At 36.3% G+C, this 144,179-nt stretch overlaps 5 protein-coding genes across 5 annotated transcripts in view; 3 read left to right on the top strand and 2 right to left on the bottom strand.

Annotated features, from left to right (window-relative positions):
* Nucleotides 1-1,268, top strand: part of LOC125656780 (uncharacterized) — a gene marked incomplete at its 5' end in the record, with an annotated part of 2,510 nt that extends 1,242 nt beyond the window's left edge. The window contains 2 exons of the mRNA XM_048887363.2: nucleotides 1-133; nucleotides 898-1,268. The exon at nucleotides 1-133 is cut by the window's left edge and continues 119 nt beyond it. Coding sequence (XP_048743320.2) covers nucleotides 1-133; nucleotides 898-1,243 — 479 coding nt within the window. The remainder of the gene's footprint in view (nucleotides 134-897) is intronic.
* A 314-nt stretch (nucleotides 1,269-1,582) lies between these two features.
* LOC125654929 (uncharacterized) lies at nucleotides 1,583-6,370 on the top strand. The gene is made up of 8 exons (XM_056142925.1): nucleotides 1,583-1,776; nucleotides 2,426-2,564; nucleotides 2,761-2,840; nucleotides 2,995-3,066; nucleotides 3,270-3,341; nucleotides 3,546-3,617; nucleotides 3,822-3,872; nucleotides 3,916-6,370. Exons 1-8 carry the CDS (start codon nucleotides 1,726-1,728, stop codon nucleotides 4,177-4,179), a joined length of 801 nt encoding a protein of 266 aa, XP_055998900.1. The 5' UTR covers nucleotides 1,583-1,725; the 3' UTR covers nucleotides 4,180-6,370.
* Nucleotides 6,371-14,986: 8,616 nt separating this feature from the next.
* Nucleotides 14,987-16,974, bottom strand: LOC125655464 (uncharacterized). The gene is made up of 3 exons (XM_048885768.2): nucleotides 16,822-16,974; nucleotides 16,269-16,449; nucleotides 14,987-15,835 (listed from the first exon to the last, which is right to left on the bottom strand). The coding sequence occupies exons 1-3, from the start codon at nucleotides 16,949-16,951 to the stop codon at nucleotides 15,682-15,684; spliced, it is 465 nt and encodes a 154-aa protein (XP_048741725.1). The 5' UTR covers nucleotides 16,952-16,974; the 3' UTR covers nucleotides 14,987-15,681.
* Nucleotides 16,975-18,950: 1,976 nt separating this feature from the next.
* LOC125656944 (uncharacterized) lies at nucleotides 18,951-21,246 on the top strand. The gene is made up of 2 exons (XM_048887561.2): nucleotides 18,951-19,108; nucleotides 19,304-21,246. Exon 2 carries the CDS (start codon nucleotides 19,304-19,306, stop codon nucleotides 21,023-21,025), a length of 1,722 nt encoding a protein of 573 aa, XP_048743518.2. The 5' UTR covers nucleotides 18,951-19,108; the 3' UTR covers nucleotides 21,026-21,246.
* A 13,570-nt stretch (nucleotides 21,247-34,816) lies between these two features.
* On the bottom strand, nucleotides 34,817-88,469 carry LOC125655812 (pleckstrin homology domain-containing family G member 7-like). Its single transcript, XM_048886323.2, has 17 exons — nucleotides 87,891-88,469; nucleotides 63,721-63,837; nucleotides 57,578-57,651; nucleotides 54,247-54,404; nucleotides 52,773-52,819; nucleotides 50,202-50,300; nucleotides 46,923-47,075; nucleotides 44,671-44,766; nucleotides 43,618-43,719; nucleotides 43,141-43,257; nucleotides 40,350-40,524; nucleotides 40,062-40,177; nucleotides 39,836-39,929; nucleotides 38,120-38,199; nucleotides 37,172-37,283; nucleotides 36,722-36,819; nucleotides 34,817-35,477 (listed from the first exon to the last, which is right to left on the bottom strand). Exons 1-17 carry the CDS (start codon nucleotides 87,990-87,992, stop codon nucleotides 35,280-35,282), a joined length of 1,938 nt encoding a protein of 645 aa, XP_048742280.2. The 5' UTR covers nucleotides 87,993-88,469; the 3' UTR covers nucleotides 34,817-35,279.
* Between the last annotated feature and the right edge of the window lie 55,710 nt (nucleotides 88,470-144,179).

Genomic DNA, 144,179 nt, shown 5'->3' with positions numbered 1-144,179 from the left:
ACATGGAGCTTTTCTCGAGTAATTTGACTACGCAAAAGCAGGCGTGGAGGAAAATAGCTAAGGACATGAAGACGCATGGATATGTGTTTTCTGGTGAAGACTGTGATAAGAAATTTAGGTCATTGAAAAATAGGCAAGTACCAATGGATTTAACTGAATTGTGTCTTTTTATTAGCTCACCTAAACCAAAGGCTCAGGGCACATATTCACACAATATCTTACGACTAAGATGAAAAAAAGAATTCTGTCTGATAATAAAATACCAATCACAAGGATATAAGTATGTATTCAACTTTTACAAACCATGGATGTTACGTACTTTACATATTAATTAAGAAAGTCTACAAGAAATGAAAAATTTTGATCTTCGTCGTAAGATATTCTGTGAATAACAGACCAGGATCGAAATGTGTTCATTGTCTGTCATCATTGTCATTGTAGTTGTCATAAGCTTTTCACATTTTCCTCTTCTTCTCCAGGACTACTGGGCCAATTTCAGCCCAACTTGGCACAAGCATCCTTGGGTGAAGGGGATTCATGTTTGTTCAATAGTAGGGCCATGCCCCCTTCAAAGGGTAGATAATCACAAAAATAGGGTGGGTCATTTAAAAATCTTCTCGAGAACCAATGGACCAGAAGAGTTTTCATTTACATGAAAGTTTCCCTTCAGACATAGCACAGATTTAAGTGTGTGAAACTCATGGCCGCTAGGGGTTAGGTAGGGGCCACAATAGGAATCAAAGTTTTCCGCGTTGATATGAATAGGGAAAATCTTTAGATATGGGCCAAGGTAACTCAGGTGAGTGATGTGGCCCATGGGCCTATTGACCTTGTTTATTGTTCTTTGTTGCTGTAATATAGTGAATTGGATATAACAGGTGTATATTCTGATTTTAGGTACAAGATAATCAAAGAAAGAAATAACAAAACAGGTTGTGATCGCCAGGCATGGCAGTACTTTACTGCCATGGATGAAATGTACAAAGGTGATCCTGCGGTGCAGCCGGTGTCTGCAGCTTCGTCGTTATGCCATACCATAATGGCTAGCAGCACAACATCAAAGAAAGCTCCATCCTCTCCAAAGAAACGAAAAGTTGACAAAGAACCCAGCTGGGTAAAAGATTACAGAAATGAGATCAGAGAAATGCATTTGGAGAGAATGGAGCTAGATAAAGAGAGGATGAAGCTGGAGGAAAGAAGAGTGCAGGCTCTTGAACAGTTAGCAAGTGCTTTTAAAAAATGAAAACATCATAATGTTCAAAAACTAAAACAAATTTATGAAATGAATTTTAATTAACAGGTATTAAATTCTCTACTTAACCTGTTCTGATTTATAATTGCATAAATGCAATTTTGAAACTACAAGATCACAAAAATTGAAGTATTTGAAAATTTATTTTTTATACTGTTTCATAGCTGATACTTTCGCAAGGTGGCGCTCCGAACGAATTCTAGTCAACTCGGCCCCTGGTAAAGTCGGCCCCTGGTGAACTCGGCACTTAGTGAATTCGGCACTTGGTTAACTTGGCACTTAGTGAATTCGGCACTTTTTTTATGAATATAAGAATAATGTGTATACTGAACGAATTTCTAGTCAACTCGGCCCAGTCCGAATTCACTAGGTGCCGAGTTCACCAAGTGCCGAATTAACCTTTTTTTAAGTGACGAATTAACTAGGTGGCGCTCCGAACAATCGCAATTTTGGCGGGAATCCAGACCAGCAAGATGTCTACGTGTTTGGTTCCATACCCGAGGTTCGGGGACTGGCCGGGGCAGGTAAATGTTGTTTTTAAACCGTTGATACATGTGGGAATGCCGTTGATACCTATATTTCTAGTGGTGAATTCGGCACTTGTATCATCGGATATGTATCATCGAATATATATTCGACCCCCATTTTCATTTGCTTGTCTGTTAGATAATGAATTGCAATAATCAGGATCTTTAACATCTTAACCCCTTAATCCCCAGAGATTTTAATTGGATTTTTTAAGATAACTACATGCTTTATTCAAACTACTATAACTTTTTACTTGTAAAAGCAATTAAATTCATCCAAATAACTTTTTTTTCCAGTTTATTATGGAGAATTCAAAAAAAGTTAAATGTAATTAAATATGTACACCAAGTATACCCTATGTATCACCGGTTATATATGGTCCAATGTAGATACCTCTGTGGCTTTGTTTAATTTAATTTTAAATACAATGGGAGATAACTCTAATAATTTCTATGCTGTAACACACACAAAAAAAACTGTTTGTCTCCCTTAGATCGTTCATGTGACTGGACTCCAGAGAATCTATACATTGTATTGTAATTTATTTTTCCTGTATTTTAAATCAATATGTAATGTTTATACACATAAACCCGCAAGGGTCCATGATTGGTTAATAAAATTATTCTATTTTTACTTCATTTGCAGATCGTGGAGATTATGCCGGGTCACCAACTGCGTGTGGCTTTGTTTCCTTCACTGGAGGAAACAATTGTGTGCCAGCGTGACGTGATCAAAGACCTTCCAGCCAAGGCGCCGAAGACCTGGAAAAAAGGCAGCCTTTATGGTACGTCAAAACTTCTGAAATAAACATTGGCCCAATTATAATGTTGGGTAGATGTTAGGTTAGGTTAATGTTGGGTTCGAATCCTGCCGACTGCGGGAATTGTTTTCTTTTTTCAACATATTTAACCAAACGGGACTGCAGAATTAACCAACTTTATATACGTACATGTAGATCTACTCAATTGAACATTGGACAGTCTTGAACATTCGACTAATTGAGATTTTTTTGCAGGCTGCTGCAGCAAAGGTCCAGACCTCCTCCTCCAAAAAAGGAAAGGTAAGAACCCAACCTAATTTGTCTGGCTATGAAACCCTAAACACCAACATTTATTTTTGTTGGCCTTACCGGCCCAAAACGCAGTGTATCATCAGTAGTGTATCTATTGGATATTTGAGTATTGAACATTCGACTAATTGAGATTTTTTTGGAGGCTGCCGCAGCAAAGGTCCAGTCCAAGGACGTAGGAAGCGGGCCCAAAGCCTCCACTTCCAAAAAAAGAAAGGTGAGAATTAACCCAACACAACTTTGTGTAGGCAATTAATGATACGTGAGAATTAACCCAACCTAATTTGTTTTACTATGAAACCCTAAACACCAACATTTATTTTTGTTGGCCTTACCGGCCCAGAACGCAGTGTATCATCAGTAGTGTATCTATTGGATATTTGAGTATTGAACATTCGACTAATTGAGATTTTTTTGCAGGCTGCCGCAGCAAAGGTCCAGTTCAAGGACGTAGGAAGCGGGCCCAAAGCCTCCACCTCCAAAAAAAGAAAGGTGAGAATTAACCCAACACAACTTTGTGTAGGCAATTAATGATACGTGAGAATTAACCCAACCTAATTTGTTTGGCTATGAAACCCTAAACACCAACATTTATTTTTGTTGGCCTTACCGGCCCAGAACGCAGTGTATCATCAGTAGTGTATCTATTGGATATTTGAGTATTGAACATTCAACTAATTGAGCTGTTTTTTGGAGGCTGCCGCAGCAAAGGTCCAGTCCAAGGACGTAGGAACCGGGCCCAAAACCTCCACTTCCAAAAAAAGAAAGGTGAGAATTAACCCAACACAACTTTGTGTAGGCAATTAATGATATGTGAGAATTAACCCAACCTAATTTGTTTGGCTATGAAACCCTAAACACCAACATTTATTTTTGTTGGCCTTACCGGCCCAGAACGCAGTGTATCATCAGTAGTGTATCTATTGGATATTTGAGTATTGAACATTCGACTAATTGAGATGTTTTTTGCAGGCTGAGGAGTCCAAGGACCTAGGAAGCAGGCCCAAAGCCTCCTCCTCCAAAGTAACAAGGGTTCTTTCCCTCAACATGTACGGGGACATGCTAGGCAGTAAATAAGCAGAAGGGCCAAGATCAGAGAAGGACAACCGCCAGCAGATTCGGACTTAAGAACTTTATTGACTGTTCATGGAGAACCTTGCTCAAAAAAATGTATTTAGAGCATTCAGGCGTGACTTGCATCTGCACATGTAATGGCCGACCTATTAGTAGTGCACAAGCACTAATAAAACACATCGAGCGAAACCATTATGTAGGAGACTGTGTGGTGTTGGGCGAGGAGGACATCAGCATTGTACCACCTCCACAGTAGAATGACTGACTGAAAAGTTTGGGCACATGGCAAGTTCTGCGATCTATGGACACTACTACTACAATCTACTAGTATATCTGGGAGGGACTGGGAAATTTCAAGGGCAAGGCTTTATATAATTCTTGTGTACAGTTATCGCTTTTACCTTTTTAGCTCACCTGAACCGAAGGTTCAAGTGAGCTATTCTCATCACATTTTGTCCGGCGTCCGTCTGTGCGTCCGTCTGTCTGTCTGTCCGTAAACTTTTCACATTTTCGACTTCTCCAGAACCACTGGGCCAATTTCAACCTAACTTGACCAAAAGCATCCTTGGGTGAAGGGCTTTCAAGTTTGTTCAAATGAAGGGCCATGTCCCTTTCAAAGGGGAGATAATCACAAAAATAGGGTGGGGTCATTTAAAAATCTTCTTCTCAAGAACCACTAAGCCAGAAAAGCTGAGATTTACATGAAAGCTTCCTGACATAATGCAGATTCAAGTTTGTTCAAATCATGGGCCCCTGGGGTGGGATGGGGCCACAATAGGGGATCAAAGTTTTACATACAAATATATAGGAAAAACTCATGGGCCCCGGGGGTTGGATGGGGCCACAATAGGGGATCAAAGTTTTACATACAAATATATAGGAAAAATCTTTAAAAATCTTCTTCTCAAGAACCACTGAGTCAGAAAAGCTGATTTTTACATGAAAACTTTCTGACATAGTGCAGATTCAAGTTTGTTCAAATCATGGCCCCCGGGGATAGGATGGGGCCCCAAGGGGGGAGCAAAGTTTTGCACACAAATATATAGGGAAAAACTTTAAAAATCTTCTCAAGAACCACTAAGCCAGAAAAGCTGAGATTTACATGAAAGCTTTCTGACATAATGCAGATTCAAGTTTGTTCAAATCAAGGCCCCCGGGGGTTGGATGGGGCCACAATAGGGGATCAAAGTTCTACATACAAATATATAGGAAAAATCTTCTTCTCAAGAACAACTGAGCCAGAAAAGCTGATTTTTACATGAAAACTTTCTGACATAGTGCAGATTCAAGTTTGTTCAAATCATGGCCCCCGGAGGTAGGATGGGGCCACAAGGGAGGATCAAAGTTTTACATACAAATATATAGGGGAAAACTTTAAAAATCTTCTTCTCAAGAACCACTAAGCCAGAAAAGCTGAGATTTACATGAAAGCTTCCTGACATAATGCAGATTCAAGTTTGTTCAAATCATGGGCCCCTGGGGTGGGATGGGGCCACAATAGGGGATCAAAGTTTTACATACAAATAGATAGGAAAAAATCATGGGCCCCGAGAGTTGGATGGGGCCACAATAGGGAATCAAAGTTTTACATACAAATATATAGGAAAAATCTTTAAAAATCTTCTTCTCAAGAACCACTGAGTCAGAAAAGCTGATTTTTACATGAAAACTTTCTGACATAGTGCAGATTCAAGTTTGTTCAAATCATGCCCCCCGGGGATAGGATGGGGCCCCAAGGGGGGATCAAAGTTTTGCACACAAATATATAGGGAAAAACTTTAAAAATCTTCTTCTCAAGAACCACTAAGCCAGAAAAGCTGAGATTTACATGAAAGCTTCCTGACATAATGCAGATTCAAGTTTGTTCAAATCAAGGTCCCCGGGGGTTGGATGGGGCCACAATAGGGGATCAAAGTTTTACATACAAATATATAGTTAAAATCTTTTTTTCAATAACCACTGAGTCAGAAAAGCTGATATTTACATGAAAACTTTCTGACATAGTGCAGATTCAAGTTTGTTCAAATCATGGCCCCCGGGGGTAGGATGGGGCCACAAGGGGGGATCAAAGTTTTACATACAAATATATAGGGAAAAACTTTAAAAATCTTCTTCTCAAGAACCACTAAGCCAGAAAAGCTGAGATTTACATGAAAGCTTCCTGACATAATGCAGATTCAAGTTTGTTCAAATCATGGGCTCCGGGGGTTGGATGGGGCCACAATAGGGGATCAAAGTTTTACATACAAATATATAGGAAAAATCTTCTTCTCAAGAACCACTGAGCCAGAAAAGCTGATTTTTACATGAAAACTTTTTGACATAGTGCAGATTCAAGTTTGTTCAAATCATGGCCCCTGGGGGTAGGATGCGGCCACAAGGGGGATCAAAGTTTTACATACAAATATAAAGTTAAAATCTTTTTTTCAATAACCACTGAGTCAGAAAAGCTGATATTTACAAGAAAACTTTCTGACATAGTGAAGATTCAAGTTTGTTCAAATCATGGCCCCCGGGGGGTAGGATGGGGCCATAAGTGGGGGGGGGGGGGGGGTCAAAGTTTTACATACAAATATAGGAAAAAGCTTTAAAAATCTTCTTCTCAAGAACCATTGGGCCAAAGAAGTTGACATTTACATGAAAGCTTTCTGACATAGTGTAGATTCAGTTTGCAAAAACCATGGCCTCCAGGGGTAGATTGGGGCCATAATAGGGACTACGGTTTTACATGCAAATATATATGGAAAGTCTTCTGATATGGACCAAGGTGACCCAGGTGAGTGATGTGGTCCATGGGCCTCTTGTTTGTTTTTCTTGAAGACGCCGACTTCTTAGGTGGGGGAGAGAGAGACTTCAACTTCAGAGACCAGTCCGCCGCCTCCCCCACCTAAGAAGTCGGTGTCTTCATATAGTTATATAGTTAAAAATGTATATAGCCAGATAGGCATATAGTTATTATATACATATACAGTAATTACTATAGACTGGTCTATAATGTTAAAAGCAGTTGTCGGTTTTTCTTGTATATTATTGTGCATTTACATGTATTTTGGAACTTGTTTAATTGCCTGTGTTAAATGTTAAACAGAAAATATTAATAAAGATTTACTGTATGCTGACCGTGATAAGCAACGGGTTAAGTCTGGTCTTTCTTATTCTCTCACATGTATACACAGTACACAATTACTTTTATGACTTTGTTTTATTATGTAGCGATGGATGTCAAAATGCTGACCTGCCTAGAGCAAATCAAAGGACAATGTTGCACAATATGATCAAATGTTTGAGGTTAAGACAACAACAACACTTCCAGATGTTATGTTCTAATTAACACATAAAGGTTGGATACAAAATTAATAATTTGAGCACATACATATATGCAGGTAAAGAGCTTAGGAACAATTGGAGGGGAGAATGTCAGATCTGCAACCAGAAGAATCCTGTCATACCTTTTTTCAACTGCCCTTGCAGTGAGAGTTAACTGAAAGGAAAGGAAGGGGAAATGGCATTTTCCACGTTCAAGATCAAAGATGATACAGGTCGTATACTTCGTGTACAAAATTTGATGTATACATTGGACGATATATAACCGGTGATACATAGGGCATACTTGGTGTACACGGCCTATACGCTTTGTTCCTTGAGTATACTTGGTGTACACGGCCTATACGCTTTGTACGTTGGGCATACGCCCTGTACAGGTCGTATATTTCGTGCACAAAATTTGATGTATACATTGGACGATATATAACCGGTGATACATAGGGCATACTTGGTGTACACGGCCTATACGCTTTGTTCCTTGAGTATACTTGGTGTACACGGCCTATACGCTTTGTACGTTGGGCATACGCCCTGTACAGGTCGTACACTTCGCGTACAAAATTTGGTGTATACATTGGACCATATATAACCGGTGATACATTGGTTTTACTTGGTGTAGACGGCCTATATGCTTTGTGCGTTGGGCATACGCCCTGTACAGGTCGTATATTTCGTGTACAAAAGTTGGTATATACATTGGACCATATATAACGGCCTATACGCTTTGTACGTTGGGCATATGCCCTGAACAGGTCGTATACATTGGACCATATATAACCGGTGATACATTGGTTATACTGGGTGTACGGTTATATATGGTCCAATGTGTACACGAAATTTTGTACACGAAGTATACGACCTGTACATGGCGTATGCCCAACGTACATAGCGTATAGGCCATGTACACCAAGTATACTCAAGGTACAAAGCGTACAAAGCGTATAGGCCGTGTACACCAAGTATGCCCTATGTATCACCGGTTATATATGATCCAATGTATACACCAAATTTTGTACACGAAATATACGACCTGTACAGGGCGTATGCCCAACGTACAAAGTGTATAGGCCGGTACAAAGTGTATAGTCCGTGTACACCGAGTATACCCTTTGTACGTTGAGCATACGCCCTGTACAGGTCGTATACTTTGTGTACAGGGCGTATGCTCAATGTACAAAGCGTATAGGCTGTGTACACCAAGTATACTCAAGGTACAGAGCGTATAGGCCGTGTACACCAAGTATAATACGCTTTGTACGTTGGGCATACGCCCTGTACAGGTCGTATATTTCGCGTACAAAATTGGGTGTATACATTGGACCATGTATAACCGGTGATACGTTGGTTATACTTGGTGTACACGGCCTTTATTAATCACTCTCGATTTATTTGGGAGTCCGTGCTGTCTCAAGCTTGACATTTTCTCCTGATTTGGTCCTCTCCTTTGGATTGTGAATTTTGCCTAATGACAGACGGTTGTTTCTAATTTCATACTTCAATTGAATTGTGAAATAAAAAATAAATTATGTGTCCATGTCCTTGTGGGGTTTGGTATTTATTGACTTGCCAGTTTAAGTCATTGAATCTGGATTTGTTGTCCATGTCTTAAACTGGCAAGTCAATAAATTTGAAAGTTATTATATCTGGATTTGTGGGGTTGGGTATCTAGTGAGAGGCTGTGATTGACCAAATACAGCCCTCCAAACAGATGAAACGTTTGTTGGATTTTGCACCAAGACATTAACATATTTACACTATATGCACAAGTTTTTATTCAAATTATTTGCTGGCGGTGATCATTGGCCGGGAATGTGCTGGCAGTATATTTTCAGACAAATTCTTTTTTGGTCCCTTTTCTTGTTTTTCCTATCATTACAGCATTTATTTGGTATAAACCAAATTTGTCTAATTGGTTGCCATTAATTTCTCTGTCTCTGACTGCTTTAACGATATTAATATTATTAATATTATTCCTCGACATCCTGTTAATTTCTAATTTTAAATAAATAATAACTGGATATATATACATGGGATTGAAAATTCACAATGAAAATTTCCACTTAAAGTCTAACATTTCTCCTAGCTAAAATTAACTTTTCGCAAAGTTTTTAGACAGTTTACCGGGTTAAATTATGTCTCGGGCCGCCATAAAACTAAAAAAAAATCGGATTTACGGCTGCTGACCAAAATAGCGTTTTAAAACAAAAATCACGTCTACGGAAAATATTATTTATAGTCTTATCCTTTAAGCAATTATTTTTGAATCTTATGTATTATCTAGAACTAACCTTGTACTTAAAGTCTCAACAATAATTTTTATTTTAAATATCATAGATTTTTTTTTATAGTATTTCCCTATATGACCGTATTTTACCCGGTATACCGGCATTTTTTAAGCTTTTCAGCAGCGGGAAGAAATATATAAAGTTTATACAGATATATAAGATAAATATATTATTTATACTAGCTAAAATCAACCTTTTGCTAAGTTTTTAAACAGTTTACCGGGTTAAATTATGTCTCGGGCCGCCATAAAACAAAAAAATCGGATTTACGGCGGCTGACAAAAATAGGGGTTTAAGGTAACTCCATACTCGCAGTTTTATCTGATACTAGTTTAAAATGTGTATTTATTTCCATTCATTAAAGTTAAAACTAACAAATTATCAAATAAAATACATAGGTCATCACACTTTTTAAGATGTGAGACGTACATAAACAGAATCCTATATCACCGTCAGAAAATTGCAATTTTCCTTAAACAGTGTTATCAAAATTCCATACAAACTGGTTATGGCGATATAATAGCATTCATAACAATTTCATGAAACTGTATCTTCACAAAAATATACAAAATGTCTGTAAAAAATACAGAAAATCATCGCATAATAGACTTGATAAAGAAATCAATAGAAACAGAGTGATTGCCCTTGGATTCAATATTTTGAAACGTATCATTGATTATTCATCTATAACTTAGACTTTTGAAATATTTTATTTTTAACAAGATTTTTTACAATAACTATAGGAAAAGACTCCAACAAAATTTATGTTCGTATCATACATAAATCTAAATAAATCATTGATTATGCAAAATCTGATGACATCACAGGAGGGTGGAGTTACTTTAAAACAAAAAAAACACGTCTACGGAAACTATTATTTACAGTCTTATCCTTTAAGCAATAACTTTGAAACTTGTGTATTATCTAGAACTAACCTTGTACTTAAAGTATCAACAATAATTTTTATTTTAAATATCATAGATTTTTTTAATAGTATTTACCTATATGACAGTATTTCACCCGGTATACGGTATTTCAGCAGCGGAAAGAAATATATAAAGTTTCTACAGATATGATAAATATATTATTTATACTAGCTAATATCAACCTTTTGCTAAGTTTTTAGACAGTTTACGGGATTTAATTATGTCACGGGCCCCCATAAAACATACATACATACATACATACATACATGCAAACTTTCATGCATACATATTACAAGTATTTGTACTTTTAATGAACGTGAGAAAAATTTCATTAAAAGTACAAATACTTGTTGTTGACTATGTAATTGGTATTTCCTGTGAAACTGACATCGTTGTATTCATATATCCTCTGAGATAATGTCATTGTCATAATTTGTTTACAATTCTGCCAATAATACTGTCCCTGGCCCCAAAACTCGGCAAAAGGCGATGCGTATCAAAATATATATTCGGCAAAATACGGTAAATCATCGTAAATGTGATTATCTATATCTGACTGTAGAACGAAAACATAACAAACTGAACGTGCGTTCCTCGTCTCACCCCGGTAGATTCCCACAGAAATAGTCACATGGTTCAAGCTTTGACACACTTTCAAAGAGGCATCGACGGGGAATATGATTGGTCGTACATTTTCAAATATTTACTATGCTTTTCCAACCTAAGAAAGCGAGATATTACTTTCTTCACTACGAAATATTTACTTACAAGTTATTTGCTTCATGTTTACGAATCTATTTTTGTAATTGTTATATTTATACACACGTACAATCGCCTGCAATCTCTCACCAGAGGGCGTTACGCTACGCTCCACAACACCTCTGTTATCGTCTAATTTACAAGAATTTTGTAAAACAGAGCGTCTTTGAAAATAAAATAAATCTGCATCATTTTCATAAATAAAACATACATTTATGAGTTAAAAACACATTGGTAGGTATCGAAACGCTGTATTACGTTAGTGCAACCTTCATTTTTATGGAACTATTTTGTCTTGTCAAATGTATTATTTCACTTTCACTTCGTAACTATGGACTCTACATTAAAAAAAAAACTAGCGAGATTATAATGATGAAAATCTGACATTGCACAAAGAACAGAAACGTGCCTTTCTGTTGGAGTCAAAGACGTCATTTTGTCCGAGCGATATCATGTGTTTAGCCGAACTATTTATCAGACGATAACAGAGGTGAAAGTGAAGCTTGCGTAGCGCGCCCTCTGGTGAGAGAATGAATCGCCTGTTGCTTACATCGCATGCATGTATTCATGCGCACTATATTTAGTTTCTTTAAACGTATTGAGGAGACTCATTTAAATTACATTGTTATATGAATGTCAACATACATGTATGATATGTCTTCAAAACTTAATAAAGCTGTTCAAAAAGCAAATGAACAATTTTTGAAGATCTTTGTGCATGGGATTTATTTGCTGTCGGTGTAAGAATAAACAGAGAGTTTGTGATACGCGATGAATCCGCACGCTGTTGATAGCAAGGAGCATCTCGCTTCGCGAGCCGACTAAAAAAAAATGTACAATTACATGAACAATACTAAAGAAGGATAATTCAAAATATTGTCTTTATATTAGCTGAAAAATACATATATAGAGTAATGCAAAAATCAAGAAGGGGAAAATCACTTTGTAGATATTTACTATGATATCCCCCTCCCCATCTAATTTTATTTCCTAGAAAATAAATTGCCCTGAAATAGGTTATTTCTTTTTTAATTGAAAAAAATGCCCACCCCAGAATCAAATGTGTGTCCCCTTTCTTGATAAAAAAAAAAAAGTAGTAGAAATATCTCATTTCCAAACCTTTGATCCACCCCTCCTATTTTTAAAATTGTCTCTGTTATGGTTATACATGTAATTGTATTTTCTTATCCTTATGAATTCATAAATTTTGTACATGAGGATCACAACCTATGCACTTATTCAACAAGAAATGTATACATTGCCTTAATAAATTTTATTTATATATTGGGGAAAAAAAAAACCCATGGGAATCATTTTCAATTGCAGGGAATTTCGTAAACGAGAGACTTAAATAAACTTTTCTGGTAAACTTTTTTTCCATGCAAAAGTACCACCTAGTACCTCATCTACGCAATATCGAGCTGTCTTGCAGTGAATATTGCAGATGTATTTTTTTTTTTACACATGTTTCTTTACTTTGTTCACTGACAACAAGCAGAAATCACATAAATTGCAATATAAATGTTGATAAGTTGAGTACCTTTAAAAAACAAAACCTCGTCACTCGTACATTTCTTACATGTGTTATATTTTTAGAAGTTGGAAAACCCCACATATATGTATTACTTTAATAAAATGATTTGATAGCCTTTTGTCTTTCAAAACTACCGTTACCAGTGGTAACATGTTTTCCTTTAGATATCACATTTATTCTCTTTTCTGTTCAGTTGTTTTCCTCTGCTCTGATTACATATATTTAAAGGCCGAGTTTTTCAACCGGTCGGTTTTCCTCGGGTAAGTTAAGTGTGGGGCGGAGCTAAATTAAGGCAGGTGTGAAGCCCCGTGCCCGAGGAAACCCTGCTAGCTTGTATATACCGTCCCAAATACACAGGATGTTACCTGCATTACCTGTACATTTTTATAAGATTTAAAAATTCATGGTAGTCATTTTTCTTGTGCAGGTTAATCGAAACGCTGATAATTAAATCTAATGAATCACTTGAACATGTAAAAATTAAAGCTCGATAAATTTATCTTATATAAATGAGAACGTTAGCCATTGAAAACGTAGACATAATATTCCTTATTCTAAGTTTTCTTGTATCCATTTGACTGCCTCCGTCAGATTCCCGGTATCCGACGATGGACTGCCAAACATACAGTTTCCGACGTGAGTTCCTGCGTACTGCGGTAAATTTTCTGGCTATGTACAGCTGATGTACCGACCATCGTCCCACGCCCCGTGATGACTACATGTATACACAGGGGCTAAGCCCGTTTTGGGCCCGAACTCTGTGATATCATAAATAGCCCCTGTGAATGTATATATTACAAAACTGCTCAGAAAGTTTCATTCAGTATGAATTAGTTTTTCTGGACGGTACACCAGAATACTCTGGTTACCAAAGTTGTCTGTGTGACTCGTCCATAACGCATGGCCTACAAAAACAGTCAGGACATTCGGATTTTCCGACAGTTCCTTCGATAAATGATCCAGACAAAGAATTCGTTCTTCCTCTGGATCCCAACCATGATACGCAAGAAAGATCCCTTATAACGGCTAACTTCTCTTCCGATAAGGTGACAGTTACATCAATCTAATTAAAACTAGATGTTAGATCCGCTCTCGTACTCGCATACATATGTATGCGAATAAGTGAGCGGATCTAACATCTAATTCTAATACAATTGCAGTTACATGCACGTTTGTCGCTATGTTTCGAGGGAAAATTACGCGTAAATTATATTCTAACAATCCATAATAACTATTATCAATCGTACCCATTCCTAAGCATAACCTACTATATTCTATTATAATTGATGTAATTGTATCTTGAATACATAGTATGCACTGATCGAATTTATTAAAAATGGTGGTGGTTTCGTTGTAAAGCGTGTTTAGGTGGCAGGGGACAGTTTCTTTGGTTTTCAAACATGTGGATAGGGGGTATACACCAAAGTCAGATTATGACAGACTAATGAAAAATCATATTTCCCTTTTATGTCAATACTTGTATTTCTTATTAGTGTAGTTAATAAATTATGACCCTAAATTGCATGTAATCTATAAATACTGGTGCTGATGCACAAAACATGCTCTAAGCAGGTTCCCCTTTTTTGCTTTGATTTTCCCTCATTTGGGCCAATCCGCACCACCCCCACACCATCACAGTACCAAACATGGGGATTTAGTGCTGGAAATAAAATGTCCCTTTTCTCTTAATTAAAGGAAAGCCAGTCCACAAAATGGAAATTCTGAAATCATGTTTGTTAATGGTTTACCTGTTCAATTCTTATATTTATATGATCACCCAAAAGTTATATTGGTCATTGCAATAATGTAAAATATCACACAGTTACTTAGGTACAAGCTGTACATCGAAGTTTGATAACCAGCATGCTACCTTAAACATCTTTCAGGCCAGGGGTGCTAGTGAAAGGGGCATAACATCATCAAATATGTGAAAGTTTTTCACACGTCCAATGCTCCTCTCAAGATGGATCCTAAGTTCTGCAATTTCTTGGTTCTCAAATACCTGATCAGTAGAAAACTGTACCGAGGATCCCATGAAAGGTGGAATGTTTAAATGACATTTTCTTTCCCGTAAAGCCTCTCTGATGGTAAATCCCTTGTCAGCCATAACACTATAATTTTCTTGCAACAAATCTAACAGTCCACTGTTGATAGTGTAACGTTTCTGGGTTCGAAGATGCGGTTGCTCTGTCTGAGCAATTTGAGGAATAATGAAATAAATGATAAAGCTCTCAATCAAGTATTTTAATTAAAAATATGTACAAATATCCTATTCAGTCCTGGAGCGCGTGTGCTTCCTAACTAAGTGAAATAGCATTCACACCTTTCGTAATAAAAACAACAAGGTCTCGAAAGCCTTATATAGGCACGTAAGACTTGTTAACCAAGTTTGATTTCTCACCTAAGCTGTACACAGGACTAACTCTGGTCGACTTCAGTCTGGAACAGACTAAGAGCTCTGATGTCGCTGCTTTTATACCCTAATTAATCACGTAATCCGGGGGATCTAAAGGGTGCAACAAACTGTCTCCACAGACAGAATGGGATAAATTGATTTCGATTCCTACTTTTGTTTCAATAATTATCTGTTTATCAGGTACACGACCACTCCATCCTTCTGATACAAAAGAGATTACACCTGAAGGAGTAATGCCAATAAGGAACTTAAAGGTTGTATGGTGTTTGTAATTTGAAAATGTTGCATTCTGGTTAACTAAGCTGCTAGATCTCTGGACAAAAATTTCGGTACAATCTAAAATGACACGGACAGAGGGATATTTTTTCTTGAAATTTTCTGGCATCGTAAGGTCAACAAGTTCTCTAGATGGGAAGTGATTTAGCATCTTAAGTTCCTCATGTAAAAGACAAATCCAAGTTGTAAAGTATTTAGAATATGTTCCTACTGAGACTCCAACCCTATTGGCAATATTCTATGTAAACAAACCCAGTCTTAACCTTGCAAGCACTGAAAATAATTTGTCCATGAGGGTCAGTGAACCAGTGCTTGCTCTCTTCCTTTCCTGGTACACTGTCTTGGCAGGGCCAGCCCAGTAAACCATTTTCTCTGCCTTTGGTCTCAAAAAGCTGTATAGGAAATGTCAAAGTCTAAGCTAGGTTTCTTTAACTTTCCATTATCATCACCTCACAGTCAATTCGACATATCACCAACATAATGCATCACTATATAATTCTTGACATATCCTGTAGATTGGCAATATATAAGTTGATTGTTAAAGGGAGATAATTTAAATCAGTCTTACAAATGTTAACAACTAGTATTCACATGTTTTGTGCTGCTTTTTTAAAGTATGAGTATTCCTTTTTCATAGCAAAATTCTAACATGTATCACTAATTTCAAGTTTAACCATTGTGACTTCACAGCAGTGTAATATACAAATTTATACAATATGGGTAGTATTCCCTGGATAGAGAAGTAAACGTGATAATGTTCCATACTAAAATTCAAATATATAATATATATATATATATATATATATATATATATATATAACATACTTAAACAGCCAAAGGAACACAGCAAATGTTGGTAACCCTGTGTAGAAATTGGTTTTCTCGTCATCATCTTTGATGTTATTTACATTCCACCGGGCATTATGCAAGTCTTTCTGGCATTTCTCTAGTTCCTTTCCAAGCTGTTCACATTCTTTATACACTGGATCTGGATCTGTTTGAATGCCTACAAAATAATGAATACATGTACCACTTTACATGTATAACTTCTTTCACAACACCAAACGTCATAATAGATTATACGAAATTTAAGAATACATGATGTGACAGACATTCAAATGTTTTCCAATTTTGCCATAAAAGTACATACAGTATAACAAAGAATTACATGCACATACTCCAATTATATCATCTAGACATGACTATAACACATTCATTTATATATTTTTTCTATAAAGTGGAATTTTAAATTGTTCCCCAGAATAATATTTTCTTATTTTATACATACTAGTATACAGAGAAATGCCCATCAAAAAGTTACCTATACATAAATCACTGACTGAAATAATGGAAAGAAATAGCAATATGATAAACTCACTACAATCATGAAAAGTTTTCACATCTGTATCATCCAGATTCATGATTTCTTCTGCCATGTCTGATGTTTCCTCCGGGTCCACATCATTGTCTCCTGCAGCATTAGGTGGCAAGCTGTAATCATTCACCATCAAAGAGGTGCTTCTGAAGTAAAGCACCCCTTGACCTTTGCAGCTTCAACCATTTCCTACATCATAATAGACATTAAAAATTAATCTTAACATTATTATAGGATTAAACATTCTTTTTGAAGAATTTATCGATGTGTAAACTCTGGACATTTTACTCACAAACTGAATAAAAGTGCGAAGCACTTTTATGTTAAGTTTGTGAGTAAAATGGCCGGAGTTTACACATCGATAAATTCTTCAAAAAGAATGTTTGATTCTTATAATTCCAATTCATCCACTTCATTAACAATTGCAAAAAATTGAATAGTTTCCCCGCACTATGTTATTTGTTTTCAGGCGTGTATGAATACATCGCGTTTTCGGATTTATTGATGTATAAACTCTTGTTCAGCTTAATTTTTGTCCAATCAAAACACTTGTAATAAATAACATTGGAATTATATTAAGAAATACAAATACAAAACAGATATTTAATTTTTTTATTTTTTTTTATCAAATTCAATTATCTTTATCTTTAAAAAATTTATATTTTGCTCTTAGGATACTATGATGACATAATAGGTACAGTCTATGCATTGATTTTTCTAGTGATAGGGTCTATAAGTACTCTGCCTTCCTGTGACCAACATACACGAATTAAAGGCAATCATATTAAAGGATTGTGTTAATACCTAATTTAAACAATTAAAAATCACAGTTAAAATGACACTAGAATGTAATATGATAAGTTTTTGACACTGAGCATAGAATTAATAAATACATTAAAGATATTAACAATACATTTATTATTGTGCATGCATACAAATGTACTAACACAAGCCTGAAATATTCATCTAAGTCTTACCAAGAACAATGTTCTGTGGGATTTCAGGGGAAGAACTCACTCAAACAAACAAAGAATGATATAATGCTGAAGAACAACAAAAAATCACCAAATAAGAGAAATAATAATTGATAAACAAAAACAATATACAATAAACCAAATATTCTGCTAATACAATTAAAAAAAATTTAAAATAATGACAACAATTTAGCCTTTTATTCTTAAAAGTATATGACACTTCAACAAATTAGCATGCATGAATTCCATCAATGAACAATTAAAAATAAAAGGCAGAAATCAACATGGTGGGGGGGGGGGGGGTATCTTATTTTATCTGCTCAAGGTTCCTCCGGACTACCCTCTCAGACCTCGCTTTTCCTGAGGATGTGGCCACTGTCTGTTTGTATGGAAAAATTGTAAGTCTGAAGTTTGTATCTTCGGGATCGTCACTATGCCAGCCACCATCGAAATGCGTCGAACACATATAGGTATCACACCGGTAATTGTCCATCAAAATGAACTTAGTCAATTGTAGTTCCATATATTTAAAGAAACATTTTTTTTCCTTGCGCGATTTTTCTCATTTCCTCTTCTTCTTTTCTCTTAATTTTTGCACCCCTGATTAGGAAATTTTGTGTAATTTGTAGAAATAACCAAGTGTATACAAAGGAACTATTTGCTGTTGGTAGCTGAGGCTACTTCCTGAGGTGTACTCCGGCTGTTTACACACATGTGAAAAACACGTGGATTTGAGGGTAGTCTTGTTTGCGGGTAATTTAATTTCGAAAATGCCGCGTAGGGTGGTGTTTTTCTGGTGTCGGCAGACGAGATAGGTAACATAGAGCGTTTCTGACTGCGTTATTCGGCATCAATTCTGTAAACTGATTTTTAATGAATTTTTTTCCTCTATAGTAATATATAGTGAAAATAATTACCGGTGTGATACCTATATAACTGGCCTTGGTTGCACATAACGCATTATTTTTCTATTGCATCTCAATATGTTTGAAGTACGAGTGTATATATGTAAAATACTGTGAAGTTCATGTTCAAGTATTAATTGCAAGCAATCAAAATGGTAAATTATTTCAACAATTCAATCGTTATTAACAGTTTTAATAATTTTCGTCATGTATAATGGAAAAATTATCAAAGGGGCATCACTCTTACACAACAATTATGTATAAAGTGAAAGTAGGTATTTCTCAGAATCACTGCGTATGTACAGATCCTGGCATCGAAAAAAGATAAGAATATTTGTGTTTGTCCTAGTATCGTAAAATGAAAAGAAGAGGAAAGGACCATGAATTGGACTAAACGATCGAAGAGAAATTGTAAGTTAATATATTCGTATACTCCGGAAAAGGTACCGAAATTAAATTTATAGTTTCCACCTGCTATTGCATGCATGCATGTATATAATTATGTGCATCTGTGACATGCAATCATTTTCATCTGTAGATTCCCGCTTGTGTATTGTTATATACTAATTAACATTTTTTAATATAATATAAAATAATTTTCTTCAGATGCCATATACAGAGGGATTGGTTATCAAATTATGCAGTTTCTGTCCCGAGCCTCTAAATTTGACCTGTACGGTATGCGAAATAGGACTATGTTTTACGTGTTTGGCAGATCATTTAGAGACCGAAAATGAGTTTGGACATTACGTCTGTCTCTACAGAGACAAATTATCAAGTAAAAGCATAAGGAAGTTGTGTAGGAAACACGCGTGGAACATCTGTGAATGGCTGTGCACTTCAAGTTTACTACCTGTCTGCCATGAATGTTTAGATATTGATCCAGCGGTAAACATACACAGCCTAGTTAGGCGAAACGTTAGGAGAATAAGAAATGAGCTAAGAACATTGACCTCTGTTGTTAAACCACGATACGACACAATAAAAAAGGAGGTTTATTTAAGTATGGAAGCGCAGAGACCAGGGGTAAGACAAATAGTTCGTCATATCATCAACCTCGTTACATCGCCTCATTCGTATGCCTTTAACTGCGATTGGAGGGAATACATTAATCGAAGGTTGGAGCGGATGAGGGTATCGGTGGTTAGATTTGATGGTAGTGTATTTGAAGAGCTTCTATTACATGCTCTAAAGATAGAGAGAAGAATGAAAATTCTCACAGACTATGCCAGAGAACTATCGGATAAGCTTCTGGACTATAACTTCCTACAGAATCCATGCGTTTACACTATTGGTAATCCGTTTATAGTATTAAATGCTACACAATTTTTTCACGAAGTACGTAAAACAATCGCATCAGCTACGCCAACAAATCCAAAGGACATTGAAAAGAAAACCGAGAGCAAGGACGTCCACACACCAGTCTCAAAGTCCTTCCTTCAGCGTCCAAAACTCTTAACTACAACCAAAGTAGCAAAAAGTGACCAAGAATTGTCTATTGAAAGTATGTACAATGGCTGTTCTCGCTTTGTGATAGCGGCGGATGGTCCTATCTATATATTGACGGTTCTAGTTTTCGAACATAACGGGACGTCCATGATGCATGGTATAGTGGTACAAAATCTCCATGGTCAAATTATATTTCACAAAGCCACGGAAGTGATATCTGAAAAGAGTCCATTGCACTGTGCTGTAAGTTCAACACTGAATCAAAGGCACCTCGTGGCTGTTGGGAGTGTGTTGATGGAAGTAAATCTGGAACAGGGATTTGTTAGGATACTCCAACGGAGCAAGAAATGGAGATATGTGGATTTAAGTTTCACATACACAGGCTCCCTGCTTGCTCTCCAAGAAAAGAATAAAGGAGGTCGTCTTCATGAACGTCAATACAGAATTACAAGGTGCGATTTGGAAGGAAGAATTTTGCATTTGATCAACTATGACACAAGTTCAGTTTATTCCCCGTACAGAATTCGGGAGAGAATTGATGGAGGTATTTGTCTGATGGACAGAGCTACGGGAAATCTGTTTGTTCTAAATATTACTGGCGAAATAAAATACCGAAATGAAGCCTCACCCTGGCGACAATTCTTACTGCACCTGTTGTGTGACAGGTATGGGAACACTCTTATCTACGACAATGCTAAATCATCTATTCATCTTCTTGATGACGATATGAAAATGATACATGGGATAAAATTAAGAAAAACTGTCATCGAAAGTACCTGTATAGATAATGAAAACAGACTGGTTTGCTTGTGTACCCATAGTGATGAGGAATTTAAAATCCAAATTTACAGTTATATGGAATTTGAAGACTGGGTCTGAAATGTGAAACTGTCTTCCTGTGATAGGGAAATGGTTTTCTTTGGAATTGTTGCATCACTATTTCCCACAATGCAATACAAAATAATGAATGTATAGAGTATTTCAGTTGTACATGGGATCCATTGTGCTATCAGTTTAAATGACTTAGCGTGCATGAGAGGATTGAGCATTGCTGAGAGAGAAAAAAAACTGGAAGCTGCTGAATTAAAGTTCAATACAGATGTTTTTATTTTGTTGAATGACCGGTTTATTACTGTCAACATTACATGTTTTATTATCTCTCCGTGGTTTATTGAATGTAAATATGACTTTACTGGGATTTTATGGCTACTCTAAGATATTGTTTTACTTCATTTAGCCGTTGTATATCCCGATATTTAATTCTTACAGGCAGTGAAAGGTTCTGCCCATTATATCGTATATAAACTGACAAATTACAGACCCGGCAGAGGAGTTTTAAGATACTATTTTAAGAGATGCTTACAGCTGACATTAGATAATAAATCCCTTACGATTTATTTTCGCACATGCCCGTATCGCTTAACCCTGTGCACCATATTCCCTTTAGGAGGAATGCTACGCCAGAGAAATTAAATGGATGAAAAGTGGGGGATATGTTTAATAATATTTTGAAATTGAAAACTTTAAAATTTACTTTATATATATGTAGAGGCAAATTTTGACTCCCATAGAATAATGACCGGGGGTCATTTTTCGACGCCGAAAAATGACCCCCTAGCCGGAAAAAAATTGGATAATTTTGTAGAAAGAAGACCCAGGGGTCATTATTTTGCGTGCCATACCTGAAAAATAATGACCCCCGTACAAAAATGACCCCCTCCCTTTCTTAGCAGATTGATTTATTTTAAAGGAGTTGATACGGGTTTTCAGGTCATTATTTACCCAGGGTTATCGTTCTTCCTGCTCCTCTTATTAAATTTATTCCATGTGTAAATTTTTTTTCACGGTTAATAAAATAAAAGTATAAGAACTAGTTCATTAAATTTGAGGAAAACCCACTTTAGGTTCCATAACCAATTACAAATAGAAAAAACCCGCATATTTCAGGGACGGATCCAGGGAATTTTCAAAAAGGAGTTCTACCATAAATTTTAGTTTTCAAAAGGGGAGTTCCATTCTCAAAATGTGTTATCTTTACCTCATTAAGCAATATTTTGTAACGATAGGCAGAGGTACAACCTATAAAACCTCCACACCTCCCTCTGAATCTACCAATGTATTTATGCTATCTATTTACATGTATAGATTTTGTGTAATCAAACACACACATAAAAAAGAGCTGCGTCTAAATTCAATACTTCTTGTGTCACAGAGAGGCGTGAAATCTTCTTAAAACTGACGAATTGACATACATTTTTTGCAACTGAAGTCAATAGCTTATTTCATTTACGCATCATTATCGTTTTTCAAGAATTTTGAAAAATGAGTAAGTGTTGATAAAGGTATTAGTGAGTATGCGAACGGTAACTTTGGGTAGACTATAGCATTTCACTGGATAATTTATACCTATCAGGGGTGTAGAAAAAGGGGACGAGGGCACGTGCCCCCTCACTTTTGGAAGATGGAGGGGGGGGGGGCACAAGTAGGTTTGTGCCCCTCACTATTTTAACACAAAATTAACATAGATTGATCAGATGAGAATATACCAGGGTTAAAAAAAAATATTCAATTCTAATATGCAGGTTCTCAGCACTCAAAGCATTATTTCTTACATGTACATAACCTATTCTCTCCGTACTACACTTTTTTGACCGAGTTACGTTTTAAACCGTCATAAAATTGTTAGTTACAAGAAAAATGTTCTCACAGTGAAAATTGTTACATGTATATCTGATTTATATTAGAAGGGGACACCCCCCACCCCCCCACTACAATGTTCAAAAGTGCAGTATGTCGTACACAGTACAGGGGAGTAGGGGAAGATACAGCCGGGCCACATGCCACCACACTTTTCAAAGGGGGAAGAAGTATGGTTGTGCCCCCCCCCCCCTTGCCCCTGCTCATAGACACATACAAGGTGGAACGTGATAGAGGCCTTTGAGGAAGTTACAAAACTATATATATACTTAAATTATAAAACAAATATGTAGACGGATTTCTTCATGAAATTACGTTCAAAATGTGATTTAAAAATGTTCCCTTCAATATTTATCATAACCGATCCATACGATGGTCCACGAAGCAAATATGTCAAATCAATAAATGTTTTATCGTTGAGCATGACATTATGAAGTGCGATTGCTCTGCAGACAAATTCCCTGTCATGCGTGTTACGTGCCCATCAGCCGCAATTGCACGTCATTCTTCATTTCTTATATGATAAACATTTTACTTTTCGATTCATATCATACTACTATATCACAGCATATGATTCAATATCATATTATGATTAAATGGAATATTTAATAGCATCATATGTTTACAATGTGATACGATACGATATTGTACGATACAAAATCATATGATAACCTACTATTCTGTATATTATATATTTATTACAAATAACATTACCTAATTTCATGCCATAATGGTATCATAAGATGTGCCATATATCCACAATCACATCAGCCAAGCAAGTGTGAATGAGATAGGATCAGTAGATCTTCCATATGTATAAACCGCTAAGAATAGTCTCGGAGAAAATCCAAAACAGGCTACATGTAGCTCTATGCTATACATGTATATTCATAACAACATTAACAATGCAAGTCTGATGAGAAATGTTCTTGACGAGTATTTGTCTGCATTCTTAAGCAAAGTCTTGACGAGTATTTGTCTGCATTCTTAAGCAAAGTCTGACATTTGATATCATACTCCATATTTTTTGTAAAATATTTATAAGCTACATTGACTATATGCAATTCTGAATGGGTTAGCATAACACTCTAACCTTAATAACACATGGGGACACGGATTTCACAACTATGGTAGTAGCTACTCTGTGAATATCAAATCAATTACGCACTCTGTTTGCATGTTATGGTCCTTAGTGTAGAATAAACTAATGCATGTTTACAAATGTAACTATAGAGCCCCCTTCCACGCCTGAACCCATATTCCCTTTATGGCAAGACGATTGCATGTATCTCGATATAACTATGCATGTATTTACACGTAATAACTCGTTATGACTAGACACATATTTGGTACGAGTCACTATTTTGTTAAAACAAGTAAATTCTTATTTTTGAAACAAAATTACAATTCCTAATATGTTTTAATCTGGTTACGTTTCATATGAATGATAGATTTACTAATAATATGACAACGTTGGGCTGCCTCCCTTAGGCATTACCAGAGAAATAATCCTTAATTAAATTTACAAGGGGGTCATTATTCTACGGGGGTCATTTTTCTAAACGTGAAATGGACTGATATTTTGAAACAGACATTTTTTCTACGGGCAAAAGGGGTAATTATTCTACGTCGAATAATGACCGGGGTGTACTTTTCGACGTCGAAAAATGACACCCGTTCATTATTCTATGGGAGTCAAAATTTGCCTCTACACCGGATTCGAACCCACACTCTACAGTTTAGCAGTTGACGTGCTAACTTACTGAGCTACACAGCTGGGCAGTAGTATTGGAAATGAATTGACAAATATTTCTGACATTTATATTTTCATCCATGATTTAAAGTATTACGATGTAGAGTACCTCCTTAAGATTATTTTTAGGAGGCGGTGTACACTTCGTTGCGTTCGTTGATTCGCTGGTCTAGCACACGAAGCCTCGTATCGTCTCCGACGAATACATACATCACCACGTCGATGTTGTGATGAGGCTGTGAAAGCTGTCAGTTAGAAGGGATTATGAAAATAATTTAGAGCAGATAAGGTGTTATTGGAATGCATGCCAACGTTCTAATGTGCACCGGGCTGGGACATTGAATACAAAACAGATATTTGAAAATAATCCTGCCATATTCGATACACATATAAACCGCATACCGTATACAAAATTACATTTATCGAGCCCGCGTACATTTAAAACATGTATAAAGCATGTATATATGCACCTCAATAAAAATGCTTATCATATGCAGACAAATTAGCGTATACATGTAAGTGTAATTTTTAGTGAGTCACAAATTTAGAATGTTTTTCATATACATTTTAAAAAGTGGTATTTTATTTTAGCGAGAAATAATTCTAGCGATTTTATGACTTATTGAAAATATTTATTTGTATCATGCTAATGCTATATATTCTATAATCTATTTACACAATGACTATAAACATTGCAGTGCAGTCAGAACTACAGTCGGAGGAATATATTTCCCACACGGCCACTGATTACTATAATAATTATTACAGACATACATCATAAATTACAGTCTCCAAAAAGTCCATTTTTGACTACGTCTGGTTCCTGTAAGAAATAGTCATAAAGTTTCACAAGTCATGTGATACCTTCTTTGACGTTGTCCCTTTTCTCTTATCCATGTCCATAAGTTTGTTTAACTCTTAAATAAGTCTATCTAGTCCCCGTTTTCGTACAGCAAACTTCTGTCTTTTGATAAAATGATCCCTTGGTTATACATGTACAACAAACTTCTGTCTTTTGATAAAATGACCCCTTGGTTCTACAACAAACTTCTGTCTTTTTGGTAAAATGACCTCTTGGTTCTACAACAAACTTCTGTCTTTTGATAAAATGACCCCTTGGTTCTACAACAAACTTCTGTCTTTTGATAAAATGATCCCTTGGTTATACAACAAACTTCTGTCTTTTGATAAAATGATCCCTTGGTTCTACAACAAACTTCTGTCTTTTTGGTAAAATGACCTCTTGGTTCTACAACAAACTTCTGTCTTTTGATAAAATGACCCCTTGGTTCTACAACAAACTTCTGTCTTTTGATAAAATGACCCCTTGGTTCTACAATAAACTTAAGTCTTTTTTGGTAAAATGACCCCTTGGTTCTACAACAAACTTCTATCATTTGATAAAATGACTCTTAAACTTCTGTCTTTTTGGTAAAATGACCCCTTGGTTTTACAACAAACTTCTGTCTTTTTGGTAAAATGACCCCTTGGTTCTACAACAAACTTCTGTCTTTTTTGGTAAAATGACCCCTTGGTTCTACAACAAACTTCTGTCGTTTTGGTAAAATGACCGCTTGGTTTTACAACAAACTTCTGTCTTTTTGGTAAAATGACCCCTTGGTTCTACAACAAACTTCTGTGTTTTGATAAAACGACCTCTTGGTTCTACAACAAACTTCTGTGTTTTGATAAAAACGACCTCTTGGTTCCCCAATAAACGTCTGTCTTTTGGTGAAATGACTTCCTTGGCTGATCCCCTCACTGTAAATGTATTCACAACAGCTTCTGAATTCCTCAACATGATAGTCATTTGTGCACTTTCGCATCAATTGCCTGACAATTAATATTTTCCTGCCTCTTTTCTTTAGGGGTCGTCTAAATCATCACGAAATGATTCAATATCTTCAATCAAATCTGTTACGTTTTCTGGCCTGACAGTTTCTAAACAGCATTTTTCTGTAATTTCGCACTGAACTCTCTCTCTCTCTCTCTCTCTCTCTTAATTTTCTAAATCGATCGAAGATTCGGTGACAGCCTTTGAATTTCCAAATTCTGCGGTGAATTTCCCGACTTCGTGTCTTTGTGAAAGGGCGTAATTAGTATGGCCCCACGTCTGCCTCGCGTCTTTTTGCATGCCAAGAAACCCGGTCCGGTCTTGAATTCGTTGGCTTCAATAGGACCATATTACATGCTGATTAATAGTAGCCGTCGCTTATCTCTTAATTGCGGTCACTGATTTATAACGGTTTTTCTACACCGGAGGTTTTGCTAGGAATTTCTTGGCATGGTAAACGAGTACGGTTTAGACGAGTTTAAAACGGAAAATTTGAAAAGGTGGGGGGGGGGGGGGTAGTAAAAAAAGGGGGGGGATAGTAAAAAAAAAAAAGGAACTACTGTATGAATACACATTCTGCATACAGAAAGGTATATTTAAATATTCTACAAAATAAGCCGATATTGGAATCGATCGTCTAATGTGTAAAGGTATCACACCGGCAATTGTAGTTCCATATATTTAAAAGAATGACCTCCCCCCCCCCTCCCCCCTGCGCAATTCTTCTCATTTCCTCCTCTTCTTTTCTCTTAATTTTTGTACCCCTGATTAGGAAATTTTGTGTAATTTTTCAGAAATAATCAGCTGTATAAAAAGGAACTATTTGCTGTTGGTAGCTAAGGCTACTTCCTGGGGTGCACTCAGGCTGTTTACATGTGAAAAACATGTGAATTTGAGGATAGTCTTGTTTGCGGGTAAATACTTTTGAAAATTCTGCGTAGGATGTTGTTTTTGCAGTGTCAGCAGACGAGACGGGTAACAATGAGCATTTCCGACAGCGTTATTCGGCATCAGCGCGTTATTTGGCATCAATTTTAACAAGTGATAAATTACAACTTTCTCTAACGATTCATTCCAAACATGTTATATCCTTCCTTAGAGATCAAGCGCAAATGGGGGGGGGGGGGGGGGGTCACAATTTGTAATTTTTGCCATTACGCATTGTTACGCCAAGACTGTGGAAAGATTTGATGTGCAGAAATAATTCTCAAAAATGACCAATTAAGCCGGTATGCAGTTATTTAAGTTTTTTAGTTGAATACACAAAAATCATGACCATGCCAAGAAATCCGGTCCGGTCTTGAATTCTTTGGCTTCAATAGGGCCATATTACATGCTGATTAATAGTAGCCGTCGCTTATCTCTTAATTGCGGTCACTGATTTATAACGGTTTTTCTACACCGGAGGTTTTGCTAGGAATTTCTTGGGATGAAGAGGTGTAAGCAGTATAAATCACACGTCTGGCTCGTGTCTTCGCTGTTTTTTGTAACACCGTCAAGAATTTCATTAACAAGTTCCTTCATTTTATCAAACTCGCTAGTTTTTGTCAAATAGAATTTCTTGTTCAAAAATGTCAAAATTGACACTTTTCAATTGTAAGCAGAAATAAACGTTAAAACGTACCTTACGAGAGATTTAATTCAAATAACAAAGCCAAAGATAGAATAATTTAAAAGGAATATAACTTTAGATACTTTTCTTGGAATTGCATTGTACGGAGTTATCTTTCCTAACGAATGGCTTTGAATTTCGGTGCCAAGAAAGAAAGAAAGCGCTTACCTCGGATTGTTTACTTACGATGCGGAGTGAATGTTAGCGATACTTATAAGTTATAGATTTTGAATGGGAAAATATGACGACCGAGTTTTTTAGCGCGTAGACGACCGAGCTTGCAACAAAAAATAAGGTCGTCATATTTTCCCATACAAATTATATAACCTTTTTATTGTGTACTTTAAATTTCATTTAGAAACTGACATTTTCTTTATTGGTTTAACTGAGTAAAAGTTGAAAAGCACGAAAAAATTGAAATTTAACGGCGTAGTAATTTGATTGTGACGTAGTGCTTGCCACTCAGCGTTCTCCAAAGTAAGTACGCCAACATGAATTTAGTTTTGTTTCCTCCTTCAAAGTAAAATTAAAATGTTTCTTTAAGAACTGTAAGATTCATAATACATTTGCAACAACACAATCACGTTTATTTTTTCATTACTATTTTTGATGATTTAATTTGGATTCTAACCTTAAAAGCGTTACCACAGTGTAAGTGGCAATCTTTTTCACCCAGACCAAAATTCTCAAAACAATAATGAAGCATGGAAATTACGCCAATAGCGCCCTTGACGTTTGTACCGTTCCCCCTGTGTCGAATCCTCATTTACCTGGAAGTTGATTCTTTACACCCACGTGACTTATGAGGAGCCTCGTCCAAAACTCGATCACACGAAGTGACATGCTATTCACGGAACAGTAGTAGATAACTTGAGAGAACTGGTTGTTGGTGAAGGGATTGAGAATGCCAGATAGGGTTTTAGATACAGTACACCACAGTGTATAATATGTACAAAACACTTTGAAAAGACACTTATGAGTAGGACAAACCCTTAATTTTATATCCTTGCGTCACTAGCTGTAGGGTCAACCCACCCACCACACAAGGGTGTCCGAGTAGCACAGAGGTAGCGCTTTCCCTTCTCACCACTGCGACTCGAGTTCGATCCCCGGGATTGTCAGCAGGTGGTCGCCCGCTCGGACACATGGGTTTCCCCCGGGTACTCCTGTTTCCATATACATGATCTCCTAGCACAAACATGGAAAAAAAATGGCGGAGTGGACATATCACTGGACAATAGCTCTGGTCATAACATCCATAATATGCAGATTTACACCGCCTGCCGACCAGCATGCTACTACACATGATCCTCAATCATCTTTAGACGACATATGTAAGTGAAGACTAAACTTTGAAGAGTACTTAGATGACTATTTATTGCAAAAACTTTACCCGCCAAAAATCTCTTTGTTTGATGCAAACAAAAACAAAGACAATGGATCCAACTCAGTGGGAAAATACCTTCTAATCTTACGAATTCTTATATCGGGTGACATCTCAACCAACCCTGGGCCGATTAAATTTCCCTGTGTGGCCTGCAGTAGACAAACACGAAATCAAAGTACTTAAAGTACTCGTGGGAGTTGAACATTGTGGAAATTCAGTTAGAAAAGATAGTACTGGAAGGGTAGGGGGATAAATGACTGAATATTATCATGATTTTAGATACAAATCAACTGTTGTTGTTTTTCAAAGCGTTACAACAGCAAACATGGATAATGGAAGGCCCATGGACCACAACGTTCCTCGAGTAACTGAAGTCGTGTTGTTGTTTTCTAGAATTTCACCCCTGTGAAAAATGTGACCACATTTATGAAGAAGTTTTTCCCCTGTATATATACATTCAAGTTTAATCCTAGTTATAGCTAATTCTAAGGATTCATTACTTGAAAAGGTAGTTCAATATGCTAAACTGTCACCTGAGTATACTACAGTCCTGTAGAGGATCAATGGAATGGTAAATAATTGTATAATAACTTAAAATAAATGAAATGCAAAAAAATTAGAAATTGTCGGGCATCGGAAATGCACAAGCCGAGTTGCGCAAGGAATGGGCATAGAGGGAACCGGCAGAAAAGTTTTCAAGAATTATCAAGCAGGGAGCAAAATTTTGCGTACATAAATTTCAGCCGACTTAAATCCGTTGTGACCTTGACGTTTAACCCTTGACCAAAATCAATAGGCTTCTTTGTCTCATCAAGGGCGATAATTCAACTAAGTTTAATTGAGATCCTATAATTTGTTAAAAAATTATAGTGCAGAAAACAAAATTTTCTCCAAATTTCAGTCTATTTATATCCACTGTGACTTTGACCTTGTGACCCCGGAATCGATAGTCTTCTTGTCTTACTTAATCGATCTAAGTTTGATTGAGATCCTATAATTCGTTCAGGAGCTATGGTGCGGAAAACAAAATTTTCTCCAAATTTCAGTCTATTTATAGCCAGTGACCTTGACCTTTGACCTAGTGACCCCAGAATCGATAGGCTTCCTCATCTTACTGAAGGTGACAGTCCATCTAAGTTTGAATGAGATCCTATAATTTGCTCAAGAGCTATGGTGCGGAAATGAAATGTTGATGCGTGTCCGCCTGCCCGCCCAAAGGCACTTCATCAGATCATAAGCCGAGTTCGACTTCATCGCAACTCCGCTAAAAATGAAACACTAGTCAAATAATGTTATTTATTGCCAAGGTATTTGGGATATTATACTGTGGCTCAAACAGGGGGTGAATGAACCTGACAGTATGGAAAGCATATAGTGGAATCAGACTTGTGATGCTGGAAATCTATGGTGATTAATAAACTATACATGTACAAGATCCATAACTATTTTTTCTCTCAGTTTGTGAGGGGGAATCCTCATGTCTCTTTCATCTGTAGACAAATAAACAATGTGTTTTGACCAGAGCAATTTCCAATCCTTTTTGCAGCATAAATTCAACATTGTGGCAACTGGGTTAAACTTTGATAGTGAAGTAATACATGGCAGCACCTTATCCCATGCTCTTAAAATTTCTGTTTGACACACACTCATGACATCCACTCAAACATTACAGAGTGCAGCAAAATCCCATTGTAATAGGGGATTCAAAATGGATAACTGGTACAAAATATGGTACATACTATTCAAAAAGGATAATGAATTTGACATATTGATGTCTTGGAAAAGGAAATTCTGACATCGGGGCTCTAAGCGTTTTCAAACATTGTCATTTGATAAAAGTGTTCTACATTTTTAAAAATAGAGATTAATATGTCTTTACATACATAGGTGAGAAAGTTTCCATTATTCCTAGCCGAGACATACCATGTATGCGCAAAAAATTCATAAACAAATATCACACTACTCACGTAGAAAATGTGGACCTTACCGTCATCAAGCGCAGCGAAACACGGCATTTCGAGATTGTAGTCGACGAAAGCTCGGTAACAGTAATGAATAAGGTACACTCATTTTGTATCTATTTTGTGACTTTCTTTATTAAAAGGAACAGTTCTCTAATGTGTAACGTGCAATTACTACGTAATTCAATAACTTGAAGCATGAAGCAGTTTCACTTTGCCACCGGATATAAGAAATTTTATTTCGTATTCCGATCCCAATCGAAAGTTGTTGACTGGGAATGACGTGTTTTAATTCAATCTACATGTAACATCAAGCATTTTTTATATCACATTAAAAAAAAAAACAAATATATACACATACCCAATGTTGTAGAGTTATTTCTTGTAAATTTTCTGAGGTTTCGCACCATATTCGATATTTCGCGCCACGGTGTCAATAGGGCTTGTGTGCAGTTGTCGTTTGTTTCCCTATCAATGTTTATAGGTGACGCTGCGCTACAAACGACAATTTTCAACCTTATCTTTTATTTTTCTATGTATATCAGTATCAATTTGATCGAAATCTTGTATTCAAATTGATTTGAATACAATATCATTGCATTTATTTACATGTCAATTATCAAAATTAGATTAATTCAGAAAAGTTACATGGATTATTTAATGGCGGATGTTTATAAAAGTTTATGTTGATTTACCTAGGAGTAAATCAGCTGACACAGAACCCCCGCTGACGACCACTATACAAATCAATACAAATTACTGCGCAGAAAAGTGCGTGATGACCCAGGGAGATTGAACATAGTTCAACTCCCAAAAATCAGAAACTTTTGATATGCACACATTGCAATATAAGATGTCACCTTAAATGCTGCACGGACAACTCTCCACCCGTTGCAGCACAATGGGTCTGCAATGCATGTTTATCTATTGACAACCCCGCATCCAGCATGGAAACAGATGCTGACATGATGCCTGAAACGATCGGGATCGACATCTCAGGAGATGACAATTACACTTCCGGCGTAAACAACGTAGAAAACGACCATGACATCTGGGAGAACTTAGTAAACGTTAGAAAAGCGAATCCAGCTAAGCTTATCGGTGGTTATTTAAACATAAACAGTCTCACAGGAAAGTATGATCAGATCCAGGACATATTACAGCGAAATCTCGTTGACATGCTTTTTCTGGCAGAGACTAAAATCGACGCCTCCTACCCCGATGCAGTTTGTAATTGACAATTATACTATGTGGCGAGCTGATCGGAATAAGCATGGTGGAGGAGTACTAGCCTTCCTCAGGTCCGATCTGGCTGGAGATCGTAAGCCTACCTTTGAATTTAAAGACATAGAATCCGTGGGAATAGAGGTAACATCAAACGGTCACAAATGGTTATTTGTTGGAACATATAAACCACCGAATATGAATGAAAATGTTTTTAGTGACGATTTTAGCAAGACTTTAGATAGAATTATAAGTAGATATGACAACTACATCGTTATTGGCGATTTAAATATCAACATGCTTGACAATTTAAACAAAAAAGCATAATATTGTCTGATATATGTGACACTCATGGTGCTAAGAACTTGGTGAAAAATACAACATACTTTACCAAAACCGGTAAACCATCCCTACTAGATATCATTATCACCAACGAAAATTCAAACACAGGCAAAGTATGTAATTTTGGTTCAGGAATTAGTGACTGCCACAATTTTATATCTGTTCAGGTTGACATAACCATATTAGAGAGACAAGCAAAACACAGATTATGTAGAAGTTTTAAACATTTTGATGCTGAAAAATTTGCAGAGGAATTAGAAACCAAATTATGCTTATTGTGTGATGGCAAAGATGTAAACAAGTGTTACAATGATTTTAGCAACTGCTTTCTAGATGTAGCTAACAAACATGCCCCACTGAAATCAAGAAAAATCCAAACAAAACAAGTCCCATACATGAATAAAGAACTTAGGAAGGCAATATACAAGAAGAAAAAAATGTTGTTTAACAAGTACCATTCCATAAACTCCTCTGAAAATTGGGAAAAGTACAGAAAACAAAGAAACTATGTAACCATCCTAAAAAACAAGTCTATAAATCAATACTTCATTGAAAGATGTGTTGGAGGCCCAAAATCAAAAGACTTTTGGCCAACTGTAAAATCATTTTTAACAAACAAAGGATGCACCACACAGAAAGACTTAATTCTCTCGGAAAATAACACGCTTGTAAACAGCCAGAAAGAAGTATGTGAAATTTTTAATGACTTTTTCATAAATGTTGCTAAAAATATTGGGGATGCAGAACAAGTAGATGAAAATCACCCAGGTATACAGGCAATAAAAGCAAATAAAACAGAATTACCACAACAACATCCATTTTCCTTTAAAGCTGTCACTGAAGACTTTGTAACAAAAAGTATAAAGAAAATAAATATAAAAAAAAAGCCACTGGTATTGATGGGATTTCTCCAAAACTCTTACACATCGCTTTACCAGTTATCAGCAAACCTCTAAGTCAACTAATTAAAATGTCCCTATCAACATCAACTTTCCCTAACCAGCATAAGATAGCACAAGTGACACCATTACACAAGAAGAATAGTTCATTAGAGAAAGGCAACTATAGACCTGTTAGTGTTCTTCCTGCAATCTCAAAAGTTTTTGAAAGAGCAATTGAAAATCAGTTAATGTTTTGTAAAAATGTTTTCAATCCTTTTTTGGCAGCTTTTCGGTCAAGCTTTGGATATCAGTCAACTTTATTAAGAGTAATTGAAGATTGGAAACAGGCATTGAATAAAAACCGAGTACACAACAGCAATTTTAATGGACCTTTCTAAAGCCTTTGACTGCCTTCCTCATGAACTACTTCTTCTTAAACTAAAAGCATATGGTCTCTCAAAAGCAGTACAAGAGATGTTAAGTAGCTATCTCTCATGTAGAAAACAGTGTGTTAAAGTAGGGGAGCACACCAGCATCATGTCAAATATGATTTTGTATTAATTTTGTATGCTTTATATTTATTATGAAATTGATCACTCTTCGTTATCTTTCACTTTTTCGTTCCATGGTCATTATAAAAATGATCCTATTTGCATACTGGATTGAACCGACTGTTGACCACGGATTACCTCGTTTACCTGATCAGGATATAGGGCTAACAGCGGGTGAGTCCGGTCAACAGGGGGATGCTTACTCCTCCTAGACACCCGATACCACCTCCGGTATTTCTCGGGTTCTGTGCGCGTCCTCCTCTTAATTTTGTATTCTTTATAAGATGTATGATATTGATCACCGTTCGTTATATTTACTTGTTCATACTGTATGATTATTAATGTACCCGAAAACAGAGGAACTTAATAAAAGTATACCTTTATTGTCTCGACATAAAACAAAAAAACCATGTTCAAACATCAAAACGTATACCTGTAATACGCTTTATTACAACAATATCATATGTAAAAATAATGGACGATAAACAATAACAATATCTCTGAATGTGAAATAAAATAAATATATAAATGGGGAAGAGAAGCATCACAGAGTGCTTTATAGAGAGATGATACTAAATAAAGATTGTGTATAAAACGTTAAGGCTTTTATCATTATTTCTGCGTATTAGAATCAAAGTACCAGTAAACAAATCGAACAATAACAAAAAACTGCAATAACACAATAACGAACTCCAGACATCTTAAAAAGATAACCTGCCCATGATTGTCTAGACATTAATTATGTATAAAGCATATCAAATGTAGAAATTAAGTGCCATTTGTCCCCATCTGGATTTTAATGTTAACCTTATTCAAGTATAAGGGTAAAACAGAGATCAATGATAGATTGGAATTGAAATGTACACGACGAATTCTTAAGATTATAACAGATCATTCACTACATGTAAACAATGTATCCATAGACATAGATTTCTTTTTGTGATTCCTGAGCATGCGTATTCGTCGCCTCGTTTTGGGAGATTGTTCTCTCACTGGGACAGGCTGTGGCGCTACAGCCTCCAGACACGGATCCTTCCTAACAAGGTGACATTTTGATTTGGCGTCATTTAACTTTGATATCCACATATCCTGTGTGAGAAAACGAAAATAAACAAATAAATGTTTCTGACATACCCCTCGTCACCGCTTGTAAACATGGATCAAATCCCGAATACCTTAAACAGATTCAATAAAAGTTACATTTCATATTAAGGTCATACGCGACGTTTTTCAACAAATTATAATTTATCGTGACATCCACTTGCATCCCATCTTGTTTCTACCGGCAAAAAAAGAAATTAATTCCGTTTTAGAGGTAGATATTTTGATAGTTACTGGTTGTGACAAGCATGAATGTGATGACATTCTTCCGTATTACTGAATGTTGTATATATATATATATATATATATATATATATATATATATATATATATATATTACATTTTCAACTGTGAAGAACTATTCAGTCTTACGCTGGATAAAGTCAAAAACAAAGAATGAGTTAGCTGATCAGGTAGCAGGGGACAGTTTCGCACTATAGGCCCGGTCAACGTTTTCAAAAAATGGAATTACCCCGTATTTGAAGTGATATTACATGTGTAAAAATGTATACAATAATTTTAGGATGCATGTCAAATGTAGCTGAGTGCTTAGTAAAAATGTTGATATACAACATGTAGGTGTCACCATGATTCCTAGCATATACTTTCTATTTTGTATTGCTTGTAGGAGTTATGAGATTGATCGCTGTTCGTTATCTTCACCTTGCATATAGATGGGTGTAAATACGAAACTAAGACACGTGGTCAGTTGCTGAAGAAATTCCGGTGAAAACATGCAGGGTCTAGCAAAAGGTCTGTAGCTGTGAGGGAAGGTGGATGGCCCTATATGAGAGGTAGATTTTTGAGAAGGGCAGATAGGATTCTTGATTGTGCACAGTGTCTAAATCCCCATGTTTGGTACTGTGATGGTGTGGGGGTGGTGCGGATTAGCCCAAATGAGGGAAAATCAAAGCAAAAAAGGGGAACCTGCTCAGACCATGTTTTGTGCACCAGCACCAGTATTTATAGATTACATGTAATTTAGGGTCATAATTTATTAACTACACTAATATGAAATACAAGTATTGACATAAAAGGGAAATATGATATTTCATTAGTCTGTCATAATCTGACTTTGGTGTATACCCCCTATCCACATGTTTCAAAACCAAAGAAACTGTCCCCTGCCACCTCAGTATACATAGGTGTTATGTTAACTCGTTCTAATGACGGGAAGTATACTGATTAGTAACTCTTAGTCCTCGCTAGTACTGCATCAAAATGTCAGTTACCTTAATGAATTCTGATTGACACTGTAGGGTGTATAACCCTATGACCTGCTGGAATGCACTCACTTGAACCAAAACTAACGCATTTTTAATACCACTACCTATAAAGAAAATAATAAGATTAAATTTCGAACACTCTTTCATTGATTACAAATGTTGTTTTAAATTATGAGATTTCTAACATTTCTCTACATGTATATTTAATTGCTGTTATAAAATTTAGAAATTCATTTCAAAATTCAGGATTATCTCCCTCATGCATAGCTCTTATCCTTAGACGAATTTGACTCAATTTTTTTTTGCACGCTGTTTTTCCTTATAATAGCTCTAAAACTTCATTGTTATTTCGGATTTCAAACATTTCGGTTGAGCATCGCTGAAGAGACATTATTTATCGAAATACGTATCTGGTGCATCAAAATTGGTACCGTATAAGTTTTACATGCTGAATACCTGAAATGTCATAGGTGTCGACATCGTGAAATTTAAGACAGCTGAGGTCAATCGGTTGCCTATAAACCACGTAGAAAGACCGACCATCCGTCTGACTCGGATCGGACAGCTTCTGAAATAAACAGTGAAAGTTTTTCTCGCTGATTTTTAACCCATTTACATGCTATGTTACACGCAAGTAAAACAATCTACAAGTATCCATGCTATCTTACAAACTTTCAATTCTATTTCACTTGGATTGTACATTGGATTGTACATTGGATTGTACAATTGGATTGCACATTGGATTGTACACTTGGATTGTACATTGGATTGTACATTGGATTGTACATTGGGTTGTACATTGGATTGTACATTGGATTGTACACTTGGATTGTACATTGGATTGTACATTGGATTGTACATTGGATTGTATACTTGGATTGTACACTTGGATTGTACATTGGATTGTACACTTGGGTTGTACATTGGATTGTACATTGGATTGTACATTGGATTGTACATTGGATTGTACATTGGATTGTATACTTGGATTGTACACTTGGATTGTACATTGGATTGTACATTGGATTGTACATTGGGTTGTACATTGGATTGTACACTTGGATTGTACATTGGATTGTACACTTGGATTGTACATTGGATTGTACATTGGATTGTACACTTGGATTGTACATTGGATTGTACACTTGGATTGTACATTGGATTGTACACTTGGATTGTACATTGGATTGTACACTTGGATTGTACATTGGATTGTACACTTGGATTGTACACTGGATTGTACACTTGGATTGTACATTGGATTGTACATTGGATTGTACACTTGGATTGTACATTGGATTGTACATTTGGATTGTACATTGGATTGTACACTTGGATATACAGAACCCTAGCATCATATAAAGACAACATGTATCTAACATTTAGAGAAGTTTAATGACATACTTTCCTTCCTCGTTTGGTTTTGGTAATAATCAACATGTCATCGAATAAAAAGATGTAAACATCAACATTTTTCGTTGTTTCTGAAAAAAAAACAAGAGATGTTTGTAAAACACATATTCCCCCCATGGTGCAAAATTGAAAAGGGTTATACACACACCTCATTTAATTGATAGTATCATCATCAATTCAAAATATTGAGCAGACAATATCTTCCTATGTCAAGAGTGAATTGACCATGTGACCTAAAATTCAATAGGGGTCATTTACTCATTATGCTGTTCCAGTGTACCAAGTTTGGTACGTGTCAATCAAGTAAATAATTCTTAAAATATAGGAGACAATATATTACTATGTCCAGTTCAACTATTGACTTTTGACCTCAAAATCAATATGGGTCATCCTCTCCTGAAGATGTACCAGTGTACTAAGTTTGATGTCTGTCAAGTAAAAGGGTTATCAAGATATGAGTGGACAGGATATTACTATGTCCAGTTTAACCCTTGACCTTTGACCATGTGACCTCAAAATCAATAGGAGTCATCTTTCTCCTGAATATACACCAGTGTACTATTTAAAGTTTGATGTCTGTCAAGCAAAGGGTTCTGAAGATATTGAGGAGACAGTATAATCCAATGTCCAGGTTGACCCTTGACCTTTAGACATGTGACCTCAAAATCAATAGGGATCATCTTCTCCTGAAGATGTACTAGTGTACCAAGTTTGATGTCTGTCAGGCAAAGGGTTCTCAAGATATTGAATGGACAATATATTCCAATGTCCAGTGTGACCCTTGACCTTTGACCATGTGACCTCAAAATCTATAGGGGTCATCTTCTCCTGAAGACGTATCAGTGTACCAAGTTTGATGTCTGTCAAGAGGAGGGTTCTCAAGATACTGAGTAGATAGTATATTCCCACGTCTAGTTTGACCCTTGACCTTTGACCATGTGACCTCAAAATCAATAAGAGTCATCTTCTCCTGCAGATCTACCAGTAAATTAAGCTATATGTAGTTAGTTTGGTGTTTACCGTTTTAGTTGTACATTACAGCAGCCGATGTGAGATTCCCTTCGAAATATAAAAAGCTACCTTTTGAACTTAATCGTAATGACATGAACTTCAATTTCTAATTTTTATGCTCCCCTTTGAAAAAGAGGGGGCATATTGTTTTGCAACTGTCGGTCGGTCGGTCTGTCGGTCGGTCTGTAGACCACATGTTGTCCGCTCAATATCTTGATAACCATTCACTTGATGATAATATTTCATACGTGGGTTGGTTATGAGTGGAAGATGACCCCTATTGTTTTTCAGGTCAAAAGGTCAAAGGTCAAGGGTCAATCTACTCTGGACATAGGAATATAATGTCCGCTCAATATCTCGAGAACCCTTTGCTTGACAGACATCAAACCTGCTACACTGGTACATCCTAAGGAGCAGATGACCCCTATTGATTTTGAGGTCATATGGTCAAAGGTCAAGGGTCAAACTGGGCATAGGAATATAATGTCTGCTCAATATCTTAAGAACCCTCTCTAAAGTGAGAATCATAGACGAACAAATAAAGGAACTTAGGTGCAAATGATCCCAGAGTCTCGTTTGCTTCGTTACCAACAGATCATGGCTGAAGTAAAGCCATGCTATCTGAATCATCTGTGGAGGAAAGTTGTGCTTTTTGTGAGATATACTGACGTATTAAAGAAAACTCCGAACACTCACGAACTAGGGTAAGTTGTCCCTCGTGTAGAAGGAGCCGGTGTGGGCAGGATAGGAGGGTGGAACATGGTTGTGATGAGAAAGATGAACGTAAGCACTGCAAAGATATATACCATTACCTACAAAACTAAACGACGCTCGGTAATACGGATTATAAAGGTCCGTGTGAATTGATATGATTATTTGTACACGTCTCTGATCGTACAGTGTAGTACATGTATAAACCTGCCTCTGGAATGTATGTCCGGGGGTCGAGGTCTGTCACGGTCGGCCACATTATTTGTTGGTGGAGTTCTTGAAGTCGCTTTGTATTTCGTTCCCTTCTCATCTTCTCGTCTAAACATTCTACAAAAATCAGTTTTACTTTACATTAGTTTAATGGAACATGTAAATGAGAATATACATGGGGTGATATTATGCATTCGGTAGAAATTTATTCCTTCACAATTATTTTTTAATGTATGAATTTCATCCAATTCAAGAAACCTTCATATAATGCATTTTTTCTTTGACTTACGGAGGGAAATTTCTACTTTGCCAATTGTCAGCGCTAAAATACTTTTGTCGTAATCTGAAGTCGTATATTTCCTAATGTTTGCCAGCAGCAAAGGAAGTTTTGTGCAATGCTGCATCGGGGACACTAAAAAGTCATTCAACTGTAGCCTCCGACATCGAGGATCTTGAGAACACCACTGAAATGAAACAAGAGGCTCATGGACCACATCGCTCACCTCAACACCAGTTCCTAGCCATAAACAAGCTTGAGCAATACGATTATTATACAAGCAGCTTGGTTCAGAACAAAAACCTTTTTAAAAGTAACAACTATAAATTCATTAATTATCAAACTTAATTATTAAACTTTAATACAAATTCATTAAATACCATATGCCCTTGTAGATGGGTATGGCCTTTCATATTGACAAATTTCATCTAAGGATGATGTGTGCCATTTAGTTTGGTTCCCTTCACATGTAAAACCCTATTGTGGCCCTACCCCAACCACAGGGGTTATTATTTTTCCACACTTAAATCTCCAATTTGTCAGGACGTTTTCATGTATGTTTCAGCTTTTCTGGCCCTCTGGTTCTTGAGAAGATTCTTAAATGACCCCACCCAAGTTATGCAAATTCGTGATTATCTCCCTTTTGAAGGGGCATGACCCTTCATTTGAACAAACTTGAATCCCCTTTACCAAAGGATGATTTGCATTTTGCAGTTTGATTCAAATTGGCTCAGTGGTTCTGGAGAAGAAGCTATTCCTGTATATCAGCACGTAAAACTTTGATCCCCTAATGTGGTCCCATCCTACCCTCGGGGGCTCTGATCTGAATATATTTGAACCTACTCTATACCAGGAAGCATTCAGTTAAATTTTCACTCTTATAACGAGGTGGTTCTTAAGAAGAAGATTTTAAAAGATTTTCACATGTAAAACTTTGTTCCCCTATTGTGACACCCGTGGATCATGATTTTAACAAACTTGAATCTCCACTATGTCAGAAAGCTTCCATTCAAATTTCAGCTTATCTGGCCCTGTAGTTCTTGAGAAGATTTATAAATGAACACATCCTATTTTTGCGATTATCTCCCCCTTGAAGGGAGCATGCCCTTTCATTTGAACAACTTTGAATTGTATTCACCTAAGGATGATTTGTATCAAGTTTGATTAAAATCGACCAAGTGGTTCTGGAGAATAGTTTTCTATATACATGTACATGTATCTGCATGTAAAATTTTGATCCCCTATTGTGGCCCCACCCTACCCCCGGGGCCATGATCTGAACAAATTTGAACCTGCTCGATATCAGAAAGCGTTCAGGTAATTTCCACTCCTCTGGCCCAGTGGATCTTGAGAAGATTTTTAAATATTTTCTTTTAAATTCCCATGTATAACTTTGATCCCCTATTGTGGCTCCAACATACCCCTGGGGTCATGATTTTAGCAAACCTGAATCTTCATTATGTAAGGAAGCTCTCGTGTAAATTTCAGCTTTTCCGGCCCATTGCTTCTTGAGAAGATTTTTAAATAAACCCACCATAATTATTTTTGTAATTTTATGATTATCTCCCCTCTGAAAGGGGACATGTCCCTTCATTTGAACAAACGTGAATCCCCTTTCGCTAAAAATGCTTTGTGCCAAGTTGAAATTGGTCCAGTGGTTCTGGAGAATAAGATGAACATGTGAAAAGTTAACGATGACAATGACAATGACGGACAACGGAAAGTTTTGATCAGAAAAGCTCAATTAAGTCTTCGACTCAGGTGAGCTAATGATATAGCAGAAAAAGAATTAATATGAATGAAAACAATATTAGGATTATGTTTTTTGTATATATATATATATATAACACATATATTGTTGACAAATGAAACTGTGTGCTGCTATTAAGACAGGAATACCCTCACTCTGTTACGCAATGGAAGTTTGATTATGGCTATCATAATATATGACGCTAGTCTGATTACTCCCATATCGAACTGTATGATCATTGTCAATTGCATCATTGTAAAATATGAAGTTATGGTGAATTGTTCAAGAAACATAATGCTCTATTGAAAACCATGTCAACCACAATAAGCCAGTCTGACTGGCGTTATTTATAAATGTGTTCTTCATGCAAGTCTGGCTGATGTTATTCATAAACGTGGTATTCATGCACGTTGCATGACTATGCACCATATAGTTTCTGGGGAGTCTGCTCGTAAGCCCTGGGTTATCTGTAGCCTCTAGAGGAAGTCCGACGGAATGTATATTTTACAGATTCTAGACATGCAAGTTTCATTCCTGTACGCTTGTTACAATATACGTATAATACCTTTCTCCTGAAACGTAGAGTGTTCCCTTATCTTGAAAATTAATTTGCAACACCTGATGTAAATTTCTGTCAATGTAAACTGAAAGGTGTCATGTACGACAGATTCATAACTGTAGAATAATCGGAATAATACAGATAGTTTATCATGTTCAAAATAGATAACTAAGTTAGTCTCTTTATCAGTAAATTATGAGCAGCTGCAGCAAGTCTAATGTGGTATATCCTGCTTACAGGGTTCAGTAGTCTACATAGAGTGACTTGGGATCGAACCTGTGTGGGTTGATTAAATTGGAACGGAAATGCCAAAACCTTATTGCACATATAAAAAATATAATAATGAATTTTATGTTACTGTTTGAATATAAGAAAAGTTACAATGACAAAAAGTATGAGACACCGACGGATGGATTTGATATAACGACTACATAGACAAGCTCTCTCTACAAACTGGGAATTAATCAAAACTGTAAAAAGAACGTGAACCTTACCTTTTCAAATTCCACAAAATTCTCATTCTTTCTGAGCCTCTCCACATATTCCAGGCATTTTGAGTATGATATACAATAGGTGTGGTATACGTTCCCATCTTCAGAAAGTTTAGAGAACTAAAATAGTACCAAACACATGTTTAACATCCTGGCGAAAGCATCCAGGTACGTGTAAGGCATTTACATTGTAGAACTACCTATTATTGTCAGAGCAAATTCTCATTGTTTGAAAGAAGTAAATATGTTCGAGGGTCCTTATTCGTGGTTGGGGATTTGCTACAGTCTAGGTTTTCTTGTGCATTTGTGGTTTCACATAGTGGTCCATAGCATTAAATCCCAGAAGCACGTGTAATCATTTTACATCTAATAACGTAACATGCATTTTGTTTTCAATTTCAGAAGTATGGAAATTCTATTACTTTCTAAAACATTAGAACTGAGGAAGAGGGAGGAGTGTATATTTGATGTAGTAGATACCTTATCCAGTGCTTCTACAAGAGATGACGCGGGCCAGATTTCCTCAGACTTCATGTTTCGTAACAGAACTGTAATCAGCTCTTTACAGAAAGTATAACTAACCTTAAAAAAAAAAAAAGAAACACCAGGTTTGATTTGGAATAAAAGTGTAAATACATTATAAATATAATCTAAGTGAAGTAAAACTCTTATGCATCTACATAGTATGTCTCCATGTGTCTTTGCCGTGCATAGTCAACTAGTCATGCAAGTCGAAACTGTATCATAAAGGAAAAGGCAATTCAACATCTAACCACCTTTACATTGGAATACATGTATATGTAACAGCTCCAGATACCTGACAATTCATCATTCTAACACGACATAATCATTAAATGCATTTTAACAATATCACTAAACAGATTTATTTTCTCTGAAAGAGGAGAGCATCAATCGTTAAAAAGGAAATGTTGTTATGTTAGAAGTATCAATACACCAACAGATTTGAATTCAATCTGCCCGTTTACAAGCGTATCAAAAGACTATTGATATACGCAGAGACGATGTATGGCGGGGACGTATTAAAATACTTACATGGGGATGCTTACTCCTCCTAGGCACCTGATCCCACCTCTGGTGTGACCAGGGGTCCGTGTTTGCCCAACTATCTATTTTGTATTGCTTATAGGAGTTATGAGATTGATCACTGTTCGTTATCTTCACCTTTATAGGAGTTATGAGATTGATCACTGTTCATTATCTTCACCTTTATAGGAGTTATGAGATTGATCACTGTTCGTTATCTTCACCTTGCTATGAGTTATGAGATTGATCACTGTTCGTTATCTTCACCTTTCTAGGAGTTATGAGATTGATCACTGTTCGTTATCTTCACCTTTATAGGAGTTATGAGATTGAGCACTGTTCGTTATCTTCACCTTTCTAGGAGTTATGAGATTGATCACTGTTCGTTATCTTCACCTTTCATCATCAAGACTATTGGTATACGCAGAGACGCTGTATGACGAGGAACTATTCCAATACTTACCTGTATATCTAGCTATGATTACTTACATAACACAGCTCGTCCAGGTTACTAAAAATGTCATTAGGCTCAGCGAACATAAGATGACCATCCACCTGTAGTCTCTTTAGAGGTTCCATAAAACACTAGTACAACATGAAAATAAAAACCATGACAATATCAATACACCATAAGTCTTGGGTTTTTCAGTCATGGATTAGAGTAAAAAGAGAAATTCGGTTGGGATAACAGGATTTTGGACACAATCGGAGCATACTTGTATATATAGTATACAGGTATAATAGGGGTAAACGAAAGCTGTCATTAAATTATCGGTTGCTCGCTTCAAACTCTCGAAACTTCAGTATTAATCGTGATCATGCATTAAAAGTTTTTCAATATTGTCCTGTTTCGTTTACATAACTTCACAGAAACTTGAAAAAAGTCCAACTTCCAAGAATAAGGTTGCCGTCGTTAACCCTACACCATATTCTCCATGCAATTTTCCGTCATTACGTTGGTTTTTATGCATCTGTCATCCGTTGCAGTCCATCTTAGGGTTACATTTTAAAACATAGCTACTTTTGGTCACCCTCACTATAATTGAATGAATGTTAATCGTCCGTTACTTTTGTTGAGGAACTTCACCGGATATGGTTGACCCGTTTGAACTCGAAGGCTAATAGCTGGTGAAAACGAATCTGATCCGCCGATACGGACGATCAATGATCATTCAAATATTGTTAGGGTGACCACAAGTAGCCATGTTTTAAAAGGTAACCCTAAGATAGACTGCTACCGATGACAGATGCGTAAAATCCAACATAATGAAGGAAAATACCATGAAGGAAATAATATAGAGTTAACGACGGCGGCCTAATTTCGGAAGTTGGACTTATTTCTTCAAAGTTTCGGCGAAGTCACGTAAACGATTTACCTGTAATAAAACAGAACAATATTCTGGCGTTCGACTGGGAAAACTTTTAATGCATGATCACGATTGATACCAAAGTTTGAAGAGTTTAAAGCAAGCAAACTGGAATTTAATGTCGGATTGTTCGTTCTCCTTACTCCTATTATACTATATACCGAGTTTGTTCAGATTGTGTTAACAAACCCTGTGGTTGGGATCACCTAAGTACAAACAATATCATATCAAATATGTGTCATATTTTTTTCAACCTATATGTTACATAAGGTTGTGTAGGGTCGCGGTAGCTTAGTGGTAAGGGAGTTCGTTTCGCCACTAGGGAGTCCAGTTGGATTCTCAATCTCCATAGCACGTCAAACTTAAGATGTTTAACATTAGTAGTGACTGTTCCTTAAGACGTTTAACATAGGTAGTGACTGTTCCTTACGACGTTTGAAATAGATAATGGTTGTTTCTTCCCCCAAGTGCCCTGCGTTAGAAGTGAGAGTGTCTTTCGGATGTGACATTAAACACGGAGTTCCCAGAACCTTCACAATGTGTGACACTTCGCCTAAACCTGGCGATGTCTCTACAAAACGGAAATATAGATATACGTGTAACATAATCCGATCAGCCACAGACATTTGTTTACCTTTAATCTAGCATCAACTTAAGAAATATTTTATTTATAGCATGCAAATCAAATCCTTGCCCGCTGATGTACTACTGATGTTCAAAAAGCTGGAAAATGATGTATATTCAATAGTACATAAGTTACTAATTAAAAAGAGAAACACATGTATTCTCCCTCTTATCCCGTGGATAGAATAGGTCATCACTCTTCCGTACCCCTGCTTCTCGTACGAGGCGACTAAATAGGGCGACCTTTTCGAATGAAACCGCAAAAACCGAGGTACCGTGTCACGATACAGATTCCTCCCTGCGCAATGGCCATAAGCGCCGAGCATGGGCCTACATTTTGCAGCCCTTCACCGGCAGTAGTGACGTCTCCATATGAGCATTCTGGCGAGGGACATTAAAAATATACAATACAATACATGCATTTTATCTATACTATTTTCCTGGATTCATACGCTGTTGTTTTAGCTGCAGAGGCGAATGATGTGCAAATTGCTGCACTTCACCTAATGCTAGTGACGTCATTATGTACGTGACAAATGCTCTAATGGGACGTAGAACAATAATCAGCCAATCATAAAGACTCTTATATAGCACAAATTCATAATTGGAAAGATTTGTTTCTACCCTTCAGTTGCACTGTACGTTGGCTATTCAAAAATTCAATATAACAAAATCTAACTTTGTTTCAATTATCGATGTGAATACTTGAATTGCTTTCTCTGAACATATTTCGGGTTAGCAATTACTTACATGTTTGAGGACCATAAGGTGATCGATCAGAAAAACGCACTCGCTTGTGAACAGTTCCCATATTGCTTCTCGCCTTTTGCGTTCTGCATCAGGAAGTTTGAGAGGTTTCTCGTCATTTTCTGTTCTCGCTATCAGATCAGACCAGTGGAATGACTATCAAAATAAAATAGTTCATGTATCTTACTGATTTGCCTGCCCTGTAGTGAGGTGATTGTTGCCGCTGTTCGGTAGAAAAAAAACTAGCACATGTAACAATAACAGTTCAGACGGAAGACCCCCACCCACCCCGCCCCAAAATAAACAACTTATAAGAACAAAAGGCCCATGGGCCACATCGCTCACCTGAGTCACCTTGGCCCATATCTGAAGACTTTCCATATATATTTGCATGTAAACTCTTAGTCCCTATTATAGCCCCAACTACCCCTGGAGGCCACGATTTTTGCAAACTTGAATCTACACTACGTCAGAAGGCTTTCATGTAAATGTCAACTTCTTTGGCAAAATGGTTCTTGAGAAGGTTTTTAAAGATGTTCCCTATATTTGTATGTAAAACTTTGACCCTCCCACTTGTGGCCCCATCCTACTTGAATCTGCACTGTCAGAAAGTTTTATTGTAAATATCAGCTTTTCTGACTCAGTGGTTATTGAGAAGAAGATTTTAACTATATATTTGTATGTAAAACTTTGATCCCCTATTGTGGCCCCATCCAACCCCCGGGGCCCATGATTTGAACAAACTTGAATCTGCATTATGTCAGGAAGCTTTCATGTAAATCTCAGCTTTTCTGGCTTAGTGGTTCTTGAGAAGAAGATTTTAAAAGTTTTTCCCTATATATTTGTATGTAAAACTTTGATCCCCCTGTGGCCCCATCCTACCCCCGGGGCCATGATTTGAACAAACGTGAATCTGCACTATGTCAGAAAGTTTTCATGTAAAAATCAGCTTTTCTGGCTCAGTGGTTCTTGAGAAGAAGATTTTTAAATATTTTTCCTATATATTTGTATGTAAAACTTTGATCCACTATTGTGGCCCCATCCAACCCCCGGGGCCCATGATTTGAACAAACGTGAATGTGCAATAGGTCAGGACGCTTTCAGGTAAATTTCAGCTCTTCTGGTCTAGTGGTTCTTGAGAAGAAGATTTTTTAATGAACCCACCCTATTTTTGCATTTTTGTGATTATCTCCCCTTTGAAAGGGACATGGCCTTTCATTTGAACAAACGAGAAAGCCCTTCACCCAAGGATGCTTTTGGCCAAGTTTGGTTGAAATTGGCCCAGTGGTTCTGGAGAAAAATTCGAAAATGTGAAAAGTTTACAGACAGACGGACAGACAGACGGACGACGGACAAAATGTGATCCTTCGGTTCAGGTGAGCTAAAAACTACACAACTCTATAATGTATTTATATCACATTTTGTATCTATCTATTTATTATATACATCAACATTTATTTGCGATTACTTTATTTCGCGATTTACCAGTGTTAATCAAATTGGTTCACAGTAACTAATTTTCGCGACAAGATACCAGTAGTCTTTAACGAGAGAAATAGGACTGGCTCACTGCGAGGAATATTTGCAACAAGGTTCTCGAAAAAATAATTCTCACGCGAATAAATGTTGGTTTACAGCATCTATCTATCTATTTATCTATCTACATCTTTTTAACTGTCTATACTTTATGAAATTGAAGACCATCATACTTTCAAATGAACTTGTTCTAATTTCACTATTTCATAAAACGTCACCTATATTCAATTTTTCAGAGAACTGACATTTTGTCTTGGGTCTTTTTAAGAATGAAAAATAGGTTATTGGACGTACCACAGGATGGAGTTTGAGTGGAAATGTTGATATATAAAACCTGTATATACTAAATGTTCCAGTTCAATATTGCTTATAAAGATGTGTGATTTTACGCATTTTAATTAAAATTAGTCAAAAGAAAATTCAAAATATTACAATAATCCCTAACTACAGACTCTGCTATTGTGTACAATGGAAGTTATTTATATAAACCTCCAGATATTCGAATTTCGAAAAATGAATTTTTGGAAATTCAATATCTAAACTAACCAAAATATAGGTTACAAAAAGAGACAACATGATGCTTTTATCAAATTCATCAAATCTGAAAGATCGCCACCTTTACTTTAAGGAAACTGTTTTCAGTTTAAACATTTTATTGTCATCAACTATCGACAAAAGTTGCACCAACTAACTAATGCCTTCTACTATACGGATATACATGTTAGAGATTATACATAAACTTGGAAGATGACAGAAACCAAGTGAAATACAGAGATTCTTATTTCTTTTATAAAAACAATAAGTGTTTGCGTTGTACATACGTGTACATGTAAAGTAGAAAGTAATGCACTTAATGCACTTTCTAAAGTCCGTTGAAATTAAACCATGTTTATGTTGAATCAAACAACTACATGTATTGGCAGCTGTCGCGGGGTTCACTCTTATATACTTACGTATTACCGAACAACAAAGCATTTCTTTGATATTTCATTAATATGTTTTACATGAATACAGGCCATTAGAACGCCTCTACGTAAGAATGCTAAGGGTGGTGGGTGAGAAAGGGTCCAGATTTTTCTTCCCAGTCCCCACACTTTTGTTGACCAAAGATATAATTGAATTTGACCCCGCACTTTTATCATCCAGGGGGAATAATGACGACTACATCTTATGATTCACCTCAAATTGAAGATGATTGATCAGGCAAATTAACCGATGACATCCGCCTTAACAATTGATTGTGGTTTTCATTTAATTATTGAATTGATCAAAAATATTTTGGTAGCTCCCCTTTTCAAAATTAAATTCACAGGACTTAGAAAATATAAAACACTGGAACATGATGGATAGAGAAGTCAGAGTCAATTCAGATGATCACTTGATGTGTCAAGTTGTATGACGAATGAAGGGATATACGTCATTTCATGGACATTACAATGGATGTCTTCTCTCAAAACCTCTGCAAACTGTGACATTTTTTATTTTAGAATTGTCATCTTATCTCGCAAAAGACATAATATTTGTGAACATTGCAGAACCTCTATATGAACTTCTGAATTCTTAAGTGAACTGTTTTAATTTCTCCAGCATGTTTGCCTGAATACGATACGAAATTTTGTTTTAAAGGGAATTGGTTTTTCAAACTTTCACTATTGATTCAGCATATTGTAACCTGAATCTTGATTTCGATTAGAATCAAATGAGTTTCATTCATTGAAAGGTATACACAAAGCCACGATGTCTTACTTTGTATCCAGATAAATCACTGTCTGAAAACTTGGAGGGCGTCAGAGTGGTCAGCGCTTCACTTAGTTTCGTCATCTCATCTTTGCTTTTGGTGCGGATCTAGGAAGGCGTACAAAGACAAAACTAACTTCCATCAATCACTTTAAAGCTTTTAAATTCACGAATGTCTCATTACGTTTACAATATATATAATCTAAAATGTTTCCTATACGATAATATAACAAATATAATTAATAATACAATACATTCCCAATGTTTTTGCTTTTAAAATGTTCACAAATTGTAATGGTAGTCATTTCCTCATGAATGCGTTGCTGCTGTGAACAATGCGCGTATGAATCTTGATAAATATAGTCCGTCTATTTCAACGGCGGGGAATTCCGACAGAAATGAAAGTAGAATGTAAATTTTTTAAAATTCAGTTTTGAAAATACACGAGGGTATGCACTGCGACGCTCCACGTCAGCTGACGCGCTCTGTGAAGTGTGCGGGCGTGGACCGTTGCCGTTAGAACGCTTCACGTCAGCTGACGCGCTCTGTGAAGTGTGCGGGCGTGGACCGTTGTCGTTAGAACGCTTCATGGAGAATGTCGGCGTGAAGCGGTGCACTCCATACCCTCATGTATTTTCAAAAATGAAATTTATTTCTTAATGAGAAATTTTCTCTAATATTCCTGATAATGATGAATTACTCATGGATGTTTAATTTGTATTAAATAAATAATCATCACGACGGAGTTCTCTACGAATTGCAAAGATATCGAATGTCATCGATCATAGAAATAGCACAGAAACTAAACGGCATATCTCTTATAACCCTATGCTTTATATAGAAGAGTTAGATAAGCTCAGCTTGCTGCCTAATCCTTATTATGCCATACATGATAATGTACTGTTTAAACAAACTTCCTCTAGTTCCATCTCAAAATGTGTTCGTTTTTCTTTAGAATAATATACACACAAATCATTGTTTGTTTTCAACACTTTATAACAGAGATGTTAGTATGTATCATCACATCGTTAAAAATATAAACTTAGTTTGTTAAATGCAGATAAATTTGAATTTTGTTAAATGAAGATAAATTAACAAGTTTGTTAAATGAAGATAAATTTGCAATTTTGTTAAATGAAGATAAATTAACGAGTTTGTTAAATGAAGATAAATTAACAAGTTTGTTAAATGAAAATAAATTTACAACTTTACTAAATGAAGATAAATTTGCAAGTTTGTTAAATGAAGATAAATTTGAAAGTTTGTTAAATGAAAATAGATTTGCAAGTTTGTTAAATGAAGATAAATTAACAAGTTTGTTATATGAAGATAAATCTGAAAGTTTGTTAAATGAAGAAAAATTTGGAAGTTTGTTAAATTAAAATAAATTAGCAAGTTTAGTAAATGAAAATAAATCAACAAGTTTGTTAAATGCAGATAAATTTGAATTTTGTTAAATGAAGATGAATTAACAAGTTTGTTAAATGAAGATAAATTTGCAATTTTGTTAAATGAAGATAAATTAACGAGTTTGTTAAATGAAGATAAATTAACAAGTTTGTTAGAGGGAAAGGCAACCCTAACCACACTGTTGCTTTGATTACTTACTGATAATGTAAATGACAGTCTTTAACAACAAAAAATCTTGCTTAACGACTAAATCATTCTTAATTCATCATATATTTTAAATTACCCTCCGTTAACTAGGTGGGCGGCCATTGGAGTTTAATTTATGACGTCACACCATCGGTTCCGGTATATTTCATCAGCAGCACTGTAAACATGATAAGTCACGAACAGTTAAGTTTGGAGCCGTATAAATTTGAGCTCGTTCTATTGCAAGAAGAAATTAAGAAAAGAAGACGTTCGGTCGAGTCGCAGACTAGGCAGACGGTAGACGTTCTTCATATGAATGTCTCGAACCTCATCTTGTCATTACACAAATGATGGACCCACAGTTTACATAGTCTTATCTTTTCAGATGACTTGATTGGGTCAGGGATTTCGAATAAAATCCCAACTTTTTCCACATCTCCCCTTCACATTAGTGTTTTAACAGCTTGACAGGACGGCATCAACCTATTTATTCCTAAAATCTACCACATGCACATATTTGATGATCTTATCTCATCAAAACCGGAACAGACGGTGTAACGTCAAAATTATTGATTTTTGTGGTCTCGAATACAAAAGAGTTCCACATCATGACAGTCTTTATAGATAGCGGGAATTTCAATTTTTAATGTTTTCAAATTAGTATTGAAGCTTAGCTAAGCCTTATATCAACAGAATAGTATGGCAATTTTTTTTTTTAATCATATAATTAATCCTATTATTTATCATGTAAATTTTTATGGGGTTGCCTTCCCCTTTAAATGAAGATAGATTAACAAGTTTGTTAAATGAAGATAGATAAACAAGTTTGTTAAATGAAGGTAGATAAACAAGTTTGTAAAATGAAGGTAGATAAACAAGTTTGTTAAATGAAGATAGATTAACAAGTTTGTTAAATGAAGATAGATAAACAAGTTTGTTAAATGAGGATACATTTACAACTTTGTTCAATAAAGAAAAACTTACAAGTTTGTTGAATGAAAATGGGAATGTCTGTTTGCCTCTTCTGTACTCTAAAATTGCGAAAAATGATTAATTATAGTGAAAACATTAAATGCATAAGCGAAATACGTGATTTACAGGCATTGTAGTGATCCGTATCTAAAAGTCGTAAGAAGAAAGAGCTTCTGATAACCATAGGTCCTAGGTTTACCCCCCCCCCCTTCTTCCTACAAAATGTTAAACAAAGCTGCTGGTTTCATGCTTTTCTATCACAGATAATCCGTGCCATAGTTTCTCAAGTAATAGATATAAAATTAAAGTATTCATTTAGTCTGTGGTGCCATAAGATATTTTTTAATCAAACGATTCATACTAATTGACATCGTTTAATGAAAATGAAAACATTGTTTGAAATTAGCAAAATGAATATACTAATATTACATGTATTTCAAAGGAGATTCGCTCCTAGATTTGGAGTATTGTATAAAAAAAAAAAAAAAAAAAAAAAAAAATTAAAAATCAACAACAAAAATCGGACGTATATTTTTTATTTTTAAATTGAATGGGATCCATGAAATTAAAAAAATAAAACTGGGGCTATAAAGCTTGTTATTAATCTGTAGTGGTTAAGCTTGACCTTTTTGCACTTCAAATTTACTTAGGATTTATTCGCATCATGTCGATTTGTCTGTCAACACAACGTAAACAACGCAAGCTAATCATTACAACCAATAAATACATACTTATATAGATATAAAAAAAAAAAAAATATGCTATTAGATGGGAAATAAAGACGATTTTTCTGAAAATCAGTGTTCTGTTTGGAAAAAATATATCAACCAGGTTAATGAATTTACAACGTTTGAATTAGGTATACTACTTGCATTATTATTTACAACTTGGAGTACTCGTCCAGGAGTATAAATATTGACGATGTGTATACCGCCACAGAAACGGTTATATTGTGCAGATTTGGGAATCTTTTATTAATAAAAATATAGTCCTTCGCCATTTCTTTCAAAATCTAAATGAACATGATATTTTTTGATTGGATTGGTGGCAGTAATAAAAGTGTAACATAGTTAGAGCATTGAGAGAAGTACTGGGCCAGCACCCACACGTTTATAGTACCCCGCTATGAGGAGCTAACTTCCTTAAGATATATTTTGTAAATCAATACGTGCCCAATAACGAACCCAATTATCATTTTGGTATTATACGAACATATAAAAAGGTATGTTATTTAGATTATAGAATTATTGGGTTCCAAAAGACCATACTATAATTAATTTTCCTCATTCTTGCATACGGACGTCACATAACATCGCAACAAACAGTGGAACAGAGTTGCTAGTTTTTATGATTTGAGACCGAATTGACCCTCAAAGTATACGTGGATAACAATTATTGTTAAGTAACAAAAGATCAATCAACTAAAGTTTGCGATACTTTTATGAGTGGCTAAACAATAATCATGCAGTTATTAAAATGTACTCACCCGCTGTGTTGGTGTCTGAATTTGGATCATGTTTATAGAAATCCGCGATGGTGTTCCTTTTGACCAGTTTCTTTCTTCGATCTCTGAGAGCGCGGTCCACCTGATAAGTAGTGGTCTCCAGGTCCACGGAATCACGACGCTTTAAAGCTATCATTCCCCTAAAAGAGAATAGATTGGAATGACAATCTGTGAGCCAGCTGCGCATTGTCAAGATGTCATTAAAGCTGTGGGTTGATGCTATTTTTTTTCCGGATTCCAATGCAACCAAGAACGTGTATAACAGTGATCTATTTTTAGATGAAGACTTCCCTTGGCTGCTCCTAAAAGACGTTCTTTTTCATCGAGATTTCATAATTTGCATGACAGCACCACACGTTTGATAGTTAGCTCTGTAACTTAGTCCTATTTTTTTTCTAATTCATAATACACTGGATACACATTTAGATAGACAGAGAAACAAGAGTCCTCATAATAGTGCATGCTTAATGAGCATATTTTTCATTGATTCAGACAATGACGTGCTAAATGACTTTGATTACTCCGCAATATGCCCTACTTGGAAGCAATCATAATTGATTGCGTCAAACGTTTCGCTCGTTTTTTGCTGACCTCTCTTTTACAGATAGCTTTGCGTCAAACGTTTCGCTCGTTTTTGCTGACCTCTCTTTTACAGATAGCTTTGCGTCAAACGTTTCGCTCGTTTTTGCTGACCTTGTTTATTGATAACTTTTATTGTGAATAATTCATTACATGGAAAAGTGCGAAACTAAATGGCCAACTTGATACATTCATTGTCCAGGGGTCCGTGTTTGCCCATCTATCTATTTTGTATTGCTTATAGGAATTATGAGATTGATCACTGTTCGTTATCTTCACCTTTCATTCAAACCTACATTTCTTTATGCATTGAGAATTCTACATTGACCAGGCATATACACTTATATGTCCCTCGATTTTGCAAACAACAGGATTGGATACTTCTCTATGATACTAATGTTCTACTATCTTCAACTCAGGAATATTCCATAGCTTTCCATGAGGTTAAGCATGTTACCTATATCTCCGATATCAATATGTATACTGTAAAATATTTATAACGAATTCATACATACAGCGAAGGAATTTTCATTCCCTGTAGTTTTAAAACATATAGGATATAACGAATTGCGTTTATAACGAATCAAAATTATTCGTCCCCAGCACTTCGTTGTAAGCAAGTTTTACTGTACATATATCTGCTACTCGGAACGTATCTAGATCTTCATTTGAACACAAATGGTGCTTATGATTACCTTTACTTATTTCATACTCAAAATTGTGTTTCAAAATATCATTAGTGGGAAGTAAATTTATAGACCTAATATTAATGGAGGATTGTGTGAGTGCGAAAAGGTTGTGGCTGAGTATCAAAGTACATGTAGCGGCACTGACTGATATGTTAAAGTTTCCTCTCATATATTAGAAACACACTTTCCTTTCCCAGTTATTATAACTTAACAAATTATCACCATATTGAATTAATGCCTTCCTATGATTTAATTAAGTATCGGGACGGGATGATGTTTCTACACGTGGATCCCATTGTTCACCGGTCTTGCCATTATCACCCCATTCACTGATAGTTGTAATTAGATAGAGAAATTTCGCAGGAAGTTGAGTGTCGTGGGTAAGATTTATTCTTTATATGAACTTGGTCCACCTGCAGACTGTGATTGGCACTTTTTTGTCGAGATGCAGGAAAGCATGGCTTTCCGAGGAGGAGATGGCGGTGCGGTGTTTGAGAGGACTGCTGTGAATGGTGCTAAATTCCGATATGACAACCTTAACTATATTCCGCTCTTAGTGATAACTTGTTACAAGATATAACTCTCTCTCTCTCTCTCTCTCTCTCTCTCTCTCTCTCTCTCTCTCTCTCTCTCTCTCTCTCTCTCTCTAAAATTGCCGGGTTTTAATATTCTTTGTAACAAATATAGATATTGCTGTGTTTGCATGAGCACATCGAATAAAGTGCACCATAGGATACATAATAAACCGGTCCGGAATTACATATATAATATGATGTCTATTTACACACGTACGTCTGCATACTCCCAGATCCATCGGCAGATCCGGTTTGATGGAGCACGGCCTTACAATGTACAAGATATAATCCGGGCACATTTTGACTATGTAAAGCCAAAGTGACCGACATTTAGCTCATGACACAGTGACCGACATTTAGCTCATGACACAGTGACCGACATTTAGCTCATGACACAGTGACCGACATTTAGCTCATGACACAGTGACCGACATTTAGCTCATGACACAGTGACCGACATTTAGCTCATGACACAGTGACCGACATTTAGCTCATGACACAGTGACCGACATTTAGCTCATGACACAGTGACCGACATTTAGCTCATGACACAGTGACCGACATTTAGCTCATGACACAGTGACCGACATTTAGCTCATGACACAGTGACCGACATTTAGCTCATGACACAGTGACCGACATTTAGCTCATGACACAGTGACCGACATTTAGCTCATGACACAGTGACCGACATTTAGCTCATGACACAGTGACCGACATTTAGCTCATGACACAGTGGGCACACTTTTCACACATGTTACATCAACTGTCCCAAGTTTGATTGTCCTAGCCTGTACAGTACTCAAATTATGAATGTGTAGTCAAAAAATCCCAAAATGAGGTCATTACGACCTACTTTTGAGTCAAGACACTGCTCCCCAAGATGCATCAGCTAACCAAATTTGATAGTCCTAGGTCTCACAGTGTGAAATATATGACCCGGACACGAACAGCTAATAGAGGAACAGACGGACGAACAGACAGACAGACGGACGGGCAAGCTACCATAATACGGCCCGTCAAAGTACGGGCGTCATACAAAGGCTAAAATGTTCATACCATATCAACATGGCACAGTGCAGTCATAGTTAAATGGGACAATTCTTCTAAACACCGTTATGAACATAGTGAGGAGATCAGTTATTGAAAACATAATTAAAAGAAAACGTCGGAAATGAATTCAGCGTCAAGTGTAAGAAATTACGTAAAATAAAAAAATAAAAAACAATTATAAACAAAACTGATCGAAGATCAAAATACAGTCTGCACTAACACTAAATATTACAAATATTGGTAATGAAGAAACAAAGCTATGTTTAAGATGTGAAGGCAACTTCCAAAGAGCCAAGACACCATCCTTCCAATCAATCTTAACACGTTAATGGTCCGTCCAATCTGAATTAATGAGGACTTAAAGCTAGCGTGCAATTTGTACAACAAAAGAGCAGACAGAGATTAGAGTGGACTTACTTGAGAAGATCTGGCTCGTCAACAGATGTAGAGGGCGTTAGGCCCGAAGAACCACAGATCAGGTCGCCAACATTCTGAGCAAAAACAACAAGTGTATTGATCCTGTGAATAATTATAATGGGTTTTAATTCATCTTTATAATAAAGGTATCGCGCAATATCAGACACTCGGTCATTTGTTTCGATAACGTTTGTCTGGTCTTGGAAGAGAAATGAAAAATGAGAAATCTGGCAGGAAAGATTTATCTATTGAGAAGATTTTCCGATTATCGTTAGAACCATTAGGGATTTTGATTATTGGTATTCTTTAGAAATCTGTGTCTCTATGGGTTAAAATTAACTATTTCACTTCATGCTCTCACAATTATTTTTTTTTTATATAATCATTATTGATTCTTACTATTATTCTAAACTTGTCAAATTGGACTTGTTTTCATGTCATCTAGACAGATTCATTTCCATAAGATTACCTAGTAAATCTCAACCGAATAACGACAGATCTAGAGGGGCGTGTCTTACTTTTTGTCCAAATAAATTTCCCTACACCGTTCATAAAATTTTATCTTTAAAACAATGTCCGTAAGCCATTTCTGGTTCATTTCTGATGACATGAAAAACAATTCTCTCAGAATCGTTCGCAATATCTTACAACCATCAGAGGCGGATCCAGGAATTGCAGTTACGGGGGGGGCACTTTATGAGGCAGGGGGGCTGGGGACCGCCTTGAGGCGAAGCCCTGGTGGGGGCCCAAGGGGCAAAGCCCCTGGAAGCTCCTGGATTTTACAGATTTTATAGGTCTTGAAATATGTCTCCTATTTAGTCATTTGTACTATTTTCTATCGTTTTTATATAAAGGTGAAATTAATAAAATGAAGTAAATTTTAAGGGTTAAAAAAAAGTTCTTCCAATAAAAGTAATTCAAGAAATCAAAAGATTTTGTCATTTATTATACCCCCGAACGAAGTTCTGGGGGGGGGGGGGGGGGGGGTATATAGGAATCACTCTGTCTGTCTCCAGCTTAGTGTCCGGGCCATAACGTCTTTGTTCTTTGACATAGGAATACAATATTTGGCACACAAGTGGATCACCATGAGACGATGTGTCGGGTACCTCATGACCTCTCTGTGTCCTTGACCCTTGACCTTAAAGTCAAAATTAAAGGGTGTTTTCTTTACCAATAGATTCGTGTCCGGGCCATAACTTTTTTGTTCTTTAACATAGGCATACCATATTTGACACATGAGTGTATCACCATGAGACGATGTGTCATGTACCTTCATGACCTCCATATGACCTTAACCTCAAGGTCAAAATTAAAAGTTTTTACAATTGATTCGTGTCAGGGACATAACTTCTTTGTTCTTTGACATAGGCATACCATATTTGACACATGAGTGTATCACCATGAGATGATGTGTCATGTACCTTCATGACCTCCATATGACCTTGACCTCAAGGTCAAAATTAAACGTTTTTACAATGGATTCGTGTCAGGGCCATGACTTCTTTGTTCTTTGACACAGACATACCATATTTGACACATGAGTGTATCACCATGAGACGATGTGTCATGTACCTTCATTATATCTATATGACCTTGAACTTTGACCTCAAGGTCAAAATTGATTATAGGGTTTTGACATAGTCATACCATAAGACATGGGTGCATCACCATGAGGCTATGTGTCATGTACATTCATGACCTCTTCATGACCTTTACCTTTAATCTCAAGGTCATAATTATAGGTTTATACCATGGATTTGTGTTCGGACTATATCTTCCATTTTCTTCTACAAAGGCATACTATATTTTTGCACTCAGGAAAGAAGTAATTTATGCCTATTAACAACACCCTTTGGGAGATTGGGGTAAGGGAAGGGGGTTATTCTTAGTGAGCATTGCTCACAGTACCTCTTGTTTCTTCGGGAGTGGAAGAAATTATTGCTTCTCTTATCGTTTAGTACATTTTCCTAAACAAGATATCACGATTTACCTTAAATTTGAAAAAAAAAATTAGGGGGTGGGGCGCGCGCCGGATGCCCCCCCCCCCCCCCTTAAATCCGCCACTGACCATTCTAAACATATGACAATTTTAACACAAACTTTATAATTCACGATTATTTATTCTATATAAATGTTTATTTAATATACAAATAAAACAAACAACTTTGATTTAATTCATAAAATTCTTATAAATCTGCATTAGTTTGCCATATGATTATTTCCAAACATATGAAAGCAATTGCGAACACGTCCAATACTCATCATTTTAATTTCAAAAACATTTTAGCACTAATTAGCTTCACGAAAAGCTCTTGAAAGCAGATAGTTTTTCGATGCAATATAAAACTTTCGGGAACTTGCCCTTTTTACAGTTTTAAATGTAATATGTAGGGATATTTGTGGAAACCTGCACTTTTCACAAGACTGTATCTATTTTACACGAGATGTTTGAAATTCTACAATTTATCATTCGTTGTCTAGGCCTAGGTTTCAAGCAATTACTTTCTTTGAACGCGTTATTTTATACTTGCTTTCATTTGCCTAGGAAATACATAAATGGTAAAGTCAATGAAAAGCAAGTTGACTTTGAACTTTTCATTTATGACTGTATCGACACATATAGGTCAGGATCACACTCCGTTTCTAAATTATATTTTTTTCATTAAATAATTGTCTGTGACGTGTAAGAATGATGGCTGAAGGCAAGACGCAATTATAAGATTTAATAGGGTGCTACGTTTCCCTGACCTACAAATGTGGGATAATATGTCGATACACCGTCCTAGGTTAAGGCGGGCATATTGATCTATTGTACTTTTACACCCCATGACCGGAATTCTCGGTAACTTCTCCGTCCACCACGAGGGTCCGGTGGGGATGTCAGAGAACATATAAAACGAGTCAGAATCGCGGTTATGACGTGTTGATTAGAAAACCATTCTGTACCGGAGCAGATTATTATTTGATTAGAGCATTATATCTTCAGTGCATCGACCTCGTTTTTGGTAAGAAAAGTATCCCTTTTTTGTTGTTGAGGAGTTTATACGATCAGTATCATGAAATAATTATAGGATCAATGAACTAAAAAGGAAATGGTGTCCAGTTTTTGTATTACATAAGAAAGAGTGCATTAACAAACAGCAGTGTTTGTGGCTTAGAGTTCATTGTGGTATCCCTATAGGTCATCTCAATATGTAAAAAAAATTATATATTGGTAAAGAGAATCCTTAACAGAGATATACAATATTGATAAAGTAGATATATCATAATAGTACATATTAATGTGGAAAAAAAACTTAACATTACCAGTTCTGTTTCTATGTGTTAAAAATATGAGAACATTTGTTTTATATATGTTACAAATCTAATGTCACGTGTTCCTAATGTGTTACAAATCTAATGTCACGTGTGCCTAATGTGTTACAAATCTAATGTCACGTGTGCCTAATGTGTTACAAATCTATTGTCACGTGTTCCTTATGTGATACAAATCTAATATTGTGTGCTCCTTATGCGTGACGAATCTAGAACACGTGTTTGGAAATTTCAAAGCATTGCATTTAGATCGTTTCCTACACATGTATTACAGGCGGTGGGTCAGTAACAGTTGTACATCAGATATCACCACTCTGTTCATTTTAGCATTATGGAACACAATTTGATTGTGAAACACTATCTTCCGGTGGCAGCAAAGATACTTTTCAAGGTCAAGGTCACAGATTCAAAAGCTTTGGTACCAAAACAACGATAGCATCACAAGGAATACAGAATGTGAACTACAAGAGCCCTAAAAATCATCATTCAAAAGTTATGAGTAAGGTTAAAGTTTTGATTAAAGTTTCAAAATCTGGGTCAAACTCCAAGGTTAAGGTCACAAGGTAAAATATCATACATGTATCAAATGAAAGGTCTAGTCATAAGTAATCCATATACAAAATATGAAAACCATAAGTTAGATAATCCAGGAGATATTACCTTGGTTAATATTTCTTTAAAGTAGGCCAAACTCGAAGGTCAATGCTATAAGGTCACAAATTTTGTTACCAAAAGAAATGTCTTGCCACTACAAATGCACATATGGAATGTGAGAGCCCGGTCACTCACATTTCAAAAGTTATGAACAGTGTTAAAGTTTAGGACAGACTGACAGAACAAAATTGATATCCCCCCCCCCATCTTTTATCCTCTACACGAGAGAAGGAAAACCGTACCTGTGAGATCTGAATACATCATCTGTATAAAGAGTAGAACATTATATATTTACTGCTTTTTTATCTATCTATTGTCTCCTGATTTTGGTTGTCATGGAAACAAACATCGCAGTGTTAACGTATTTCGCTTTAAACAAAAATGGAAGATGTGCAGAAAAATCAAAAGCTCTACACGACAAAGCCATGTCAATTTTCCCGTTTTTCAGCCCACGTTTTTTTTCTCTCTCTCTCTTTGTCTTAGTTTCCACAGTTTTATAAACACAACCTGCTCGATATTTAGCACAACGCCAAACACAAACGTGTTTTTAAACATCATACTTTAAGAATTGTTATCAAATTGATTAGGAAATATACTTTCCCGTTTCTGTGGGGTTTTTTTTTTTGGTATGAGAGAAAAAAAAATCAGTTTGTAAACTTATTTCTGAAGCAAAGTATTGTACGAATTCAAATCAAGGCAGTTAAGACGATCATCATCGCGTATCGAGAATCGATGGCAGATTTCCATATATATTGCCTTCGGATATACTAGTATTACTGTATGAGTCAAACATATACAATAGAATAAACGAATAAGCTGTAGAGAGTGAGGAAAATTTGGACTATAATTTGGCTGGGCTGTCCATTCAGACAGAATAAACTCCATATCTAATATATATACAATATGTACAATGTTAATCAAAATGCAATGTGATTTGTAATATGCTATGTACATTTGATGTATCTCCAGGAGCTATATTTACTCATTCCAAATTCATCCCCATGCTACATCCATTTAATACTGGTGTGCTGGCCTAGGACCCCCCCCCCCCCCCCCCCCCGGTAGATTCCTTCACGGTGTACGCTTATTAATTAGTGATTCATTGTATAATTGTTTTTAATCTGGCACGGAAATAAAACATGTTATCATTTTTAAAATCTATCATTTAATTCAGTCCAAAATATATTGCCTTTTGCATGATTCGGCAAGAAAAATATCAAGAATGCAAGCTCTCAATTAAATATAAATGTAAATTAATGTGTACATTTCATTTATTAATATTTTCTTATTTCTATGTCACTTTCATGTGGCATATATAAGTTAGAAAGTATGACGTCATCGGTTTCCTTAAAAACTGAGCGCTCTCTGGAGCTGATTTCTCTAACGTGTCAGATATATTTTCCATCCATGTAAGTTTAGTTCAATGTTTGACCAGACGGTACAGGGGAGCGCATTGTTGCAGGCGGTTAAAGAAAACGATTTGATGGACAATATCCAAAAAATAGTTTGACATATCTCATATTTATCACAAACTTTTAACATAATTAAAATCCTCAGTCGCCTATATGTAGCCAACTATCGAATGTCACATCTACTATCAAAATATACTATTCTTATACAATTCATAGATTTTACCATCCCTTTAACCTTACGGGTGAAATAAATACAATATATTCTTATACTTGCAATTTTACCGGTGTCGTGTTGAGATTGGGCACAGTCTATTGTATTTTGTAGCTCAATAACAGAAATGAACAAAGAATAGACAGAAAGCACAAAAGTTTGTTAAAGGTCGGTACAAGTAATCTATCAAAAATTGTGTCAAAAAGACATTGAAATTAACAGAAGAAATCGATTACTTCGTAATCCTTTTGAAAAAGATGCATTTCTTTCCAATCTCTGCAGTTTTGAATTATTCATTTTTTAAAAGAATAAATAAATTCAATGAATAAACTGTGCTGGAATTCGTAACTACGTCTGTTTTTTGATGCAATCAAAGCATTATTATTAATGACTACATGACGTTGTAAAGGAGATTAAAAATTTACATCTATCCCGAGGAGACTGCGCAGGCACAAGCCTGAATGGAGAAACACTTACTGGAACCCTAAACAAACGACTAAATTGTGAGAATCTGAACTGCTATCTACAAGACTGAGAAAGATCCCTACCTGCGTATCATAGATGGCTGGTCTTCTCTCGCGTCGTAGATGTGTGGGAGATGGAGACTCGGTATCGCTGTCAGAGGAAGCCGATGTCAGGCTGGATGAACTGAGGCGATGTTCAAGCTGAAATGGCGAGTATATTTATTCCTTACGGAGTATATATCAACACATCGGTAGCGGGATAAACAGTTCGGCAGAGTAGGTCAATATAGTATATATATATTCCTCCAGAAGAGGGAAAGCTACTGTAAAGCTGAATGATGATTGTATAATTGGAAAGTTTATTATTGCATTAAAGGCCTGGCCCACGTTATACAAAAGAACTTACGACTAAGATAAAAATCTTCTTTTGCAAATGATTTTATTCTTTAATTTGATTTAAATGTGCATAAGAAGACCTTAGTTTTGTAATTTCATATGAATATAATCTCATAAATTAATTAATTTGATGAGTTTTATTTAACATTTTTAGTCTTAATCGTAAGTTGTTTTGTAAAGTATTACATGGGTGATGATGTTTTAAACGGTGCATTGCCTAGAACATTCCTGACCGTAATGGTATCTTTTTTTCAGACGCTCAATGATATACAGTGGAGCAAACTTAATGATTTACCTCAACACTTCCCTGTTTTCATGTTTAATCAAAACATCTTAAACCTTAAATGTAACGCATATTATATAAACCAATCCATACTATTCTTATGACGCTGCTTTTGACAGTATTTGAGAATGAAGCCGGGTATTTTACATGCTCAACGTTGTCAGAAAGATCATGTTGTGAGTCTTGAGACTGTGTAAATACCGGAACCTGTAACGATCGGCGTCTCGACTCCGATATGTCAGGATTTAAGTAACAGACAAGTCATTCCCACATCTGTGATAATGCGTGCATTTGTTACAAGGAAATCGACACTTTCTCGCTGTTAATCCATTTTCACGTGTTCCTAGTCCCGGGTTTAAATTGTGTGTTTATTGGCGGTAAATGAAAATCGAAGTCGGGAAATTTTAGCTGCAATAATGTAGCCCTCTCATATTTTTTTTTTTTTTTTTTTTTTTTAGGGAGAGGGCTACAACTCCTTAGGATCTCCGTAATGGTGCAAATGCGGGAGTGATTCACTCCCGCAACATTTGCGCTCATTCTAAACATTTCCTGAATTCTATACGTAAATAAAATGATAGTCTATGTTTCTTGGTCAATATATAAATTTACAACCTGCAACTTAAGATTTGTGAGGCTCTATTCTACCGTTTTCAACAATTTCGATAAATTCCAATTTCTCGATTCATATTTGTGCGCCATGTTTGATGTACTGAAGTATAAACTTCCGATTGTCAAGTCATTTGCATATGCCATATAAGGTAGTATTTACATCAATGGACAAGTATGGAGGCGAAAGCTATTTCGTCGGTATTGAAAAGGTTTGAATTTAATATCAAGTTCAAAACCGAACAGCAGAGTGTAAATTCTTTCTGCAACAATATGATTTTCCTTTCTTTGTCGAAGTGGCTCGAGTAACTACATTTTCGCGCTGATTGTCAATGTTTAGGTTTTTCATTAGATCCACCTACGAGATCTCGCGATAACAAGCATGGCGGAACAGACGAAGAATTTTGCATGCTGTACATTGTATTTAATGAAAAACACCTTTATTAGACATGCCCGAGCACAAAGTTGGTACTCCTTTTGGTGTAAACAACATTTGGGACTAGTACACAGAGTTTATTATCGGTTATTCATAAAATTATTTTGCACCATTACGGAGATCCTATGGAATTGTAGCCCTATCCCGAAAACGTCAGAATTAAAAAAAAATTGGATAGGGCTACATTATTGCAGCTAGGAAATTTGGACAAAATCGTAAACATGCATTGCTGTTCTTTCATTTTTCATTCAATTACGTCATTATATTGATATCAACAAGAACAATCGTTTTTACTATGTCAAAAAGTTTCTACTCGTTTTTCGGACCCCAATTTAAGATTCGTTCCCCAGAATGAAAATGAAAACGACGACACATTAGCGCACATCTACAGGCCACTATCAGTCATATTCCGAAAGATGAAATGACTACCGCTTAAAATGTAAGGGAAGTTTGAGGAAGATAGTGTGACAGACACACGGACGATCCGTGATAACAACACTGTGCCCGACCTTTCGTTCAAAAATGCAAGTATTATCAGCAATGCTCTTAAACACCATTTGTATTTGTCCCAGAAGAGTGCACGTTTCAAAACTACATGTCATTCAGAAAGATAAATTTTTCACTTGGGAATAAAATAAAACAGTTACATGTATCTGCTGACTCAACAAAGCTTGCGAGTTAGTCATCGATTTTCCTCAAATCGGGTTCGTTATCGTGTTTTTATTTCACAAACCTCAAAAATCTTGTCGAGTGTTTTCTTCTTGTTAATTTAATGAAAAGGTGAAAGAGAATTTGAAAGAAACTCATGGGCATATACCAGTCACATATTATGTAACCTTTCTTCTACAATGAGACATACATGTAGTATCAAATGTATTTTTAAAAAGGATCTGTCTGGTATTAGAAATCCCTCAAAAATGTAAAAATTAAGTTTTTTTTGTTTTCGTTTTTTTTTGGGGGGGGGGTGGGGGGTGGGTGGTGGTTCAGTTACATTTTCTATCAAGCTTCAATAGTTTTGATATTTACCGATGCCCACCCAGACTCGTTATTAATATTTCTCAATGTTTATGGAATTCTTATAAAAACGACGTTCAAATTTGTTTTCGGCAATCGCACACAATTTTATACCCACTGCTAAAAGCATTAAAATACCATGCTTAGTTTTGAGTAAACTTTATTGAATTCTGCTAAACCATAATTTATACATAATTTGTTTCAACGTTTCAAAGGTGTAAACACCGTTAAAGGAAATGTTTGAACACCTATGTGAGAAAATTTGTAAACGCCTTCGCAACAAAGTGAAAAGATGTTTGTAGGTTACGAACGACAACTCGGGTTAGCGATTAACAATACTCCTTGTATCTTCTTTTAATCTCTCAAATTCTAAATGATGATTGTTTTCATATTCTAAGTGCATAAAGGTCAAGTTGAATACCTACAGCTCAATAACAAGCACCTGTGATCCTAGTTAGTAAACAAATAAATTCAGTATGACAAATTGCAATCACGGAAGGAGGTCCTATACTACCAAAGTAGAACCTTAAACAGCGTGCATCGCAAGCTTATACATCTGACATAGTGAAACGGAATAAGTATGAGATTTACAGCGATATCAGCTATCGAATTAACGATATCTGATCCGGTGTCAGAGGGCCTAGCGATATTAATAACGAATCCATGATATCTGATCCGGTGTCAGAGGGCCTAGCGGTATTAATAACGAATCCATGATATCAGATCCGGTGTCAGAGGGCCTAGCGATATCAATAACGAATCCATGATATCTGATGCGGTGTCGGCGATATCAATAGCGAATCCATGATATCTGATGCGGTATCAGTGGGTCTATTCACTGCCGGTGACCAGAATCAGAAAGAAAAACATATTTTCTGGATGTGATAAATAAAATATCAGTAATGGGGAGATAAAAGGATTTTATCTGGAGATGAGGGGAGGATTCGTATTGTTGCACAAACTTCACAATATTCTTTGCATTTCCAAAACGCACTTCACACATATTCTGGTGGGGAAATAGGGTTAGAGACAGGTCTGAGGATGAAAACAAGGACGTCTCGTCGTCAACAGTCCAATGGCGCTCTCGTCTACAGACAAATGTAGAAAAATGAATACAGATTGTAAACAAGTGTCTTGTCAATTAGGGCATGCTCTTCTACGTTCATTGTTCTGTGTGTGTGTTGGGAGGGGGGGGGGGGTATTTTATACTATAACATACGTGCATATTGTTTATGTTCGTCGCTCATTTTTTATATATTGGATTATTTTCCTTCTATATGTTTAATGGAAACGATTCCAAAGAATGCCGTTCGTAGATGCCTATTGTAATGTGCAGTTAAATGCCTCCCATGGAAGTATGAGGATAATATCTGAATACCAGCAGGTAGATGGGGCTTATCATGGGAATATACCATTACATGGACTTCTAGGTAGTACCACAATCATCAAGTACATTTAGTGCTGCCATTTCATGATTGCCTAATTGTACCAAAGAGGATCTAAAGCAACACAAACATGAAATGATCCGTGAAGTTTTAGCCCAAACAGTTATTATCGATGGAAAGAAGAAATATAATTCAACTATAGGACCATTAAGGAAACATGGCCGTATTCATGGTTTGAAAATTTATCAAACAAAAGCAGTTATTTTGTATTCAGACAATATGCAACTTTTCTGGAGCTCCACACAAATGTCGATTGGAATATTTTCAAAAGATGTTTTGCGAACTCTTTACATTAAAGTCGTATTGTCCTATGTTCGTCTGTTTAATTTTCTGTACAGAATTAACATGATGCAGCGGAATTAGTTTTTATAGTTATCACATGTAACTTTCCCTTAGTTACATTCTTGAAAACTTTTGCAAGTAAATGAAAACTGTGATCATGAGATTATTTAAAAAAAAGTAAATATAGTGGGAATCCATAAATGCATTGCCGCTCGTGGTGGGAACTCGTGCGCATACTTATCATACTCGTTGTAAATAGTAAAGCATGGAATCCGGTATGTAGAATAATTCTAATGATTTTGATGATTGTAATCCTGAAGAAATATAGAGAAATCTACACAAGTAGTAGCATGATAAAAAAAAAATCACAGCCGATATCAGAATAGCCTACCGGCTTTGTCTCTGAATATCTCAAATTCAAAGATTGGTCAAGCGGCTCCATCAATCTTTGGAAGGAAACTGAATCTTGGTTATTGACATTATTTGTCTGTGCCCTGTGAATGATCTGACTGAGTAGAGATTCTGTTTCTATTACCTGTAGACGGAAACAAGGACAGTACCCATGCAAAAAATTCATTTTTCAATATTGTCAGGCCCTAGAACAAGACAATTATAAAATGTCAGATTACAAGGTTTGCTAAAACACTTTCGAATTAGTCATTGGTCAAAATGACAGCGTAATCTATTGCGCGTGCTAAAGTACTTTTACAATGGATTGTCTTCAGTTCATTTAGTCCAAAGTCATCAAGCTTTGTCCTGCGTCCGTTTGTCCAGACATTTACATACGTAGGTGCATTGTACATGTATGTTTGCCTATCTGGCATAAACGTCTTACATTGCCATCTTACTATCAAGAACCATTGCTGGAACAAATGTCACTATACTTGGCAAAAATATATGTGGGTAAAGGCGATTCAAATATTATATTCAAGCGTCGTGCCCTATTACAAAGAAATATGTTACAGAAATTATAGCAGGGTATGAGATTCAGGTATTAGAAGTTCTTGAACACGCTTAACCAGAAATGATGAATCTTGTTTGAAAACTTTTTTATAGATAACGAAGACCGTATTAAGCATGTTCAAACTATGACCGGGGCTAGTGTTGGACACCACTAGGGTTTGTTAACGTTTACATACAATGTAAAAATATACTAGTATAGGATTTCAAACCTCCTCTAAATAATTACAAGGGTACAATATGTAAAACATTGAAACTTCCCCAAGGAGTGTAGAAATAATATCGTACACATGATGATCTTCAAGAACAATGTGGGGGTCACGATAAGGTTTTAAGTTTTAGATAGGGACACTTTACGTAAATGTCTTATCAGGGACCATAAGCACGGCATATCAAAATAAAATGCAAAAAAGTCTGAAGAAATGTAAACTCATATTTGTTCAACCATGGATCATGTTATCTGCATAGATCCAACAGGGCCGTAAATTAACCTTCAATTTGGAGGAGGCAGGAAATTAGGCGGGGGTCTGGGGGTCGCCCAGGCCCCCAGACGCTGAGCACATATTGTGCACACTGAACACGTTTCGTGCAAAATCCTTGATTCTAGGGCCTTCTAAGATGTTACTTGACTAACTCATTCTAAAAGAAAGATTTGGAATGCTTTTTAAGAGAGGTATCATGTTCTTAGTTATTGGAAACAACATAAATTCTAATGAACTTTAAATTTTAATTTTTTTTTGGCTCAAAAGTTGGAGGAGGCAGCTGCCTCCTCCGCCTCCACGTAATTTACGGCCCTGTCCAATGAAAATTATTTAATTGTTTTCGTAAGAACCACAAGTACATGCATAAACATACCAACAGAAAGATATGTCCAGTCGATTAAAAGGGGCTAATCTTTTTTAACCTTTTCGGAATTGTGCTACCGGATCTCAAACATCCTTCTTTCGGATTGACATTACTTTCATCCTGAGTATTTCTAGGATATCGCGTTGTCCTCCTACCACAAATATCCTCTCTCATCCCCAGTTCAATGACCCTCAATCTGTAGCATTGTATATAATTTAACGTCCCTCTCAAAATTTATCACTAATATGGCGCTATTTCCGATGAAGGGCTGTTAAATTTAGGCCTATAAGGGAGGGATCTTTATCGTGCCACACCTGCTGTGACACGGGACCTCAGTTTTTGCGGCCTCATCCGAAGGACCCCCCCCCCCCTTTAATCGCCTCTTACGACAAGCAAGGAGTACCGAGGACCTATTCTAACCCCGATCCCCTCAAGAATACTCTGTACCAAATATCATACATCTGTTGATACTGGACAGTGTCACTAATAGAGATACAGTGAACATCTATGTAATCTGCACACAGAACATGGCAATAGAAAAAAACAACTTTGTCCTAAATTCATACAGGGAGTTAAGGACACGTTCTAGTTCGAATTCCCCTCCTTCCAGCAGACCGATCAATAGTTAATTTTCCTGAAGATGTTCTCTGTTTACTGTCATAAATCTCATCACCGTTCTCGCGTTGTGAGCATCTGCAACACGTTTTAATATAGTTTGTCCGGAATTTGTCTCAGTGCCCGTGCTTTTAACGTAATTACATTAAATAAAGTATCTCTAGAATGAATGTTAACTCTATTTAGCCTATACATTACCGAGAATTGCTTTTAAATTCATTAAGGGAAGGTGCAATAGAAATAGCTGATTGTGTAATGATAAAAAACAATTCTGACGTCCATAATGTCGGTTACGTAATTGAGATACTATATTCACTTCCTTAATAATTTCCTGACCAAATGCATCCTTGTTAATAGCATAAATTTCTATATATAGTGTGCATAAACATCGATGTAACCCATTCATATTTGTTTTTAAAGACATAATTATCAACATGCACTGAAAATATGTTCATAATGGAAGACCATGGTTGGAAGTAGTAGCTCACGTTTGTAATGAAAAACTTCTAATGTCATAAAATGCGACGTAGATTAATGTGACTTTAAAATACAAGAATTTGCCATGCAAAAAAAAATATTGGCATATCTATTTTAACTATTGTGCGCATGAAACAATCATTTGTCAGGTTCTTTTTAATTAATATCATCGAAAAGTTACGATGAATCAAAATTTTAAAGACCTACAGTGCTAAATGCCAGAGATCGAGTGACTGATTTATTTATAGTTAGTTCGAAACTTTCGCAGAAAAGGGTGCATATTGAATGACAGCGAACAATATGACACCTTCATGCAGCAAGTGATGACATTCGTCAGACGACCATTAAACCAATTACAAAATCAAGTCTTTTGAAAGGTGGATTCAACCTCTGTATCAAATGGACAATTGCTGAGGTTTACTGCATAGAGGAAACCAACACACCGCTGATAGTTGCTCATCTTAATTCAAGACAGATAACAACGTATAAGTCACACGACCAGCCTAACGACAATAAATCCGTTTACACGATACCCCTTTATCGGTTCTGACATTTATGTAATTGATTCTGTTTCCGCCACACCATGCCTTGTCAATTGGTAACGAGAATGCGTTTTTCTGCTTTTTTTATTTCAGGATTAAATGGCTGTATACAGTGACTGGTTTATTTTTATATCCATATCCGTAATGGTAAAGGGTCGATACTCGAGGTCTATAAAATGGTTAGTAATAACGAGAGCAGCGAGCGGTCCAAGGGGCCTGCACCGAAGCGAGTTCTGACGGTAGCACTAGTACCAATCTCTCACCAGAGGGCGTTACGCTAAGCTCCACAACACCTCTGTTTACAAGAATTTTGTAAAACAGAGCGTCTTTGAAAATAAAATAAATCTGCATCATTTTCATAAATAAAACATAAATTTATAAGTTAAAAACACATTGGTAGTTATAGAAACGCTGTATTACGTTAGTGTAACCTCCATATTCATGGAACTATTTTGTCTTGTCAAATGTATTAATTTCATTTTCACTTCGTAACTATGGACTCTACATAAAAGTACATTAGAAAAACTAGCGAGATTATAATGATGAAAATCTGACATTACACAAAGAACAGAAACGTGTCTTTCTGTTGGAGTCAAAGACGCTATTTTGTCCGTGCGAGATCATGTGGTTAGCCGAACTATTTATCAGACGATAACAGAGGTGAAAGTGAAGCTTGCGAAGCGCGCCCTCTGGTGAGAGAATGCACTAGTGCAAGAAAAAACTTCGTGTTTGTTCCAAGTGGCGACTAAATCGGATTCAGTATAAACCATATCAAAATATATGACACAAGGTTTGTCTCGTTTTTTACTGTAGACTGTCGTGCAGTTTTATTCCAAACTACAGCAAATGTTTCCAAACTTTAAATTCTGAAACATTCAAATGTTGATGTATGAGATAAAGCAATGTTCAAGTGTGTATTTATCTAGCTGCGCTGCCCAAACAGTAGCACTGTCAAAACATTACCCACGGGGCAATTCAAAAGGAAAATAGAGATCTGAACAAACAATTCCCAGGAAAATAAACATTGGTTTATTCCTATGTTGTTTTTGTTGTTGTTTTACGTCATTCCGGTAAAGACGTTACCACCTTAACGTGAAAGACACAGCATTGTGAGCGATGCGTTACGCTTACGACAGTAGTTGTTAAGGGTCTTTATCTTGGTTAGGAGATTGCCGACTTTCAGGCGCGAATGAATGTATCGCGTTTTCATAATTATCTGAAGGAATCGCGATAAAACCGATGTGAAAGTATTATGAATGTTATAAAATACAAAGTTATAATTCCAATATTATTCAATTCATTACAATTTTTTTTTATTGGATAAAAATTAAGCTGAGCAAGAATTTGCACATCGATAAATCCGAAAATGCGACGCATTCATTCCTGATTATAATAATTAAACATTTTTTTGGAAGGATTTATCGATGTGTAAACTTCGGAAACTAACAAAAGTGCTTCATATTTTTATTCATTTTGTGAGTAAAATGTCCAGAGTTTACATACCGCTAAATTCTTCGACCGAAGTGTTTTAAAAGTTGTGTTACTGAGCATTCAGCCACTTTGAAACAAAAGTAAGCGTGACAAAGGTAATGACTCGTCTATTAACCGTGTAAATAACAACTAATGGCTTCCATTGACTGAGTATGGAATATACGAGGTCTTCACGTGATCGATGTAAACCAATCATAATATTACAAATTTGCAGGAGGTTAAATATTGTATAATGCATCGTTGGTATTGTATGTTCAGATTGTATTGTATGTGAATTCCAAAATATATACAATATAAATGGGAAATTATAGACTGATATAAATGCAAAGTTATATGTACAAAAATGAACAAACTGAAATAGAAAATTTACAAATTAAATGGACAATTACTTTATAAATACGGAAAATTGTAGAATACAAGTAGAATTTCTACAATGCAAATGAACAATTATACAATACAAAGAAAGATTATATACAATACAAATTGTGAAATACACAATACAAGTGGACAGTTATTGAATACAAATGGAAAAAATCGAATATTGCACCGGTTCACACGCCATAATGGGTGGAAAAAAAATGATATGAATTAGTCCGCATCCCTTCTTCTGATGGCTAGTATACCCATCGCTGGCACCAAACACCGTAATGTATTGAATTCTGATCCTTTAAATAACGCGAGTATTGCCGTTACTGAGTGGCTAAAACTTGTCCTTTGAACGAGGCCGCAAAAACCGAGACCCGTGTCACAGCAGGTGTGGCACGATAAAGGTCCTTCCCTGTTCGAAGGCCAAAAGCGCCGAACATAGGCTTAAATAGTACAGTCCTTCACCGGCAATGGTGACGTCTCCATATGAGTGGAAGATTCTCAAGTGGGGTACATACAGCTAACCAACCTTATCGCTCAAGGTCGCGGCATATGACGTCACACATTACATGGTGCGGAAGCGTACATGTCAAATATCGAGAGTAATATCATGCTTATCGCTGAATTCCGTCGCTTTCAAACTCCATCACTACGCAAAATATTTCTTTTAAAACATATTCTAATTTAATTTGGCACGAATAGAATTGCTTTGCACAAAAATTAAAATACACATGTACTACAAAAATGTACTTTGCGTTAAACAAGCTGTACCTACATGTATATAGCACTCATGATGATATTCAAATACGTAAGTGCATGCACAGGGGCTAAGCCCGTTTTGGGCCCGAACTCTGTGATGCCATAAATATAGAAAGGGGTCTAACTCTGACACAGATAAAAAACTAACCACCCGCTTCAAATGCCTAAAAAATCTTAAACTAGGTAAGCTATGCGTAATTTGTCGTTTTCCGTGCATAGATTAATGTTTTAACTACTTGCATGCCAAATTTCAAGTCACTGGTTCTTAAAATAACAAAGATATACGTCATCGTTCTCTCGATTTCACTTGTATATTTTTACTAGGACATTTACCGGTCCAGGTCACGGCTTACCTAGTTTAAGATTTTTTAGGCATTTGAAGCGAGTGGTTAGTTTTTTTTTATCTGTGTCAGAGTTAGACCCCTTTCTATATTTATGGTATCACAGAGTTCGGGCCGAAAACGGGCTTAGCCCCTGTGAGTACATGTAAGAAGGATATATCAGTATTTATTGTCAATGTACAATATCCAGGGGTATGTGATTTTGTAAAAGTTTTCTAACGGTAGCCTATCACACCATTTCCATTGCCGTTGTTAAACTATGAATTTGATTGTGACGTCTCCAGTGCCGATCCATTTCTGCCCAAACACCCTTATAGGCAGTAAAAGTGCTCCATTCAGACAGCCTTATAGGCAGTAAAAGTGCTCCATTCAGACAGCCTTATAGGCAATAAAAGTGCTCCATTCAGACAGCCTTATAGGCAGTAAAAGTGCTCCATTCAGACAGCCTTATAGGCAGTAAAAGTGCTCCATTCAGACAGCCTTATAGGCAGTAAAAGTGCTCCATTCAGACAGCCTTATAGGCAGTAAAAGTGCTCCATTCAGACAGCTATACAGGCAGTAAAAGTGCTCCATTCAGATCACGTGATTCGGCGGATTGACCGTTACATTTTCAAACGACCGATTCCATTTACTTGAGGATAGCGAACATGCGATACCGCAAGCTTACTTTTAGTGGCCTATTAACTAGGGCGACAATATCGTCTGATAGGATATCCTTAGGAAAAAAGGTGGGTTTTCTTTAGAAAAACATATAACAGTGAACAAAGATTGATAGTAGAATAGAAGACAGTTATTAGAGATCAGGTTTATTACATGTATTACGACTGTCTTATCAGTGAATCTTGCGCATGATAAAACCCATTTTGATATTTCCCCCTATTGTCAGGTGGTAATATCCGCACGAGTTGCATTGGAAATATAACTCTATCTTCCGCTTCCCATAAAACTTTGGCAGATTTATCCGCTAAATCCCTGGCTCACAGAGGCAACACTAAGTGGATATTCTGAATTTAACTTTATATCAAGCGGAGCTCGGACAGGCCAAAGAAGACAAAATCGACAAAAGGAGAGAGATAATCTCAACATAATGCAATCTTGCACTCAATCCACATTAAACTTGGTTACGAAAATGGCCGAGTGTGTTCCGACAGATACTGGGACAAATAGTCATTTGACACGTACTGTAATTAAAAACTTTCCACAGTTGTTTATAACTTTAAACGAAGGTGAAAATATTACCCTGCAGTATCTAAGTGATTATACATGTAGATCCTCACACAACAGACACGGGTCCATAGTAGCCACTAATCACACAAACGGCCGATAACATCACCTGTGTTCACATCATTAAAGTTTTCTTTTGAGTTGAACCTTGGAGCCAATCAAAATTTGGTCACAGTGGCGTAATATGTCAAGATTTGTGGGGAGTGGATTGGATCGAAAATCCTTGGCCTGCGAGGTAGAACTCTACCAGGATTTAGTTTTTATTTTCGCATCGCATCCGGGAGCGAGTTAGTCTCCTTCAATCAGACGCTTGACTCTCCGCAAATCTCCGACGAGCAGAGAAGACAACCAAGCGTTTGGTTGAACGCGACTAAGAGCGAGTTCGCCTAACTTTGTCCAATGAGATGACTTGCATTTGGTATTGTGGTTGGTAAATGTATAGCAGTCGCACTAGTGATATACTGTATAAGTACCAGTAGAGAAACCGTCCTCTGTTTTGATACCCAAACTCTGTCAACTCGCGGTATACATATAACTACCGGCATTTCATTTTTTGAAAAGTTAAATTTGCTGTTTTTAACTACACATACATGTATGTTATCTTTATGAAACTTAAACATTTGACTCTCTCTATTTCGCCAGTGCCTAATATCAACAAACAGGTAAAATTTGCTTATTAATGAATGTATAAATACATGTATTCAGTAGAGAATTCAATAATCCTACATTTGGAGAAATATTTCGTGATAATATCTGGTGAGAGAGGGCTTTGAAACAATGCCAACATGTCCCCATGTTTTCTAAAAGAAAACAAAAACAACCAGATGTAATCAAATTGATCAGACCATTCTCACACGACGCCATGCTTGTCCAATATGTTCTTGAAAGAAAATTCCAACCAAATAAGAGATTTAGTTGATATTATTCTCTGGAGGACGAACTGATTTTACTATTAGACAGAACACGAACACGGAACGACATACTCTAAGATCATTATCAATATTCTTAGTGGATTTGGGGGGGGGGGGGGTTCTTAGTTTCCATTTATTCTTTGTATAGCTGTTCATTGAGGGCATATTATCAGTACGTGAATCATGATATATATTTTGTATAATACCGGTAGATACCTGGTGGATGTGTAAGGTTGATATGATACCACTGTGCTACATGCACGTGTTAATTGAATTATATGTATATATGAATTTGATATTCAACGATATTACACGTATACCAGGTACAGCCTAACCGAACACGAGGCGGGTGTCACTTTCAATCTATCCTGTAAAAAAAAAAGCTGATGTCTATTTCATTGAATAATAAACAGGAGGATATGGCGTCGTAATTACGTACAGAATCAATAGTACAGTGCAACGCACAGTGAGTGAGTAGATAGTTGTGGCAAGTCGTTACCTAATTTGGTTTTCTAAGTTAAAACAGTAAACAGTGGCGATATATTTGAGTGTGGTCTATTTCGTATGGATATTGTGTTAATGTCAGTCCGAACATGAAATGCTTTGTATGATACTTTTCTTGACAAGAGAACATGCGTACTACTTGTACATACCAATCAACTTGTTAGAACTGCGCATGGGGCTCCGAAACTTACTAGTAATTCACGTAGATAGCTTGTACCTATAATATCTAACATGTCACCTTGAACTAAGCAAACTTGTTATGTCTTACTCGGGTTATTTCGGACGAAACCTGTTATTTATGCGATCCAATGTAAACTATCGAATGCGCGTATTAACACATCATCGCCTCCTTGTGGAATAATTTGGCGCACCTGTTGGAAAATTAAGTACTGTTACTTCAATCAGTTCATATGTCTTCCATTCAATATATCAGAGTTCTAACCTAAAGCATAGAAAATGCTAGGGATGTGCTAAGGTTATGTTGCATAAATACCGTATCATATCTTTGTCGAGCTATAGAGTGGAAAGGGTTTGGGAATGGTTGGTGAGATATGCGGAAAATTGTAGGTTGCATCTTTAGAAACATAAATTTCATAGCCATTAACGTACTGATTAACAGATAAACTAGGTTCAATGAAGCTTAAAACATGCCTGATGCATCACTCCTTAAGAAACATCATCAGTGACACTGTTCAGATTTATCAATTGCTTGAATGCCATCACAACACAAGAGTTTATTGTGTTTATATATTATGTATGTCTTTCAGATATATGTTAAGAGAATCAAAACATGAGCGACTTTGTTTTAATATTGATTAAAATTAGTCAATATTTACATTGTCTGAATTATGCAGTAACACGTGACACGATTTTCTTGATCCAATATCAGCTCCTGAAGAGTTAACAAAATAAGAAAACCCATAATGATGTATGATTCCGACAATTTCATAATACTTTACAAACCAGTGAATGCGGAAAAGGCCGAATATACAGTTAATGATATATATATCGTATAAAGTGGTGAGGGGGCTCGGAATTGACACACGATCTTGTAAAATTCAGCGCCCTCGTTGGTCAAAATCCAAATTGACTGACTTTTTAATCTAAGATGGCTAAAGTTTGGTCAATTGTTCTCACAAAATGAAATGAATTCAGTTCTTTTTTGTCAGAGATTGGAACACAGTATGGATAAATACTTCGCTTCGTGCCTCATTACAATCACAAAATGAGAATTACATCCATTCCTCCCCGGGGACTGGGTTCATATTGTCCAGTCTCTACTTTCAGACTGTGTGCCTCCTGAAATGTGTTATCGATTTAAGTCATACGGATCAAATGCAAAATTAGTTTTTAAAGGTAGTATACGTTGAATGTTTCCCCGCGGTGTATTAAACCACTCACTGAAATAGAGGGATGGTGGTACTTTTTCAATCTGATTAAAATACAGATCTCTCAAATAGCGCGGAGCTCTCAGCGCTGTGCGTTATTTGGGAGATCTGTATTTTAATCAGGTCGGTACTTTTTAACTTATGAATTGATTTTGGTGGTGATGATTTCTAATGTCGTTTTCAAATAATTCTGTTGATATGAGTTAAGTTATAAGTCAGTGGCAGATTACTACGACCAATGTTGCTTAGGATGCAGAGGTTTGCCGTATAGCTCCCTGTGTAAAACAAAGTTCGTCGATTAGATTTTCTAGTTGAGGACAATATACACACACATTGCTGATTATATAGATAGGAATGGGTCATTTTTTAATTTCTGATATTACCGTAAAATACATGCTTTTACGGTTCAAGTCAAAGATATATATACATTATTTGATATGGAGAAACTTGGGTTCAAAATTGTTGGTACATGTCTTAAAAACCTGTGAGTATTTCTTTTACGTTTGGTCGCATAAAGGTAAAAAGGTCTAGTCGCGTATAGGTAAAAAAGTCTAGTCGCGTAAAGGTAAAAAAGTCTAATCGCGTAAAGGTAAAAAAGTCTAGTCGCGTAAAGGTAAAAAAAAAAAAAAAAAAAAGTCTAGTCGCGTAAAGGTAAAAAAAAAAAAAAAAGTTCTGTCGCGTAAAGGTAAAAAAGTCCTGTCGCGTAAAGGTAAAAAAGTCCTGTCGCGTAAAGGTAAAAAAAAGTCTAAAATGTCTAAGCTACATATGTGTAGAAGCACGGATTTCACAGTATGGTCAAAACATGAAAATATGAAAAGGTTAATAGAAAGAATATATGGTTTTAGCTTATAAAGCATGCTGTGTTGTTGGATTTTTACACTAGCCAGTTTGTATCAATATACTTAAGACAATATCTCACTATTATTAAGCATGCCATGTTGATAAATCTTTAATTAAAGCGACTTTATGAAGAAATCTTGAATGATATAACAACTTCCAAAACCAATTGATATACAATGTCCCCATCGATCAGTAAATAATCAACCAATTATAGTACTCAGTATCATTACGCCATGGTCTTCGTCCTCTATACCAGAGTCCATTGTTGTGAGGAAGCCAGAAAACGGACAACCATGCTCTTCAAGACCGATAGATACGACGTGCTACTTATAATCACTAACGGTTTATAGGTTGCTTTCTATGAAATGATTTCCTGTTAATAAATGAAATATTTCTCATCATTGTTACGAGAGCCACATACTGTACATGTTATTACGAGGACATATGAAAGGTGAAGATAACGAATAGTGATCAATCTCATAACTCTCATAAGCAATACAAAACAGAGAGTTGGGCAAACACGGACCCATGGACACACCAGAGGTGGGATCATATGCCTAGGAGGAGTAAGCACCCCTTGTCGACCGGTCACACCCGCCGTGAGCCCTATATCTTAATCAGGTAAAAGGTGTTATCCTTAGTCAAAATCAGTGTGCCAAGGACGGCCTAACAATCGGCATGAAACACATCAGACAGCATTTGGTTTAATGATAGGTTGCATTGGCAAACTAGATCGTTATAACCACCATAGAAGTTGCGAAATGCTGATTTAAAGCAAGACTGTTTGAACCCCTGCACCACTGACTTGTTTGTCAGTAGCTTACCTCGATTTGAAAACTGATCATAGGCAGAACAAGCTCTTGTTTATCGAATCAGTTAAGAGATATAAACACCATATGCAGATGATAATGGAATATTTCTACACTGTACATAAATATGGGAGGTTGACGATGGAGAAGTTGAAATCATTCCTCTCAATTTTCCGAAAATATTACTGGTCAGTTATCCCATAATCCATCAAGTCAAACGAAACAATGGTATAGAACAGAGGAATAAAAATTGGTATAAGATATCAGAACGGGCACGTTGCATTTAGAGTTAGTACAATAACCCCAAAATCTCAAACTCCACCTAAAGTTCAAGAACTAGCAACCATAGCATTTTATTGTGAAGTCAAGCGTGACAAAAGGGTCCCGGTTTCTGACGTAGTTCATTTATTCTCTCAAATCCACTAACCTGTCTGACGCATGAGAACACATCCACTAACCTGTCTGACGCATGACGAGAACTAATCCACTAACCTGTCTGACGCATGAGAACACATCCACAAACCTGTCTGACGCATGAGAACTAATTCACTAACCTGTCTGACGCAAGAGAACTAATCCACTAACCTGTCTGACTCATGAGAACAAATCCACTAACCTGTATGACGCATGAGAACACATCCACTAACCTGTCTGACGCATGAGAACTAATCCACAAACCTGTCTGACGCATGAGAACTAATCCACTAACCTGTCTGACGCATGAGAACTAATCCACTAACCTGTCTGACCCATGAGAACAAATCCACTAACCTGTCTGACGCATGACGAGAACTAATCCACTAACCTGTCTGACGCATGAGAACAAATCCACTAACCTGTCTGATGCATGAGAACAAATCCACTAACCTGTCTGACGCATGAGAACACATCCACTAACCTGTCTGACGCATGAGAACTAATCCACTAACCTGTCTGACGCATGAGAACAAATCCACTAACCTGTCTGACGCATGACGAGAACTAATCCACTAACCTGTCTGACGCATGAGAACTAATTCACTAACCTGTCTGACGCATGAGGACAACAAATCCACTAACCTGTCTGACGCATGACGAGAACTAATCCACTAACCTGTCTGACGCATGAGAACAAACCCACTAACCTGTCTGACTCATGAGAACTAATCCACTAACCTGTCTGACGCATGAGAACACATCCACTAACCTGTCTGACGCATGAGAACAAATCCACTAACCTGTCTGACGCATGAGAACACATCCACAAACCTGTCTGACGCATGAGAACAAATCCACTAACCTGTCTGACGCATGAGAACTAATTCACTAACCTGTCTGACGCATGAGAACACATCCACTAACTGTCTGACGCATGAGAACAAATCCACTAACCTGTCTGACGCATGAGAACTAATCCACAAACCTGTCTGACGCATGAGAACTAATCCACTAACCTGTCTGACGCATGAGAACTAATCCACTAACCTGTCTGACCCATGAGAACAAATCCACTAACCTGTCTGACGCATGACGAGAACTAATCCACTAACCTGTCTGACGCATGAGAACACATCCACTAACCTGTCTGATGCATGAGAACAAATCCACTAACCTGTCTGACGCATGAGAACACATCCACTAACCTGTCTGACGCATTAAAACTAATCCACTAACCTGTCTGACGCATGAGAACTAATCCACTAACCTGTCTGACTCATGAGAACTAATCCACTAACCTGTCTGACGCATGAGAACACATCCACATACCTGTCTGACGCATGAGAACTAATCCACTAACCTGTCTGACGCATGAGAACAAATCCACTAACCTGTCTGACGCATGACGAGAACTAATCCACTAACCTGTCTGACGCATGAGAACTAATCCACTAACCTGTCTGACGCATGAGGACAACAAATCCACTAACCTGTCTGACGCATGACGAGAACTAATCCACTAACCTGTCTGACGCATGAGAACAAACCCACTAACCTGTCTGACTCATGAGAACTAATCCACTAACCTGTCTAACGCATGAGAACACATCCACTAACCTGTCTGACGCATGAGAACAAATCCACTAACCTGTCTGACGCATGAGAACACATCCACAAACCTGTCTGACGCATGAGAACAAATCCACGAAGCTGTCTGACGCATGAGAACTAATTCACTAACCTGTCTGACGCATGAGAACACATCCACAAACCTGTCTGACGCATGAGAACTAATCCACTAACCTGTCTGACGCATGAGAACTAATCCACTAACATGTCTGACGCATGACGAGAACTAATCCACTAACCTGTCTGACCCATGAGAACAAATCCACTAACCTGTCTGACGCATGACGAGAACTAATCCACTAACCTGTCTGACGCATGAGAACACATCCACTAACCTGTCTGACTCATGAGAACACATCCACTAACCTGTCTGACGCGTGAGAACTAATCCACTAACCTGTCTGACGCATGAGAACTAATCCACTAACATGTCTGACGCATGAGAACTAATCCACTAACCTGTCTGACTCATGAGAACTAATCCACTAACCTGTCTGACGCATGAGAACACATCCACAAACCTGTCTGACGCATGAGAACTAATCCACTAACCTGTCTGACGCATGAGAACAAATCCACTAACCTGTCTGACGCATGAGAACTAATCCACTAACCTGTCTGACGCATGAGGACAACAAATCCACTAACCTGTCTGACGCATGACGAGAACTAATCCACTAACCTGTCTGACGCATGAGAACTAATCCACTAACCTGTCTGACGCATGACGAGAACTAATCCACTAACCTGTCTGACGCATGACGAGAACTAATCCACTAACCTGTCTGACGCATGAGAACACATCCACTAACCTGTCTGACGCATGAGAACTAATCCACTAACCTGTCTGACGCATGAGGACAACAAATCCACTAACCTGTCTGACGCATGACGAGAACTAATCCACTAACCTGTCTGACGCATGAGAACTAATCCACTAACCTGTCTGACGCATGACGAGAACTAATCCACTAACCTGTCTGACGCATGATAACACATCCACTAACCTGTCTGACGCATGAGAACACATCCACTAACCTGTCTGACGCATGAGAACTAATCCACTAACCTGTCTGACTCATGAGAACTAATCCACTAACCTGTCTGATGCATGACGAGAACTAATCCACTAACCTGTCTGACGCATGAGAACACATCCACTAACCTGTCTGACGCATGAGAACTAATCCACTAACATGTCTGACTCATGAGAACTAATCCACTAACCTGTCTGACGCATGAGAACAAATCCACTAACCTGTCTGACGCATGACGAGAACTAATCCACTAACCTGTCTGACGCATGACAACTAATCCACTAACATGTCTGACGCATGACAACAAATCCACTAACCTGTCTGACGCATGCCGAGAACACATATTCCTAACTATACACATATCCATAAAAGTTGGTCAGAGGTACAAGAAGAAGAAAAAAACCAATCATCAAAAACCACGGGGGACATGCTAATTCATAAATCTATATAATGGACATACCCACTTTTTTAGTTACTTAACATCTGGTTTCGACATCGAGTTCTGAAAATTTCCTAATATTTAGTCCTGGGTATGATGTCTGTTTACCTGATTATTTCTGTTGTGTGTCAGAGCGCTACGTTCTATACACTATTGTGAAATTCGTCAGCTGCTTCTCCTGAATTTGTACATAGCCTCTCATTAAGCGGAATATCTGTCCATCCTCCCGGCTCAACTAGTAGATGGTGATTTGTAGAACGAAGTTTCTTAATATAAGTGGCAAAACACGCAAGTACTTTTCACATTCGAAATTCGATTTTAAAAGTTTATGTACAACACCTTTAGATGAACTATTACTATTAGAATATCATGTTTATATATTGGCCTTGTAATATTTGTTTAAACCACAGCAGTAATCCCTTTTGTGATTATTATAAGTGGATCAATCCAAATATTAGATAAACTCCACAACTCATGAAATTCTAGGTACAGAATCGACCCATGGATTCGCGCCATTTTCAGTAATAAGATATCTATATAAAATACCAGTTTATATTTTCATTTTCGGTACTAATCAGTTTACACCAGTATTCTCGTGAGTGCAGTGACAGACGCGTGTAGCGAGAAACGCCCCGTTTTACAATTCATGTATAAACCACGAAATGGGGAACTTCTTTTCAGACAAAGTGTATGTTTAAATATCTTAAATAAATGCGCTCAATAATATTTGAAAAATTTCAAAACCCCATATTTCGCAATCGTGTGGTAATACTGACACGATCATCTGCTGAGGAAGTTCTAACTGGCATATAATAGGAAGATTTGTCTCCAACTACCGCCTCTCGGGCGGAGTCGTGACGTGGTGAAGTACGTGTATACCACTTCTCTCGGGCGGAGTCGTGACGTGGTGAAGTACGTGTATACCACTTCTCTCGGGCGGAGTCGTGACGTGGTGAAGTACGTGTATACCACTTCTCTCGGGCGGAGTCGTGACGTGGTGAAGTACGTGTATACCACTTCTCTCGGGCGGAGTCGTGACGTAGTGAAGTACGTGTATACCACTCGTTAAGATATCATGTACTCTCTGTACACAACGACAAATAGCCGGTCACTATCATTATATCTTAGAATGTAGAGCATAATTGAAATTACGTAAACAATTTCTATGTATTTAAGTTTTTCTAATTATTGAGATGAAAAAATCACGGGAAAATGTATGTTTGTTTATTGCTAAGTTTGTTGTTTGAGCAAAAAAAAAAAAAAAAAAAAAAAAATAGCTTCATCGAAGGCAGCTTGCTGATAACAAGCATTTCGATAAGTTTTACTTAAAAAAAAATTATAGACTAGTACATGAAATGGTGAAGATAACGACCATTACATATAATGCTTACTAGGTTTTCTACGAAATTTGTTCTCAATATTTACCCCTGACATGTCTGTATTTGTGTTACACGTGCGTATTTCGAAACAAATTTGGGGGATTTTCAATAGATGTTCTAACAAGAAAAACGAACAAGAGTACACCTAACTATTTTTTAATTAGTTTATTTTAATTATTTGAAAGATTGTCTGAGTCTCATCTACACCGTTTAGCAATTACCACGTGGGCTTTAATAATGGATTCCGAACAAAAGTTACACGTATGTCGGCCCTGTGAGCGCTATATAGGGGCGTAAACTATGACGATCCATCAAATTAAAACAAGGCAAATAAATCTTATAAAATTTTCAGCAACTATTACTAATCATCCATAAATTAAGGTGACAAATTTCCAGGGTAGGCTTTCTATTTGACCAGTAAACCCGCGAGATACTTGTTCATGTATACGCTAATTAAGGACCATTCTAATACTCACATGGAATTCCTAAACACATTTCATTTCAGTTATGTAGTAACACTACAAGACAACAGATAATTACATATATCCTCTCCATGCAATATGGCTATTCATTTATAAATGAGATCTAGAGATGTATAAGCTTAACGTTACGGTTCAGTTCCGTTTATTCGCAGAAACCATATACAATGCAACTTAAGGACGTACTCTACATCGTCATAATGGCTGACTTCCTTTTAAGACATGGATGAAAATATAGATATCAACAATATTTGTCTATACATTTTTTTTTTAAATCAACGATCGATTAGCTCAGTAGGTAAGCCCATCTACTACTGAACTGTAGATCGCGGGTTCGAGTCCAGCAGGGGTTTTTAAAAAAAAAAATTCTTCAGATTGCTGTCTACTAAAACCGTATTTTTTTTTTTTACTAAATAAAGTAAATTTGAAAGTTTTCAATTTCAAAATATTGGTGTACACATCCTCCACTTTTCATCCCAAAAGAAAATCTGCAGTTTATGTAATGACTGAAAATTGTATTTTATTGATGTAAATGACGTTGTATGTTCTCCAGACGTATTTACTTAACATATAGATAAATATACATGTATCAAATTTACTTAACACATAGATAAATATACATGTATCAAATTTACTTAACATATAGATAAATATACATGTATCAAATGTACTTAAGAAATGAAACTTATAATTTTTTGTTTGATGCATGTATCAAACGAAACATTGGACGGAAAACTTCATCAATGCGCTAAAATTAGAACGGGGAAGACGCATTCCAGAGAAATGTAGTCCCGCGTGCTGAGTGCAGATGAACTCCGAACGAAATTTTGACAGTGAAATCAAACGAATTTTTCAACCAATCAGCATCGTTGATAAGTCATCACTTTAAAAGTTATTAAATGATTTACATATAACATTTGAATTCAAAATACAATTCACTAAGCCCAGCGCATATTGGTGAACTTTGTGGCGGTCTGACTGACATTGAACACTGTTTATAGACATAAAGACACATAACAAACGCTGTATCAGGATGCGAGGTGGGAAACTAAACACATTATACATATCACAATGATTTCATTAATTTTTGTTGTGGGTGTCTATACCTCAAAATCAGAACCCCTTCACAAAATTGATAAAGAGATACTTTTCTGTTTTTGTTGTATTCAATGTAATATCATTTCGATAGGTATTCTTTTTCTAATCTTGAAATTGTCCCACTTAACACGACAAATAATAAGAACACTCTCTGTAACAAGGCATCGGCTTTTTCAAAAATATAACAAAGCTGTTTAAAAAGTATAAGAATGAAATTGATATCTTACAATGTATAATTATATTGTTTGAGAGCTTTATAAAATTAGAAATAGATTTGATATAGATATCGAATTCCTTTCTTTAATACAAACATCAGGACTATGGTCGGTTTTGCGAGTCTCTTAAGCATAAGCAAACTTTGTAATAATTGTACTAGACACAGATCTTATTAGCGAGCACATCTCTCAAGCAAACGGGAACAAAATTGTGGGGAATTTTGATTTGTGTACTTTTGTTAACCTCTCGGTTTTTCTTCGATCGGTCATTGGTTTTGATTTACTTTCAAAATGAGCGAAACTATTTCAATTAGGCGTTTTACAACTCTGGCTGACCACAGCCAATTCTTTGTCCGAGTGACGTGTTGAATGTACGGCTATCATACACGTCTATATATAATAATAAAAATTAAATGATTAAACAGTAATAGAAAGAAGTGAAGACTCTCCTACCGAATGATAACACATCTTTATTTGTAATTATTTAATTATCCCTCTACATCAATAAATCAATCAATCAATCTGAAACACTATTATACAATTTTCTACATGTTGTCCTATTGATATTCAACAATGATTTTTAAACAGATAATTTAATTCATGTATACGTCTATTATATAATTTATCATAAAGAATTTAAAAGATCCTACCAATAAGAATTCGGAGAACATATTAGCTACATGTACATTACTGTACAAATAAATTACTAAGTTCTTCAGTTCTAATTAGTCATGGATACCAGCCCAATAACAGGTCCAAAATATTTTTTAAAGGTTGGTTTTTGTATGAAGTGGGATAATATCAATTATATACATGTATCAACAGTCTTTGGGGGAGAAAAATGAGTTTCCATGAAATGGGTGGTGTTTGCTGATTTTACATGTAACATTATCTCTGAAACAGTGCAACTCTAATTGCAATTCATTCGAATCCTATTTATAAAATATTTACGAAAAAGCATATGAAACAAATGTTTGATATAATCCCATACGAAATTATTAAAAATTATTATTTTCATACGCTTACCTTCCCATCATCAGAGGTTAAGTCCCCTGAATCCTCGTGTTCAGAACCTCCCTGCCCCGCAGAATCCTCCTTCCTTCTCCTCAGTTTTATTAACGAACTCATGACGGTGATGTAAATCCCCTTTTTTTCACAGACAAAATCTATCAGCACCCCCCGTGCAATACACAGTTCCGCTGCTGTGAAGCTTTGCCAAATTAATGTCTTAAGACGAAGCTATCCCTCTCTGTATTCTGAACCCGCGATGACTTTAATCGAAGAAGACTGGGGTGTTTCTTCGACATGCAAGGAAACCGTTTAATCCGATTTACGCTTTCAGAGTGTCAAGGTTCAATGTAATTTGTCCTCGCCTTATCCGTCAAATGTCTGACTGCTTAAGGTTACTCCATTGAAGAGAAAAATTAGATATCTAATATGTGTATTGGGATTCTTTTCTGCTCGGTTCCGTTTCTGTTTCTTCTCTCCTTAGTTATCCTCTACCCTAATTTTGCCGTCTTTTTCCTTCTTCCCTTTGGCGACTAGTAACACGTCTCCTTAGCCTTTCGGATCTGTTTTAGTCTGAACGCTACGCACCACCATACAAACCGGCTCTGAAAAACCTGACGCGTGCAAATTGCATAAAATTTGGCGATACTTTATTACGTTTTTCTTCCTAATATTTCGACAGAAAGAAACATCGCGTAAATTGAAATTTCCACCGCGATGGACCGCTGCTCCCTTTTCCGTTTTAAATGACAATTGATTATATTGTTCCCTTAATGTGGCAATATTTCGCATTTATGACCAGCTATCGTTAAATCATTAAAAGACGAAGCCTCGTTCTTCCATTTCCTCTAATGGAGCACCGTCACACTTGATTGCTTATTTACGGTGTCGTGTGCACCATAACACCCGTATATATATTTACTGCTTTTCAGAATAATGACCCCCGTTTTGAATTCCGTCTATGATTTAATGTAGGTAATTAGATTACAATCTTGAAAAATTGATAGCAACATGTCAGTCTCGTGACCTATTTAATCTGCGTGGTTAGTGAAAGATACAATGTATTATTATTGTACAAATATGCGACCATGATTTTAACGCAAAAAAACCCCCTGTGAAATTGCAAAGTGCGATGATTATAAGAATTTGCCCTCAGAAATACTGAGACTGTTAATAAATCAATAAATCCGAAAGATCACGTAATGGAATAAATGTTATGTGTCCCATGAATAAAATTAATGAATATTTCACACGCTGTAGTCATAGCTATAGTATTCTAACTTTGACGTCATACATAAATTATGCAAGCATGAGTAATTTCTAGAAATTCTGTAAATTCCTTCACAATATGCTACCCCACCCCCCCTCCGGACAATTCAGTTTTGAAAAGTACATCCACGCATCATGCATTTATCACCGTTATTTTAACATGTTTCACTATTCTGCAGTTTTAGATACACTCCGTGAGTGAGGAACACTATAAGTTATCATTAACTTTTGAAGAGTTAAAACTATGCATAATTTCCAAATATTTCGCAAAAGATATGAACTCCACCATTTTGTGATATTAGATTTATACTCAAATGAAGTGAACACGTAATGCTAAGTAGAACTTTCATTTTTTTAAAAATCATACCCGAGCTAAAACGGATATTTTTATAGCTTTTGTGAAACTTTTGATTTTTAGATGCGAAAAATAACAACCATCAAACCAACTCCTGACCATTGCCATTAATTGTCTGTGTGACGTCACAGAAGACACACAGCTAAACGTTCTGTTGTGGTCTAAGCTCCCTCTCCTCCAGTTCACCTACTATGATTTTATCATGTTCTTATGTCGCTTATCAATCAGGATGCGACGACGAATATAAATTGACTAGGGGGTCATGAGGACCAATTTTTGATAAATCCAGTGTAATGGTGATGGGAATCGCCCCCCACATTTACATAAGTTAATGCTTATAAACATTACAAACAAACACAATCAGACCGTGGCTTAGAGAGAGATCTACATGTATATTCAAGTATAAATGTAATTCTACTCAGAATATTTACTTCTATTAGTGGTTGCCTTAACTTACTGGTGGAACGGAAATGTTAAGGTCAGATTAATCAGCCGGACATCAGTGTTACCATTCATTTACACGAGTCTTAGTTATTTGTAGATTGTGGAACATGTGCGTCTTATTTACATATTAGTTGAGATTACACAGTCCCTTGTAACGGGTTCATGACCTGGCTGGTTATCGCTATGGTAACGGGTTCATGACCTGGCTGGTTATCGCTATGGTAACTGACCGGATGTCCATCTGACAACGGACATGCTTTGAATAAAGATTCAGAATACTTACTTCTCTTTTGATAAATTCAAACCCCTTCATATTCTCTAAGCACTCATAATGTAGTAGTAAAAGTAAAATGAATACTTGAATAATAAAATGCATTTGCTTTCTTTGGTTTGAAATAAACGGGAGATTGATTGATTTTATATTGTTTAACATCCCTCTCGAGAATGTTACACTCATATGGAGACGTCACCATTGCCGGTGAAGGGCTGCAAAATTTAGGCCAATGCTCGGCGTTTACGGCCTTTGAGCAGGGAGGGGTCTTTATCGTGCCACACCTGCTGTGACACGGGGTCTTGGTTTTGTTTTTGTTTTTTGTTTTGTTGCGAAAAGTACGGTCCGATTTAGTCGCTTCTTACGATAAGTAAGGGGTGCTGAAGACCTATTCTGATAAGGCTCCCCACGACTAGATGTCGCAAACATTGAAAAAAAGCCTAACCTGTGTTATCCATATCCGGTTAGGCTTGGTGAGTAACGACAAAAACCCACGGCCGGTTAGGATCGGTGAGTGACGATAGAAACCCACGGCCGGTTAGGATCGGTGAGTGACGATAGAAACCCACGGCCGGTTAGGATCGGCGAGTGACGATAGAAACCCACGGCCGGTTAGGATCGGCGAGTGACGATAGAAACCCACGGCCGGTTAGGATCGGTGAGTGACGATAGAAACCCACGGCCGGTTAGGATCGGTGAGTGACGACAGAAACCCACGGCCGGTTAGGATCGGTGAGTGACGATAGAAACCCACGGCCGGTTAGGATCGGTGAGTGACGATAGAAACCCACGGCCGCTAAGGCTCAGTGAGTGACAACAGATATTCATGATGGCTGTTTTTTTAAGTGCTCGGTGGGCTTTTTACGTCCGAAGGTAGCGAGTCAGTTCACACCCCGTCTCATTCAGACAAGATGGATAATTACATGCTATATCCATTTATTTCAAATTCTTTATTTTTGCTTATACATTTGAATTTCTGATTAATAAAAGTTTATTCGGTAATTTTGAAAGTTACACCAACAACATTTAAATATAGTAAGCAGTTAATCTAATTGTTTTGGCTATTTATCATTATTATTTTTAATTTACGCAATCAAATGAGAGAGAGAGAGAGAGAGAGAGAGAGAGAGAGAGAGAGAGAGAGAGAGATGTCTCCGTAACGTTCAGGTTTGGTATATGGCCTCATATTTGTTTTATATAAAACAAATGTATCTGTTAGTTTCAAACATACATTTCTATAGAGAATATCAAACCACACACGGGATGCTTCTCTTCACAGCTTGTACGTATCAACACAGTGTTTTATGGTGGTATAATGAGACTCAAACCTATAGCTTCATTTTTATATCAACCCTAATCTGAATTCTTTCTTCGGAATAGCTACATCATGGATAAACACCGGCAATAAATCCTCCAGCATTTCTAAGGTGAACGTAATTCATTTAGACGGAAATATTACTTGTAGAAAACAATGGTGAAGAACTTAAAAATATGAACATAAATATATGAATGTTGAATGTGAGACCGCGTATATTCCTGAAGGGACATGGTCACGATTTAATCCAAAAACGATAACATTTATCACTTATTTACTCCATTATTCAGTGGATATCATCCATTGCATATATTTTGGTTATCACATCATAATTCCAATGTTATTTATTACAATTGTTTTGATTGGACAAAAATACATATGAATGAGAGTTTACACATCAATAAATCCAAAAACACGATGTATTCATACACGACTGAAAGCAAATAACGTAGTGCCGGAAAACTATTCGAATTTTTGAAATTGTTAATGAAGTGGATGAATAGGAATTATAAGAATCAAATTTTTTATTTTTTTTTTTATTTTTTTTTTTTTTTTTTTTTTTTTTGAAGAATTCATCGATGTGTAAACTCCGGACATTTTACCACATACTTAACATAAAAGTGTTTCGCACTTTTATTCAATTTGTGAGTAAAATATCCGGAATTTACACATCGATAAATTCTTCAAAAAGAATGTTTAACCCTATAATGTTTACCTAATGCACGTGTGACGTCACAGATATATGTAAATTTTACGTTTACAAATATGTCAGAGAACAAAAGTTCCACAAATGCGGTTGTTAAAATGGAATAGGGTTTTTCATGAAATAAAAATGGCGACTGCAGCGGGAATTCTTGGAGACACGATTAACAAATCACAATGCTCGCAAACATTTAGTTCAAACATTAAGTGAAAATGATATACCTGTCAATCAAATTATACAAATAACTGGCCTCAAAAATATCCAATCAATCAATAACTACAGTAGTTTAATGAAATCAATCACAGAAATATTTCGTCAATTCTTTCAAATTCAACAGATTCACAATAGTTGGGATCCGCCACCCAAATTCCATATTCACTAAAATTCTGCTGCATTTGAAAACACTTTCATTCAAATAATAGTGGAACCACAAACACAACAATATGTGTCGGTAGGAGTCCTAAACCTTGTAAATGGCAGTATGGATAGAAAAATAATTATAAACATCCAAAACCGATTCAAATTCGTCATCCAAACAACAAAAAACCGTGTGTGATCGATCTACCACTCCGACTCAGATGGCTGAATGATGCAAAACAGTAATGAAATAGTAAAATTAAAAAGTAAAATGTTTATATTGTAAAAAAAAAAACAAAAAAAAACAACAAAAAAAACAACAACAAAAAAACAAACCCAAAATAAAAAACCAAAAAAAAAAAACCATTGCTCTAATTTGTTTAACTTCATTCAACAATTGAAAAAAAAAATCTCAAACATGATCTGTATGCGTATAGTGGGTACTTTCTTCTTTGTGCGTAATAACGTTGACATGCTGTAGCTAAAGAGTGTCGGGCAGCTTCAGAGGGAGAGTGTTAACATGTGAGAAAAAATTATCCCATGGTGTGAGGTTTGATATGATTTATATCCAACTCGTTAGTGTTTTCTAACCCTTTACCAAGACTCGCGGATAGAAAACACACAACTTGTTGAATATGAATCATATCAAACCGGGAAACATAGGAGGTCCTATATTATAGTACATTATATATATACATGTATAACATATTTCTAATGGTCGGACAAAATATGAATATCGGTTGTTCCTTAACATGTGCGCTACTGGGCTCACAGTTCTTTGTGATGCAAACAGGCTTGTGTATAAACATATTATAACAAAGACTATCTCAATTATCTGATCGTATGAACGTTTGCTGTGATCTGATCGTATGAACGTTTGCTGTGATCTGATCGTATGAACGTTTGCTGTGATCTGATCGTATGAACGTTTGCTGTGACCACAATTATCTGATCGTATGAACGTTTGCTGTGATCTGATCGTATGAACGTTTGCTGTGATCTGATCGTGTGAACGTTTGCTGTGATCTGATCGTATGAACGTTTGCTGTGATCTGATCGTATGAACGTTTGCTGTGATCTGATCGTATGAACGTTTGCTGTGATCTGATCGTATGAACGTTTGCTGTGATCTGATCGTATGAACGTTTGCTGTGACCACAATTATCTGATCGTATGAACGTTTGCTGTGATCTGATCGTATGAACGTTTGCTGTGATCTGATCGTGTGAACGTTTGCTGTGATCTGATCGTATGAACGTTTGCTGTGATCTGATCGTATGAACGTTTGCTGTGATCTGATCGTGTGAACGTTTGCTGTGATCTGATCGTATGAACGTTTGCTGTGATCTGATCGTATGAACGTTTGCTGTGATCTGATCGTGTGAACGTTTGCTGTGATCTGATCGTATGAACGTTTGCTGTGATCTGATCGTGTGAACGTTTGCTGTGATCTGATCGTATGAACGTTTGCTGTGATCTGATCGTATGAACGTTTGCTGTGACCACAATTGAACTATTCTTTATGTTTGTCACAAGTCATTTTGATGAAAATATAAAATATGTTTATAACTACAAAATATGTTTATAACTATTTATTTGTAAACAAATAAAGGCACTAGTCATTGTTTACGTAACGTAGAATCGTGATATCTGTAATCCGCATGTAAATTGACAGTTTAGTTGACTGCTAGAAATATCCAATATAATGCAATGGGAACACTGTCAAAGATGAAAAAAGAATTCGGATCAAATCGTGGTTACGTCCCTTTATTTGATCTTGCTTTCTGAGCACAGGTACCATGTGCTCTCTGTGATACTCAGTAAACCCAGAATAGTTTGAATAACCATTATTATCGATTGTGCAAAGTTGAGAAATCATCTGATGGTTAGCTGATTAGTATGTGTAGTGACCAGAGTACAGAATTATGTGCGATGTTTGTACATCCCATCCGAGATCTTGTTGTTGGGGTTTTTTTTTTTTTACTCAAATAGAGACATCCCCAGCTGTGGATGAAGTACTTAACGGGATGCATGTCACTCAAAGTAGTATTATTGAGTTGTTGTTTTTTATTAAAATCGTATTGACGCATTTTTTTAAGTCATATCTGAAAAACCTGCAACTTTCACTTTAACTCCAGTTGACCGGTGAAGGAATTAGTCGTTACCTTTGTTAAATGTTTCGGGTTTGATGCAGGGCTGGGGTTGAGAGTGGAACTTGGAGCAGCATCACATCTAAGATGTTTGACATAGATACAAGTCTCCTGAAGAGAGTGCTACAGTATGAGAATATTGATAAATAAATGTACATCTGTACATGACCAGTTTTCTTTTTTTAAAGATAAATAACTCGATCACTAAGCTTGACAAAATGGAGACAACTTGGAAATGTACGATGAAATTCGTACATTATTATTCCCCAGTGTTCTGTTCAGTTAGAAAATATCTTTCAAAAAGTAAGTTGGAGGTTCTTTGAAAATAATATTGATAAGGACCATCCATAACATCAGAATATGTCCACCAGAATAGTTACCAGGGGATGACACGACCGAGAGAACTACCCAATAAATAACTACATAGTATTTGCCTGTAATCAGATTATATTGGAACCATGGATACCTGTTGATTGTATGGTTAATATTGTTGCTATGGAAACCTGTCAATTATATGGTAAATATTGTTGCTATGGAAACCTGTCGATTGTATGATAAATATTGTTGCTATGGAAACCTGTCGATTATATGGTAAATATTGTTGCTATGGAAACCTGTCGATTGTATAATTAGTAGGTTACCATGCATACGTACTTGTCGATTGTATAGTTAATAGGTTACTATGGATACGTACTTGTCGATTATATAGTTAATAATTACTATGGATACCTGTCGATTGTGTGATTAATATTGTTGCTATGGATACCTGTCGATTGTATGGCTAATAGTTTTTATGGAGACTTGCCGATTATTACATTGTGATCAAGTATATCTTCTGATTGATTACCATATTCCAGAATTATAGAAGTTCAAAATAACGCGAATCTGACTACAATTTTATATAGGATGCTGTTCTCTACATCCATTACGGAAGTGATATAAAGATGAACTCCAACACATACAGCCCTCAGTGCTACATTACAATGAACTCCAACACATACAGCCCTCAGTACTACATTACAATGAACTCCAACACATACAGCCCTCAGTACTACATTACAATGAACTCCAACACATACAGCCCTCAGTACTACATTACAATGAACTCCAACACATACAGCCCTCAGTACTACATTACAATGAACTCCAACACATACAGCCCTCAATACTACATTACAATGAACTCCAACACATACAGCCCTCAGTACTACATTACAATGAACTCCAACACATACAGCCCTCAGTACTACATTACAATGAACTCCAACACATACAGCCCTCAGTACTACATTACAATGAACTCCAACACATACAGCCCTCAGTACTACATTACAATGAACTCCAACACATACAGCCCTCAGTACTACATTACAATGAACTCCAACACATACAGCCCTCAGTGCTACATTACAATGAACTCCAATACATACAGCCCTCAGTACTACATTACAATGAACTCCAACACATGCAGCCCTTAGTACTACATTATAATGAACTCCAACACATACAGCCCTCAGTACTACATTACAATGAACTCCAACACATACAGCCCTCAGTACTACATTACAATGAACTCCAACACATACAGCCCTCAGTACTACATTACAATGAACTCCAACACATACAGCCCTCAATACTACATTACAATGAACTCCAATACATACAGCCCTCAGTACTACATTACAATGAACTCCAACACATACAGCCCTCAATACTACATTACAATGAACTCCAACACATACAGCCCTCAGTACTACATTACAATGAACTCCAACACATACAGCCCTCAGTACTACATTACAATGAACTCCAACACATACAGCCCTCAGTACTACATTACAATGAACTCCAATACATACAGCCCTCAGTACTACATTACAATGAACTCCAACACATACAGCCCTCAGTACTACATTACAATGAACTCCAACACATACAGCCCTCAGTACTACATTACAATGAACTCCAACACATACAGCCCTCAGTACTACATTACAATGAACTCCAACACATACAGCCCTCAGTACTACATTACAATGAACTCCAACACATACAGTTACTATTGTAGCCCTCAGTACTACATTACAATGAATTCCAACACATACAGTTACTATTGTAGCCCATAGTACTACATTACAATGAACTCCAACACATACAGTTACTATTGTAGCCCTCAGTACTACATTACAATGAACTCCAACACATACAGTTACTATTGTAGCCCTCAGTACTACATTACAATGAACTCCAACACATACAGTTACTATTGTAGCCCCCAGTACTCCCTTACGCTGGACTCATTCATGCATATACAAGTACTATTAGAGGGATTACATTTTCTCGTTGAAAATATCATGGATGTGACCGGCCAACAGAATATGCTTATTCCTCCTAGGTACCTGATCCCACTTCTGGTGTGTCCAGGGGTCCGTGTTTGCCCCACTTTGAATTTTGTTTTCTTTATAGGATTTATGAGATAGATCACTGTTCGTAATCTTCACTTTTTCATGGCAAACTTTAATTTATACCGCTTTGAAAACATGGATGGTTTACTCTATAATAGATTAGTACCACCTCTTATACTACTTTTTAAATTTGTATATATAGTATGGCAGTTATGGTATTGTTAATCACAGGTGACTATTCTCGTATGATAGTTATGTTATTAGTTAATTACAGGTGACTATTCTCGTATGATAGTTATGTTATTAGTTAATTACAGGTGAATATTATCGTATGACAGTTATGTTATTAGTTAATTACAGGTGATTAGTCTCGTATGATAGTTATGTTATTAGTTAATTACAGGTGATTAGTCTCGTATGATAGTTATGTTATTAGTTAATTACAGGTGATTAGTCTCGTATGATAGTTATGTTATTAGTTAATTACAGGTGATTAGTCTCGTATGATAGTTATGTTATTGTTAATCACAGGTGACTAGTCTCGTATGATAGTTATGGTATTGTTAATTACAGGTGAATATTATCGTATGATAGTTATGTTATTAGTTAATTACAGGTGACTACTCTCGTATGATAGTTATGTTATTAGTTAATTACAGGTGACTACTCTCGTATGATAGTTATGTTATTAGTTAATTACAGGTGACTAGTCTCGTATGATAGTTATGTTATTAGTTAATTACAGGTGAATATTATCGTATGATAGTTATGTTATTAGTTAATTACAGGTGACTACTCTCGTATGATAGTTATGGTATTAGTTAATTACAGGTGAATATTATCGTATGACAGTTATGTTATTAGTTAATTACAGGTGACTACTCTCGTATGATAGTTATGTTATTAGTTAATTACAGGTGACTAGTCTCGTATGATAGTTATGTTATTAGTTAATTACAGGTGAATATTATCGTATGATAGTTATGTTATTAGTTAATTACAGGTGACTATTCTCGTATGATAGTTATGGTATTAGTTAATTACAGGTGAATATTATCGTATGATAGTTATGTTATTAGTTAATTACAGGTGACTACTCTCGTATGATAGTTATGTTATTAGTTAATTACAGGTGACTAGTCTCGTATGATAGTTATGTTATTAGTTAATTACAGGTGAATATTATCGTATGATAGTTATGTTATTAGTTAATTACAGGTGACTATTCTCGTATGATAGTTATGTTATTAGTTAATTACAGGTGACTAGTCTCGTATGATAGTTATGTTATTAGTTAATTACAGGTGACTAGTCTCGTATGATAGTTATGTTATTAGTTAATTACAGGTGATTATTCTCGTATGATAGTTATGGTATTAGTTAATTACAGGTGAATATTATCGTATGATAGTTATGGTATTAGTTAATTACAGGTGAATATTATCGTATGACAGTTATGTTATTAGTTAATTACAGGTGACTATTATCGTATGATAGTTATGTTATTAGTTAATTACAGGTGATTATTATCGTATGACAGTTATGTTATTAGTTAATTACAGGTGAATATTATCGTATGATAGTTATGGTATTAGTTAATTACAGGTGAATATTATCGTATAATAGTTATGTTATTAGTTAATTACAGGTGATTATTCTCGTATGATAGTTATGTTATTAGTTAATCACAGGTGAATATTATCGTATGATAGTTATGTTATTAGTTAATTACAGGTGAATATTATCGTATGACAGTTATGGTATTGTTAATTACAGGTGATTATTCTCGTATGACAGTTATGGTATTAGTTAATTACAGGTGAATATTCTCGTATGATAGTTATGTTATTAGTTAATTACAGGTGACTATTTCTACCGGTCGCAATATTTTCCAGTAGTTTTTGCCTGAGTTTTACTTTTACACCAATTCTCTCGATCTTTTGACACTTCCGATCTTCCGAAGTACAATCTAGTCCAGCTCTATATAATCCTATTGAATATACTCTCAAAACCTTGTAAAACACATTGATCAAACGTTGAAAGAATGCCAATGTTAACAGTTTAGGGAACATGGACTGACGACCCGCTGACCTCACACGAGAGAAGGTAGACACTTATCATGATGAAGTGGGTTGTGCCTTCTGTAACTGCAGCAATTTTTGTCCCATACTTCCCATTTACTTAAATCATGGGGCGTAAGGGGATGCAGGAGCTCGTATTTCTTTAATGGTTTTTATTCATAACTTTTAAGCATTCACTTCCTGCTATTGAAATTAGCGATTGGGGACAGTCACCTAATAATTTTTCTCATTTACGTAAGAAAATAACAATAATCATTAATGGAGTTATCGCTCTTTAATCAGAGTTACCGTTCTTAGCGGGAGACTTCACATGATTGGCCTCGCGACATTGATGTTCTTAACTGCGAAAAATAAAGAAAGGCGAAGAAACCTAACACTGACCAATCTCATAAATCCTATAATGAGTAACCGCAAATACGAAAATTTAGTCTACCACCCTCACACGTTACATATATATATCCGGTTAGTGTAAACAATAAAACTGGTCGATCGAATTACCAATATCCGTTCTCTCTAACTCCAAGTCTCTTATTTTCTTACGCTCCCCGTGAAGTCACATAGTAAACTACAATAATGTTCGATGTAATTAATACAATTCTATATCACCGTGTTACTAAGTTGGGTCTATGTTATATTTTGTAAATCTGCTTTTCATTAGTGTATGGATTTGCCGTTTTAGGGACATTGGTTTATTGTATGAATATCATGTGGACATCATATACAAAGACTTTCCGCGATAAGAAAAAAATGTACACCAAAATTAGCATGATGAATTTCTAAAGGTAGTACGTGGATTCATCAATAATGGCCATTAACCTTGAAGAGATTTCTGCCTTTCATCCAGGCTAAACCGTTAAGAATATTTATGGGCACCATTAAGACGTTTTAGTATCGCGATCCCGACGCTCTATCAGCATGTAATTTCGAGGATTACTTCCCAACTGTAGAATGCTTTCGCATGTTTCTGTTATATCTTACGATAAACAAAGGTAAAGTCGCTTAAAGTCAGCATTTTACTAATGTCATGGTCCTAGTAACGATCTTATTTACCAATACAACCTGCCAATGGATCAAATGCTGTCTGGCGTGTTTCAAACCCATTTAGACCGTTCTTTACACCCTGACTTTGACTAAGGATTACTCCATTTACCAGATCAAGATACAGGGCTCACGGCGGCTGTGACCGGTCAACAGGGGATGCTTACTTCTCCTAGGCACCTGTTCCCACCTCTGGTATGACCAGGAGTCCGTGTTTTCCCTATTCTTAATTTTGTATTTTTTATACATAAATGTATATGTAAGAGTTTTGAGATTGATCACTGTTCGTTATCTTCACCTTTTCATACATCAGTGGCAGATTAATTGGGGGTGGGTGGGGGGACTTGGGGTACAAGATGGATTATCAAATGTGGAATTAAAGCATAGTTCTTTTTAAATACAGTTGTAATAATGAACCTTACAAAAGAAGTTTTGCTTTGCTTTGAAGCTTTGTCAGTCGGAACTAGTATATATTCCTCATGTAACCTATCTAATTCTTTCATAATTTTTTAATTTACTAAACACAGAAAGCATAGATGGTAGGCACTTATGTTCTGAAGTATCTTATACGAAATTTTGTAATTGTCTTATACCTTTTATCAACTCTGACAAAGTATCACATTTTAACCCATCGTCTGGCGTAATCTTCAACAGAGTTCATTATAGAGATAAAGTTCTGTCGCCATTTGAAAGATCCGGGCTCTCTATGTATTGGACTTTTGGACATAAATGACTTCAGATTATCATTTCCAACCATATCGACATCACCAGTGACGACATGTCTTGCTGGACTATCGCTGAATATCGGGAACAAATAATGAAAAGTTTCACAGAGACCGTCATTGTAAACAGAAATGGTTTGGCTTTACATTATCTTCTTCTAGCTAACGGAAAATATCCTGCAGATCAAATAAGGTAGGCAGTCATGCAATTAAAAGAACACGAGGTTCATGGACCACAGAGCTCGCCTGAGTCAACCTCGTCCCGCTACTACTGAGGAGATTCTGAAAGTGTTGCCCTATATATTTCAATTTATATATTTGATCCCATATTGTGGCCCCTATCCTGTATCTTCCTGGGTCATGTTTCGAAAAAACTGGATCTTCACTACCTGGTTATGATATGAATATGACTTATTAGGGTCTGTTTTTCTTTTAAAGATTTTGAGATTGTTTACGTATCCCCATGTAAACCTGATCCGCTTTTATGGTTTAACCCTTACCCGGGGGCGGTGATTTTAACAATTCTGAATCTACTTTCTTTAAAAAAGCTTTCGCAACATTTTGCCGTTTCTGGCCCAGTGGTTCTTGAGATATAATTTTTTTTTCTGAAAAAAATTATTCCAACCTATTTTGACAAATATTTCCCCCAAGGAGGCATGCAATGAATGAACTTGACAACCCTTCACTTGAGGAAGTTTTGTGCCAATTTTTATTTACAATGGTTCAGGGGTTCTGGAGAAGTAAATAAAATGTAGAAAACTTTCAGTTCAGGTGAGCAAATACGAAGGCATCATTCACTGTAGGAACAAAGAATCTGCCTGGGTTGTATGTGAACAGCCAAATATGAAGTATCAGTGAATATTGTATTTCTTACAGAATTCCACCAAAATCCTGTTAACATAAAACAAATCAGACAGGCACATCTTCAGACAGGAAACTATAACCTCCTTCGGAAAATTGAAGAGAATAGAATTTTCATAATATTTCAAGCCTCCTATAGAAAGGCAACATGTTTGGAACAGGGTTTTTGAAATTAGAACAAGGCTTCTGCCTATGGGAAATAAAATCTGTAGTCGAGATGAAAACAAGCCTCTAGGATTTTTAAAATTAAGGCATCAAACATTTTGTTGAAATCCTGTACGGAATGTTAAAGTCCCGGGGGAAATTTGAAACATTGCACAATGATTTTGAAATAACTGTGTGATGTGTTACTAATACAGCGATATGGAACATATCATTATGAACATACAAAACATTAAAGAATAAACCCAAAATTAATCTCTGGTTCAAATTCCACTGTTTAATATATTACGCTAGAGATAGTTTTACACAACTTAATAAGGAATCAAAGAATTACAAAAGTTAAAGTTCCTGTCACCAATGTACTATAGTAAATTGTGACGGTAGGATCTAAATTGTGAACATTTCTAAAGCTTACATACAAATACATGTATTCTGTGATATGAATCAATGATAATAATTTTCATTTATCAGCGTACAGATATTCTTAATGAACACCAAGACCACAGAGGCTATTTGTAAAAGTGGTTTGTACGTTATGGAGCCAAAGTATGCAATTTTCGCCAATTTGTCTACTTTTCATACAAAATAGTGTATGTTTTCTTCAACATTTTGTACAGAACACAACCTGCAATCTAAGAGTATACATGTACATGTGTATTTACATATATGTATATTGATCAAACTGTTGCCACTAATATATATTGAATCGAAGGTTATCTACATGTTCAAATTGAAAAGCATGGCAAGGTACTGGTTTTTCCCATAAAAAGCAAACACTTTACAGATTAACATGGCTTATTCTTCTATAGCACTCAGCCAAAGTACTGTTTTAGTATGAAGTATCTGGTTTGTATTCATCGTGCTTTAAATTAGGGATGGGGAGGAGGGTGACATTTGTTTAAAGTGCAAAAGTAAATTTACCTAGTTCATGTTAGGTGGTTTGGACTAGTAATAAAGAAACGATAAAGATTGTAAATAAAAAATACAGTGCATTATTCTATTTTCTGATGTAGCAATCAATGGGAGAAGAAAAAGATTTGATTTTGGCTTCCCGATAAGTCCGATTCAGCATGTTTTGCACGTGAGTATACGGCCTGCTCTGAATGATACAACGATTGAATTGTACAGGTAATTACAGTGGAATAAACACAGAGTAATGGGTTGGTAGTGTTATTTATTTTAACTCAGGATCAAAACAATAAACAAGTGTAGACACTAAGTGTCTGTGACGAGCTTCTCCTGTAAACAGTTAATCGTTTTGTAGTGAGGAAAACAACGAGGAGCAGGTCGACAAGCCAGCGCCGAGTTTCATTGTTATTTATACATGTTTATCTTCAGGTATCCAACATGAATTATGGAACACGTAAATCTTCAGAATCAAAGACTGTGCAGGAGTTCACAGCCCCCCTCAGCACCTGTACAGCTATGTGGTGGTGTTTATAAATAGCTGATTCGTATTTTATAGAGTGGCCATTTTCTTCTGTGCAGAGGATCGAACAGGCTATTAGTCGTCTGCGATTGTCTCATCATGCGGACAGGAACCCAGACGATGGGAACGGGAATGGCTGCTGCTCCCGTGTGTTAGCGCCAACGAGGTTTATGACTTGTTTATAAAACAATCCAGAACAAACAAAACAGAACAGAGTTAGATTTACCGTCTTCATTAAATCAAACAGTCATCATTATCGCTGTGTGTTGTGTCGTTTCAATTTTAGATAATACAATTCAAAATATACAGGCATTCAATGCACTAAGCAATATGCGCTTGTTTTCGTTCCATGTTACAGGTAGCTTTGGTTAGAAGTCCATGTATCTAGGTTTATTATAAACAAGATAAATTGTTTCTTTTCAATTTCATTTCTTCATCCCAATTAGACAAGGTAAGCGTCAGACCTTTGATATGGTACAAAATAGCTTTAAACTCTAAACGAGACTCAGCGGTATATTAATTTCCATGACCCGTACAGGAGATTGTCATCTTTATTAGTCTTTAAAACGCGCGCGCGTGTGTGTGTTCTTGACAATGATCAGAATGTGACGATTCGCGCCGACATCATGAAAAGCATTAATTACAAAGTACATTTGTAGCGCTTTAGCGCTTCATGAAAAGTATGCTGGCACGAGTTCACACCCTTACATTATGTATCTATTGTTATACATGAAATTTATTTTTTATCTTTGTATTTTACTTTTGTTTATATCATTAGAATAGACATACTATAATTATCAAATTTCATACGTGCATTATTTACAACTGCCACGTGTTCACGTGAAAATGACAATCATTAAAAGTTGTAAAGATACCAAAGCAAATCATTGGAAATGTAAATCTATTCAAATAAAAGGAGGGATCTTTTACAATGGGCTTTATTTCATAATTGCTACATCTTGTTAAATTATGGCATTGCTTTGTCTGCATCTAAATCCAAAAGAGCATCCGTACACCCATTTCTTAAAATGATACGACAAAAACGCGTTGTTCTTCATTTTTCTTAATGTTTAGTACATCTATCAGAAAATGATAAAAGTCACATTCACATAAACCCTTATTTTCAAAAGTTGATCCAGTTCTGCTTGTATACATCTAACAAACTATATTATGATTATGATTAATTAGAATCGGTATTTGCCTAATTGCCACCATTTTTTTTTTCTTGTAGAATATACTGTTCTAAATCTCAAGAAATAAAAGAATAATCATGTAATATCTGCACTATAACACAGAAGGTTTAAATCAGAATATGTTCAATGATTTTTTTTTGAATATAAATTCATGGATATCTGATTTTTTGTAACGCTATATCGTGAACATTAATGTTTTACAAGTTATGAAAACTATTTATTCAGCAAACGACACATTCAATTCCTTCAAACGATTTATAGATCAACTTGTCACCGATCTCGTCACTTAAGTTCGTAATATTGAAAAATGGCAAAAACTATTCTTCTGTATAACATTTTGACGTTAAATTATGGAATCGGGGAATCTTACAATCTAGAAATGTTCTGAAACTTTGTAACTAGAAACCATGTTAAATAAAAGTGATCTTGGACTACGTATTATCTAAAATGCAATAATTGTATCAAATAAAAAACTTATGAGAATCGATATTCCCTAAAGGAAATTGATACAGACTTTGCTGTTCTTAATGTGTTCCGTTCGGAGTGACATCATCTATCAGTCTGGACGTATGGGATCTCGGATAGACATTGACAAACCGTTCAGAGTTCAGTTTATTATTTTCTGTGAGGATAAATCCTGTCCGAGAACCAGTTTAAAACCAATCCTCAGATCATTGTCAAATTGTATTTTTTTTAAAAATTTACTGGGTAGGGTGTAGATACAAAAATTACAATATCACATCTTTTTTGCTAACACCCACCCAGTAAATTAAAAAGAAATAACAATGTGACATTATAGTCGGGATCGGGATCACAATATTGATATTGTTCACTCTCTTCATTAAACCAATAAGAATTCCGTTACTAAAGTTTGTAGAAAACCAAATACTCAGATTCTGAACGTGATCGTAGTCTCAATATTGACAGTATACTCTCTATTCAATAAAAAAAAAGGGGGGGGGCAATTATTGGGGGGGGGGGGGGGGTGTTCGTTCATTTACAGTCGGCCTTGATTAGTCGTGTTGATATATCAGTATCCTCAGATAACGTAGAATTAATTTTACTTAAAAGCATATGGTCATGGCGGCAGGGTGGGGACACAATAGGGGACCAAAGCTTGATATTAGAATATATCGGGGGGATTCAAAAACTTAAAAATCATTTTCCTCATGAACAGTAAGACCATGAATACATAATAACTCATTTGAGCTTTAAGCAGCTTTTATGATCACCTATCTTCCGCCGTCTGTCCGTCAACCCGACCGTCTCTAAACTTTTCACAATTTTTTTTTTTACTTTTTCTTCAGACCACTCGGTCAATTTCAATTAAACTTGCCATACTGCATCATCAAGTAAAGAGGGATTTGATATTATTCAAACGAAGGGTTACAGCCTTAACCATGGAATACTGAAATTACATGTATGTTGGCATCTTTTAAAATCTTCTCGGTAATCATTGGGCCAGAAAAGACTAAACGTATGTAAACGTTTCCTTGAGGAATGTAGATTTAAATTGCTCACCCCCCCCCCACCCCACCCCCCACCCCATGGTGTAAGATGAAGCCGTAATAGCGGATCAGTATTACATGGGGATATATAGGGAGAAAAATCTTTTAAAATTGTCTTCTCAAAAGGGCCTTGATAAGTCATATTCATATGCAAGCATCCTCAGCTGGTAGTCCAGATTCAGATTTGTTCAAATCATGACCACCGTGGGTAGGGCGGGGCCATAATCTGGGATCAAGTTTTATCTTGGAATATACAGGGTAAAACTGTTTTTTTTAAAACACGTGTTTTATCAAGATTAACAGGACCATGATTAATCAGATTAATAAACACGCCTCCTCAGGTGGTGCTGAGTGAATCTGTGGCTTCCGGGGTTGGATGAGACAACAATAGGGGATCAAACTTTTACATGGGATATGCGAGTAATAAAAATCTTTAAAAATCTTCTTTTTATTAACGGATGAGGTATCATTTGTCGTATTGATAGGAAGGAATTATTAGGAAATGCAGATTCAGATTGGTTGAAATCAATGCCCCCAATTGTTTAGGATGGAGTCGCAACAAGCGTTACATAGGAAGTTTTCAATACATGGGGATATGTAGGAGGAAAAAAAAAACTTTTAAAATATTTTCCTCAAGATTAACATGGTCATATAGTATGTGAGCATCCTCAGGTAATACATGTTTTCATGTTTATTCAGATCCTGTCCTGGGAGGGATATGGGGCCTCAAAAGGGAATCAAAGGTTTACATGATAGTTTCTTAAAATCTTATTCTTCAGAGAAGCAGGTTCAGGAATATGCAAGTATCCCTGGGTAATAATAAATAATAATACCATATTTATATAGCACCCTTTTCATACACTGTACGCTCTAAGGTGCAGGATTTTTAACAGTTTCTTCATGTCAATGCCCTGGGGGTAGTTTTGGGCCCCAATACGGATTCAAAGTTTTTCATGAGAATTTATATACAAAAAACTATGATTTGTTTTTTAAATATGGACCATGGGGTTTGAGTGGGGCTAGAATCGGGGATAATATTTTACGTGATAATTGAATATAGGGGATGTCGGACGTCCCGGTGTTGCGTGGATTCGAGTTTGATCAAACCAAGTCCCCGTTTGGCTTAGGTGGGTTTAAATATAGGTTCCAAATTTTCGTGGTAATATAGAAGATATTTTTTAAAAATCTTTTGAAGATAAGAAGGACTAGCTTGACTCAGGTGAGCGTTGAGGCCCATTGACACGACAGGGAATATTACTCCGACAAAAGGGGATTAAAAATATATCATTATAGAATGATGTCATTCTCTGCTCACTTGGGTCTGAATTTTTTTGTTCGGTTTGCACTTTTAACAAAAGTAGCAATTTAACATTAGTGTTCATTATACGCAGATTGTCAGGAGTTAAAAGCACTTAACACCTTTCATTTACTTGTAGAATTACAATAAAGGGCGTAGAAGAAAATTAGTTCCCTTTTTTAGAATTTTGATTTACAAGTTGGAGAAAATCGGTTCTGTGGCTTTATAACGAAGAAAACAACAACAAGATTAGATTAAATACTGTAATATTTCCTCTTTTTTCACAATCTAGATTTCACAAAGCGAATCTGTCTGAGGACAATCTGTAGTACATATACAATGTATAATTATTAAACACTGATTTCCTATATACAAACCATTGTTCTAGCGGCTAGCTGCTTGTTTCCCATATCCTTTAGATATGAAAATGCAAGAAATATTTGTGTAGATAAAATATTTACGAAAATATTGATTTGACATATTCTTGTTGACTGCATATGACCGAGTTCTAGAGGATCTCTTTCTCACTGCACTCCTCCTCTTGATGGACATGAATTGATGATAAGATGCAATTTAAGTACATGCGCAGTGGGAAGTAAAATGTCGGACTTCTCGGTCTCATTTTTTACCAGTTTCACTTCTCCCTCTCATACTGTTTCCCCATGTTCACGCATATTCGCCGTTATCATGATAGCATTTCATTGTTCTGCATATCCGTTTTGAATCCAGTTTTTTTTTTTAGAAATACATATCAATTTTATTTTGTCAAAATACATAAGGGTATGAACTCCGATGCCTCTACACCGGCCTACGAACACACTTCATGAAAGAGACGCACTTCGTACCCTCAGATGAAATTCATTTCTTATATTTACATTATACTCTCATATGTGTTGGATATGCCAACAGTTTAAATAGACACACTATATTTATCAAGTAGTCTTGTATTCATACGCGCATTGTTTACAACTGCAGCGAATTCATGGAAAATGTGTTCATTTAACCCGAAAGATTTAGACAATTTTAAAAAACAACACAGAGAATTTCGAATGCATTAAAACGAAGGACTAGAGTGCAAAATAAACTGAGATAAATTCAAGGTGAATGATCACTTCCAAGGTTTCATCCCACTTTCGTTACAGCGTTAATTATGCACCATTCCCCGTTATATGTGCCCTTGTTGGTATGTTGATAAACAGTTTATTTGACATTGTTGAAAATTACCGAATGTTTAGATCGCAAATATAAATTTCTTGTACATTTTGTATGATTTTGCATATTAATTAATGTTCCCCAAAGAAGTGCAGTGTGAATATTTACAGCGTATGCCTGAATTCCCGAGCGGATTGTATAAATATTTCTCAGACTTAGATAGAACTAACGAGTAACTACATGTATGTATGTGAAATATTTAGCTACATGTATCATTTACCACACATGTTTAGTAACAACTCACTATACATACATGTATTTACAGGTAGGAAGCATTTTTGTTCAGTGGGAATTTTTTTTCCTGGACCTGGGGTCATGGTACAATGTATTGTAGGAACAAACTTGAATCTAAATGAGGAGGTTTGTCGGACAAACTTGAATCTAAATGAGGAGGTTTGTCGGACAAACTTGAATTTAAATGAGGAGGTTTGTCGGACAAACTTGAATCTAAATGAGGAGGTTTGTCGGACAAACTTGAATCTAAATGAGGAGGTTTGTCGGACAAACTTGAATCTAAATGAGGAAGTTTGACGGACAAACTTGAATCTAAATGAGGAGGTGTGTCGGACAAACTTGAATCTAAATGAGGAGGTTTGACGGACAAACTTGAATCTAAATGAGGAGGTTTGACGGACAAACTTGAATTTAAATGAGGAGGTTTGACGGACAAACTTGAATTTAAATGAGGAGGTTTGACGGACAAACTTGAATTTAAATGAGGAGGTTTGACGGACAAACTTGAATCTAAATGAGGAGGTTTGACGGACAAACTTGAATTTAAATGAGGAGGTTTGACGGACAAACTTGAATTTAAATGAGGAGGTTTGACGGACAAACTTGAATTTAAATGAGGAGGTTTGACGGACAGACTTGAATCTAAATGAGGAGGTTTGACGGACAAACTTGAATTTAAATGAGGAGGTTTGATGGACAAACTTGAATTTAAATGAGGAGGTTTGTCGGACAAACTTGAATCTAAATGAGGAGGTTTGTCGGACAAACTTGAAATCTAAATGAGGAGGTTTGTCGGACAAACTTGAATCTAAATGAGGAGGTTTGTCGGACAAACTTGAATCTAAATGAGGATATCTGACGGACAAACTTGAATCTTAATGAGGATATCTGACGGAAAAACTTGAATCTAAATGAGGAAGTTGACGGTCAGTTCGATGAACGTGTACCCCATGTGGTTCTTTTCATGAATTATTATATTCCAATGTAAAACCTATGCTCCTGTTGTGACCACGCCCAAATCCCAAGGGTTATCTGTTCGAGACAACTTGAGTTTTGGTGATTCAGTGATACATGTAACACATGCTGATCGTCCCCATAGTCTGTTACTAATTATATATCATCACCTTCATATTCCTCTTTCAGAGTACACGAACACCAGCCCAGGTTTTTGATTGGTCAATAAACACATTGAGTTGATGTAAAACAGAGTATTGCATTAGTTAAGCCAACAAAAAATGTAAAGGGTTTTGAAATAATCTGTAGGAAAAAATGACGAAGGCACCGTTTTGGATTCATGTTGTAGTGAGCATTGTTAGTAATGTTAGTCTAGGTGTGTGTGAGTTTCAATATATCTTAATATCTTATCATCTTATCATCTTCAGAACCTGTGGTATAGGCAAATTGTATACTTCTCAGGTTTTGGTGAATAATATATATATATATATATATATATAAAGCACTAAATAATCACAACTAGGTACTGAAAATTTTCGCCCCAGCCCGGGGTCGAACCAGCGACGTACGGCACCCACCGCCTAGCAAGATTGTCAAACCAGTGTGTAAGTCCACTCGGCCACAACGACTTCCCTAAAAAGGAAGTTTTGTTATGCTCCTAAAGCGCTACTTATACACACTGACGCAACCTCACACAGTCGCTGTGTCATTCAGTGTTTAAGATATTTTATAAGGAGAGTGGATCTCTCGATGCAATTGTATAGAATATTTAATATAAAGCACAAACAAACAATTATAACACCCAACCTTACGTATATATATATATATATATATATAACAATATCGTTCAAATTAAAACTCCCAAAATCATATTGGAACACTACACTGTATTTGGGACATGTGTTGAATAAACTCGACTCGAATCTTCTTTACACTGAAGGTTTGAGTTTGTTTCCCGAGAAAAAGATGCTTAAATACCCAAACCTGTGTTTATTGTTCATTATTTCCCAATTATCTTCCTCTCGCAAGGGCGTGCTGATTCATTGGAACCAAGCTATCCTGTGCCCAAGATGTCGAACAAGTTAACAGTTGACAGATAGAACCAAGATCATACACAGAGCCAGAGGGATGGACACATCTTGATCTTAAAAGCGTTTTGAGTCCACGTGAAATAAAAAAAAAAGATTCACGTTTTTGGATTTCAATGTTAGGAATAGATACAGAGAGGATCAGGTTTTAAGGTTTGAGTTGTCATGTTTGGAATGAACAGAAATATTATTCAGGTTACAACTACCTGTGTAGATTTATAGTTACACGTATCACACAATCGTGAGTCCATTAGCAGCAACAACAAAACAAACAAAAAATTGACACCCAATCTACACCTTTACTTAGGTGATTTATATTTGTACATCTTAAGTATGAATGGATGAAAAGGTGAAGATAATGAACAATGACCAATCTCTTAACTCCTATTAACAATACAAAATAGAAAGTTGGGCAAACACGGACCCCTAGATATACCAGAGGTTGATCAGGTGCCTAGGAGGAGAAAACATCCCCTGTCGACGGTCACACCCACCGTGAGCCCTATATCGCTATCAGGTAAACGGAGTAATATGTAGTGAAAATTCAGTGTGTAAAGAACGGCCTAACAATTGACATCAAACGTCAGACAACATCTGACCCAGTGATAGGTCGTATTGGCAAACCAATTCGTTATAACGACCACAGAATTTGTGAATTGCTGGCATCAAAAGAGACTGTTGAAATCCCTATATCATCAGTTTGTTTGTCAGTGGCCTGTCTCAATTTAAAAACGGATCATACGCAGAACAAGCTCTTGCGTATCGAATCAGTAGAGACACGTGAACACCAAATTCCAGTGACGATGGAATATTCTTACATAGATATGGGAAATAGACGATGGAGAAGCTGTTAAAGTTGATATATTTGATGTACTGTCTTTGCGTCTTGAGGAACCTCCATGTGATGAATAAGAACTATATATAAAGATGTCGGTTACTGATCACTGAATACTATACACATGGTACTGCTTCATCAATTTATATACATGTATTTAGTCTTCACATCCCAGAAAACGAACTAAATCTTCAATATCAATAACTGAAATATAGTAAGGATCAAACACGCATGAATATCAAATTCATTTTAGAAAATATTATTTGATGTAATTCATGATTGGTGTCAGTCTGAAAGATTCATATTGCAAATAGTTTTTGTAAAGTAATGTAGGTATTTCAGTTAAGTGTTACTTTAAAAATAATTAGTCACATATTAATTAAAATAATTAGTCACATATTAATTAAAATAATTAGTCACAGTGCATTGTTTTCCAGTGTATTCACACATCATGATTCTCCGAGGTCTGTCACATGTATGTTAACAGACGCAGAGGATGGATTACGTGAATTGTATTTGTATATAAGGCTCACGGCGGGTTTGAGCGGTCAGCAGAGGATGGATTACGTGAATTGTATTTGTATATGAGGCTCACGGTGGGTTTGAGCGGTCAGCAGAGGATGCGTACTCTTTGTAGGCACCTGGTCCCATCTCTTGTGTGACCAGGGGTCAGAGTTTTCCATACTATTAATTTTGTATTCGTTATAGAAGTCCCGTAGGGATCCGGGTTAGAATAGGTTCTCCGTGTCCCCTTGCTTGTCGTTAGAGGCGACTAAATGGGGCGGTCCTTCGGATGAGCCCGCAAAAATCGAGGCCCCGTGGCACAACACGTGTGGCACAATAAAGATCCCTCCCTGCTCAATGGTCATAAGCGCCGAGGATAGGTCTAAATCTTACAGACCTTCCCCGGCAATGGTGACGTCTCCATATGAGTGAAAAATTTTCGAGAGGGTTGATGTTAAAATGTTAAACAATATACGATCAATCAATCTTAATAGAGTTATGGTACTCATCGCTGTTCGTTATCTTCACCTTGACATAAGAAAGTGTAAAATGTACCATTCGGTAATGTTATTTACTGTACACGAACACCTCAGCACCGTTCACCGCAGTATGAAGCATTGTATTTGCCTATTCGTCTGATTTACAAATATATTATCAGGTCGTATCAACAAATCGAATCTTATTGTTTAGGAGAATCCAACACACAATTGAAATCTGTGAATCCTTATTGATCGCTGTTATTTGAGCTCTCTGGTGCATTTTACTATAAAGGACGTATGGAAAAATTTAATGTACTCACCGGTTTTTGTGTCGGCATGGATGCAAATACGGTGTCATCAATAGTATTCCATCGCAGGATCTTTATCCACTGCCTTTGTCTTCTCTTGCGGAAAGACATCTACAACAGCAAATCACTATTACCATGCATTAAATTTCAATTATTCAATGAAGAAAAAACAACCACGAATTCCTATTTCCAAAGCACATGTAAATGTCCAACTGAAGATTTCAAAAGGAGAAAAAAATATATTCATGAATATTTACATGTTGACACTGCTTCACTGAAAAAAGGATAATTTTTAATGATTTACCGGATTATCCAGACAAGACGTGGTGTTTTTAAAAACCACGGATTATTTCGACAAACTTTGATTTCTGGGGTAAAACGCTAAAACTAGTATAAATACCTTCAGTCTTGTTTATTAATCACTGTGTCTTCTTCCAGTCAAGCATCCGCATCCTATTAAAGACTGTGTAACTAAGAAGTGCACTTTAAAGTTGTAAAGGCCTGTTCAGAGTTTTATAGCCTTAAGGAGATCAATGGACTTAACAGATATTCTCTCTCTTGACAAATTAAACACGAGACAATATTCCCAGAAGACAGTTCCACGTACTCCTCGGAAACAATCCCACACTGTACGGCACGGCGTTTCCAGTTATACGCCTCGGTAACAATCCCACACTGTACGGTACGGCGTTTCCAGTTATACGCCTTGGAAACAACCCCACACTGTACGGCACGGCATTTCCAGTTATACGCCTCGGTAACAATCCCACACTGTACGTTACGGCGTTTCCAGTTATACGTCTCGGAAACAATCCCACACTGTACGATACGGCGTTTCCAGTAATACTCCTCGGAAACAATCCCACAGTGTACGGCACGGCGTTTCCAGTTATACGTCTCGGAAACAATCCCACACTGTACGGTACGGCGTTTCCAGTTATACTCCTTGGAAACAATCCCACAGTGTACGGCACGGCGTTTCCAGTGAAATACAGAATTAAGCTGAAGCACGTTCAGGGTTGTTTTTAATAAGATTTAAGGAATCAGTAGACAAAATAGAAGATCTCACTTTTACAAATGTTTGATGACGATTTGGGAGACACACTCCACCAGTGAAGATCCCTAGATTATTAACTGTTAGAGCCGGGAGATTAGTACTTCTCGAGCATTTCACGACGCAATTGTCCTACAAGTATCACCTGCAGCCGCGGAGTAGTAGATGGATTGGGTGTAGTGGATCTGTTATTGGAGATTGGAGGAGAGATAAAGCTGATTGATTAATGATACAACTTAAGCACTTGAAGTCTTTGTGAGAAAAAAAATAGTATCTTTTACATTGATAAGATGGACTCCCCGTTAGCATAAACGTTCCTGAGTTTCGCATCCGCTGTTGTTGACGTATGCTGTGATATATCGTGTTTTCATTGCTCGTGGCAGCAAAGTTAGATTTTGAGGATGATTTGAATATCTTTTGTCGTTTTTCTTTGGTTAGAATCCTTCGAGTATATTGTTAGAAACATGGCCAGTTCTCATATCAATATTGAAAACCTATTCTCTACGAAGAGAGAAGATATTTCAAATTAAGGCAGTTTTTCTGACTAGGTCCAGTTGATACACGTCTCTGTGTATTTTGCAGATTTTTAAATCATCAGTCATTGGACTTCTCAGACACAAAAACATGTTTGCATGCCATCTTCATTGACATTATTAATGGATAATTTTTCTCCTGCACACTATTCAACCCCAATGAAATATGTTCATTGATTAACATTAACTTTCACAAGAATATATAAGCAAAGAATTATCCAAAGGATTTCCAGAGCTTTTTTCCCCCCGGTAACTTCAGACTTTAAATACTCCTTACAAACATTAATTTAGTAAACTATTGTTGACTTCAGGAAATCAAAATATTTAATACGTTTATGCAAAACATCAGATTTCTTTGACATTGATTTTACAAATATCAAAATATTTACGATATAATTTTCAAAGCCTTTACAATAGTTTATATAGTAAATAGAAATATTTAAATTGTTTTGATACAGTCGGGTCACACGTCACACTTCTTCGCCGTGAAGCTCGTCGTCCTAGAAGTCAGTGTGATGAATTCAGTTATAGGTAACTTAATTATCTGACCTAATCTCAGACGGCCGTGTTCCAGCTCGTGTGATTGTTTCCGGTCTAAACTCGTGATGCGACTGTCCTGCATACGTCATTTACAATGTAAATACAGAAACTATGTAATATTATATAACAAACATTTGAAGACAATATTAGTGTTGAACATACGGTACCAATTTTGATGCACCAGATGCGCATTTCGAAAAATAATGTCTCTTTAGTGATGCTCAAACCAAAATAATGGAAATCCAAAATAGCAATAAACTTGTAAGAACTAAAAAAGAACAACAGAGTGCCAAAGACTGGATTCAAATTCGTCTAAGGATCAGGTCTATGCTAATTCAGATGTGTCTTAGATTTGAAATATTATCTATAGGATAATCACGGCGCATGATATGTCGAAATTTTATCGTTTTATGATTTTAAGATGGCAGGAAAACCAGATAGATTAAATACGTTCTATTTAATAAATGGTCATCATTTGACGTTTTCCCCGGAGGGTTGTCGTGTATCGATGTACTAAACACACAAAGACAGTTACAATGTTTCTTTCACAATAAAGTATCAAACCATTTACAACCTATTTAGAAAATTCCTCTATCAAAATTAATGGGTCCTCTGGCACATTGAATTAACCGGATTGATCGATCTAAACCAGCATCATTTTCTATCACAAATCGTACCATTATGTGAGTGACTCCAACCTCTTCTTTGTCTTCTAGAACAATGAACATGTAATGGATGTATGCGATAGCGTTTATTCTGTAGGTACAGAAAACATTGGAGTTTGAGTTATCATCAGAAAACAAGCAACATTTCTTGATTATCTGGGATCCATTTCTATAGATTATAATTCCGTTTTACATGCCTTGCTCTGTGTATATGTAATTCAGTATTGCAAATTCAAAGACAAAATTCCATTCATCGTTAGTTCACCTCTCACGCTGTGGTTTGATTCAGTGAATATAAGGGTAAATGACAGTTTTACCATGCATTCAATTCGTTATATTGGTTTTGTTATACGAACATTTATACCAGTCATTCTTTCTTTGTCTGCTAATTCTGTGTATAACCTACATGTACATGTTTCAGACAAAATCACATGTTTTCATCAATTGCTACCTATACACGTTTCTTGAACTATTGACGGGTAGTCAAGTGGCTAATTATGACGCTCGTGTAGCAACTGAGAGGTTTCGGGTTCGATTCTCGATACAATCATCGCGTCAAACCTGAGATGTTCAACGTAGCTAATGACTGTTCCTTCGTCAATCGTCCGGTATTAGAAGTGAAAGTCACGCATCTTTCGGATGTGACCTTTAATCAAAACAGAGAATCCGTGTCACCAAAGGAGAATCTATCCTAACTACAAGATGGTCGTGGATGTTTTAGTAACCTACTCTGTAGGGAATATGTCAGTCACCATCACCTTTAATTGACGTCAGAGTAATGGCATTGCTATCCTTAATCCAAATTATGGTTTCTCGGACAATATTTCACGATTATCTAAATGTAACCAATGTAGCACGATACATTATGAACCCCGTTAGTTATCGGAGCACACTTACATTTGCAAATGTGTAATTAAAGATGGCAGCTTCCATATGTTACAAGAGATAGCGCCTTATAGAACTCTCTTTGCTTTCCGGTGCAATCTTGTCATTATAGATCCCTAATAGTGATTGAAATCATTTTGTTTCTGGGAACTTAAAATGCCTAACACAGTAGACATTATCAACCTTTCAGCGTTCTCTGAATTATAACCTCCAATTACACATCAGCATTACACTGAACACTCTCAGCGTTCACTGAAATATAACCTCCAATTAAACATCAGCAACCCAAGAGTTTGAAAAAGGTCGAATAGAAATACAAATAAGAATTAAAGACAATAGCCGACCACCTTCCTGGAGGTTGATATTCAGGGATTTCCTAGACAATAGCCGACCACCTTCCTGGAGGTTGATATTCAGGGATTTTCTTACGGCAACAAAATAAATTAAAACGACACGGTCACAAAACAACTAAACTGCAGTATTAGAAACAACGATTTTATAGGACAGAAGCAGTGGAACATATACAGAACGAAAGAAAGGGGACCACATGTGTCACTAAAGACCACTATAAAAGGCAGCAGTTACGGACTTCACAAGACAGTTTAAGTATTCATGTATAGCAATTAGATAAAAAACGCGAACCATTCACGTGTTGCAAAGTCTTTCATAGATCCTTTCCCTGCACGAATGTCGTAAGAGGACACGATAGAAGCGCTCATAAAATACATCTCTTCTGGCGCGACTGTAATGGCGGTCACCACCAATTTAAATTGCAGCACCCATTGACCATGGTGGTTGCGGGTCCCATGATGTTGGGAAAGTAAACATGAATGAACGATCTGCTACTTTAAGGACATAACTTCATCTCTTCTGGTTGAATACTGTGGTGTATCTGAGATTGCGGCCGTAGTGGGACGACCTGGGAAGATAAATATACGCTCCCTAAGTTCATCCAGGGACAACCTGTCGATTTTAGCAAGAGAACATTTCAGAATCTCGAGGAAAATGCATGAAAGATTCAACAGCAAATAAGGATTTCTGCAAAACATTCGCATAGGGCACCCACCACAGAAACATGAGTATCATACAGGATATATTCTACCGGTACAATGGAAACAAAAAACGGAAAATCAGCCTGAATAACCAATATCTGGTTCTGTTCAAGAATCTACGGTAAAATTAGAGGGTTTCTAGCCTCGATTGTCAGATGTATCCGGGGCATTCCAACACACTGCTAGACGCGTACAAAACACTGCTAGACGCCTACAAAACACTGAAAGACGCCTACAAAACATTGCTAGACGTCTACAAAACACTTTAAAACGCCTCATGGATACACCATCGTCAGTTTGAAGGAAACTACACCCAAATTCGGATGGTTGCAAACCAACATCTTCCTGGAAAAATCTAACCCCACTGATATCAACTATGTCGCACTCCTACTTAATGAGAACACACTTATTCACCCCTTCTGTCTCGACAGTGGTCTCGTGTTCGTCTTACGAATTAGGTGTCATATTACACAGGGCTGCTATTGTGATGAAGATTTCGTGAAACATTCGACAAACGAAGCTCATACAGATGAAGAAGACGGTGCGATTGTTTATTATGAATGTGAAGATAACGAACAGTGATCAATCTCATAACTCCTATAAGCAATGCAAAATAGGTAGACGGGCAAACACGGACCCCTGGATATACCAGAGGTGGAATCAGGTGCCTTGAAGGAGTAAGCATCCCCTGTTGACCATTCACACCCGCCGTGAGCCCTATATCCTGATCAGGTAAACGGAGTCATCTGTAGTCAAAATCATTGTAACAAGAACGCCCTAACAATCGGTATTTGTATTGACAAACTAGACCGTTATAACGACCTTAGAATTTGTGAAATGCTGACCTCAATCGCGACTGTTGAAATCCCTGTAACATCAACTTGTTTGTCAGTAGCTTGTCTCGATTTAAAAAAACTGACCACACACAGAACAAGCTCCTGCGTTTCGAATCAGTTGAAAGATATAAACACTTTTTTTCAATATTATTCAGGAGAAAAGATAGTGCGTGTTTGCCCAACTATCTATTTTGCATTACTTACAGGAGTTATGAGATTGATCACTTTTCGTTATCTTCACCTTTCATTGTTTTGACAATGTATAAATTTTTAACTTATCAGAATCAATTGAAGCATTTGTCGTGGTTTTCACGTGTTCAGTGTAACGACAGGACTAGTTTCCTGTGAACTGTCGATATCCGGATCAGTAATCGCGTGTGATATATGCCTAGAAGAGAACGATGTTAGACTTGGACGCTAATTAGTTGACTTGAACTCCATATTTCTTTACAATTGAATACACCCATGAGTTAATTAATCATATATGTGTGTAATAAGCTAATTTAGCCTCGTTAATCACTAATGGGAAAATCAATTTTAATCGGGATTCTTAGTTTTACATGCAATAACAAATAGATACAGTGCAAGATCCGGTGAATTTTCTGCCCTATCTTTACTTCTCACACAAATATTAACTATATAACTTATATTGATAAAATGCAGATTCTGAAATATTCCAAAGAACTTTTTTAAACATTTGAACGTCCCAGAGAACTTTACGTAAATTTTAAAATCACAAAATTTATCCCAAATCAACAGTATCCAATACATTCCAACATAACGGTCACAGCTCAGTGGTAGAGCGTTCCAACACTTCATAACGGTCACAGCTCAGTGGTAGAGCGTTCCAACACTTCATAACGGTCACAGCTCAGTGGTAGAGCGTTTCAACACTTCATAACGGTCACAGCTCAGTGGTAGGGCGTTCCAACACTTCATAACGGTCACAGCTCAGTGGTAGGGCGTTCCAACACTTCATAACGGTCACAGCTCAGTGGTAGGGCGTTCCAACACTTCATAACGGTCACAGCTCAGTGGTAGGGCGTTCCAACACTTCATAACGGTCACAGCTCAGTGGTAGGGCGTTCCAACACTTCATAACGGGCACAGCTCAGTGGTAGGGCGTTCCAACACTTCATAACGGTCACAACTCAGTGGTAGGGCGTTCCAACACTTCATAACGGTCACAACTCAGTGGTAGGGCATTCCAACACTTCATAACGGTCACAACTCAGTGGTAGGGCGTTCCAACACTTCATAACGGTCACAACTCAGTGGTAGGGCGTTCCAACACTTCATAACGGGCACAACTCAGTGGTAGGGCGTTCCAACACTTCATAACGGTCACACCTCAGTGGTAGGGCGTTCCAACACTTCATAACGGTCACAGTTCAGTGGTAGGGCGTTCCAACACTTCATAACGGTCACAGCTCAGTGGTAGGGCGTTCCAACACTTTATAACGGTCACAACTCAGTGGTAGGGCGTTCCAACACTTCATAACGGTCACAACTCAGTGGTAGGGCGTTCCAACACTTCATAACGGTCACAGCTCAGTGGTAGGGCGTTCCAACACTTCATAACGGTCACAGCTCAGTGGTAGGGCGTTCCAACACTTCATAACGGTCACAACTCAGTGGTAGGGCGTTCCAACACTTCATAACGGTCACAACTCAGTGGTAGGGCGTTCCAACACTTCATAACGGTCACAACTCAGTGGTAGGGCGTTCCAACACTTCATAACGGTCACAACTCAGTGGTAGGGCGTTCCAACACTTCATAACGGTCACAACTCAGTGGTAGGGCGTTCCAACACTTCATAACGGTCACAACTCAGTGGTAGGGCGTTCCAACACTTCATAACGGTCACAACTCAGTGGTAGGGCGTTCCAACACTTCATAACGGTCACAACTCAGTGGTAGGGCGTTCCAACACTTCATAACGGGCACAACTCAGTGGTAGGGCGTTCCAACACTTCATAACGGTCACACCTCAGTGGTAGGGCGTTCCAACACTTCATAACGGTCACAGCTCAGTGGTAGGGCGTTCCAACACTTCATAACGGTCACAGCTCAGTGGTAGGGCGTTCCAACACTTCATAACGGTCACAGCTCAGTGGTAGGGCGTTCCAACACTTCATAACGGTCACAGCTCAGTGGTAGGGCGTTCCAACACTTCATAACGGTCACAACTCAGTGGTAGGGCGTTCCAACACTTCATAACGGTCACAACTCAGTGGTAGGGCGTTCCAAAACTTCATAACGGTCACATCTCAGTGGTAGAGCGTTCCAACACTTCATAACGGTCACAGCTCAGTGGTGGAGCGTTCGCTTCGCAACCGAGCGGTAGTTGCGTTCGAGCCCCGCTCGTGACATGGCCACGTCAATCCTAAGACGTAAACTCAGGTAGTGATTGCTGCTTTGTCAAACGCTCGGTATCTAAAAGTGAAAATCACAGGTCTTTCGGATATTACCTTTAACATGGTGATCCCATGTCGCGGCAGGTGTTAGTACGTCATAACACCCTCAATAAAACAGCCCTGAACACTGAACTTACATGTAGATCTAAATTTGTAGTACTTCACCTACAGCTGATGACGTCTCAATATGAGTGAAAACTATTGGTCGGGACGTAAAATAAACAAACAAAATCAGCACTTTATACCACCATTCCCCACGATAAATTAAAAGTAGATGCGTTCAATGAAAATGAATTTCCGAAATATTCATATCTTGTTACGAGTCATCCAAAATTATTCTGTTGAACTCCACTCTGATTCTACGCACACATACTCTGAGGTTAGTATTAAAAGATTCTGCAGTTCTTCATTAACAATATATATATATATATATATATATATATATATATATATATATATAGTGGGATAAATCTCCGATATAATCTTCTAGAGTGCTCGACGTGGCCTCACGGAGCTACATAAATTGATGATCAGATGGAGTTCAATCACATAACATTTATTTCTTAATATTTATTTTCTTAACATTTATAACATTTATTTAGAGAAATAAATGTTATGTGATTGAACTCCATCTGATCATCAATTTATATATATATATATATATATATATATATATATATATATATATATATATATATATACATAGTCTGGCGAACAAGTCTTTCAACAGTCTGTTGGAATACCCAGGAACATGAATTGTGATCCCTTACTAGATGGTCTGTGTTTGTATTTTTTGATGGAAAATTTATCTTTAAAAACCTACATGAGAAAATAAATTCTTGCTGTGGCATTCAAACGCTAACACACAGCACATTTTCATGACACATAGATCACTTTATCTTCCTATGAAAGGCGAAGATAACGAACAGTGATCAATCTTATAACTCCTACAAGCAATACAAAATAGATAATTGGACAGACACTGGCCCCTGGACACACCAGAGGTAGGATCAGGTGCCTAGGAGGAGTAAGCATCCTCTGTCGACCTAACACATCCGCCATGAGTCCTATATCCTGTTCAGGTAAACGGAGTTATCCGCAGTCAAAATCAGTGTGCGAAGAACGGCTTAACAATCGGTATGAAACACGTCAGACAGCATTTAACCCAATTATAGGTTGTATTGACGAACTAGATGGTTGTAACGACCATATAATTTGCGAAATGCTGACTTCAATCGAGACTGATGAAACCCCTGTACCATTAAATTAATTATGATTAATATTAAAGTAGCAATAGTTACCTGCGTGTAGTGTTTATGTCTCTCAGCTGATTCAATACGCGAGGGTAAGTTCTTCATACGATCAATTCTTAAATTGAGGTACATGTAGGCTTTTAACAAATAAGTTGATGCTACATGGGGGAAACAGTCCTGTTCAAATAATCATTTCGAATATGTTATGGTCGTATATAACGATTCAATTTACAAATACAACCTGTCATTTGGTGTAATATTGTCTGGTGTGTTTCATTTCAATGTGTTTTGCTGTTTTTTACATTCTGATTTTGACTTCGGATTACTACTTTCAAATGATGAAGATGTTGGAATCACTGTGGATGTGACTGGTCAACAGGGGGTGGTTACTCCTCCTAAACATAATCCTACCCATGGTGTTTCCAGGGATCCACGTTGCCCTGTTCTCAATTTCTTACTCTTTATGGGGATTTTGAAATTAATTAGCGTTTTAAAATCTTCACTTTTTAAAATGATTATGTAACTCCATTTGTTTCAGACATGGCGCTTTTGTTTCAGAATTCCCCATTATATATAGATGTTTCTTTAACATATTTACAGCGAGACAGCCCTCGGGCAAACTAACACTTTGGCGTCCATCCAGTGTATTTCGTTAGCTTTACTCACAATGGCGTCATTTAACTCCCCATACACGTAATAGTTTCTCAAACCATTTAGTGTCTATCACAAGACCAATGTAAACACTGAATCAATCGAAAACAAATATTGAGAAAAAAAATCGTGTTTGGATTTCTGTTTAAAAATTATGTCGACTTCAAAACAGACACTGAGAGAAGAATTACAACTATCCTAAAGGGGAATCCAAGGCTCTTATAAAACTATGAGAAAGACAGAAAGAAAATAACGAAAAGAAATAAGAAAAGATCGTTGTCACTCTCCGTCATCTTTAGATATTTAGAAACGTGTGTCGTAAATCGTGATGAAAGGAAAAATTGTTTTCACTATTCTATAGGTGATTGATCCAAAATTAAATTAGGACGAGACTTCTCCCACCTACATGTCCTTACGTGCAGACATTTTGTGGATCGCTAGAAAGAACACAGGGATACCAAGAAGCAAGTACATGATCAGTGTGGATCATTTATGGTATTATGTACACTCCTTACCTTGGTTTATTATGTACACTCCATACCTTGGTTTATTATATACACTCCATACCTTGGTTTATTATGTAAACTCCTTGCCTTCTTTTATTATGTACACTCCTTACCTTGGTTTATTATGTACACTCCTTACCTTGGTTTATTATATACACTCCATACCTTGTTTTATTATGTACACTCCATACCTTGGTTTATTATATACACTCCATACCTTGGTTTATTACGTACACTCCATACCTTGGTTTAATATGTACACTCCTAACCTTGTTTATTATGTACACTCCATACCTTGGTTTATTATGTAAACTCCTTGCCTTCTTTTATTATGTACACTCCTTACCTTGGTTTAATATGTACGCTGCTTACCTTGGTATATTGTGTACACTCCATACCTTGATTCATTATATACACTCCATACCTTGGTTTATTTTGTACACTCCATACCTTGGTTTATTATGTACACTCCATACCTTCTTTTATTATATACACTCCATACCTTGTTTATTATGTACACTCCATACCTTGGTTTATTATGTACACTCCATACCTTGGTTTATTACGTACACTCCATACCTTGGTTTATTATGTACACTCCTTACCTTGGTTTATTCTATACACTCCCTACCTTGGTTTATTACGTACACTCCATACCTTGGTTTATTATATACACTCCATACCTTGTTTTATTATGTACACTCCCTACCTTGGTTTATTACGTACACTCCATACCTTGGTTTATTATATACACTCCATACCTTGTTTTATTATGTACACTCCATACCTTGGTTTATTATATACACTCCATACCTTGGTTTCTTATATACACTCCATACCTTGGTTTATTATGTACACTCCTTACCTTGGTTTATTATGTACACTCCTTACCTTGGTTTATTATGTACACTCCATACCTTGGTTTATTCTATACACTCCATACCTTGGTTTATTCTGTACACTCCATACCTTGTTTTATTATATACACTCCATACCTTGTTTTATTATGTACACTCCATACCTTGGTTTATTATATACACTCCATACCTTGGTTTCTTATATACACTCCATACCTTGGTTTATTATGTACACTCCTTACCTTGGTTTATTATGTACACTCCTTACCTTGGTTTATTATGTACACTCCATACCTTGGTTTATTCTATACACTCCATACCTTGGTTTATTCTGTACACTCCATACCTTGTTTTATTATATACACTCCATACCTTGTTTATTCTATACACTCCATACCTTGTTTTATTATATACACTCCATACCTTGGTTTATTCTATACACTCCATACCTTGGTTTATTATGTACACTCCATACCTTGGTTTATTATGTACACTCCATACCTTGGCTTATTATATACACTCCATACCTTGTTTTATTATATACACTCCATACCTTGTTTTATTATGTACACTCCATACCTTGTTTATTATATACACTCCATACCTTGGCTTATTATATACACTCCATACCTTGTTTTATTATATACACTCCATACCTTGGCTTATTATATACACTCCATACCTTGTTTTATTATATACACTCCATACCTTGGTTTATTCTGTACACTCCATACCTTGGTTTATTCTGTACACTTCATACCTTGTTTATTATGTACACTCCATACCTTGGTTTATTCTATACACTCCCTACCTTGTTTTATTATATACACTCCATACCTTGTTTTATTATATACACTCCATACCTTGTTTTATTATATACACTCCATACCTTGTTTTATTATATACACTCCATACCTTGTTTTATTATATACACTCCATACCTTGGTTTATTATGTACACTCCATACCTTGGTTTATTATATACACTCCATACCTTGTTTTATTCTGTACACTCCATACCTTGGTTTAATATGTACACTCCTTACCTTGGTTTATTATATACACTCCATACCTTGGTTTATTATGTACACTCCATACCTTGGTTTATTATGTACACTCCATACCTTGGTTTATTATATACACTCCATACCTTGGTTTATTATGTACACTCCATACCTTGTTTTATTCTGTACACTCCATACCTTGTTTTATTATGTACACTCCATACCTTGGTTTATTACAGTATGTACACTCCATACCTTGGTTTATTACGTACACTTCATACCTTGGTTTATTCTGTACACTCCATACCTTGTTTTATTATATACACTCCATACCTTGGTTTATTATGTACACTCCTTACCTTGGTTTATTATATACACTCCATACCTTGGCTTATTATATACACTCCATACCTTGGTTTATTATGTACACTCCATACCTTGGTTTATTATGTACGCTCCATACCTTGGTTTATTATGTACACTCCATACCTTGGTTTATTATGTACACTCCATACCTTGGTTTATTACAGTATGTACACTCCATACCTTGGTTTATTATGTACACTCCATACCTTGGTTTATTATATACACTCCATACCTTGGTTTATTACAGTATGTACACTCCATACCTTGGTTTATTATGTACACTTCATACCTTGTTTTATTATGTACACTCCATACCTTGGTTTATTATGTACACTCCATACCTTGGTTTATTATGTACACTCCATACCTTGGTTTATTATGTACACTCCATACCTTGGTTTATTATGTACACTCCATACCTTGGTTTATTATGTACACTCCATACCTTGGTTTATTTTGTACAATCCATACCTTGGTTTATTTTGCATGGTGAATGTCATACCATGTTCCGACAACTTTTATTAGAATTTAAGTCTCTAAGAGGGAATCTGATATACACAGTAAAGCGGCACTGTCACGTGATATACATGTACTAAACACGTGGCCAATGCACATGCTGTACGTATATATATTTACGTAATACCTTTTAAAAGAGTAAACAATAGACTTCATTGGTGCAAGGACATCAGTTATTCAGCGGATTTTTTAAAATAATTATATTAATCTAGTTTGCCAATACAACCTATCATTGCGTCAAATGCTTTGTGACGTGTTTCATACCGATTGTTAGACCTTTCTTGGCACACTGATTTTGTCTGCGGATAACTTCATTTATCTGATCAAAATATAGGGCTTCAAGGGGATGTGACCGGTCGACAAGGGATGATTACTCCTCTTAGGAACCTGATCCCACCTCTAATATATCCAGGGGTCTGTGTTTGCCCAACTCTCCATTTTGTATCGATTACAGGTTGTGAGATTGATCACTGTTTGTTATCTTCGCATTTCATTCAGAAGTATTAGTAGTCTAGAAGTTGAATATGTTATCTTGTAGGTGAACATTTCTGGAGTGTGTCTTTATGAGAATTTTTCCATTCATCTCTTCAGATCGAAAGTTACATACCTGACACTGTGATCTATTAATATCAGCGGGTCAATTTACGATTGTGTTAGAAAATGCAGATGGGGAAATGGAAATGGTTTTTTTTTAAAAAAAATTTGATAGAATAATTCCTACAATATGTATTTATCAATAGCACGTTGAAACTTCTGAGTAAATTACGTTTTTCTTTTAAGTATCTAAATATAGGTCTTAGTTGCTGTTTTCAATGCGTTTTATTCTTATTGAGGATTAATCAGTTATTATTAATTTATGATTTCATACGAGGCTTTTGTAAAACTTGTCATGTGTATGTGGATGCGCGGATGCATGCATGCGCGCGCATGTGTTATGATCTTAAAACAACTGCGACTGTAAATTGGAGTTGCAGATTGCGGTGTACGTTAGTGTATCAAATAATAGACATCATCACGTGACATAGATTCGGGTTATCAGCATAACATTATGTTTTTCCTAAGAAGGTGTAAAATTTTATCTAGTTCATATTTTGTAGCTGCTTGTACAGGTGATTTTGACTGGTCGGAAACAATTTTATTTATTATCTTTTATCTTCATGTACTTTCTATGTGTGCACAGAACTTGTGTTAATGATATCAGAGTATGACCTTCCAATGTAGGCGTTTTAGTCACCTCGCCGTAAAGTATGTATAAAGTCCATAGGTGGAAAATTATCATAACAGATATTGAATGTACCAATCAGTAAAAGAGATACCAGTGAAGAAATCGTATGTTCAACTGAGTTTTTGAGCATGTTTATGAGATGTTGGGCGCAGGAAAAAGATAACAAGCAATCAAGAATATTCTTGAGATGGTCAGGTGATCAACGGTAGCTATTGGTCTAATAAGGTGAGAACAGGACAAACTGGCACGAGATTAGATGCGGCTAATAGTTAGTAATGTTGAAAACCTGAACTATTAGTGATAAGATATATATTGCATTGATTCATAGACATGCATACACACTTTTCAGAAAAATTAATTCTGGTTTTTGCTAAACTTGAATTTGAACCTTTGATTTCCTAAAAGGCGTGTTTTTTGTAATGACGTCATATTACCGGGGGAAGCGAATCTGTTTAGAATCAAATTTGGCATATGACGCTAAAATATAAGTGTAGCTCGTAGTTTTGTTTTTTAATTCTGAGAACATTATTAGTGTTGTGCTACAGTGTCCCTGAGGAAGAAAGTGATATGCTACTATTTGACGTAAATATTCAAAACCTTCTACACGAGAAGAAAAATCATCTTGTTGTCGCCTTCAGCTTAACGACATTTTATCTCTCAACAATGATCATTTTCATTAATATGTCGATTCGATACATATCTCTACAGCCCAGTATCTAAGTACTTCGTTACTAGCTTGAAAATACGGATGTATATTTAATTGCTGTTATGAAATTTTGAAATTCATTTCAAAATTAAGGATCATCTCCCTCATGCATAGCTCTTATCCTTAGACGAATTTGACTCCACTTTTTTGGCACACTGTTTTTCCTTAAAATAGCCCTACAACTTCATTGTTATTTCGGATTTCAAACGTTTCGGTTGAGCATCACTGAAGAGACATTATTTGTCGAAATGTGCATCTGGTGCATCAAAATTGGTACCGTATAAGTTTTTACAATATGTGTGAACTTGAAATAAAAGACGCGACAGAGTCGTCCACATCTGCTTCGTACTTAGATATTCTATCAACGGCAAACGCAACAACTCATTTTTATGACAAAAGGGATAATTTATCTTCTCCATCGTCAACTCCCATATTTATAGCGATATTCTATTATCACCTGCATATGGTGTTTGTAACATTCAATTTCTTCGATACGCAAGAGCTTGTTCTGTGTTGAGCAGTGTTTAAATAGAGGCGGGTTACTGACAAACAAGTTGATGTCACAGGGTTTTCAACGGTCTCGTTTAAAGTCAATATTTCGGAAATTCTATGGTCGTTATAACGATCTGGTTTGCCAATACAACCTGTCACTGGGTCAGATGCTTTCTGACGTGTTTGATACCAGTTGGTAGGCCGTTCTTTATACACTGATTATGACTACGGATTACTCCGTTATCTAATTAATGTATAGGGCGCACAGCGGGTGCTTACTCCTCCTAGACACCTGGGCTGAGTTTTACTAAACTTCTTATCTTACGCAAGAAATTCTGACTTAAGAATTTCGTACGTTTTAATTTAAGATACGATGCTTCTATTTTACTAATGTGTTCTTAAGCTTCCATCGTAAACTGAACTTGCGAAATATTCGCAACTTACGATCTGACACTGTGCAATCGCATTTGTTACTTTCGCTTTCAGTATTTCATAGAACATGTAAATTCAATATGGATTTACAGCAGTTGATGAGGTCCTCATTGGAGATTTAACAATTTTAAAGGAAATAAAGTTCAAAATAAATAATTACTAAAATGTAAGAATATTTTTGTACAAAAATATATTTGTTGTGATTGCATACGGAATATCAATCGTATTCATATTCTTTTTTAAAATACATTTCAAATTATTGTAAAAAGTATATGAAAACGAAAATAGATTTTAAACTATTAATTGCAACTGCCGCTTTGACCTAGAGGTAGAGCACTCGCCCCGCATGCGGAAGGTCGGGGTTCGAATACTGGCCACGGCAGGCCGAAGTCGTTAAAACAGATAATGACAGTTCCATCGCCAAACGCTCGGCATCAGGTGCGAATGTCAAGGTTCCTCGGAGATGACCTTATTTTTTTAAACGGATGTCCCGTGTCACAGTAGGGTGGCACACTAAAGAACCCTTAATGCTCAATGCCATAAGCGCCGAGAAAAGGCTTGAATTTGAGGCCCTTCACCGGTCTTGGTGACGTCTCCATATGAGTGAAAAATTCTCGAGAGAGACGTTAAACAAGATACAATCAATCAATCAACAAACTATTATAAATGACTACATACACTGTACAATACACTGGACCATCCTCTTAATATATATACTTCACATAACAAAATATATGTACATGTACGAAGAGAAAAACCTGCAAATTTTCAGTCTCACCATTTTTCAACGATATTGAATTTTTCGGTGCATTTACCAACACATGCCCTATAAAGGGTGTAGAAGATGTACACCAGAAAATGTACATTTTTGCTCTTGGTTACGGAATGATGTACACTATGTGGTCGGTATAGACAAATCAAACGTGCCTCAGTATTTTAAAAGTGGAAGTATACATGCATTGGAAATAGGCAAATGTGTGTTCAACCAACTCGGGGGTGGGGGTGGATATTGTGTACCCCTATCTCTATATGTAGACCGATATAACTATTCATTTTCTTAATTTCAAGCTCAGGGGACGGTCATTCTGACCCTCACCTACACATTATTGTTGAATCGGTATATAGGAAAAAATAGTCAAAATCTCTCTGTTTAATAGCAAGCACGGCTGTGATAATCCTGAAATTTAATAAATGTAAAATAATCCAAGTGTAGCTTTGGAGTATTTTTCAAAGAACAAATATTAATCAGAACAACACCATATTGTACAAAATCCGAATATCTAATACAATGAATAAATTATATTACAGCATTTGCGTATAATAAAATATAAATAATTTGCTATTTGTAGACCTACCATGTTAGGATCCCTCCCCTCATTTTTATAAGGATACACTGAGACTCATTCAAAAGCCTCAGTAGAATTTGATATACAGAGTTTGTTAGCATGTATAGTTACTGTAGCAAGGCTCAAATTTGGTCCGGGAGAGGGTCACGTAAATTAATATATAGGCTATATATGTTATTTTCCATGTGTAATTTACGTAAAATTGACATCGTCAAAGTCAAACAGTAACACACACACACACACACATATATATACACATACACACACACACACACAGAGAGAGAGAGAGAGAGAGAGAGAGAGAGAGAGAGAGAGAGAGAGAGAGAGAGCGATCCTTTGATTTTAGATGCGGTTTGTATTTCATGTTACACAGAACAAAGTTTCTTCAATATTAGATCCGCCACTTCATCATTTGCATTATGATGTCAAAACATAGAATATGACGTCACATGTCATTATGTATTGTGTGGAGGTTGAACTCGATTTGAACCCGTGTCAAAATATGGCTGTGGTATCCTAAAAAGTATTCTTGGAGGTGAAAATTTGGGAAATTCCCACAGTGTACTGATTATGTGTTTTTGGAAACTTATAGCCTAGCGTTCAATGAGTTCTATATTTGTCACAGTGTGAGAACTTCGCTTCTGTCGCTAAAATTTCAACGAGGACGCGAAGGTTTGTTTTCTTTTTGTCTCAAAATGCTCTGGAACATCGAACAGCATGAGGGCAGCCATTTTTATTTAGTTAACAAATAACTTACGAAAAAAATATTAACTTAAGATAGCCCATAGGCTGTCGTGGAGTTACGATGACTTTTTTAACGTAACTTAAGTTATGAAGTTTGATAAAACGGATTTTTATCGTAAGTTAAGGTTACGATGATATCTTGAACTTACGAAGTTTAGTAAAACTCAGCCCAGGTCCTACCTCTCGTATATACAGGGATTGTTTGCCAAACTCTATTTATTATTCCTTATAGGAGTTATAAGATTGATCACTGTTCGTTATCTTCACCTGTTTATGGCGCATGTGTCAGCTTTCAAACGATGGATGTGATTGGTCGGAGTATTATTTATGTGAGTAAGAAAGGATATTGAAAAGTTATTCGATATGTCTGATAAAGCACATGTCACACACTTCAATTTCATTGCTCCATACTTACAACACAAACATTTTTCATCTTTCATATGAAACAACCTTTCCCTCAATCACATTCGAGATACATAGATTTACAAGTACCGGTTGAGCATTTAAATTTTTGCAATATATTTATCATACAAATGTACTCTCATACCAAGGGAAAACAAATGAAAATGTATTTGATAGTTGATTAATTTTCTAACAGCATCAATAGTTCCCAGCACGTTTTATCAGGCGAGAGAACGTATGACAGGATATAGGGCTCACGGCGGGTGTGACCGGTCAACAGGGGATGCTTACTCCTCCTAGGCACCTGATCCCACCTCTGAGGTGTTCAGGGGTCCGTGTTTGCACAACTATCTATTTTGTATTGCTTATAGGAGTTATGAGATTAATCACTGTTCGTTATCTTCACCTTGCATGATAGAGACCGTATTGACTTGCAAATGCAGTTTGATAATAATGTCATTATTCATATTTTGCATTTTAGACATGTTGGATGTTAACTTAGGCTGTGTGTTGTTTAATTGAAAATTATCGAGAGGGACTCTCGATAATTTTCAATTATATGGAGACGTCACCATTGACAGAGAAGGGCTTCAAAATTTAGGCGTATCCTCGGCGCTTACGGCCTTTGTGCAGGGAGGGATCGTTATCTTACCACACCTGCTGTAACACGGGGCCTCGGTTTTTACAGTCTCATCCGACAGACCACGCCTTTTAATCGCCTCTTACGACAAATAAGGGTTACTGAGGACCTATCCTAACCTGGATCCCCACGGGATGGATATCCACTTACAAATGAATTATATATGACTGGAAAACATCGGGTGTATGTGTTTTACTAGGATTTTTAAATATATAGTGGATGTATAGTGATGCTATCATTGACATAAATCATACTGATTTCGAACATACATAATACCCCGAGGATCAAAACAAAAGTACGTACCATCTATTCTTCTGTGTTTAGTAAACCAGAAATGATAAAAGAATTAGACAGGTTATATGAGGAATATGTTTTGGTTCCAGATGAGAAAGCTAGTAACAACATTGTCTTTGTTTGTAAGGTTCATTATCACAACTGTATTTCAAACGAACTAGGCATTAATTCCACTTTTGGTAATCGTACTTACATTCAAACCGCCCTTTCAAAAGATGAATTTCTCCAAAACCATGCTTCAGATTCAGACATTTGATATCAAAGTCAATGGGTCGGATGAATTTTAGTTACCGTACCTATATTGGATTCCTAAACTTCACAAAAACTCTTACAAATAAAGGTACATTGCTGGATCCAGTAAGTGCTCTAACAAGCCCCTATCTTTGCTCATCACGAAAATATTAACAGCTGTAAAGGAGAAGCTCCAAACGTACTGTGCGACTACATATGCCAGAAGTTGTGAAAATCAAATGTGGATTCTTAAAAAAAAGAACTTTTAGTAAACTTGAATCGCAAAACTTTCATCAAATCGACAACATCAAAACGTATGATTTTTCAACACTTTACACGACTATTCCTCACGATAGATTAAAGACGATACTTTTTGACATCATAGACAGTTGCTTTTTCAACAAAAATGGAAACGCAATTATTCCTATCTAGTGATCAGTTATCCAAAAATCACTTTATTAAACACCACTTTGATTCCAAGCATGAGTACCCTGAAGTTAAATTAAAAATATGCCGGAGTTCCACATTAACTATATCTTCGTAGTGTTTCGTAAACAGGTCTTGAAACAGTCTGTAGGAATTCTCATGGACACGAATTGTGCTCCCTTGTTAGCGGACCTGATTTTATATAAATTTTTTGCTGTGGCCTTCAATTCTATATTCAAACACCTTGATCCCACCTCTGCTATATCAATTGATCCGTGTTTGTCCAACTCTCTATTTTGTATTACTGGAGTAATGAAATTTTTACCGTTTGTTATCTTCCCGTTTCATGTTCTTATACAAGACTTTTCTCATTCCCAACAACATGCCATATAACTTTTCATTGCCCAAACCAAATATGCAATAGCCAAAAATTTCATTGCCAAATATGCCATTATGGAAAGTGACTATTACTCATTACATTATAATTGATGTGTTATATGTAAACTGGATTTGCTTGTCATTATTTACATCTAAAATACAATAACGATTTACGTCATGAAGAATAGATTTTGTACAAAATGAACCGACATATGCATTTTAAAAAATGAATAGGCATATGTTGAAAATTCGTATTTTTTCATTTGCAGTCTGCTGGCGTTCATCAAGCAATTTCATGGGCTCCTGAGGAATCGTCACATTGTGGAAAATGAATGGATAGGCATGATTTTACTTCACTGATTATGTTTGCTGGAGTCATCTTAGATTTTGTGATGAATTGCATTTAAGACTTCAAGGTAATTGGATTGTACCATTGAGTCACTGCATGTATGTATGTAAATCTATTAAGTGATCTTACTCCGGGGATGAACTATCACATGGGGAGCATTACATTTGTTATAAAATCAGAGATGATTGAAGTGGTTGTTCGTGACATACATGAAGGTCTATTCGAAAATTGCTCTCAGTTTTGTAACTAAACAGAACACATTTCAATACATAACATTTTGATACTAACATAAAGTCTTACTTGAAAACAGTTCAATAAAACTGTATTAATAACATTGGACGAGTGTGACCGGTCGACAGGGGATGCTTACTCCTCCTAGCCACCTGATCACATCTCTAGTGTGTCCAGGTGTCCGTGGTTGCCCAACTCTCTATTTTGTATTGCTTATGGGAATTATGAGATTGATCACTGTTTTTTATCTTCACGTTTTATTTAGGAAATTAAAAGATAGATATAGACGTTTGTTTCTAAACCCAATGAATTTTCGTTTACTTTCATTTCTTTAATAGTTTGGTTATAACAAAGTCGGATATAGCGAATTTACGAATGAAAGGTGAAGATAACGAGGGGTCCGTGTTTGCCCAATTATCTATTTTGTATCCTCACCTTTTATATCTAACACTTTCGCTGTTGGAAAAGATACAAAGTCAGAGGATCTTATCTGTATTATTCCATCACTCCATTTCCATTTGCGAATGGTGATTAATAGTCCTTAAGTTAGTAAGTGTTGTTCCTAAGTCTACAGGGATATACAGCAGGTATTAACGAGTAATGCTCCGATCAAAAACCGCTGTAAGCATCTTTAAATTGTTACATTTGAAAGATTTCTCGGTATTATAATTCCATTAGTGGATCAACCGCTTTCTACCAATTGTTGCATGCTGTTATAGGGGTTTCGTTTAAAGTCAGCATTTCGACAGTATGGTCGTTGTAACGGTCTAATTTGCTACATGTAATACAACCTGTTATAGGCTCAAATGCTGTATGATGTGTTCCCCACCAATTGTGAGGTAGTTCTTTATCCACTGATTTTGAATATCGCTTACTCTGTTTACCTGAGCATGAGAGAGGGCTCACGACGGGTGTTTATTCCTCCTAGTCACCTGACCCCATACATAAAAAGACATTATGTATGTTAGCTTGTTTTAAGAAGCTGCTAAACGTTAGTCTAGTACGTATTAATCCAATCTTTCATAATTAGTGATTGAGAATCTACCAGCTTTCCCATGAATATGCTTATTTACATGTTATTATGTACTTGTTACCAGAGGTGGGATCAGGTGCCTAGGAGGAGTACGCATCCCCTGTTGACCGGTCACACTCGCCGTGAGCTCTATATCTTGATCAGGTATACGGAGTTATCCGTAGTCAAAATCAGTGTGTCTCATATTACATACAAGGTTAGGATTAGGATTGCTGGATCCAGTAAGTGGTCTATCAAGCCCCTATCTTTGCTCCTCACGAAAATATCAACAATTGTGAAGGAAAAACTTCAAACTTACTGTTGACTACATATGCCAGAGTGGTGTTAATCAAATGTGGATTCTAAAACACTCTAAAGAACTTTTAATAAATTTGAAATCACAATCCTTTTCTCAAATGTAAAACTTATACGGTACTAATTTTGGTGCACCAGATGTGCATATCGACAAATAATGTCTCGTCAGTGATGCTCCACCGACATGTTTGAAATCCGAAATAACAATGAAAATTTAGAGCTATTTTAGGGGGAAACAGTGTGCCAAAAAAAGTGAAGTCAAATTCGTCTAAGGATCAGAACTATGCGTCAGGGAGATAATCATTAATTTTGAAATGAATTTCTAAATTTTATAACAGCAATTAAATATATATCCGTATTTTCAAGCTAGTAACGAAGTACTTAGCTACTTGACTGTAGAGACTCTCGGGGACTAACAGTCCACCAGCAGATGCTTCGACCCAGGGGTCATAATGTAAAACTTATAAGGTACCAATTTTGATGCACCAGATGCTCATTTTGACAAATAATGTCTCTTCAGTGATGCTCCACCGAAATGTTTGAAATCCGAAATAACAATGAAGTTTTAAAGCTATTTTAGGGAAAAACAGTGTGCCAAAAAAAAAAATCGAAACATATGATTTTCAACACTTTACACAACCATTCCTTACGATAAATTAAAGACTATACTTTTTTACATCATAGACAGTTGCTTCTTCAACAAAAATGGAAAGTGGAAATACCAGTGATTAGTCATTCAAAAAATTACTGAAATTGTTGAACACTACTCTCATTCCACTCTGATTCCACGCGCAAGTACTCTGAAGTTGAAATAAAAAATATGCTGGAGTTCCTCATTGACAATATCTTCGAGGTCTTTCGTAATCAGATCTTCCAACAGTTTGTTGGAATTCCCATTGGCACTGGCTGTGCTCCTTTCTTAGCTGGCCTATTTTTATATTCACATGAAGCATAATTTATTCAAAAACTTATACGCAAAAAGAAGAAATTTGTTTCTATGGCCTTCAATTCGACATTTAGATATGTTGACAACGTTGTATCTATTAACAGTGATCATTTTCATTCAGATGTCAATTCGATATATCCCTGTGAACTCGATATAAAAGACACCACATAATTGACCACTTCTGCTTTATACTTAACAGTTTATTGCAAATAGACTAACAACTCAATTTTCTGATAAACAGAATGATTTCAGCTTCTACATCATCAACTTCCCATATTTAATCAGTTTGTAAATCGAGGCAGGCTACTAACAAACAAGTTGATGGTGCAAGGGTTTCAAACGTCTCGTTAAAGTCAGCATTTTCCAAATTCTGTGGTCGTTATAATGCTCTGGTTTGCCAATACATCCTATTATTGCCTCAAATGCTGTCTGACGTGTTTCATACGGATTGTTATGCCGTTCTTGGCATACTAATTGTGACTACGGATGGCTCCGTTTACCCGATCAAATTATAGGGCTCACGACGGGTGTGACCGGTCGACAGGAGATGTTTACTCCTCTTCGGCACCTCACCCCAATATTGTTTTGTCTAGTGTATGTTTGCCCTATTCGTAAATGGAAGGTGAAGATAACTAATAATGATTAATCTTTAAAATATAGATGGTTCGGTAATCACTGACCCCATGGGTGGGATTGGGTACATAGGAGGAGTAAGCTTTCCCTTTCGACCGGGGTTTGTATTCTTTATTTGAATTATGACATTTACCATTGTTCGATATCTTCAATTTTTCATACATGTGCACATATAGTTTAATATATCAATGAAAATTTCCCGGAAAACGTCGACAGGGTCGCACTTTATATCTAAAATCATATTTTGTATATTCATTTTCATGTTATTGTATTTGCTCAGGTCATGAATATAGAGATTATACAAAACTACGTGATACATAAAACTATCAGTTGATACACAGCCAAGTATTAAGGTCACATGTGACTTTTTGAGATTTTTTTCTACAATTATTTTTTCGCCTCCTCAATATCAAGAGTTCTTGCTTGATTTCCAAAGTAGGTCTTTTTTTAATTTTTATATGGTAGTAATATCAACATACTAATTCTTAGTATATCGGCCTGGTTGTCCCAGTAGTTAAATCGGCTAACTAGTACTGTAAGGGTTTTGGTTTCGATCTCCGATTGATCCAAATACTTTTTTCTCTCCTTCTTTGTTACAATTAGTAATGTCCATGTATAGAACATTCTGCAATACACAAGAGTTTGCTTTACAATTTAGCTTGTCACAACCAGGAACTATGAAATTGCATGTATGCTACCTCTAAAGCAAACCTGGTGCATCAAGTTCTCTTCTTTTTTTTTTGGAGAAACAAAATAGAATGCAAGTAAATTGTACCTGTAATATAACACAAAAATTTATGTTCTTGAGAAACGTCGCGTATAACCTTAAAATGAAGCCAAACATGGTTTTCATAGATATGTATAATTCTCCACAATATTAATGGTAGATTACACTGCACTGTCTGGCGTGTTTCATACCGATTGTTAAGCCTTTCTTGACACATCGACTTTAACTACGGATTACTCCGTTTACCTGATCAATATATAAGGCTCACGGCGGTTGTGACCGGTCGACAGGGGATGCTTACTCCTCCTAGGTATCCGATACCAGTTCTGGTATACCAAGGGGTCCGTGTTTACCTAACTCTTTATTTTGTATTCCTTATTGAAGTTATTTTGTGTTCCTTATTGAAGTTATGAGATTAATCACTGTTCGTTCGTTACCTTTACCCTTCAGTAGGTACAATGGATTACTTAATCTCGATACTTTAGGTCTCAATCAATGAATCACTCGCCGTGAGCGCTACATCTTCATCTCATTATCAAATACAAGACATCACTGGGACGAATGCTATCTCACGTGTTTCTTACCAATTCTTGGGCCATTGTTTTGATTACAAATTACACTGTTTATATAATTTATGTATAGGGGTCAGAGTGGAAACGTTCAAATCAAAACTAAATGTCCTCATGATGTTACAGGGTTTTCAATGGTCTGGTTTCAAGGCAGCATTTCACACATTATATGATCATTATAATGATCTAATTAAATTTTGTAAATACAACATGTCATTAGTTCAAATACCTTTGACTTGTTTCATATCTATTATTACGTTGTTCTTCTTATACTGATTTTGACTGCGGATTTCTCCGTTTATTTGATCAAGATATAGGGTTTATGGCAGGCGTGACCGGCCAACATAGGATGCTTACACCTCCGAGGTACCTGATGTCACGTTTGGTATGATATCTGTTTATTATATTAACCTTTTTATCATAGAATTTACGAAATGCAGACTTTAAACTAGACAGTTGGAATACCTGTAACATCAACTTTTTTTAGTAGCCTGCTTCATGTGTGGAGTCTATAATCTAATATGATATTCTCATCGATAAACCCAATATTGTTTTTTTTTTATATAATTCCCTATCTTCACCGCTAGGATAGCCAGCTACAAAGACAGAGTTGATACAGTGGTAATCGTTTTACTATGTATAACATTAGGAATGTCATATTTTCTGGTCAACTTGTAGAATGCCAATTTAGAGAGTCCGTCCAATATCAATTCGGTTGGATGGCAGTTATTTATCCCCTTCATTTTTTTATCTAGACGAATTAATAATAGAGCTTTCCCATGTGTGTCACTGATTACACTACGTAATTAATGGTTTCCTATCACTGCGGATTATTTGGTTAGGAGACAAATTACCAAATTCCCGAAAATGAAAGTCTATAGCAAATACTAATGAAAGAAAAAGAAGATATTTTCTGTGTCACGCCTTAAAACTCAGAAACTTTTTTGTTCTGAGCAATAATGTTATTGTCACTTAAACAGATTCAATTCATTTAACCCTGTATGTATAGAAACATATTTTGATCCAGAATCTATGTAATAAAGTAATAAATCCCTGCTAATGTGTTATTTTGAAATTGATAAACCAACTGTTTCATTTATAGACAAATGACCTACATATACTGGAGCCACCGAGATGAAGCAGAAGATACCAAGCCCCGTAGAACTTGTTCGTGACATTCTTATTTATCGTTTAAGAACAAAAGCAGCAAGGCGTTTCGTTTGTATTTTATAGAGACATTTATAGTAAATCAATTTCAAAAGAATTTCAGATTAAGTCCCCAACGTCTATACCGAACCAGCCAGCTACACATATACAGACCTTTCTCAGCCATCTATCTGTCTGCAAAATTACTACATAAACTCTTGGAAATTACTTCAAGAATTGAATAAATATACAGGACTATCACAGACTGCACTTATTCCACATATAAGAGGTGGGCTGCTTTGTACGATATGTGATGTTAATTTATAGGATTTCAAAATGTTAATTTTCAGAAGATGATACAAGCATTGTCATACTGGACACAATTTGCACATCACATGTATGAGACCTATAGATTATCATAAACATCCAGAAAATCCAGCAAAGCATTAATGCCAGAGCGACACTCAGTTACAATGAATTTCCGATGACCAACAAATGTACTCCCTTATACCGGTCAACAGGGGATGCTTACTCCTCCTAGGCACCTGCCCCACCTCTGGTGTGTCCAGGGGTCCGTGTTTGCCCAACTATTTATTTTGTATTGCTTATAGGAGTTCGTTATATTCACCTGTTAGTCCGCACAGCCGTAGGGACAATTTTCTTACAACTTAAATTCATAACGAATCACGAAAAGTTTTCATAGCAATCAATTGAATGAAAAAGTGAAGATAGCGAATATCGATAAATCACGTAAATCCTTTAAAGACTACAAAATAACGAGTAGGGCAAACACGGACCCTTGGACACACATCAGATAGAATCAGGTGCCAAGGAGGAGTAAACATCCCCTGTTAATCGGGAATACCGTGAGTCCTATAGTTTAATCAGGTAAACGTAGTAATCTGTAGTCAAAACTCAGTATGTAAAGAACGGCTCAATAATAGGTAGGAAACACGACCGGAAACATTCGACCCAGTGACATATTGTAATTGCAAATTATATTATTATAACGATTATAAATAATGTATAAAGAAAGAAATATTGACTTTTAGCGAGACTGTTGAAACTTCTGTATAATGAAACGTTAGCTGCCTCGATATAAAATGGATCTTGTGCGGTGGAGTAACATTTCTAGTTTTGAGACGCTGATTGTGTAACAATATGTAGGCAGTCTTTGGTGCACAAATCGTCCGATAGTCTGTTTGAATCCCCATGGGCACAAATTATCCTCCTTTAATGTTATTCCACGTGTAAATTCATTCTTTTACGGGTAATACAAATAAAACTAAGAACTAGCTTATGAAATATGAGGAAAATGTAAGACAAACCGCTTATTGTAGCTATGTATCTGATCGTAATGCATGTATATGTACCTATATAGTGCAATCGAACAATGTCTGCCCTGACATGCTTTTCAACACAATCGACATTCTTATGTCACAGAAAGAACTGATATCGACTTAATCCTGATTTATTTACGCATATTTTGCAAATGAATAAGAAACTCTGTTTTATTTGAGCATTTTAACCGTTTTACAATAAAATTGAAAAACCTCGAGAGACGTTGACAAAGGTATATATGTGAGTGTAAAGAACGATAACTGTGGATAGAAAATGATTGTCACATTTCAAGAACTAGAAATTCCGACAGAAATCAAAGGAGACTTTAAAATATAAGAAACAAATTTCATTTTTGGAAATATCTGAGGGTATGGACGGCAATGCGTCACACCGGCAGAGTTTTAGTGCTAATGCACTTCTTGGAAAAAAAGGACGTGAATCTTTAAAGAATGACATTGATTTCTTGAATATCTTCAGAATATCTTTCGAATGCAGAAACATTTCCTTCTTCATGTGTGGGTTCTTACGACACATTAGGTAAATGGTATCGAAAACAAAATTAATCATGCGTTACAATGATTATTCAACTGATAAATCAAGTTATAATGCTATATTGAAGTCCCATTAAGATCTATTGATAAAACCATAAGATTCTGTGATGTATGTCTAGTGAATAAAAGTCTAACCTATCCATGGTATATTAATTCATCACGGACTCTTTTTGCGCGCGAAAGGGATTTCACCCCACTGTGCTTAGGCAGACACTGAGAACTTCGTATGACAATCCGTCGTCTTATTTTTTTTTCTTTTGATGTTTTCAATCTTCATTTCGTCGATCACTTTGTTATTAACTTATCTACTTCTGACGTCACAGTGGTTAATTGGTTAGAATTGGAACACCAGGCGACGTTTGAATAATTCAAGTGCTTGAAAACTTAAACACCCAATGTCTTCAGTAACCTCCTCATAACATACACATGTAGTTAGTAGATACACAGGAAATGCAAGTAAATACAGTAAATATATAACATAGTTTCAATATATTTCATTGTATATATTTCATCAATAGTGTTCATAGAATTGAGTTAACAAAACGTTGCTGGTCATGAGCAAATTGTCTATCAAATTCCCCAACTGTATTTGTGAGAATATACTGATTGCTGTGGAGGATATAGAACACTTAATCATGTGCATGTCTTTCAACGCACAAGAAAACCAATTCTTACGAATTAGTGTTTTAACCCGACGCGTGATTGGTTTTATATTATATCTACACCTCATGCATTTTATGACATGTCTTATTTCTCCATTAATTGGATGTTTTAGCCTTCAGAAATGAATCCAATCTGATACCGATATTCACCCTGATCTCGGGGATAAATCCCATTTGCTCTCTGATTGAATTTCTATCTCTACAGAGTGCGATTTCCTTTAATGAGAAATGGAGTTCTACATGACGAAAAATAAATCAATGTAAGAAATTGTTCATACTGATATTGCAATCATCGTTTCAGATACATACATGTATATTTAGAAGCTGTGTGCGATTGAAAATTACAATATAAAATTTCAAATTCATTTTTTATCCTAGATTTAGATTGATTTATAGTTCATATATATATATATATATATATATATATATATATATATATATATATATATGTCTTATTTCATACATACATACATATATATATATATATATATATATATATGTATGTATATATACAAAAGCACGAAAACCCAACAACACCCTACGTTCTTAAAGTGTCGGATTTAAGAAGATACAAGGCCAGATAACGATATATGTCGTTTTTTCGTAGTATGTGATATTTATTTATGTGCAAGGTGAAGATAATATATGTCTCTGGATAAACCCGCGGGTTGCGTCGAAAATATGAGTTTTAAATAATGAACAGTGTCGTGGCCTTTTCAGTGCTTATATATATATGAAAGGCGAAGATAACAAAGAGTGATCAATCTCATAACTCCTATAAGCAATACCAAATAGATAGTTGGGCAAACACGGACTCCTTGACACACCAGGGGTGGGATCAGTTGCCTTGGAGGAGTAAGCATCCCCTATCCTATATATATATATATATATATATATATATATATATATATATATATATATATGTGTGTGTGTGTGTGTGTGTGTGTGTGTTGAAATTTCCCTTCACAGCTGTTAATATTTTCGTGATGAACAAAGATGGGGACATGTTAGAGCACTTACTGGATCCAGCAATCTTTGTAAGGGTTTTTATATAGTTTAGGAATGTTAGTACAATAAATATAAAACCAGACCTGGATTTCTGGATAAATAATTGTCAGTCGAGACTTGGGCTTAAGTCTAAGATTTACTCAAATTTTGACTGTTTAAATCAAAGAAAACTCAAATCAAGTTGCGATGTTTTTTTCGAGAACTCCAGGCCAGTATATACATTTAGGAAAATAAATGTAACCGCCGCAAACACTTGCAATGTGTATTTTGATATCAAATATTCTTCAGAAAATTTATGAAAAAGATGTTCTTCTCTAAAATAGGAGGTATACAAGCTTGATTTCACTCAAAATGATATAATTCACATAATTACATCTTAAGCGTTCTGGCGATCGAAAGTTGCAAAATTCGCGATTCGCCTTTCAGAAAATTGAATTATTCTGAGCACAAAACTAAAAGAAAACAAACGATAGCAATCCTTAAAATCCAGTAATTCAACAAAACGGAACATTGATTATTTCGGTTAAAGGATTCCACTACGGAATATATTTCAGCTTAAAGTTCCGCAATCGAAATAAACGATTGAAAGCAAATTTGGTTTTGGTAATCAGGGTGTTGTGTTCAACATGATCAGTGGATTGTCCATGGAAAATATACACGAGAATTTTGAAGTCGTTCTTTATTAGAAGTTTGGGGATGCGCGGTAAATTGGAGGATCACTTAGGATTCAATTAGCACTAGCTGAGTATTTGTTTTCTCCTCCATAGCATGTTAAATGAAAGAAAATCAATTATGATATTCTTCTCTTGCACTCCAATGACAAACCAATTTCATTGTGGGCTTAATTACAAAATTCAAGACATATGATTGCTCCTGAAAAGCACCTATACCGAAATCTACAAAATCATGTAAGACTCAATCCCGTTAATTGACCATTTTAGGAGCCATTCTATCGTGACTTTAGATGACAAAACCGGTACAGCAATGAAGGACTTATCATCCTTAAAATGACTGTAGATTTTAACTGAATACTGTAGAATCATTTGAATTCCTGGGGGCCAATTTACGTGGATTGCTGAATTTTTACGGTTTCGTGGAGACGTAATTTTGTGGATTTATATATTTGTAAGAAAGATAACTCTGGAATGTCTTTATTCGTTGAGGATGTAAATTCGTGGGTGAGGGGTACCCA

The sequence above is a fragment of the Ostrea edulis genome, chromosome 7, assembly GCF_947568905.1.
Source record: "Ostrea edulis chromosome 7, xbOstEdul1.1, whole genome shotgun sequence".
Lineage (NCBI taxonomy): Eukaryota > Metazoa > Mollusca > Bivalvia > Ostreida > Ostreidae > Ostrea > Ostrea edulis.
Note: the sequence above shows the minus strand (reverse complement) of the source record. Positions and strands in the feature narration are given on the sequence as shown.

What these genes read in the sequence shown, in the direction of transcription:
- LOC125655812 (XM_048886323.2), bottom strand. Translation starts at nt 87,992, where the DNA reads ATGAGTTCGTTAATAAAACTGAGGAGAAGGAAGGAGGATTCTGCGGGG. An exon ending in GACGAGCCAGATCTTCTCAA is followed by an intron (nt 54,405 to 57,577) that starts GTAAGTCCACTC and finishes ATTCTCTTTTAG; the next exon opens with GGGAATGATAGCTTTAAAGC. An exon ending in CAAAGTAGAAATTTCCCTCC is followed by an intron (nt 40,178 to 40,349) that starts GTAAGTCAAAGA and finishes TGATTTTTGTAG; the next exon opens with AATGTTTAGACGAGAAGATG.
- LOC125655464 (XM_048885768.2), bottom strand. Translation starts at nt 16,951, where the DNA reads ATGGTGAATGATTACAGCTTGCCACCTAATGCTGCAGGAGACAATGAT. An exon ending in GAAAACTTTTCATGATTGTA is followed by an intron (nt 16,450 to 16,821) that starts GTGAGTTTATCA and finishes ATTATTTTGTAG; the next exon opens with GCATTCAAACAGATCCAGAT. An exon ending in GTGTTCCTTTGGCTGTTTAA is followed by an intron (nt 15,836 to 16,268) that starts GTATGTTATATA and finishes TTTCCTATACAG; the next exon opens with CTTTTTGAGACCAAAGGCAG.
- LOC125656944 (XM_048887561.2), top strand. Translation starts at nt 19,304, where the DNA reads ATGCCATATACAGAGGGATTGGTTATCAAATTATGCAGTTTCTGTCCC.
- LOC125654929 (XM_056142925.1), top strand. Translation starts at nt 1,726, where the DNA reads ATGTCTACGTGTTTGGTTCCATACCCGAGGTTCGGGGACTGGCCGGGG. An exon ending in TCGGGGACTGGCCGGGGCAG is followed by an intron (nt 1,777 to 2,425) that starts GTAAATGTTGTT and finishes CTTCATTTGCAG; the next exon opens with ATCGTGGAGATTATGCCGGG. An exon ending in CCAAAGCCTCCTCCTCCAAA is followed by an intron (nt 3,873 to 3,915) that starts GTAACAAGGGTT and finishes GGGACATGCTAG; the next exon opens with GCAGTAAATAAGCAGAAGGG.